Source organism: Xenopus tropicalis, chromosome 8, assembly GCF_000004195.4.
Source record: "Xenopus tropicalis strain Nigerian chromosome 8, UCB_Xtro_10.0, whole genome shotgun sequence".
In the NCBI taxonomy this organism is placed as follows: Eukaryota; Metazoa; Chordata; class Amphibia; order Anura; family Pipidae; genus Xenopus; species Xenopus tropicalis.
Window position 1 is genome coordinate 138,723,946 of NC_030684.2, and position 143,882 is coordinate 138,867,827.

The window sequence follows — 143,882 nt, forward strand, 5'->3', positions numbered from 1 at the left end:
ATTTGCGGCGAATTTCCGTGTTTCGCCATTGGCGGATTGTTTTGCGAAACAGATGAAAAAATTAGCGGCGGGAAAATTCGCCGCGCGTCCAAAAATTTTCGCCAGCGTCAAAAAAGAATAGTCGCGGGCGTCAAAAGAATAGCCGTGCAACGAAATAATAGCCACACAACAAAATAATAGCCGCGGGCGACGAAACAATAGCCACGCGACGAAATAATAGCCACGCAACAAAATAATAGCCACGGCCGACGAAACAATAGCCGCGCGACGAAATAATAGCCACGCAACAAAATAATAGCCACGGCCGACGAAACAATAGCCGCGCGACGAAATAATAGCCACGCAACAAAATAATAGCCACGGCCGACGAAACAATAGCCGCACGACATTTTCAGTGTTTCGCGAATTTTTAGCCATTTCGTGGATCTTTTGAAAGATTCGTGAATTTTTCAGCGAAACAGAACAGATTTGCTCATCACTACCCATGACCCTAAGTGCAATTTCACTGGAGATGTTTCCAGTGGGTGAGGCCTTGGCTGAACTATTTTATGTAAGGTCTTGGAATAAAACAAGATTAATAACCCTGTTCTAGAGCGAGAAACAATACTGATTGGCTCAGAACCAGATAGAACTAATTACTCTCTACATTATTACATTGATTGAGTTCAGCAATCCAACAGCAAACCTATCAATTCAAATACACTGATCCCCAGGTACAAATAGCGAAGGATCCCAGGAATAGGCACTTACCCGTACCCCAATCTGGAATTGAATCTGCTGCCTGGTTCCTGCCCTAGAAACCAGCAAATGGAAGTATAATTAATCCCAACAGAGAATGCCCCCCCCCCCATTAGTCTTAGGCTCTTATTGTGTGTTAGGGTCCCCAGAACTGGTCTCACAGTAAAGTGGTGGGAAAAGGTGCTGAAGAGCTTGATGTGGAATAAGCTCCCATAGAAGGACCAGGTAGAAAGAGGTGAGGATTAGAATATGTCCTACCTAGGACAAGCTCACTTTTGACTGGTGTTGAGCACTGGAGGCTTTCAGACCCTCTGTCTTTGCCTCACAGGGAAGATGGTCTGGTCGCTTTCAAGTTGCATCTTCAGGAATAGCAGTTAGCAGGCCCGATCCCCTCCAGTAGAAGTATTCTGGGAGTAAATACTAGCCATACTCCATTTCTCACTGTGGCACCTTCACTCTAAGGCCAGTATTGACTAGGGGGAGCTACCTCCAGCTTCCAGTCCTCTTGTTGCTCTTACTAGCTACTTCTGTCTAGATTACACTCCTGGAGTCTCCATGAGAGACCTACTTCTGTTGCTGTTTAAAAAACCTCATTCAACGGGTCCCTCAGTTCTCTAAAGGGGGCTGTCCCTTTAGGGCACACTCTTTACTGGAGTATGTTGTCCCTGGCTCCCCAGCAGACATCCACCCCGTGAAGTAGGTGAAGGCCAAGTAGCATAAGCAACCTTCTTCTACTTATTATATCAAACCAGAAGGACCTAATCCAAAACCGAGGGAAACACATATAGTGGTTTTTCCAAGCCATTTTCCGACCCCTATGGGTCCCCAATACTGTGAGTCTAGAGCTTAGAGGAGTTCTCTAGGAGCACAAGATACAGAGGGCCAGCAAGTTGGGAAGCCTTGACCTTCAAGGAAGAATGTTAGTAGGATTATTGCCCAAATCATCAGAAATCTGAGAGTTATGAAAGCTGACTGTCCCATTGTGTGTCTCTGAATACTCCTACAAGTTTGTCTTTTGCTGTACAATAAAAGTCCTTGTGCAGCTGTTTCATTGGCTGCTTGAAGTAAACAGTATAGTAAACAAACTGTCTTTACTGACCTTGACTTGTCTATTGGTTGGAGAAAAGACTGCTAGTTTAGTCTGACACTAAACCTTGATTCCCAAACTGTGGGGCTGCCCCCCCGAGTCACCTGGAGAAGTTGCAAGGTGGATCAGCCTGAAGGACATTTGGGGTTAGATTTGGGAAGAAGGCCTTGTTGCTCTTCTGAAAGTTAATGTTAGAGGTCAACCCTAAGGATGAGCTAATGGAGGCCCTGATCCAAGACTGGATCTCCAAGAACTCCGACAATCACTGACGCAGAGGCAGGCAAAACATTTTATTGTACATCCAGTATTAACACCTTCCTGAATTCCATTCCACAACATTGATGCACTTGGCCTCCTATACTCTTTTTCTTTTCTAGTTATACAGTAGCATTTCTTGACCAGGGCGTTCTAGACATCTACACAACACAAGCCAACCTCATATCTTACAAGGATGGGAAACACCAAATATTGTTATGTGCATAAAAATGTCCACTGGAAAAAAGTCAGCACTATTCAGAGAACATGGGATGTGCAGAAGAACCTTATCTCCAGGAGGTATCTACACACAGGGACAATCTGGAGATCAACACATACTTATTACTTAATATGTACAGTGCCACCATATTTATGTACTAGAGCAGAGATAAAGCTCTGCTTAATACAGTGATCCCCAACCAGTGGCTCAGGGGCAACATGTTGCTCCCCAACCCCTTGGGTGTTGCTCTCAGTGCCCCCAAACCAGGGAGTTATTTTTGAATTCCTGACTTGGGGGCAAGTTTTGGTTGAATAAAAACAAGATTTCCTACCAAATAAAGCCCCCTGTAAGCTGATAGGGTGCATAGAGGCCCCTAATAGCCAATCTTAGTCCTTATTTGGCTCCTCCATGAACTTTTATGATACTTGTGGTGCTCTCCAAGTCTTTTTACATTTGACTTTGCGAGTCACAAGACTAACCAGGTGTGTGTGACCATAACAGTTGCTGCTAAACTACAAATCTCTGCATCCTTCTGCAGGTGTTTGCGTGCCGTTGCTCATACCGATTCTACGGGATCCATTTAAACATGTTGACTTTGGCAGGGGTAGGAACTTCTAGTCCCACAGACAATTAAAGAGAAAAAGGAAGGAACTGAAAATTCTACAGTACAGACACAGCCATTGTGTTCGTGTTTGGAACTCAGTATAACAACTTTTTGAATCAAAACATTCCTGTGGTTGCCCTCTGCTGGTGAAACTGGGAAGCACAAGTGAATCAAAACATGCCTGTGGTTGCCCTCTGCTGGTGAAACTGGGAAGCACAAGTGAATCAAAACATGCCTGTGGTTGCCCTCTGCTGGTGAAACTGGGAAGCACAAGTGAATCAAAACATTCCTGTGGTTGCCCTCTGCTGCTGAAACTGGGAAGCACAAGTGAAACAAAACATGCCTGTGGTTGCCCTCTGCTGGTGAATCTGGGAAGCACAAGTGAATCAAAACATGCCTGTGGTTGCCCTCTGCTGGTGAAACTGGGAAGCACAAGTGAAACAAAACATTCCTGTGGTTGCCCTCTGCTGGTGAAACTGGGAAGCACAAGTGAAACAAAACATTCCTGTGGTTGCCCTCTGCTGGTAAAACTGGGAAGCACAAGTGAAACAAAACATTTCTGTGGTTGCCCTCTGCTGGTGAAACTGGGAAACACTCTTCCTTTACTACATGCTCATTAACACAGTTCTAGTACAAAGCTTGGATCATCTGCAGTTCTGATACTGGGCTGCTCTCATTCCCATGGTCAGGCAGGAACCTCCCCTTAGCCAGGGGCAGAAATCTGATTTCTTGTGCTTCAGGGGTGCTCTGTTTCCTTTAGTCAAGCAGCAGCATGTCCCTAGCTAAGTAGATCCAGATATCCCCAGTACCCTAGGTCGTGGAAGTGATGTCACACATACGGGTGCGTGTTATGTCACTTCCCCCATGCCTAATGCCGCTTCAGCCAGAAGTGATGTCCTGCGTTCCACGTGATCGTTGTTGAAACCCTCACCCCTACAGCTTTGCTGCCTGATTTGGCCAGGTAACATCTGGCTCCTCTGGCCGTGTCCCCTGCAGTGGCCCCGGCTGCGCACCCCTAATTGAAATAAATCAGGGGAGGACATCGGCAGCCAGGGGAAGCAGCAATAGGGTCGGGTCTGGGCTGCTGGGGCCCACTGGGTATTTTCCCGGTGTCCTGGCAGCCCAGTCCGACCCTGCTGGGGAGGCTTTCTAAAAGTATCAATTATATAGGCACCTGAGGGCTACCCCCTAAGAGTACCACCCTAGGCACAGGCCCTTGGGTGCCTATATATAAATATGGCCCTGCCCCTAGGTCAGGGGTGGGCAAACTTTTTGGCTCAGGGGCCACAATGACTTACAGACGGGCCGGCCAGCATTACGCCCAGGGCTGCCATCAGAAATTACAGGGCCTCTCAGCTCTCCCCCAGCATCCCACCCTGCATCCTGCAGCACCCCACCCCAGCATCCTCCAGCTCCCCCCAGCATCCTCCAGCTCCATTCCCCAACTCTCCCCTAGCGTCCTCCATCTCCCCCCCCTCCCCAGCGACCTGCGGCTCCCTCCATCCTCTGGCTGCTTCTGTCCCCCGGCTCCTCGCTGCATCCTTTTATATGGTTGCGCTCCAGGCGCAACCAATCAGGGCCTGTAATTCTTTTAAGGGGGCCGGATTACCTAGCCACAGTTTGCCCACCCCTGCCCTAGGTCATACCTCCCAACTGTCCCAATTTTTGCGGGACAGTCCTGATTTTAACAGCTCAGGCCACAGTCCCGGATTCTTACTGAAAAGTCCCTCATTTCTCTTTGATCTCCTGCACTGAACGCTAAAAAAGATTCAAGGTTTCTCAAACTTCACCAAATAAGTAGTTTTTGGCAGAGCTCAGAATACTCCCTGCACTGAGATACAAATAGAAACAGTACTGTCTATGCCCACCTTCAGGTCATTAATAAACAAGTTAAAAAGCAAAGGCCCAAGGACTGACCCCTGCGGTACTCCACTAACCACACTGGTCCAATTAGAAAATGTTCCATTTACAACCACTCTTTGTACTCTATCCTTCAGCCAGTTCTCTATCCAATTACAAATATTATGTTCTAGGCCAATATTCCTTAATTTGATCATTAACCTTCTGTGAGGTACTGTATCAAACGCTTTAGCAAAGTCCAAGTAGATCCCATCCACTGCCATTCCAGCATCGAGGTTCCTGCTCACCTCCTCATAAAAGGCGACTAAATTAGTCTGGCAAGATCTGTTACCCATAAACCCATGTGGCACAAACTAATAGTATTGTGAACTGCAATGTATTCAAGTACCCTATCCCTTATTACCCCTTCCAAAAGCTTTCCTACTACTACTACTAATGTGCTAATAATATGTAACTAGGGAGAGACTAACAAAATGACTGGCCGCATTACAGACCATAGACACTCCCAGAATGCAGTGCAACAAGTTGCTCTTCTCCATATAGGTGGTGCTGCCAGCGATTGACAGTCGTTCATATAAAAAGGGAGGGACAGGAGAAGCATATGCCCCGCCCCCCGGCATGCACATCACCAGAACCAGAATTAAACAAGAGCACATCCCCGCTGGTCCCAGTTCATCATAAATTAATGGTCATATTGGGTTGGTGGCCCTTAAGCCTCAGAAGGTTTCTCTCTGTTTGTTCTGAAAAGTCATTCATCCCCACCCTAGGGAGAAAGGAGACAAACCCTGTGATTAGTATGTACGTTTCCAAGGAGATTCCTGTTCCATATCATTATGAATTCTCATTGGCTACATCTAATAAACCTTCTAGATGCAGTTATATCAACCTTTTGTTGCCCTTTAAACCCATTTGGATGATGATAGTCCTGATATGCTCCTTTAGCAGCTGAGGAAGACTTGCTTTAATCCTATACATGCCAGTTTGGCTCACTGTATTTGTAGCCAATGATTGGCCCATTCCACCAGTGTTATGTATAGGCAGTTATGCCTTGACTGGACATTATTATCATTATGCTTTTTTTTCCAACCCAAACATGGCTGAAAATTAGATGAACAATTCTAGGGACAATGTCAGGTTGCTGGACTTTCCATTCTTGGCAGAAGAATCTATGTAGGGTGTTCATGGGTTGGTTGGAACCAAAACCAAACCAAACTGTATTTCATTATGAAGATGGTGGTTCATCACAATATATTGACAACTGTACTTACTTGATCTCCCTCAGGCTTGGGTGCTCCAGTATCAGTTTCTGTATATGGGGGTAACCAGCGTCGCCAAAGAAATTGCTGCTGATATTGAGGTGCGTGAGGTTGCGGTTGTTAGTCAGGGAGAGGAACGACTCGGTGTATTCTGGGGTCAGCTTGGCCTCTTGTAACCTGAAGAAGTCCAAGAAAAGGTTGATAGATTGTGTATATATATATAAAATAATAAAACAGTACTTGTACTTGATCCCAACTAAGATATAATTACCCCTTATTGGGGGCAGAACAGCCCTATTGGGTTTATTTCATGGTTAAATGATTCCCTTTTCTCTGTAATAATAAAACAGTACCTGTACTTGATCCCAACTAAGATATAATTACCCCTTATTGGGGGCAGAACAGCCCTATTGGGTTTATTTAATGGTTAAATGATTCCCTTTTCTCTGTAATAATAAACAGTACCTGTACTTGATCCCAACTAAGATATAATTACCCCTTATTGGGGCAGAACAGCCCTATTGGTTTATTTAATGGTTAAATGATTCCCTTTTCTCTGTAATAATAAAGCAGTACCTGTACTTGATCCCAACTAAGATATAATTACCCCTTATTGGGGGCAGAACAGCCCTATTGGGTTTATTTCATGGTTAAATGATTCCCTTTTCTCTGTAATAATAAAACAGTACCTGTACTTGATCCCAACTAAGATATAATTACCCCTTATTGGGGGCAGAACAGCCCTATTGGGTTTATTTAATGGTTAAATGATTCCCTTTTCTCTGTAATAATAAAACAGTACCTGTACTTGATCCCAACTAAGATATAATTACCCCTTATTGGGGCAGAACAGCCCTATTGGGTTTATTTAATGGTTAAATGATTCCCTTTTCTCTGTAATAATAAAGCAGTACCTGTACTTGATCCCAACTAAGATATAATTACCCCTTATTGGGGGCAGAACAGCCCTATTGGGTTTATTTAATGGTTAAATGATTCCCTTTTCTCTGTAATAATAAAACAGTACCTGTACTTGATCCCAACTAAGATATAATTACCCCTTATTGGGGCAGAACAGCCCTATTGGGTTTATTTAATGCTTATATAATTTTTAGTAGACTTATGGTATGAATATCCAAATTATGGAAAGACCCCTGATTTGGAAAACCCCAGGTCGGAAGTATTCTGGATAATAGGAGGTGCTATATACAGTATATATATTAGAATATTTTGATTCATTATTAACTGGATTGTTTCTGTCTTTCTATGTCTTTTATTACTGCGGTCGTACCTACAGGTGGATATTTTTTTCCCCTTCACTTTTATGTCCCCATGTCCCCCCATCCTTTTCCCCTGTCACTACCATCTCTGTACTATGAAGATGTTTTTTTTCTTTATGCCAAATGCTTCCTAAAGTTTACTCACGCCAAATGTTCTATCTGGCATGTTGGATCGGAAAAAACCTCCAGCAACTGATAGAAATCCTCCCCGGCCAGTTTGTTCTTGGACAGATCCAGGTCCCTCAGGGATGTGTTCTCTTTGATGGCCCAGGCCAACTGCCCACAGCATTCCTCCGTCAGGCCATTGTTTCTTAGGCTGTGAGGGAATGGCAAAGAGATAGAATAGTTATGTGTTGACTGGTGTTCAACAGGTGATGGGCAGAATAAGGCAGCCACAGGCTTCCAAAGCCTTATGAAAGGCTAATGCTGGTGTTAGTGGATATGGGTTGCTATGCCTAGTTGCTATGGGTGGCTGTGCCTAGTTGCTATGGGTGGCTATGCATAGTTGCTACGGGTGGCTATGTATAGTTGCTATGGGTGGCTGTGCATAGTGGCTATGCCTAGCTGCTATGGGTGGCTATGCATAGTTGCTACGGGTGGCTATGCCTAGTTGCTATGGGTGGCTATGCCTAGTTGCTATGGGTGGCTATGCATAGTTGCTACGGGTGGCTATGCATAGTTGCTACGGGTGGCTATGCCTAGTTGCTATGGGTGGCTATGTATAGTTGCTATGGGTGGCTGTGCCTAGTTGCTATGGGTGGCTATGCATAGTTGCTACGGGTGGCTATGTATAGTTGCTATGGGTGGCTATGTATAGTTGCTATGGGTGGCTGTGCATAGTTGCTATGGGTGGCTATGCCTAGTTGCTATGGGTGGCTATGTATAGTTGCTATGGGTGGCTATGCATAGTTGCTATGGGTGGCTATGTATAGTTGCTATGGGTGGCTATGCCTAGTTGCTATGGGTGGCTGTGCATAGTTGCTATGGGTGGCTGTGCATAGTTGCTATGGGTGGCTATGCATAGTTGCTATGGGTGGCTATTCATAGTTGCTATGGGTGGCTGTGCATAGTTGCTATGGGTGGCTATGCCTAGTTGCTATGGGTGGCTATGTATAGTTGCTATGGGTGGCTATGCATAGTTGCTATGGGTGGCTGTGCATAGTTGCTATGGGTGGCTATGTATAGTTGCTATGGGTGGCTATGCATAGTTGCTATGGGTGGCTATGCATAGTTGCTATGGGTGGCTGTGCATAGTTGCTATGGGTGGCTATGCCTAGTTGCTATGGGTGGCTATGTATAGTTGCTATTGGTGGCTATGCATAGTTGCTATGGGTGGCTATGCATAGTTGCTATGGGTGGCTATGTATAGTTGCTATGGGTGGCTATGCCTAGTTGCTATGGGTGGCTATGTATAGTTACTATGGGTGGCTATGCATAGTTGCTATGGGTGGCTATGCATAGTTGCTATGGGTGGCTATGCCTAGTTGCTATGGGTGGCTATGCATAGTTGCTATGAGTGGCTGTGCATAGTTGCTATGGGTTGCTATTGCAGTGTTTGTAAATGGACGTCTCTATTTAGAAACTATAGTAAATAATTCGAGGAACACAACAGAATTAATACAAATGACTACAGAAAAGAGATTTTGGGCCGACTTACCTCAACTTCTTGATTCTGCACTGTGGGTGGGTTAACATAGAATAAATGAATTCAACGTCTTCATCTCGTAGATTATTGGTAGCGAGACTGTAGGAAACACAATGAGGATATTTTATCACTTCACTCACACTTTACTGCTGCGCTGCAAGTTGGAGTGATATCCCCCCCCCTCACCCCCAGCAGCTGATCAGCAGAACAATGGGAAGGGAGCAAGATAGCAGCTCCCAGTAGGTATCAGAATAGCACTCAATAGTAAGAAATCCAAATCTGGCTTGGGACTCCTCCAGTTACATGGGAGTAGGAGAAACAATAGGTTAGCTGAAAGCAGTTCTAATGTGTAGCGCTGGCTGAAAGCTCAGACTCAGGCACACTTTACTGCCGCGCTGCAAGTTGGAGTGATATCCCCCCCTCCCCCACAGCAGCCGATCAGCAGAATGGGAAGGGAGCAAGATAGCAGCTCCCAGTAGGTATCAGAATAGCACTCAATAGTAAGAAATCCAAGTCCGGCTTGGGACTCCTCCAGTTACATGGGAGTAGGAGAAACAATAGGTTAGCTGAAAGCAGTTCTAATGTGTAGCGCTGGCTGAAAGCTCAGACTCAGGCACACTTTACTGCTGCGCTGCAAGTTGGAGTGATATCCCCCCCCCTCACCCCCAGCAGCCGATCAGCAGAACAATGGGAAGGGAGCAAGATAGCAGCTCCCAGTAGGTATCAGAATAGCACTCAATAGTAAGAAATCCAAGTCCGGCTTGGGACTCCTCCAGTTACATGGGAGTAGGAGAAACAATAGGTTTAGCTGAAAGCAGTTCTAATGTGTAGCGCTGGCTGAAAGCTCAGACTCAGGCACAAGGCACTGAGATGGCGCCTACACACCAATATTACAGCTACAAATACATTTGTTGGTTCAAGTATAAAAGGTTAAATGGCAGAGGGAATTATTTGCTGTGTAACAGTGTCATTTAGAAATAAAAAAGTACCCCATAAATATCATAACAGAATCCCATGAAGCATACCTGAGATCTATAACGGTATGTAGAGCTGGTGCAATCCTTCCCAGTCCTTCTGTCTGAATAAAACAGGCACCAAGGTTTAGAAGTTCTGTTTCCCTACAGGATTCCAGGATGAAAGCCAACACTGTGCAGTCCAGAGGCGCCAGGTGGAATTCAGAAAACTCAAATCTTCCGTTGGAGCCCAGGGACGAAGACACCAGGCCTTTGTTTTGGGACTCGGTGAGGCAGGCAAAGATGTTGAGAATCTTCCTCTTGTCGGCATCGGGCCTCTCCGGATTCCACACTTGGGTAACAGCACTCTGCAGAAACCTGATAACATCCTTGGAAGCCGGAGTGGATAAATCCCCTACGTGTGCCTTCAGCCTGGCTCTGGTGTTGATGTGGGAGAGTCCACATACAAAACGTAGAAAGATTTCCCCACGCCCATCTTCATATGATTTAGCCTTCAGCAGGGAGTCTTGTAGCCTATCAGGGGAGTAGTCAAGATAGTGAAGCAAGGCAGCCATGAACTCCTGTATGGTTAGATGCAAGAAGGAACGCGGCCCTTGATCACATTCTACCATAAAGCTAGACAGAAAGCGTGAGTGGGTGTCCACCCCAAAACTGCGCAACGCCTCATCATCAAACGCAAGATTATGATTCATGACTCCATCTTCTGCCAGCCGTGCAATGGATCTCAGCATTTCACCGTCCACATCGTGACTGTGATTGGCTAAGACATTGGCCACAAACATCACGAAGAGCTGCGTCACGGTTTGGGGACGATTTTGGTTTTGATCAGAACAAGTTGATAGCACCGTGCAAATGATCCAGCAGTAGGACGGGATGTAGCAGAAGGTGTATAGGATTCCGTTTTCTCTTACGTAATTAAAAACGCTCTCGGCTACTTCGGGGTTCCTAAAAAACTTTTGAAAATATTCTTCCCTTTGTTTGGGAAAAAATCCCATAATTTCAGATATCCTGTGAAAACACCGAGTTTCAGTCGTTGCTAGGTTGCTCGGGCGGCTGGTTATTAGGACGGAGCAGCCGGTAAGAAGCGTCTGATTGGCCAAGCTGGACACAATCACACTTACAGCTTGTTGGCTATACGGGTTGGCGCAACAGTTATTTGGTTGGAAATTCGTTTGGCTTTTGCTTTCATCTAAACCGTCGAAAATAAACAGCAGTTGGGTAGGATGTTTAAAGATTGTGTCAAGCTGACTGTGTAGATAGGGATATTCATCAACGATCATCTGTGCCAGGCTCAGCTCCTCCTTATTATTGAGATCCCGGAATTTGAAGAAGAAGACAAAGGCAAATCTCTGGTAGAGGTTCCCATTGGCCCAGTCATAGACAAACTTCTGCATTAATGTGGTTTTCCCCACCCCTGGCACTCCGCTCACCAGCACTGCCTGTGGCACACATCTCTTTCTGTGGCACCAGCGGAACAGCCGGTTAGGGCTAATCCTCTCCAGGTTACTCTGAGCTCTCTGTAAGTAATGTTCATGGATTCCCCCTGTTGCAATCACTTCATTCTCACTGCGGGCCCTTAGCTGATGGCTGGAGACCACAATGAGGTCTAAATAGCGACTAGATATGTTGAATTTCTGATGCTCCGAGTTTAATCCTGGGGCGACGTGCTCTTTCAGATATTCCGTTTTCTCCCATAGATTGCGCTTGTGCTGCGACTGGCAGTCTGGGTAATAAACAATAAAAACATCTACTGATGTTATTGTGTATTGAAAGCATAACTTTACCCCGAAATGTGGCCATACACCAGGGGTGGGCAAACATTTTGGCTCAGGGGCCACATTGACTTTTAGAATTTGACAGACCGGGCCAGCACCAGATGCGTAACAACGTGTTGTGCGTCACTGCACAATCCTCTATTTGTAGCAGCAACAACCCTGATACATTTGTGCAAAAAGGGTTATCTGTGCATGTGAATTTGCAGGGATATTTGAGTATATTTTCTATGGCTTTCTCTTATCGTTATTTATTCATAGCACCCTAAATAAATAAATTCACAGAGCTGCTGGTGTACTACTATATCTAAATCAAACAGCAAACACCCATAAAAAACCTTGTGTTTATATTGGATATAAATAACTCAGCGGAGAGAAATGAGTCCCGGAGCTACAATGTCTGTGGGTGGAAGGGAAAGGGGAGTAAAAACTCCTGTTTTTCAATGCAGCGCGGGCCAGATTAAAAAGACCAACGGGCCGGATGTGGCCCACGGCCGTAGTTTGCCCACCCCTGCCATACACTGTAAGATCTGCTTCTTTGGCGAGGTTGCCAATCGAGTGGATCTTCTCCTGATATACCCACTTACGGGTGGGCGATATTGGGCTAATTCGATCGGTGGAATTAAAAAGTCGGGCATAGGCGCCGTCGGTTCGGGGACCGCATGTAGCGTCCGATCCGAAAGAAACATTTCAGGCCAGATGTTGGTGGGGCAGGCCCGTTGTTGGTGCCCATACATGGATAGATAAGCTGCCGAATCCGCCTAAAGGACCGATGTTGGCAGCTGAAAGGTGGTATGGCCACCTTAAGATGTGTATTGTGAAACAGAGAATGGCTCTTGAAATATCTAGCATGTTGCAGAAAACAGTCTTAAGGTGCCCATACACTTTCAGATCCGCACCTACGGGTGGGTGATATCGGGAGAATCCAGGCCAAATGATCGAATTATAACGACAGGTATAGGCAAAGTCGGTTCGGGGACCACATCAATGAGCCGATGCGGCCCCCGATCCAACTAGATTTTTTAACCTGCCCAATCGAGATCTGCCCGATTTTGGGCCAGATATCGGTCGGGCAGGCCCGTCGGTAGTGCCCATACACGGGCCGATCAGTCTAAGGGACCCATATCGGCAGCTAGAATCGGCCCGTGTATGGGACCTTTACAATAAAAATTACATTTACAAATAACCAAAGCCATTAAATACATTAAAGGGGTGGTTCACCTTCAAGTTAACGTTTAGTACGTTATAAAATGGCCAGTGCTTAGCAACTTTTCAATTGCCCTTCATTATTTATTTTCTATAGTTTTTGGATTATTTGCCTTCTTCTTCTGATCTCTTTCCAGCTTCCAAATGGGGGGTCACTGACCCCGGCAGCCAAAATACTATTGCTCTGTGAGGCTTCAATGTTTTGTTATTGTCATTTTGTTTCTTTTCAGAGGATTGCCTGTCAATATTCTAGTCTTTCATTCGAAGCACTGCCTGGTTGCCAGGGTAATTTGGAACCTAGCAACCAGATAGCTGCTGAAATTCCAAACTGGAGCGCTGCTGAAAAAGAAAAACTAAATAATTCAAAAACTACAAATAATAAAAAATGAAGACCAACTGCAAATAGTCTCAGAATATTACAGAACAACCCCTATATAGGGGGTATGTCATATACATGACATAAATGAATCTTCTGTAGCTTTAAGAGCTATATTATTCCAGTACATTAATACTGTCAGATTCACCCAATGCTTCTGTCAAGACTTCTTCGTAGCCAAACTGCCACTTAAAGCCTGGGCTACTGGGGAACCAAATACAATTTTCCAGAACATTTTTGCTTTTACCTTTCAGGTCCTTGGGTAGATCGTGGCCATTTTTGTCCAATGAAATGAAATGTGCCAGATCGTGGTCTACGGTAAAAAACAAAAACAACAACAAATAAAGAAGAGTTTCCTTCTAAAGATATCTAAAGACAGATGTTGAGTTCCTAAGAGATAACGGCTTAGGTCTGGAGAAAGCCAAACAGAATAGAAGTATTGTGGTGTGTCTGGCACTCATTTGCTCTTAAAGGAACAGTAACACTACCGCTGTGTAGCCCCGGGGGTATTTATATAAACTATAGTAGGGTTTCTGTAGCAAACACCCCAGCTGTACCGGTGCAGGAACGGCTGCCCCCGGGGCTACACAGCGGGGTATTTATATAAACTATAGTAGGGTTTCTGTAGCAAACACCCCAGCTGTACCGGTGCAGGAACGGCTGCCCCCGGGGCTACACAGCGGGGTATTTATATAAACTATAGTAGGGTTTCTGTAGCAAACACCCCAGCTGTACCAGTGCAGGAATGGCTGCCCCCGGGGCTACACAGCGGGGTATTTATATAAACTATAGTAGGGTTTCTGTAGCAAACACCCCAGCTGTACCAGTGCAGGAATGGCTGCCCCCGGGGCTACACAGTGGGGTATTTATATAAACTATAGTAGGGTTTCTGTAGCAAACACCCCAGCTGTACCAGTGCAGGAATGGCTGCCCCGGGGCTACACAGCGGGGTATTTATATAAACTATAGTAGTGTTTCTGTAGCAAACACCCCAGCTGTACCGGTGCAGGAACGGCTGCCCCCGGGGCTACACAGCGGGGTATTTATATAAACTATAGTAGGGTTTCTGTAGCAAACACCCCAGCTGTACCGGTGCAGGAATGGCTGCCCCCGGGGCTACACAGCGGGGTATTTATATAAACTATAGTAGGATTTCTGTAGCAAACACCCCAGCTGTACCAGTGCAGGAATGGCTGCCCCCAGGGCTACACAGCGGGGTATTTATATAAACTATAGTAGGGTTTCTGTAGCAAACACCCCAGCTGTACCAGTGCAGGAATGGCTGCCCCCGGGGCTACACAGCGGGGTATTTATATAAACTATAGTAGGGTTTCTGTAGCAAACACCCCAGCTGTACCAGTGCAGGAACGGCTGCCCCCGGGGCTACACAGCGGGGTATTTATATAAACTATAGTAGGGTTTCTGTAGCAAACACCCCAGCTGTACCAGTGCAGGAATGGCTGCCCCGGGGCTACACAGCGGGGTATTTATATAAACTATAGTAGGGTTTCTGTAGCAAACACCCCATCTGTACCAGTGCAGGAATGGCTGCCCCCGGGGCTACACAGCGGGGGTATTTATATAAACTATAGTAGGGTTTCTGTAGCAAACACCCCAGCTGTACCAGTGCAGGAACGGCTGCCCCCGGGGCTACACAGCGGGGTATTTATATAAACTATAGTAGGGTTTCTGTAGCAAACACCCCAGCTGTACCGGTGCAGGAACGGCTGCCCCCGGGGCTACACAGCGGGGTATTTATATAAACTATAGTAGGGTTTCTGTAGCAAACACCCCAGCTGTACCAGTGCAGGAATGGCTGCCCCGGGGCTACACAGCGGGGTATTTATATAAACTATAGTAGGGTTTCTGTAGCAAACACCCCAGCTGTACCAGTGCAGGAACGGCTGCCCCCGGGGCTACACAGCGGGGTATTTATATAAACTATAGTAGGTTTCTGTAGCAAACACCCCAGCTGTACCGGTGCAGGAATGGCTGCCCCGGGGCTACACAGCGGGGTATTTATATAAACTATAGTAGGGTTTCTGTAGCAAACACCCCAGCTGTACCAGTGCAGGAATGGCTGCCCCCGGGGCTACACAGCGGGGTATTTATATAAACTATAGTAGGGTTTCTGTAGCAAACACCCCAGCTGTACCAGTGCAGGAATGGCTGCCCCCGGGGCTACACAGCGGGGTATTTATATAAACTATAGTAGGGTTTCTGTAGCAAACACCCCAGCTGTACCAATGCAGGAATGGCTGCCCCCGGGGCTACACAGCGGGGTATTTATATAAACTATAGTAGGGTTTCTGTAGCAAACACCCCAGCTGTACCAGTGCAGGAATGGCTGCCCCCGGGGCTACACAGCGGGGTATTTATATAAACTATAGTAGGGTTTCTGTAGCAAACACCCCAGCTGTACCAGTGCAGGAATGGCTGCCCCCGGGGCTACACAGCGGGGTATTTATATAAACTATAGTAGGGTTTCTGTAGCAAACACCCCAGCTGTACCAGTGCAGGAACGGCTGCCCCCGGGGCTACACAGCGGGGTATTTATATAAACTATAGTAGGGTTTCTGTAGCAAACACCCCAGCTGTACCAGTGCAGGAATGGCTGCCCCGGGGCTACACAGCGGGGTATTTATATAAACTATAGTAGGGTTTCTGTAGCAAACACCCCATCTGTACCAGTGCAGGAATGGCTGCCCCCGGGGCTACACAGCGGGGTATTTATATAAACTATAGTAGGGTTTCTGTAGCAAACACCCCAGCTGTACCAGTGCAGGAATGGCTGCCCCCGGGGCTACACAGCGGGGTATTTATATAAACTATAGTAGGGTTTCTGTAGCAAACACCCCAGCTGTACCGGTGCAGGAATGGCTGCCCCCGGGGCTACACAGCGGGGTATTTATATAAACTATAGTAGGATTTCTGTAGCAAACACCCCAGCTGTACCAGTGCAGGAATGGCTGCCCCCGGGGCTACACAGCAGGGTATTTATATAAACTATAGTAGGGTTTCTGTAGCAAACACCCCAGCTGTACCAGTGCAGGAATGGCTGCCCCCGGGGCTACACAGCGGGGTATTTATATAAACTATAGTAGGGTTTCTGTAGCAAACACCCCAGCTGTACCAGTGCAGGAATGGCTGCCCCCGGGGCTACACAGCGGGGTATTTATATAAACTATAGTAGGGTTTCTGTAGCAAACACCCCAGCTGTACCAGTGCAGGAATGGCTGCCCCCGGGGCTACACAGCAGGGTATTTATATAAACTATAGTAGGGTTTCTGTAGCAAACACCCCAGCTGTACCAGTGCAGGAACGGCTGCCCCCGGGGCTACACAGCGGGGTATTTATATAAACTATAGTAGGGTTTCTGTAGCAAACACCCCAGCTGTACCAGTGCAGGAATGGCTGCCCCGGGGCTACACAGCGGGGTATTTATATAAACTATAGTAGGGTTTCTGTAGCAAACACCCCATCTGTACCAGTGCAGGAATGGCTGCCCCCGGGGCTACACAGCGGGGTATTTATATAAACTATAGTAGGGTTTCTGTAGCAAACACCCCAGCTGTACCAGTGCAGGAACGGCTGCCCCCGGGGCTACACAGCGGGGTATTTATATAAACTATAGTAGGGTTTCTGTAGCAAACACCCCAGCTGTACCGGTGCAGGAATGGCTGCCCCCGGGGCTACACAGCGGGGTATTTATATAAACTATAGTAGGGTTTCTGTAGCAAACACCCCAGCTGTACCGGTGCAGGAATGGCTGCCCCGGGGCTACACAGCGGGGTATTTATATAAACTATAGTAGGGTTTCTGTAGCAAACACCCCAGCTGTACCAATGCAGGAATGGCTGCCCCCGGGGCTACACAGCGGGGTATTTATATAAACTGTAGTAGGGTTTCTGTAGCAAACACCCCAGCTGTACCAGTGCAGGAATGGCTGCCCCCGGGGCTACACAGCGGGGTATTTATATAAACTATAGTAGGGTTTCTGTAGCAAACACCCCAGCTGTACCAGTGCAGGAATGGCTGCCCCCGGGGCTACACAGCGGGGTATTTATATAAACTATAGTAGGGTTTCTGTAGCAAACACCCCAGCTGTACCAGTGCAGGAATGGCTGCCCCCGGGGCTACACAGCGGGGTATTTATATATATATATATATTTATGACAGGCATGACTACATCAAGAGCCATGTTTATCCAAGGGCAAAGAGGCAATACCTAGAACCTACTCATCACGCCTTTGGAGACCTCAACATTATTCTATATAGTACAGTATGCTGGAATGGAATATAAAATTTTTACCTTGTTGGGAGATTTCATCCAGCGCCCCCAGCAGGTTGGGGTGAGGGTGATCATTCTGTAGAACAAAGAGACTTTCCCATAATCCCAGCACGGCGTCTCTCCCAGATTCATAAATATCTTCTACCAGCATCTCAGCAAATGCAGAGGCGCCACATTGCTTCTTTATAGACTGATAGCGCTGGACACAAAGGCATAACAATGATATCATTTGAGTAAATAAAACTAGAAGAAAAACAATTATAAATAATTACTAAGCATTCATTTACGTTTAGGTGCATGTTTCTAGCAATGGCTGTTCCCCATTAAAGGGCCAATAAAGCCCCTAATTAATGTACAGTGTTAGGCCATAGTGGCTCATCCTAAGACAAGTAGTTCTATACAACCCCCCCACCTATAATTCAGTTTCTGCCAGTTCTACCCTCCTCTGCTGCTAATTAAGGCAAGGAGGGGGGCTGATGTGGTTAAAACAACTACCAATGCTTCCTAGATTTGGAGGTAGGGGGCAGCATTGGAGGGAAAGGGTGCAGCAAATTGTGGGCATGGTGACTCGTTGGAGAGGGAGTGAGTGGGGTTTATGAGCAGGGGGAAATGAGTAGTGATGAGCGAATTTGTCCCGTTTCGATTCGCTGAAAAATTTGTGAATCTTTCAAAAGATTCGCGAAACGGCGAAAATGTTGCATGTCAAAAAAAAATTGTTCCCCGCAACTATTCTTTTGTCGCCCGCGGCTATTCTTTCGTCACCTGCGGCTCTTCTTTCGTCACCTGCGGCTATTCTTTTGTCGCCCGTGGCTATTCTTTTGTCGCGTGGCTATTCTTTTGTGACCTGCGGCTATTCTTTTGTCGCCCGCGGCTATTCTTTCGTTGCGCGGCTATTATTTTGTCGTCTGCGACTATTCTTTCGTCACCTGCGGCTATTCTTTTGTTGCGCGGCTATTCTCTCGTCACATGCGGCTATTCTTTTGTTGCGCGGCTATTCTTTCGTCACCTGCGGCTATTCTTTTGTCACGCGGCTATTCTTTTGTGACCTGCGGCTATTCTTTTGTCACGCGGCTATTCTTTTGGGACCCGCGGCTATTCTTTTGTCGCCCGCGGCTATTCTTTCGTTGCATGGCTATTATTTTGTCACCCGCGGCTATTCTTTCGTCGTGCAGCTATTATTTTGTCACCCGCGGCTATTCTTTCGTCGCGCAGCTATTATTTTGTCGTTCGCGACTATTCTTTTGACGCAGGCAAAAGTAATGAGTATCACCTTCTTCTCCATCCTTCTGACTGGAGGAGCATTCTGCCTAATGAACAAAGCTACATTCCCCCACCAGTCAGGGGCCACTGCACTGCCACCCAGAGAATTTGCATTAAAAAATGTAATTAGTGCTTAGAAGCATATTAACTTCTCTAATAATCGTTAAGCAATAACTAATAGTCAGGTAAAATACGAAGACATGATAATAAAGGCATATGAGCATTCACAATACCTCCACGTTAATGCCTGTCCGGACCTTCAGCTCCCCAAGCAGACTCAGGGTGTCCAGCGACTCCACAATGTAGATCAGATCCTGCTGGAAATACTCATGGAATTGGTTCAACTGTCTGTCTTCATACTGTTCTAACCGCTCCCGGAACTGCTGCCGTTCCCCTAGGGTACAAGGAATGGCCCCACTTTTAGACGATGCACAAATCCACATTAGCATTGACAGATTGCAGTTGCACTGGAAAAGAGCTGCAGAGACGTGCAACTAAACTGGGAAAAGGCATGGAAGGCTTCAAGGGGTACTGAAGGGGTCAAAAAATGACAAATGGGAATCAGCATTCTCATTGGTCACTTCCCTTGCACTTCCAATGAATTTGTAGAATTCTTATTGGTGAATTTTCTTGCATCTATAATTCTGTTTTTCAGCAACTTCTAAAGCAAAACTAGGGGGCGCAGTGGGACAGCGTTATGGTTGGGTTTACACCCCCTTTAACATACAGAAGGCAGTCAAGCTATGCTATGGGAACACAAACAGGGTTTTTACGATGGAGAACTGCAAGGGTTACTGGACAAATCAGATTATCTGGAAAGCAGACCCAGACCCGCAGTGTAGGGTACCTGAGAGGGTGGAAGGGAAAGATCCAGAACAGTTTATTTAAAAATGGCTCAAAGATGTGCTGGGCCCAAAAGCCTTTTCCCCTTACTGGCCACAGAAAGAGCACATAGGGTGCCAACCAGGCCACTGCCCCCAGGGGCACCCCTGTACCCATTTCTAATGCTGCACATTAACTATAGGGATAGGGACTCCACACAGCATGACAAAAGGGGCAACTGAAGCACAACAACTCCCCACTATCAGTTTCCAGACTTCTCCATGTTGCAGAAACAGCACGGTGGCCGGGACCATTTCTTCATGTCCACTACGGAAGCATCCAACTGGCTCGGCCGGCAAGGCCTCCATCAAAGCTTCCCTCCCAGGGCCAGACACCCACCCTTGCCAGGCTGCAGGTAGAGGGGCAAATTGAAACTGCAAACCACTACGTCTTCTCTCCAGATCACTATGCTCTTCTAGTTTTGAACCTGTCAAGGAAAAACTGTTGGATAGGCCAGTTTGATTGTAGCTACATTTTATTCGTACGTACGAAGGCAGTATCCAGACATTCTTAAATGAGAATTGTCTATGAGCTGATACTACCTCGAATAACCCAAAGCATGTTTGTCTTATAGTCCTGAAACAGTCTTATCAGTAGTTAGCTTTGTTATCTCTAAGAACAGAACAGGCAAAGAGGCCCAGTTGACCAACACACCCAACATGCTTTTCACAAGTTTGCGGACTCATCAAAAATGTTTTTACAACAGCAAACAGAAACATTCTTATACAATGTATTTCACAACCCTTCTAATATTAAATGATATGAACAAGATGGAGAAAAGAAATAAGATGGTTTCTTTTTTCTCTAACATTCCTCCCTGTTGTTCAAAATCTTGAACATATATATTCTTCTTACCCAGAACTCTATTCCGCTCACCTATAAAAGGTTAAGTGGCAGTACTGAGTTGCCTATCAGGGTTCCCATCTAAATCAGCAAGTTCTTCATTACCCTATTCATACAGGAATGGGATCCTGCTATGGATAAGGTCGGCCAAACACAGAAGGTTGCTGATCAGAAGAGGCTGTTGTATATTTGATCCAAGAGCTAAATGGGTGAGCACCCTCCCTTCAGCTGCCCCTCCATGTAACCTCTGGATGAAATACTGTATTTGCAACAACACAACCTTGCTATAATATATAACACAAGGCCCATTGCAATCCCACACATTCAGTACCATAAAAACTTTTAAACATTTGATAACCAAATCCTTATGATTCCCATAAATGAGAAAGGGTTCTGTAGGGCTCAATTGGGTCATGTGAGTCCCCAATCCAGGTACAACTCTCCTTACCTGTGATTGTATAAACCCCACCCTCATCTACTAGTAGGTAATCTAGGACCATTCTATTCTATAATGCCATCTTCCTGACTTAGGCCAATTTCTCATTTATTATTTTGATGGAACTTATAGTTTCATTTATTATACCATCTATTATACTAGTATACTTAATTAATCTATTGACTAATTCTATTCCCCATCCTATTAAGGCAGGGAACCACATCCATGCCTTATCTGAGGTGGAAAATAATTCCTTTTTTTTATTTTTTATTACCCTGGAATGGATACCTTGATTGTCCATGTATGAGATGTTCAGGTATTGTCTGATAACAGGTACAACTCTTTCTATGGTACAATTTTCCTACGCTCCCATAGGGAGCCATGAGTAAGCTTACAAATATAATATAGTTCTTATCTAAGTATCCTAGAAATGATTGTACCCCGATACCCCAGGCAATATCTGAAACCATCTCATATTATCTGTCACCTTAGACTTAAACTCTTATCTTCATCTTCTCCTCGGTCAGGGCAGGAACACCTGGAGACATAAGAAGTATACATTTTTCCCAAGCCAACATAATCATTACAATTACCCTGCATTTTATCACATTTCTTTCCCATATAATCCATGTAGAAATTCAGAATAGCATTTTCACAATCTGTGTTTCCTACATGAATCTTATTTAAGTACATTAAGTGATTGTATGATTAGCAAACATGGATCCTACACATATGGTGGGTGTATCTAGTAACCCTGTTATTTCCAAATATGTTCCCCGATCACTAATTGCATTTTGATACTTATAATTTGTGTCTATTGCAACTTCATAGCTATAATCTGTAAGATTAATATCATTGATAGAGATAGGTATCCCTACTAAAGGTAATCCCTTGTGGGTGACTGGAACATGTGAACATCTCCAGCAGTCAGTAGTATGTAACTGCTTTGCAGCCTGCTGGTGTAAGAGCCATATAGAATTTGGCAACCCCCCTTTACTGGTGTAAAGCAATGATAAGGACCTTTACCCAGAATAACAAACACAGAGTCATTATTTTATAAAAGTCCTTTTCTTCCTGATGGTGTTCCTCTTCACCCAGAGTAGGCCCACGCTTAGTGTCAAAACCTCAAACTGGGACCGTTGGTTAACAGACTAGTGGGATTATTATTACCACTCTCGTCTGACTTACTTTAAAGATGCTTTTTATCCTCTTGATTCCGGAAGAACTGAATCAGTCTCCTTAGTTGTCTTTCTGTTGATGTGATCTCGTTGGGGGGGTTGAGTGTAGAGACAGGCTCAGACTCTGCCATTGGAGATAACACTCTGCTCAGGCTCTCAGTCACTGGAGATAGCGCTCTGCTCTGACTATCAGCAGGACTTTGTATGGGAAATACCTTCTTACAGTGTCAGATGTGTATTCAGTTTGGCTCACAAATCTCTTTATCACCGCCCAATCTCCTGATTGGAGAGAGTGAGTTCCAAATACAGTCTCTGAATCTGATAAAGAATAGAACACTTTTCCATACAAGTTAGTTAGCTGCTTATACAATTGCTTAACATAGTCAATAAGAGAAACATATTGTTCCTACAAATATTTGGCTAAACAACCCAGTATTTGGTGGTCTACCAAAAACAACACAAAGGAAATAACTGTTGGGGACCCTTAGGGGTGTCTCATAGATGACAATGCAAGGGTTAAAGCTTGTACCCAAGTTAACTTTACCTGTTATTAGCTCTGTGGCTTTTGTTACTGGCCAAGCCTCAAATCACCCCAAAACATATCTATGCATACAAATACATAAAAACATTTAAATAGGTGAATACAATCTATCTGTAACCTTTGAAACTGATAGAATGGTTTAACCAGGTGTTATAAATATGATTTTTTTCACAAATCCAAAAGCAAACCATAATTTGTTTACCATAAATATAATTCCCCCCTTTTGGAAACATGAGATGGGAGGTGCAAAGTGTTTTACTAACTAATTAGATAAACGGGAGGTGCACACAAACAACCATAATCATGTTTCCAAATATCACCTTGTATCTTATAACATTTACTGGTCCATTTAATATGGACTTGTGCTCCAGCCTTACTTTTGCAGCGTTTTAAAAATTACTAAAGACTGTGTGACTGGTGTATGTGGCTGTCAGTTGGTGTCCCTGTTAGAACCATACAAGCAGCCTTGTTTGTCAGCAGCTTTATCTGCCTTATCATTCCCTGCAGTAATGTTATCTTTCCCTTTGAATATGCCTACAGCCTTTTCTAACAATTACTTGAAGTGACAGTAACACCTTTAATTTTGTGAATCTATACTTACTTTGATAGCAATAATGACTGTTATCCACAAAATCACTGACAAACATACCAGTTTAGCAATATATATATATACCCATACATATACATACACTTTCCATGGGTGTCTATATTTCCCTTCACCAACTGAGTGTTAAAGTTTATCCCACTTAGCCCTCAATCTGGTTCTTAAAGCTACTACTACTGTCAGAACTACTCCCTTTATTTCTCTCATTTGGTCATAACCCTCTACTTCTCCCTCACTCCGTGTCTTCCTAATCTTAGTTACATTGATCCCTACTGTGTGTCCCAATTCTAATAGAATTTCAGCATCCATCTGTTCCAATAATTTTGACTGAAATTTGTATAGGGTATCCCATTTGAGTGTACACCATCACATGGGATAGCCATACCAATCTGTTTTGTTAATTTAGCCCATTTGTCTATTTTAGCCACTTACCCACTGGCCATCTTTCATCACTGCCTCCCGGTGACAGTGATGACTCAGGAGCTCCTATTCTCTCTGTTCCCGGAACAGAAAAAATCACAATTCGGGGTCTGGCCACCCCTCGGTTTTGGGTAAAATGTTCCCATATGGAACTGGGCTGGAGACGATCACGCTCCCCCCTTTTACACAAAACAAAAATCTATATATTCCCAATATATAGATTTTCACAAAAGTGGGTTTCCGTGGCTAAAATTCACATACAGGTTAACCCTTCATTTGTTCCCGCCAAAATTTCCAAAACAGATAGATGCAAACAAATCCCATAAGAAGTGTTAGAACTAATTTCATTTGTATAACCATAACCAATGACTACACTCTATATCTGATGGTAGGCAGTCCCCACTAGTATCATTCTACAGTAAATCCTTATTAATATAGTTACACAGTGAGAGATTAATTAAAGAACAATTATCCCATGAAGGGCAGAGAGAGAGTTCTTATCATTAAACAAAAAATACTTTCACTGACACATTAGTACATTCACAGTTACCTAAACATGAACACAACATGTAACGGGTTATGCACATCTGTTACACTAACTCACAAGGGTTAGACACAGACTAACACACTAACTCACAAGGGTTAGGCACAGACTAACACAGAGACAAACAAACAACTTACGGCTGGCCTATCCAAGGTTCGTAGAGCGGGTTACTCTTGTAGATACAGCCAAGCGAGGGAATGAAAGTGATAGCGAGAGCTTATCAGAGACAAATCTTTGGTCTCACCTTTATTGGCGCCTAAGGTCTCGGTATCCAATCATCTCCTCCTGTATGGCTGTCCTCCAATTTCTCCACTCCCGGGTTTACTTCGGCACCAAAGCTGTCAAGGAAAAACTGTTGGATAGGCCAGTTTGATTGTAGCTACATTTTATTCGTACGTACGAAGGCAGTATCCAGACATTCTTAAATGAGAATTGTCTATGAGCTGATACTACCTCGAATAACCCAAAGCATGTTTATCTTATAGTCCTGAAACAGTCTTATCAGTAGTTAGCTTTGTTATCTCTAAGAACAGAACAGGCAAAGAGGCCCAGTTGACCAACACACCCAACATGCTTTTCACAAGTTTGCGGACTCATCAAAAATGTTTTTACAACAGCAAACAGAAACATTCTTATACAATGTATTTCACAACCCTTCTAATATTAAATGATATGAACAAGATGGAGAAAAGAAATAAGATGGTTTCTTTTTTCTCTAACAAACCTCACAACCCCGCGCCTATGTCCTGGCCCCCAATCCATACTACTTGAAGAACCCACTCTCATCAGAAGGGGCTATCCTCACTTCTAACTGCCCACATCCAGGGGGTCACAATAAGGGCCTAAGAACTCTGGTCACAGTTACCTACTGAAGGCGTTAACAGTGCATCTATCTGGTACCCTACTGACACACCAACTCCCACTGCTACTTATTGGCTACCATAACACCTACTCTTAGGGTCATAGGGGTCATAGGTGTGTGGGTAAAGAGGGAAAGGGAACAGGGGGTTGTGTTACTGTTTTGTTATGTGTTAGGTTTGGCTGTGTTGGTAGCAATGCAGGATGCAGAATAAGCTGGCTGTACCCCATCTATACAAACACACATGCATTCCTATTAAACAAAATACGATTTATACTTACGATCAGTGACAACTGTTCCACGGAATTCCTCCATTTTCTTTTAAGTCTCCACAAAAGTAGTAGGAAACCTTTGAAAAACATCATGACAATGACAGTGTATTGGAAGGCAAGAGGATCCCCCCAGGAAGGAAAACATAAATACGAGGTAACATATGGCAGGATTCTGTATTGGGGATTTGGATAAACAGGGTCACACTGGGCGTTCAGACAGGTTATAACATTTCGGTTGGACGATATCCTTGGGGGACCTGCAGAGCTGTCAACACCCTCCCCCCCTGTTTGTTCAGGAGTTACCAGATTTTGGGGTTCTCCTGATTTTTCCTGTGGCAAATTCCAGACGAATAGAACTTTTTGGTTTCTGCTGCAATTTTGCACTGAATTTTCCGTCTTTCAAAAAAACATTTTTGCCGGCACATTGGCAGACACCGCAATTCCCCCTGGATAACACACTGCCTAGGCTGGCAACTCTGCTAAAAGTTGACTCAGAAGTGAACAAACCCTTTATAGAGGGAGATATACAGTATGGAAAAACTGGCTGAGTGGGTGGCAGCACACAGCTACTACTGTAATACAGTATATATAGGCTGTCCGGCCTAGTGTGCATTTCCCTTCAGTACTGAGAGGCCGGGATCAATATCCGAACGTTCGTCGGAAGAAATCTAAAAATCACTCTCTACATTATACTAAAACAGAGCTGTCAACCCCCCTCTCTCTTTGTTCAGTAGATACTAGATTTTGGGGTTCTAGTGATTTTTCCGAAATCTCCCAAAGTCCTGTGGCGGATAGAACTCCTTGGCTTCAGCGACAATTTTGCACTGAATTTTCCGTTTTTCGAAAACATTTTTGCCGGCACATTGGCACACACCGCAATTGCCCCTGGATAACACACTGCCTAGGCTGGCAACTCTGCTAAAAGTTGACTTAGAAGTGAACAACCCCTTTATAGAGGGAGATATACAATATGACAAAGCTGGCTGAGTGGCTGGCAGCACACAGCTGCTACTGTAATACAGTATATACAGGCTGTCCGGCCTAGTGTGCATTTCCCTTCAGTACTGAGAGGCCTGGATCGATATCCGAACGTTCGTCGGAAGAAGTCTAAAATCTGAACGTGTATGGCCGGCTTTAGAATATCACTCTCTACATTATACTAAAACAGAGCTGTCAACCCCCAATCTTTGTTCAGTAGTTTCCAGATTTTGGGGTTCTCCTGATTTTTCCGAAATCTCCCGAATTCCTGCAGTGAATAGAACCAGGGCTGGATTTCTCTTTTGCCACCCACCTCGCCACCCAGCCTCACACATGTGCACCGCACTCAACCCCGCCCCCCCCCCCCCTGCGCATGCGCGCCACTTAGTTCATTGGGCGTTCGGAGCAGTGGGGAGAGGATGCGCTATATCTTCCCATTACTCCGCATGGGGGCAAATTATTCTGGTGCGGCTGGGCTCCCCTAAATTTCTGCCGCCCTAGGCCTGGGCCTTTGTGGCCTCGCCACACATCCGGGGCTGGATAAAAATTCTTGGTTCAGTAGCAATTTTGCACTGAATTTTCCATTTTTCAAAAACATTGTTGCCGGCACACTGGCACACGCCGCAATTGCCCCTTGGAGCACACACTGCCTAGGCTGGCAACTCTGCTAAAAGTTGACTGAGAAGTGAACAATAGCGATGAGCGAATCTGTCCCGTTTTGCTTTGCCATAAAAACTCACAAATCTTTCAAAAGATTCGCGAAACGGTGAAACACTGACACGGGCGACAACTGACACGGGTGACAATTTTTGGACGCGCAGCAAATTTTTTCATTCGTTTCGCAAAAAAATCCGCCTATCGCGAAACACAGAAATCCATGCCTGGCAAAATAGTGAACAACCCCTTTATAGAGGGAGATATACAGTATAGCAAAGCTGGCAGCTACTACTGTAATACAGTATATACAGGCTGTCCGGCCTAGTGTGCATTTCCCTTCAGTACTGAGAGGCAGGGATCCTCCCATCCTGCTAATCAGCAGGAAACGCTGGCCCGTCCCACTAATAGAACTAACCAGAACTTGATAAGAACAGAAATACCTTTCTTTTAGGGTTCCATCCGGCCTGGTATCTCTCCCAGCAGCCTCAGCAAACCCCAAGCCTGATTATTTCTCTCCAGCTTTCCCCCGGTGTGTAACCTTCAGCCGACTGGTATCACTTTCACTTTCGTTTGAGGCGAGTTTAGAGTTTCACTGAAGCAAAAGTTTAACCCTTTTAATGGGTTTTTTTTTCGCTTAATGGTAAGTTGAAGGATGCTGGGAATTGTAGTCCAGCTAAACATAGCTCTCAACCCACCCACCCCCCTATTTTTTTGGGAGTTACCTGATTTTAGCTTGTGTAACCTCTATTTCAGCTCAGTAGCTGCCTTCCCGGACTAGTACCAGTAGAACATGGGTTACACTGTACTCTCTTACCCAGAATGGGCCTTCGCTAAGTGGAAGGTGAGGGTGTTGTGCAACTACACCTCTCTTGATGCTATGCAGAAAAATAAAAACAGAGGGCGCCAGAGGTTCTTGCAAATAACAAAATAATGAGTGTTTACTGAACCCCCACAGGGTTACTCACAATACAGCTTCTCAGGGGCCAGTGGTACAGGCAACACCCCATACAGACTGTAATACAGACTGACACTCCCCTAGAGTGGTACTGGTACGGGGGCCCAACCCTAACTGCCTTACACCCCTAGAGTGGTACTGGTACGGGGGCCCAACCCAAACTGCCTTACACCCCTAGAGCGGTACTGGTATGGGGGCCCAACCCTAACTGCCTTACACCCCTAGAGCGGTACTGGTACGGGGGCCCAACCCTAACTGCCTTACACCCCTAGAGCGGTACTGGAATGGGGGCCCAACCCTAACTGCCTTACACCCCTAGAGCGGTACTGGTACGGGGGCCCAACCCTAACTGCCTTACACCCCTAGAGTGGTACTGGTACGGGGGCCCAACCCTAACTGCCTTACACCCCTAGAGCGGTACTGGTACGGGGGCCCAACCCTAACTGCCTTACACCCCTAGAGTGGTACTGGTACGGGGGGCCAGGCCTAACTGCCTTACACCCCTAGAGTGGTACAGGTACGGGGGCCCAACCCTAACTGCCTTACACCCCTTGAGTGGTACTGGTACGGGGGCCCAGCCCTAACTGCCTTACACCCCTAGAGTGGTACAGGTACGGGGGCCCAGGCCTAACTGCCTTACACCCCTTGAGTGGTACTGGTACGGGGGCCCAGGCCTAACTGCCTTACATCCCTAGAATTGTACTGGTACAGGGGCTACACCTGCCCCTATCTAATGCCTCATTCACGGGGGCCCTGATCCCCGACTTTATATGGACCCATGCCCAGGCTCCCAGCAACACCCACCATGTTCCTCAGTTGGTCACCATACCTGCTAGCCAATGAACTTACTTAGATACATTCCCTTCTGCCCAGCAACTAAGGGAACTGAACCCGTAGGGATTTAAAGCCATATGGGCCATTTAACCCTATGGGCCCCTACACTTGTCTCCCCCGTCTCTAGATGCCATTTTCCCAATTTTTGCAAAATCTCCCATATTCCTAATCATTCAGAAGCAGTTGCGCATGTATGGGCAACAATTTTCAGCTTCATGGTGGCATTTGCGCATGTAGGTGGTGTCGCTTATTGCTCTAAATAAAACCTGACCAACTGCTAGTGAATAAAACCTGATCCCAAGCCTCCCCAATGTGCCTCAAATGGGGGAAATAATTCCTTTGTGACTCAATGAAGGCAGTTTGAACAACTGTGTATGTGGGGGGGCTGTTGGTGATTTTAGGGAGATTTGTCTTAAACCTACGCCACTGCGGGTGACAAATGGCGGGTGACTTGCCATTACATTTACCACAAGTAAAAACTTAATAGTGGCAAAATCTCCCCGTGTGCCATCGCCCAAAACTACCATCTCACTCAGTTCCTTCAGATTCCTCTGGTCCCACACGGGGGTGACGGGAGTGGTATAAACAAATGTGTTTTCACATATTAATGCCCAGCCATCCATCCAGTTTGCTTCTGTTCTGTCGCTCACATAGAGGTTCTAGTGGTTTCAAGTTGTACACCTCTCCTATTAGTTGGTTACAGCGTATCATTAAAGGGTAACTACACCCCCAGAATGAATACGTAACCAACAGACATATTATGATAAGTGGCCTATTAAAGAATCTCCCCAAACTGGAATATATATATCAGTAAATATTGCCCTTTTACATCCTTTCCCTTGAGCCGCCATTTTGTGATGGGCTGTGTGCTCCCTCAGAGATCAGCTGACAGGAAGTGATGCAGCTCTAAGTATAACAGGAAGTAGTGTGGGAGCAAAAGGCAGGACTCTGCCCATTCATTGGCTGATGGGGCCTAGCATGTATGTGTGCCTTGGCTTGTTTGTGTGCACTGTGACTCCTATGATCCCAGGGGGCGGCCCTTAGTACATAAAATGGCAGTTTCCTATTTAGGATTACCCAATGGCACATACTACTAACAAAGTATATTTATATGAAAATGGCTTATTTAGATGAAGCAGGGTTTTACATATGAGCTGTTTATGCAATATATTTGTATAGAGACCTACATTGTTTGGGGGGATAGTTTCCCTTTGATGCCCCCTCATGTCCCCGATCACTCACCACCCCAGGTCAGTAAGTTCATTACAGAGACCAGTTTATCTCACCGCCTTTATCCTGGCATTACCCTGAGGTACTCCTCACTATCTGGTGCCTAATTTTGCCTGTTTTTGGGACTTTTCCATTTGGGGCTCTATGGCCTAACTCTTTAGGTTGCTATCCTACCCTACACTAGCGCTGTAACCCTAACTGGCAGGGAGTCTGCTCACCCCTTTCTCGTAGAACTGCCCATGCTAAATATGCTGAGAAAACCAATACCAAAAAATCCTCAGCGCTCACAAATGATGAGTTATCCAGTCTTACGTGAACCAAATAGCAAAATTGGATGTATTAACGATTTCTTTATTGCAGCTCCGTCTTAAGGCAACCCCTTTGACTGGGTCCCGAAGAAAGCTCAACAAAACAGACAAATCCAGGAGCGCATAAATCAAAAAACAAAAGAAAGAGAAACAAAAATAGTGTAATAACGTTTGAATAGTGAGGTAATATAAACACCGTTTAGAATTCCCTGTGTTCAATATATTAATATTAACACCACAGTGCAGTACCACTTCTACAATACTGCCATCTGGTAAGCAGTTAGTGGTACTGCACTGTGGTGTTAATATTAATATATTGAACACAGGGAATTCTAAACGGTGTTTATATTACCTCACTATTCAAACGTTATTACACTATTTTTGTTTCTCTTTCTTTTGTTTTTTGATTTATGCGCTCCTGGATTTGTCTGTTTTGTTGAGCATGCTAAATATGCTGTCTCTCAGTGCCACTGTGAGCTTTTCCATGTACCAACCTTCCACTGACTGCCCTGTCCCTTCCCTGTTGACGCTGGGGCACAGGCTGCTACATGGGGGGCCCTGTAGTTTCCTTCTGTGGTGAAACATATTTTTCATTACACATTGACTTTTTTCTAATCTGAATGCCTCCATGTCTGCTGGGTGGATCTACTGCTAAATAAAGCATCACAGTGATTATCACATGGTTCCAACAAAGTACATTTATACATAGTTATCATATCTCCCCTTGGGATTTGTTTGTTTTTCACAGCAGTGTTAGCTGTTTGCGAGTGACTGAATAACACGTCCCCAATGGGACACAGCATCCTCATGTACAAAGCTGTCAACCAACCCCATGCCATGAAGGAGATAATGATCCACTCCAGGTCTTTTTGAGACCTTGTTTCTTGTTTTGCCATTTAGTGTAATTCAGGACAAAAAAATAAACAGGACTGGATCATTATCTCCCTCATGACATGTGGTTGGTTGACAGCTCTGCATATACTATACACATCTTTACATGCATTAAAAGAGATAGTCAACATTATTATAACCTCACTCTATATCTTCTCTTGTTTCTCCATACAGTCCTGACAACTCCCCTCCTGGTTGCACCCCCAGGCCTGGACTGGCAATCTGTGGGTTCTGGCAAATGCCAGAGGGGCTGCTGTAAGGTGCCACAGACAGTCACTATTTATTGGGCTGGGGGGGCTGTTTGTGCCTCTGGGTACTGGGAATGCCAGGGGGGCTGTAAGGTGCCACAGACAGTCACTATTTATTGGGCTGGGGGGGCTGTTTGTGCCTCTGGGTACTGGGAATGCCAGGGGGGCTGTAAGGTGCCACAGACAGTCACTATTTATTGGGCTGGGGGGGCATTTTGTGCCTCTGGGTACTGGGAATGCCAGGGGGGGCTGTAAGGTGCCACAGACAGTCACTATTTATTGGGCTGGGGGGGCTGTTTGTGCCTCTGGGTACTGGGAATGCCAGGGGGGCTGTAAGGTGCCACAGACAGTCACTATTTATTGGGCTGGGGGGGCTGTTTGTGCCTCTGGGTACTGGGAATGCCAGGGGGGCTGTAAGGTGCCACAGACAGTCACTATTTATTGGGCTGGGGGGGCTGTTTGTGCCTCTGGGTACTGGGAATGCCAGGGGGGCTGTAAGGTGCCACAGACAGTCACTATTTATTGGGCTGGGGGGGCATTTTGTGCCTCTGGGTACTGGGAATGCCAGGGGGGCTGTAAGGTGCCACAGACAGTCACTATTTATTGGGCTGGGGGGGCTGTTTGTGCCTCTGGGTACTGGGAATGCCAGGGGGGCTGTAAGGTGCCACAGACAGTCACTATTTATTGGGCTGGGGGGGCTGTTTGTGCCTCTGGGTACTGGGAATGCCAGGGGGGCTGTAAGGTGCCATAGACAGTCACTATTTATTGGGCTGGGGGGGCTGTTTGTGCCTCTGGGTACTGGGAATGCCAGGGGGGCTGTAAGGTGCCATAGACAGTCACTATTTATTGGGCTGGGGGGGCTGTTTGTGCCTCTGGGTACTGGGAATGCCAGGGGGGCTGTAAGGTGCCACAGACAGTCACTATTTATTGGGCTGGGGGGGGCTGTTTGTGCCTCTGGGTACTGGGAATGCCAGGGGGGCTGTAAGGTGCCACAGACAGTCACTATTTATTGGGCTGGGGGGGCTGTTTGTGCCTCTGGGTACTGGGAATGCCAGGGGGGCTGTAAGGTGCCACAGACAGTCACTATTTATTGGGCTGGGGGGGCTGTTTGTGCCTCTGGGTACTGGGAATGCCAGGGGGGCTGTAAGGTGCCACAGACAGTCACTATTTATTGGGCTGCTGGGGGGGCTGTTTGTGCCTCTGGGTACTGGGAATGCCAGGGGGGCTGTAAGGTGCCACAGACAGTCACTATTTATTGGGCTGGGGGGGCTGTTTGTGCCTCTGGGTACTGGGAATGCCAGGGGGGCTGTAAGGTGCCACAGACAGTCACTATTTATTGGGCTGGGGGGGGGCTGTTTGTGCCTCTGGGTACTGGGAATGCCAGGGGGGCTGTAAGGTGCCACAGACAGTCACTATTTATTGGGCTGGGGGGGCTGTTTGTGCCTCTGGGTACTGGGAATGCCAGGGGGGCTGTAAGGTGCCACAGACAGTCACTATTTATTGGGCTGGGGGGGCTGTTTGTGCCTCTGGGTACTGGGAATGCCAGGGGGGCTGTAAGGTGCCACAGACAGTCACTATTTATGGGGCTGGTGGGGGGCTGTTTGTGCCTCTGGGTACTGGGAATGCCAGAGGGGCTGCTGTAAGAAGCCATAGACAGTCACTATTTATGGGGCTGGTGGGGGGCTGTTTGGGCCTCTGTGTACTTGAAATGCCAGGGTGTATTTTTAATCTCAGTCCAGGCCTGCACACCCCCCACTACTACTGCTGTTTCCCACCTTAAACTTTCCCTTACTGGAATGCCATCCCTGAAATCCTCCAGAGAGAATCCTTCCTCAGTCTCTTCAATAATAAACTCACAGATTCACTCTTGGAGCGCTGGCATACCCTCTCACTCACAAGGGGCACTGTGCTCCCTGCGCTAATAAAATTTCTCTTAAATTTACCAGAGGAGGCTTTTTGCCACCCCTGGTAACTGGCGGCTCACTGCCACCAGAGGCAAATTTCTTACCTTGCCTTGTGGCATTAGTGGCCCTACAGATACTGCCTCTATAAACCCACACACACCAGTCTTTCTTCTGCTTTTATTTATAGTTACCTGATAGAAGCCCCAAATGATTATCCGTATGCCTACAGCTGCTGAACAGTAGAGCCGAGCCTTGCTGGAAGTGTCTGGAGGATAGATGTAGCAGAACTATAATTTTAGTCAACGTGACAGTATAAATAATAAAAACAAATTGCCATAGGTTTTTAACAATGAATTTAAGATTTATTACAATAAAGATACAGGATTGGATGAGCTTGCACTCAACCCAGCTGTGTTGGAGATGGGATAGGATGGACATATAGCCTCCTTTACAGCTGTGACACCTCAGGGATTCTGGATCCCCTCCATTGGAAGCTTTACGAGGATAAGTATAGCCTGAGGTAGGTGTTACCTCGGGAATACATTATTTCTCCTTGGTGGAGCACAAGGCTGCTCTTGCTCACTAAGCCTGACTATCTTACACTCTGGGGGTACTTTCTCTCACTAAGCCTTGCTAAGCCTCATTCATGGGCTCGACTTCACTAAGGTGATGGTTTCCTTAGAGTTTAAGATTGTCTCCTTGGGTACTGAGGTCTTCCTCCACCTCAGGCCCACTAGCCCATCCACTCCCTGCTTAGTCCAAACTGCGACTGTGCAAATGGCAATATCTCCCTGCTGCTTGCCGCCTTCCTGAGCAGTCGAGTGAAGTTAAAACTTTAGGCCTCCTACATACTATTCTTTACACTATTTATAGCCATCAAGAAAATGATAGTGAATAATATGGAATATAAATAGAGCTAGCTCTAGGAGGCCCAGTCCACTGGTCACATATGGTCCTACTTAGCAACCTAGTCTGGAAAACCTAATATTGAAATTCACATTTTTAGTCAAGTGTTGAGGTGAAATCTGGCAGTTGCCTTACAGGCAGCTGGGTGGGACAGAGGTAGATACTGAAATCAGTACACCAATAGGCAGTGTAGAACTCACAGCTGGTCAAATGCAGATTATACCAGATTATCACTGTAGTCAGGGTGTAACTAGGAGTGCCTGTAGCCAAGAGATAGCTGGACATGACCAAAATATAACAAAATGTAGGTAAGGTCAAGCACTGGCATTGCTAAGGATTCGTTTCTTTGTTTCAGCTTCACATTGTAGCCTTTTAATGCTTTTAACTGCCATTCACCCTCTTGTATAAGTCTCTTGCTGGGGTACCCTAAATAGCTAGGGCTTATAAGGTTCTCTGCTTGTCCTAGAATAAAGGATAAGTAATGGGATCTAACAGCGATAAGGGTAAAGCAAATGGACTTGTTAATTAGATACATATAGAATGTAGTGTTGAGGTGGCCATACACGGGCCAATTGTAGCTGCCAATATTGGTCTCTTGGACCAATTCGGCAGCTTATTGGCCCGTGCAGGGGAAACAACGACTGGTCTGCCCAACCGATATCTGGCCTGCCCGATATTGATCGGGGAGGTTAAAAAATTCAGTCAGATCGGGGACCGCATCAACTCGTTGATGAGGTCCCTGAACCGTCTGCACCTATTCCAGACGTTATAATTCGATCGGTTGGCCCCAGGGCCAAATGACCAAATTAGCCTAAATTCCCCCAATGTTGCCCACCCGTAGGTGGGGATATCAGGAGAAGATCTGATCTGGATACACTAACAAGGATCCAAGATAGAGTACTAAAGGTGGCCGTAAAGATCCACTCGCCTGGCGAGGTCGTCAGGTGGTCCTACACCACCTAATTGTGTACTAAATCGTATGATGCATTTAAATCACAAATTTCAAAACACCAGTGACCAATAATGTGTATCTGGGCAGCACTGAAATGGAGGGGTGGATGCCTGCAGCACCACTGATTGGCCACATACAATGGTTGGGTTATTTTGTTCTTAGATTCAAATGCAGGAGTTGAAAAACTGGGCAAAATACAGGCAATTATCTTTTGAAATTAAAAAAACTGGGGCTGTAAAAAATGTCCAAATATGAAATACAGTTAGATATACTATACAGTCATTCAGGCACTTTATCTGTGTATAAACCTCTATAATTAACGTGCTGTATGCATGCAGCTTTTGTGTGCCAAGGTAAGAAGCTCCGCTCACTGGTGGCCCAGTAGAAAAACTGACCAATAAGCACAATTTTATAAAATATGTATTATTCCTAAAGTTTAGGGGAGCTCTACAATGATTTTTCTGCAAGGTTGGGGGGGTCTAGTTGCACCACCGCTCCTGCTTGTTCCTGCCCATCATAAGTGAATGGCCACTTCCGGCCTGCGTCTCTGCAGCTGCAGCAGGTTCCTTTCTGTTTCTTCCGAAAAATCGTTCATCCCCACCCTGGAACAGCAAGAAGCCAAACATGAAAAATATCAGCATAACAGCAGATCACTAACATGCATTTTCCATGTGGTAATTACATTATATAAACTGTTTATACAGTTTTAGATGCAGGAAAAGGTGATGTACCGTGTTAGCCAGTCAAAAATGTTTACAGGGTAACCCTTTTGAAATTTTTATTTCAAAAGGGTTAACCTGTATACAGTAATGTAGAAATAGGCTAATCCCAGAAACCTCAGATGGACACTTGTGGCTCATTGGGAAGGTGAATCTGAGTGGAATTGCCCCTCTTCTACCCGATGGGGAATGGGCACAGACTGTACTACACACATGTAAATCCCGTAGGATAGGGGGCACATGAGGGGGCATGCCTACGCAGTGTCAGATATTAATATTTGGACAAAAAATGGACTTTATTGCCTAGAATCCCTTTCCCCTCCTCCCTCAGGGGAGTAACAATAAAGGAAGCAGGCCCTGTGACTGCCGGGGGGCCCTCATAGACACCCCCATCCTGGGAACACTTTCATATGAGTTGGCCAAACCCATGTTACAACTGATCTTGCCCCATTATGCACAGACCATGCTTTGGTTTATAAAAAAAAGGAGTTATTCCCACAGTTTAGTCCCTAAAATGACTTTTCTATGTGGCCCAGTAACTTCTAGTAATTTTGCTGTCTATAATGTTATTGTTTGCCTGGTTTATTCCATGACAGGTGCCTTTTAACTGGAAGGTTCAAACTGCACAAAATGGAGCACATTTTCTGTCACAAGAGAACTCAGATTCCATAAACTGGGCAGAGTGCAATGCATTGTGGGATACATTGTTTCCTTTTCCCTCAGGAGAGTCACTTGGCCTGGTTGCCATTAGTAACGGTGATGTCATTGCCTGCCCTGTCCCTCATACCCTGCTGCTGCTGCTGTTTCTACCTGATACAATTTGAAAATATAAGTTTGCTGAGAGGAAAAAATAAACTTTTATGTGAAGGAAGAAGCCTTTTAGGCCAGACAGTCTTACTGCTGGTTAAGCAACACCCGGTAGTCAGAAACCAGGTTAATCCGGAATACACTAGTGCTCCCACCTCCTGAGGTGATTTACTCCATGACAAGAGGGAATGAACATCTTTAAGGACATGTAAATCCCCCATAAAAAGCTTTATTAGTGACCGGCCTCTTTGAAATATGGAAATACCTGCCACTCTGGGTGTTAGAAGTTATCAGTAAGGCTGTAGCACCCCCTTAATCACTTGGGGTTCCTTCTCCTCCTCTAACTCACTTGCCCCCTCCCTTGGGAACTGACTTTGGTTGTTGGCTACTGAGCAGTAGTTTGTGGCACACCGAGCTACACACAGCGGGCATAGCGCCCCTCCACTTGAGAGTGTTAAACACAAAGCTTAGCTTTTGTGCCTTACTAAGTGCTGCCCTGGCTGGGGCAATATAAACACAGCTCTATATTAGTAATTAAGTTGGATATTCCTATTACCAGGCTGTTGGAGATTAGACTATTATGTCTCTATTCTATTCCACACGTTCTTCCCTTACTCGGCTCTGGGTTCTGTTCCTATCCATGGCTTTCAGCTACTATTGGGTTCTAGGTTCATATGGTTACTATTCATTATGTTATGAGAAAGAACAGCATATTCCTGCCCCAGCTTATGCTATGGTAAGATAAGAAAGGTGTACTGTATGTCTCTCTAGTGAGTTTGGTACATTATTCCTGTCATTTTTATTTTGTATCATTATCTTAAAGGGATTCTGTCATGATTCTTATGGGGTATATTTTATTTCTACATTACACTGTTTACATAGCAAATAATTCACTCTACCATTTAATATTTTATTCTTGAACCAAATGTATATTGTAGCTGTAATATTGGTGTGTAGGCGCCATCTCAGTGCATTGTGCCTGAGTCTGAGCTTTCAGCCAGCGCTACACATTAGAACTGCTTTCAGCTAACCTATTGTTTCTCCTACTCCCATATAACTGGAGGAGTCCCAGGCCGGACTTGGATTTCTTACTATTGAGTGCTATTCTGATACCTACTGGGAGCTGCTATCTTGCTCCCTTCCCATTGTTCTGCTGATCGGCTGCTGGGGGTGAGGGGGGGGGGATATTACTCCAACTTGCAGTACAGCAGTAAAGTGTGCCTGAGTCTGAGCTTTCAGCCAGCGCTACACATTAGAACTGCTTTCAGCTAACCTATTGTTTCTCCTACTCCCATGTAACTGGAGGAGTCCCAAGCCGGACTTGGATTTCTTACTATTGAGTGCTATTCTGATACCTACTGGGAGCTGCTATCTTGCTCCCTTCCCATTGTTCTGCTGATCGGCTGCTGGTGGTGAGAGGGGGGGATATCACTCCAACTTGCAGCGCAGCAGTAAAGTGTGCCTGAGTCTGAGCTTTCAGAAGGAGCCAGCGCTACACATTAGAACTGCTTTCAGCTAACCTATTGTTTCTCCTACTCCCATGTAACTGGAGGAGTCCCAAGCCGGACTTGGATTTCTTACTATTGAGTGCTATTCTGATACCTACTGGGAGCTCCTATCTTGCTCCCTTCCCATTGTTCTGCTGATCGGCTGCTGGGGTTGTGGGGGTAGGGGTTATCACTCCAACTTGCAGCTGACCGAAATTATTAGAGCACAGGTCACATAGCCCCATGCGAAATTTCCAAATTAAATATAAACAAATCTGTTTGCGTTCTTGAAAAACAGATTTCAATGCAGGATTCTGCTGGAGAAGCTCTATTAACTGATGGGTTTTGAAAAAAAAACTTGTTTTCCCATGACAGTATTGCTTTAACATTGGACCAACTGTACTTACTTGATCTCCCTCAGGCTGGGGTGCTCCAGTATCAGTTTCTGTATATGGGGGTAACCAGCGTTGCCAAAGAAATTGCTGCTGATATTGAGGGACACGAGGTTGGGGTTGTTAGTCAGGGAGAGGAACGACTCGGTGTATTCTGGGGTCAGCTTGGCCTCCTGGAGTCTGTGAGAGACAGAGATTTGAATGAAGGCTGCTCTAAAGTAAGACATAGGTCATCAACCCTTTACGTATGGACAAACCCCTCATCCACATTTCCTTGAGATTTCTATGGCCCAAATGCAAGGACTATGTATCTATGTGTGGGTACCAGGAAGGGCTATGCTACTGAAATAAAAGACTATACTTAGCCTATATAGGCTTTACATCTAAAAACCCTAGGCCTACATATATAATATGTTATCATGGGAAAATGCAGCCACTTTCCATTACCTATGGGTCTGTCTTCAATAAAAAAAAACACTACGGCCAGAAGTGGAGGGTTTTATAAGCAATAAGCAAAATAAATGAAATCCTAAATAAATCTGAACCCACAACTTTGCTTTATAATTTATTCTCTTTACAGACAACAAAGATAACTTATAAAGGGGTGTTTCCCAAGTTATCTTTCTGCATGTTATACAATGGCCAGTTCTAAGCAACCTTTCAATTGGTCTTCATTATTTATTTTTTATAGTTTTTGAATTATTTGCCTTCCTCTTCAGACTTCAGGTAGCCACTGAAACTCCAAACTGGAGAGCTGCAGAACAAAAAGTAAAATAACTAAAAAACTACAAGTAATAAAAATGGAAGACCAATTGCAATTTGTCTCAGAATATCGCTCTCTATACAAAAAGTTAAAAGCAGCCCAGAGCCCACTAAGCATGTGCAATGTCATTGATACGCCTAACAAAATCCAAGATGGTGGAGCCTATGCACAATGTTGAAGGCCTTGAACCTTTAGGTTGGTTCAGTAAGTTCAGTACATTACAGTATATATATAGAATATTTCATTTATTTTTAGGGTTTAGGTCTCCATTCTTGTCATATTCAGACAAGTATAACATTATTCTCTTGTCTTGTATTATACTCACGCCAAACGCTCTATCCTGCACGTTGGGGCAGACAGAACCTCCAACAACTGATAGAAATCATCCCCGGCCAGTTTGTTCTTGGACAGATCCAGGTCCCTCAGGGATGTGTTTTCACTGACTGCCAAAGCCATTGGGAGGCAGCTTGTCTCCGTCAGGCCGTTGTTCCTCAGGCTGTAGGGTGAGAGGGGAGAATGAGAGATGGCCACATCTACAGTAAATGCACATTGCATGGCATTACACAGCTTTACAGCATTAATCTCCCAAACACTCATTTTATAGATTCCACAGCTTTTTCTTGTAGCAGATCATATAATTTCTTCTCACATCTTCTGTTTTGCTATCAAAGATCTCTTGCAAAAACAGGGAGATGCTTCACGATTAAGGCCTCAGCCATGGCCATGCTGGATTCCACAAGCCAACACAATCCCTACCTAAATACCCTTCATCTTGCAAAGCAAATTAAAAATGTTTTATGCTTCGTATTTCATTTGACCAGAGTCGGTGGCTGCCATCTTTGGCCAAGTTAGATCAATTGTTTGGCTCCTGGACAGTGATCCCCAACCTAAAACATGATAGAGCCAATCTTGTCCTGGCATCCACTGCTCATGTTACTGGTTGTTGATCTCTGTCCAGGAGCTGGAAACTGGATCTAACGCATCCTAATATGGCGGCCGCCAACCCCCCCCCCCCCCACCGCACAGTTCTGCAGCTTCACTGCTAGGGTCCTTTCGGGCTTGACAAATACGCTGTTTATATGGGGAATCATCTAGAATCAAGACATTAATTCACATACAGTCCCACAGTCAAACCAAAACCTAGCTTTTACAGTCTGTATTAAAATCACAGGTTATAACATTTATAAAAATGAAGATGGTTCGGTGGTATACTTCCATTAGGGGGAACATTTGAACATTGGTAAACCAAGGAGGTAATTGGGTTCCTACATCAGCACTTCCTATGTCCAGTTTATGGCACCAGACTCAGGGTGAAGACACATGGAGCTACTTAGTAGCAGCTACTAAACACCAGAAAATACCCTGCCATAGACAATACTGAGAATTGCCTCTGCTAAAACACACATAGAGACAATTATCAGTAAATGATCAGCATTGTCTATTTTTATAACCTTCACAAGTAGCTGCTACTAGTAGCTCCGTGTGTCTTCACCCTTAAGGTGGCCATATACTATAAGATCCACTTGTTTGGTGAGGTCGCTAAATTAGAGGGTCTTTCCCCTGATATGGAGTAACGCGATTGTTTGGCCCTTGGGCCCCACAGCCTTCCCTTTTGGTATTCCTCCCAAATGTTATAATAAACATAAGGTGCCATTAGTATATTAAATCAGTATAGAGCCGGAAGTGGGTATTACAGTTTATGTAATATGTCTATAAAAGCTCTGATTAACTTTATGTCTCATAAGACATGTTCAATTGAACTGGGAGCTCTCATTCTGAGACCTACCTGAACTTTTGGATCCGGCACTGCAGGTGAGTTAATATGGAATAAAGGCACGGCACGTCCTCGTCCCTCAGATTATTGTTGGTGAGTCTGTTGAGAATAATGGACATTTATATTCTTTGGAAAAAAAAATGCAATCCAGTACTTTTTTAAATATTCAAAATGAACCAATGCCACACATGATCCAATTATCTCTAAGTTACCCTGCCATTTGAAGAGCCCTTAATTAATTATTTGCCATACAGATTTGATAAGAGTGTTTCCTTTAAAACCTACTGAAAATGATTGACACTAAGGGGCAGATTTATCAAAATGAATGAGTGTATGTAGTTTGGATTGATGGGAGCTACAACATATATTATATATATAGTGAATAAAGTACCCTCTGTCGTAAAATATGAGGATATTAAAAGTCACTTAGGAGTTCCGTGGCCTGTATAAAAGCACTCAACCTTTGGCCTTGTACCTTTATATGGCCATGGAACTCTTCTGTGCCTTATAATATCCCTATATGTTACAATAGGGGGTACTTTATTCACTATATAATATACAAGAGCCACAAATAACCTTTATATGGCCATGGAACCCCTCTGTGCCTTATAATATCCCTATATGTTACAATAGGGGGTACTTTATTCACTATATAATATACAAGAGCCACAAATAACCTTTATATGGCCATGGAACTCCTCTGTGCCTTATAATATCCCTATGTTACAATAGGGGGTACTTTATTCACTATATAATATACAGGAGCCACAAATAACCTTTATATGACCATGGAACCCCTCTGTGACTTGTAATATCCCTATATGTTACAATAGGGGGTACTTTATGCACTATATAATATACAAGAGCCTCAAATAACCTTTATATCGCCATGGAACCCCTCTGTGACTTATAATATCCATATGTTACAATAGGGGGTACTTTATTCACTATATAATATACAGGAGCCACAAATACCCTTTATATGGCCATGGAACCCCTCTGTGACTTATAATATCCCTATATGTTACAATAGGGGGTACTTTATTCACTATATAATATACAAGAGCCTCAAATAACCTTTATATCGCCATGGAACCCCTCTGTGCCTTATATCCATATGTTACAATAGGGGGTACTTTATTCACTATATAATATACAGGAGCCACAAATAACCTTTATATGGCCATGGAACCTCTCTGTGACTTATAATATCCCTATATGTTAAAATAGGGGGTACTTTATTCACTATATAATATACAAGAGGAACAAATAACCTTTATATGGCCATGGAACTCCTCGGTGACTTATAAAATCCCTTTATTTTACAATAGGGGCTCCCATTACCCCCAACTACATTCAGGTGGTCCCAGTTGTGGCCAATAAAAAGGTCAACCATCTTGGTTTTAACCTTAGGAAACAAAAAGAAGTTGCAGGTTAAAAATTAGTCTCTGTGAAAAATGTATAATGAAGCAGTAGAAATCCTAATGAATCAGATGAAAGTGAGTGTAGGACTGGCCAGACTGGGGATGACTGTGACATAGTTGCCCAGTTTGTGTATATTGCAATGAATGGACAAACAACCCTAGTTTTGTATAAAATGCGGTGATGTCCTAAATATATTGATAAGCACAGAGGATCTTTGAGGGAATCGAGGATAGATCGACCAAGTACGTCCAGAATGAATCAGCATATTCATATAGTCTCGCCTGCCTGCCCCCTCTGGTAAAGTCAGATATGGCGGAGTAAGGTGCAGGTATTTATATCATGATGACTTACCGGGCCGGGTTGGTCCGTGTTGGGAGAGGACATCACTAATCCCTACACTATCTAGAGACACAATGTAATGTGCAAGTACAGTAAAGGTGGCCATACAAGCACTGGTCGCACGAAAGATCATTCCCACCCTCCACTGATGTTCAGGGCTGAATCATCAGATACAGTATGGAAGTAGAAACAATAGAAATTCTACCTCCACCTGCTGAGTCATCCCTAAACGTAGACTTTGCTTGGGCGCCTCTAAATTTTTTAACCTGGCCAATCGATGATATCCTTTTGTGATATTGGACGCCTTTTTGAGCAGCCTATGCACCGAATATCGTACGAAACCTCGTTTAAGTGCGTGTATGGCCAGCTTGTCTGTTTGTACATAAACTAGAAATAATATGTTCTTTTTTTCTGGCCCTGTATCTATTTTAATATAGACAGAAAAATGGTATCTTAATGGTTCTATATAGAAATGCAGCCTTATATTCTACCTGAGATCCCTAACAGTGTGTAGAGCAGCTGATATTCTCTCCAGTCCTTCAGTCTGAATAAAACAGGTACCAAGGTCTAGAAGTTCTGTTTCCCTACAGGATTCCAGGATGAAAGCCAACACTGTGCAATCCAGAGGCGCCAGGTAAAATTCAGAAAACTGAAATTGCTTGTTTGATCCAATGGATGAGGACACAAGAGCTTTGTTCCGGGACTCAGCGAGGCAGGCAAATACATTGAGAACTTTCCTGTTGTCAGGATTCTGTAGAGTGGTGATAGACTTCTGGAGAAAGCAGATAACATGTTTGGCGGCTGGAGCGGATAAATCCCCTACATACGGCTTCAACAGGGATCTGGTGGAACTGTCAGAGAGTCCTGATATGAAACGAAGGAATATTTCCCCACGGCCGTCTTCTTTTGATTTTGCCTCCTCAAGAGCCTTCTGCAGCCCCTCAGGGGAATAGTCAAGGTAGTGACCCAAGGCAGCCATGAACTCCTGTATGGTTAGATGCAAGAAGGAATAGGACACGTGGGGAGGCTGCCCACTCTCCATCACAAAGCTTGTAGCTAAATGTGAGGAAGCATCCACACTATATACAGCTAAATCTTTTTTAGTAAATGAAAGAATGCGACTATTTACCCCATACTCTGCCATCCGGCCAATGGATATCAGGAAATTCTTATCAATAGACACTGCCTGGCAGTGATTGGCAAGGATGTTACTTAAAAAACTGGCATAAAGCTGTGTGACCGTTTTGGGAAGAAATTCCACAGTCTGCGCTGAGTTTGCCCTTTGGGCCCTGAAGCACATGGATAAGACGGTACAGATGATCCAGCAGTAGGATGGGATGTAGCAGAATGTGTACAGCATCCCGTTCTCCCTCACATAATGGAAAGCCTTCTCCGCCATTGTATAATCTTTAAAAAAATGCAAAAAATACTTTTCTCTCTCTTTGGGGAAAAAGCCCATAATTTCAGATATTCTGTTAAAAATAGAAGTTTCCACTGTTGCTAGTCTGGTTGGGCGACTGGTTATTAGGACAGAGCAGCCGGGAAGGAGAGACTGTCTCACCAAACTGGACACAATCACACTAACTGTCTGTATGGAACAGGGGTTGGTGCACAGTTGTTCCTGCTCTAAATCAATTTGATCTTTGCTTTCATCCAAGCCATCAAAAATAAACAGCAGTTGTGCAGGATTTTGAAAGATTCCCTCGAGCTGACTGTGTAGATAGGGATATTCATTAATAATCATCTGTGCCAGGCTCAGCTCCTCCTTATTGAGATCCCGGAATTTGAAGAAGAAGACAAAGGCAAATCTCTGGTAGAGGTTCCCATTGGCCCAGTCATAGACAAACTTCTGCATTAATGTGGTTTTCCCCACCCCTGGCACTCCGCTCACCAGCACTGCCTGTGGCACACATCTCTTTCTGTGGCACCAGCGGAACAGCCGGTTAGGGCTAATCCTCTCCAGGTTACTCTGAGCTCTCTGTAAGTAATGTTCATGGATTCCCCCTGTTGCAATAAGCTCGTGCTGAGGACGAGACCGGAAGTGCTGGCTGGAGACAACTATGAGGTCTAAATAGCGCTCAGTGATACTGAAACTCTGACTCTCAGTGGTTAATCCTGGGGCTCTGTGTTCCACCAGGTTCTCAGTTTTCTTTAGAAGATTCTGTTTGTGCTGTAACCGGCAGGCTGGGGAAATACAAAGTTCAAATTAAATGTTTAGAAGAGAAACAACTAAAGGGATTTTGATTCCCATTCGCCATTTATTATACACTATCTCTTTCCTCACTCATTTCAAACCAATTCTCATTATTCCCCTAGTTATCTGTTTGCCCTCAACTTATCCTACTCCAACCTACTTTGTTTTATTCCACACTATTTACTCTAACATTCTAGCACTGGATTTTTTGAAGATTGGGCAAAACATTTACATCTAAATAATTTATATGTGGAGTAAGTAATTTAGCCTGTAGTGGTTTGAATTCACTTGGAGATCTACTCCACAAACAAGGTATGTGAGGGCTTTGTATGAAACCGATAACATGTTTTGGCCTATGGAGATGGGGGTGGTTCAAGGTCCTTATGGAAGCAAAAGATCAATCAGACTAGAACAGCATTTGTCCAACCAGACTTGACTTCTTCAAACTAAAAGACCACTGTGCATCGTTCAGCAAGTTATATTCCCTCATATCAGTTCCATAATGAGGAGGAACTTTCCCTGGCGTGGTATGATGCTGTCCTTCTTCAGCCCATACTTAAGTGTATGCTTTTATTCCTCACCCAAACCCTCCTATATATCATATTTCTGGTTTAAATACGAAGGGCATATTTGTCTTAAGTAAAACCAAGCGTTGGTTTAAGGGGGGAGCTAGATGACTAGATGTGTTCATCTAGTCATCTAGCTCCCCGCTTTTACCAGCACTTGGTTTTACTCAAGGTCCAGAGGTCCCCAACCACCAGGCTGAACCGGGTGACCTCTGGTCCCAATAACCTGTGATCCCAGCTCCCCAAAGTGTTACACAACCATGACAGCTTTCTACTGATCAAAGTACCAAAGTACTTAAAGCTCCATGCTAAGTGGCAAGGGATGTCACTTAGGTAGGAGTCCCCACCCCCAGTCCTTGGTGCAAAAAAGTTTGGGGACCACTGATCTAGAGACTGCAGGCATTTTAGGAGTCATAAAAGGTGGTCATAGACAGACAAACGTGCCCCAATGCTCAAGTATTATGCATTTTGGTAAACTAGTGGCCCAAACAAGAGGATCAAAGTGGAAGTGAGGAGGAAATGTGCCTACTCTCCCTTCTGCATTTGCCCATGCCTTATCCAGAAGCCAAGAAGAGGTATTGGCAGAGGTACATTTCCAAATGGGTTAACCAGTTGCAGCAAGTTCACAGGGCTGCCTTTTTCAGAAAGTGTTTTCAGAATGAACCTGAGATGGGTGCTGGAAGAAAGGGGTGGTGGTCAGTCTCTATAGGCTATAAACCCCTCTGCAGGGGAATGATAGAGAGGGGTAAACACTGGCGGTCGGGAGCATAATATGGTGGCAGTTGATAGAGACTGCAATGGTAGGGTTTTCATTCTGTATTTTGATTGAGGGGGAATAACCACATGAACAGAAGTCACTGGGAAACATGGCAAGAGAAGGAATACTTTTTTTTATCTCCACAAAGCGTTATTTTATTTAGCATTTTTTTGCCCACACATGAAAATCAGGAAATATTGACATACACTAAGGGATTAGAGTTGATGGGCTGCTAAATGTAATGGGGCCTAACTATAAATTCTAACTATATAATGTAATGTGATTAAAGTGAGAAATAAAACATTCTTACTACAGTCTCTAAATCTTGGCCTTTGGCCCTTCTGATATTGTGAAATTAGGAAATTCCCTGTTCCCTTCCCTGTGGTAATTTGCACTCCAATACATTTCTTTCTGGGAAGTATAATGTCTCATCAGCTTGCTTACCTTTCAGATCAGCAGGTAGATCAGGTCCATTTCTATCTAAAGTAATCGTCTGCTCCAGAACAGCACCTGAAAAATTAGATTCCAATGGGATAAAATCAAACAAATCATATTCTTTATTAATATCAAGTATATCCAAAATACTGTAAATACCATACAGGCATTACCTCTATCCTCCTCCTGCAGTAGAAAGTAACATGCAATTAAACATGGGAACATGCATCTGTAGCTAGAAAAACCTACCTATCCCTTGAGGCCCAACCCTAGGCAGGTTTTATAAACCATACCGATTGGTCCTGTTAAAATTTGGAATGTGCTTGGATGGTCTTAAAGGAACAGTTCAGTGTAAAAATGAAACTGGGTAAAATAGATAGATTGCGCAAAATATAAAATATTTGTGTTATAGTTAGCTGGGCAAAAATGTAATCTATAAAGGCTGGAGTGGGCAGATGTCTAACATAATAGCCAGAACACTACTTCCTCCATTACAGCACTCTAAGCCATTAGCAGTCAGTAGCCAATCAGTGACTTGAGGGGGAACCACATGGGACAGTTAGTTTGTGAGCATGCAGGTCAGATTCAAATGCACTGACAGTTTGGTTACTGACACTGATTGGTTACTGACTGCTAACAGCTTAGAGAGCTGGAAGCAGTGTTATGGCTATTATGTTAGATATCTGCTCACTCCAGCCTTTATAGATTACATCTCAGGGGGCGGCCCTTAGTACTTAAAATGGCAGTTTTCTATGTAGGATTACCCAATGGCACATACTGCTAAAAAAGTATATTTTTATGAAAATGGTTTATTTAGATGAAGCAGGGTTTTACATATGAGCTGTTTATGCAATATATTTTTATAGAGACCTACATTTGGGGTATAGTTTCTTTAAAGGATCCATTTTGGTCCTTTCAGCAATATCACTGTCCCTAACAAAGATGCATGACAAAAAACCTGCCAGTACTCAAGTAGTGGGGAGCTAAGAGGCTTTAATAAGCAAAATATTGTTGTACAACAATGAGTACCTGTTTCAATAAGTTCATCCAGCGCCCCCAGCAGGTTGGGGTGAGGGTGTTCATTCTGTAGCACATAGAGACTTTCCCAGAATCCCAGCACGGCGTCTCTCCCAGATGTATGAATGTCTTCTAACAGCATCTCAGCAAACGCAGAGGCGCCACATTGCTTCTTTATAGACTGATAGTACTGGAACACACATTAAACTATTGATGTAGATTCACAAGAATATATATGATTCCTAAGAATTTCCCTACATCCATGACTGCACCAGAACGAATTAAATACAGTTTGCTCAAATGCACATCCAGTGGAAATTCTGTCCAACAGTCTAATAGATAGTGAGCAGAAAGCTTCAGAAACACCCAGAGAGACTTGGGATGAAGAGGCCCCAAAGACATGGAATTAAAGAGCCATTTTGCTAGAGACCAGATAGAAGATAGAGCCCACAGAGACAGCCAAGCTATAGGGCTACCTTATGGGCAGTGTTTGGGCTCAGACTGGAGATTGACAAAAGAGAGATCAGCTAAAGGATTGCCCCAAGCAAGAAGGCCCCTAGGGCAAAGGTAAAAAGGGGGTGGCAGCCAAATGGTGACTTCATTTCTACTGAGCTGTAGATCTGTAATAGTGATTATGCAGTGGCCAATCCTCTACAGCCGGGATCCACATGTATTTCTACTTGTCAGCCACATTCAGATGGAAACAAAATGTGGGGGAGCCACACAAGCATGAAAAATGTTCCTTGGGGATGTCAGATAAGGGCTGTGATTGGCTATTTGGTAGCCCATTCCAAATTTAACAATGGGCATAAAGGTAACAGTGCCAGCATGGATTTCTAACTGCATATAGGAAAGTGTAGGAATCATCACTTACCTCCGGAGAGATGAGATTTCGGAAGTTCAGCTCCCTAAGGATACTCTGGGTGTCCAGAGACTCGATGATATAGAGCAGATCCTCCCGGAAATACTTATAGAATGTTTCCAACTGGTGGTCTTCATACCGAGCCAACTGCTGCCGGAACTGCACGAGGTCATCTACAAAACAGGGACACTGATATTAGCTCATGTTAAGCAGAAGAGGGTTTTCCTCTGAAAACTGAATATCTGTATATATATATTCCATGGTGCTCTTCATGTCTTTTGTCAGACCCTACTGCCCGGCCTCAGCATGGAGCACGAGCAGTGTTCATCCTAAAGATGGAGCCCGCTGTACTTCAGGGTATAGGAAGCAACACAGTCATGATACACCTTAAAAAAGGTCATATATTTACTTTGTACCCTAGCGGGGGTGGGGCAAGGGTTTTCTATACACAGTCACAAATGTGTACAAAAACTTTTTCTTTAAAGGGGAACTCCACCCGAACACAACTGAAAAATAAACATAATTTCAAGCAACTTTGCAATATACATCAATTAAAAAATATGCAGCCTTTTCATGGTGTTTAATGTAATAATATGGTTTGGAACAGTTCCCTAAGCCCCGCCCCCTGTTCCCCTGCTGATCTACTTTGAGACTCAAATTAAATGTAACAGTAGTCGCCTGCCTTCAGCCTGCCTCCTGCCAATCCCACAATTCCCTGCACACGTAATGTCAATAAGAAAGGAACATCCCAGTGCAATGCATTGTGGGTTATGTAGTCCCTATGTGCTGTCTGTAAGCTATGGAGAAGTTGTTACAATTTGTAACATCAATGTTTTAGTCCCTCCTCCCCTGCCGGGATTTCAAATGATGCAGAAAGAGAGGAGCTGTTTTTCAGCTGAATTTCAGCATATAAAAAATGGTATTTATTCATAATTTTTGAAGGAACAGATTACAGTGAGAGATATAATAGGGGTTTCTGTGCTGTGTGGGGCTCTTTAACAAATTTTGGTTTGGAAGCTGGAGTTCCACTTTAAGAATTTACCCCCAAAAGGTTTCCTTGTATGAAACAGCCACTCTACTTACCATTACTGATGACTTTTCCACGGAATTCATCCATTTTCCCTTCTCATGTGATAGTGCTACGGATCAGCCTAAAAACAACAGATAAGTATCACTATTCATACAGTTCAGCTGTGATTTATCAGCCTATACAGGTACGGGAAATCTATTTGCTATATTAACGTAATATCAACAATACTTACAAATTAACTTTTCAATTATCATTGCTTTCTGCTGTGCCCCTCCCCTACAAAAAAACAAAGAATTTTCCATGTTCATAAACTGGGTTTTACTTTGGTTTTTGCTGATTTGCACCCCTCCAAGTCAGTACAGGCATCACAGGGGTGGGGATGGGTGTTCGTTCCAGTTACATATGATATACAGACACACAGGCATATACTGGGCCCGGCCAGACCCAAGGAACACATACAATCTCCATGCTAATACGGGTGTGGGACCTGTAATCCAGAATGCTTGGGACCTGCAGTTTTCCAGATAAGGGGTCTTTCCGTAATTTGGATCTCCATACCATAAGTCTACTATAAAAATCATTTAAACGTTAAATAAAGCCAATAGGATTGTTTGGCCAGCAATACTGTTTTATTATTACAGAGAAAAAGGAAATCATATTTAAAAATTAGGATCATTTGATTATAATGGTGTCTATGGGCTTCCTGTAATTCAGAACTTTCTGGATAACAGGTTTCCGGATTATGAATCCCATACCTGTAGGAGAATGCCCCAGCATCCAGGAATCAAGCAATGGAAGCACTATACCTGCATAGATAACAATGGAGGCCACAAGTGGGGCACCCAAGAATATAAAGGGATTGCGGGGTGCCCTGACTGACTGTTATTGTTCCTAAGGATTGGGAGGGGGCTCAAAAAAGATTTTGTTTAAGGGGCCCAGTAATATATAATGAAACACTGCCTGTGTAAATGTATCTTTAGAACAAACAGCAAGGTTCGGTTAAAATTCACCAAAATAACAATAACACCCCTCCCAAATACCCCAGAATAAAGTGCTAACTCTACATAAGTACTTCAGCCTTTCAGGGGTTACTGTGAGTTACTGTCTCCATCTTGCCCTACTATTTCTTACTTGTCCTTTTGTCTCTATCTTTCCCTATTAGACCTAAAGGTGCCACTCTGTGGGTTCCTGCAGAGTGGGGCCCCTACATTCTATGGCGCCCAAGGCTGTCACCCAAATTGCCACTTTCCCTAAACACTGCTCTGTGCTGGGTCCTGCAGCTGTCACGTAACTGCCGCCCAGTGCTGGCAAGTAAAATGGCTCCCTGAGGCAGAAGCTTTCACTTTCACTTTCAGCTTTTTTTTAACACATTTTAGGGCTAGAAAATGTCCTTATTCACAAAACGCACAAAATATGAGGAAATCACCAACTCGCAGTTGGATTTTTTTGCACCCAATACAGTTGCGGTGATGCATACATATCCATTAGATTGCAATATGGCTGTATATTAGAGTGTGGGGACGGTTAACTCCGACACCCTGGGCTGTTAAATAGAAGTTACCCACAGAGGGATATGTCATCAATAAACTGAGCCGGCTGTGAACCCCTCACTGAGCTGTTGAGATTGTGAGGCCACGGTGGCCCCTGGAGCATCAGCCCCGGTGAACCCTGTACCCCCTAGTCTGACCCTGTTCATAATTAGTTTTAATAAATATTATACTGTCTTATTACCTACATTTAGGGGCCCAAAAAGGATATTGTTGTGGGGCCCAGTAGTTGCCCCACTCAGCCCTCAGCTGCATAGCAAATAGTACAAAGTCCCAGTGCAGGGGCCAAGCCCAAGTGCAACTATGTATTATAGCATACAGCCGGGCCCGGGCAGCTACACACAGCAGGGTAATATACTGGGTACATTATCAGCTACATGTTATACACACACATACACAGGAAAACCCGAAAATCTTACCTTTTCTACAGAAACAAAGAGATTCCCCCTGTCTGTCTGTCTGTCTGTCTGTCTCTCTCCCCCGCTGAAATGCACAAACCAGGAAGCAGCAGATCCAGCCGCTCATGTTTCAGCCCATATTCAGCCAGGAAATTCAGCAGTTTCACAGTCTTAAAGGGAAACTGTTCCTTAATCTGAAAACAAACCCGATTAACAAAGTATTGTCACTCCCAAGGGCACCGACAGTTCTCTCCCAGATAAGTTATTTATTATTAGGAACAACAGCAACACAGGGGGCTCAGTATTATTATTATAATTCAATATTCAGCATCAACAGCAGCTCTGAAGCTCTGTACCTTGTGCCTGCGCCCGAAAGCATTGAATGAGTTTGGCATACGCAGTGTATTTCTGTCTGGAAAAGCTTCTATACACAGTTTTAGGCAGAAATATGTTACAGATGTGTGCGCACCACAATGTGGTGCAAATTTGGGGGGGTGCCAGGCAGGTACAGGTATGGGATCACTTATCCGGAAACCCATTATCCAGAATTACAGAAAGGCCATCTGCTATAGATTCCACTATAAGCAAATAATTCAAATTTTTAAAAATGATTTCCTTTTTCTCTGTAATAATAAAACAGTACCTGTACTTGATCCCAACTAAGATATAATTACCCCTTATTGGGGCAGAACAGCCCTATTGGGTTTATTTCATGGTTAAATGATTCCCTTTTCTCTATAATAATAAAACAGTACCTGTACTTGATCCCAACTAAGATATAATTACCCCTTATTGGGAGCAGAACAGTCCTATTGGGTTTATTTAATGGTTAAATGATTCCCTTTTCTCTGTAATAATAAAACAGTACCTGTAATTGATCCCAACTAAGATATAATTACCCCTTATTGGGGGCAGAACAGCCCTATTGGGTTTATTTAATGGTTAAATGATTCCCTTTTCTCTGTAATAAAACAGTACCTGTACTTGATCCCAACTAAGATATAATTACCCCTTATTGGGGCAGAACAGCCCTATTGGGTTTATTTCATGGTTAAATGATTCCCTTTTCTCTGTAATAATAAAACAGTACCTGTACTTGATCCCAACTAAGATATAATTACCCCTTATTGGGGCAGAACAGCCCTATTGGGTTTATTTCATGGTTAAATGATTCCCTTTTCTCTGTAATAATAAAACAGTACCTGTACTTGATCCCAACTAAGATATAATTAATCCTTATTGGGGGCAGAACAGCCCTATTGGGTTTATTTAATGGTTAAATGATTCCCTTTTCTCTGTAATAATAAAACAGTGCCTGTACTTGATCCCAACTAAGATATAATTAATCCTTATTGGGGGCAGAACAGCCCTATTGGGTTTATTTAATGATGAAATGATTCCCTTTTCTCTGTAATAATAAAACAGTGCCTGTACTTGATCCCAACTAAGATATAATTAATCCTTATTGGGGGCAGAACAGCCCTATTGGGTTTATTTAATGGTTAAATGATTCCCTTTTCTCTGTAATAATAAAACAGTACCTGTACTTGATCCCAACTAAGATTTAATTACCCCTTATTGGGGGCAGAACAGCCCTATTGGGTTTATTTAATATTTAAATGATTTTAAGCAGACGTAAATTATGGAGATCCAAATTATGGAAAGATCCCTCATCCGGAAAACCCCAGGTCCCGGGCATTCTGGATAACAGGTCCCATACCTGTACCTCTCCTGCCCACCCCTAGTCCGCGCTCCCTTGTCATTGCCCCGCCGTTTGTTATTGTGCAGCAGGCGTAATGGCCACGAGGGGTGGGGCTATGACCATGTCAATCTCAGTCAGTCCTGCCCGGTTTTCCTAATTTAACCAGGACGGCCCTTCCTAAAATCCCGGCTGTCCGGGTCAAAGCCTCACAGGAGGCAACCCTAGCCCTCACTGAGGGGGATACTGTAGGTTTGGCGGATGCAGAGAATACACTGCTTAAAGATTCTTCTACTTGTGCCTGACAGGAAATAAAGCCGGGCCTGACTGCAACAGGAAGTGTGGGAGTTACTGGCCCATCCCTCCAGAGCCCTATGCAGTTACATGATGGTAGAGAAACAGGGCCCCCTATGTCTCCTTCATAGCAAATTAATCCACTGACTGCTTGCCCTTCAGTGAGCAGCCAGTAACAAACAATGCCAATGCTCAGAGGAGCACTTTTACCATTTTGCTATAAGCCTATTGGAGGGTTTATGTCCCCTTTGAAACCACAGTGCTCCTCTCTTACTGTTTAAAAATGACACCCAGGCTGGGCTACCAGAGTACCATAGGATCTCCTAGTGGGCCTAGAAGCCCACCCTTATTTCCCACCCTTATTTCCACATATACCATCTGGCTCTGTCTAAATGTAATTGGCATAAGAGCCGGACCATAGTGCCAGATTCTCTGGTGGGCCGTAGGAAATCTAGTTCACTGCTGCTTGGTTCCATAATGGGAAAGTTACAGTTCTGCAATGCTGGCTGCTATGAGTTGGCTATCTGTGACCTATAGTGCAATACGGGCATTGAATGTAGCATTTTTGTTTTTTTATGGTGGGTTAATGTAAAATGCTGGCTATCATACCCCTCCGTTTAAATATATATATTTGCTATATAGACATAGTAGAGGGTTGTGATGCGTGCCCTCTCCAACCTCACCCCAACCCAGTCCACTTCAGGCCCCTTATTTTGCTCATTGTACAAGTAGAGAGACACCGTGGAACTATGCATGATAAGTATTCCACTGTTCCAAGGGACATATTTATCAACAGTGACAACTGGAACAGGCCCACCAAGTCTGCTCAGGGGCGGTACAGAGACATACAGAAAACACTGTGACCTTAGATTGTAAGCTCACTGGGGCAGGGACTGATGGGAATGTGATAGGGACCTTAGATTGTAAGCTCACTGGGGCAGGGACTGATGGGAATGTGATAGGGACCTTAGATTGTAAGCTCACTGGGGCAGGGACTGATGGGAATGGGATAGGGACCTTAGATTGTAAGCTCCACTGGGGCAGGGGCTGATGGGAATGTGATAGGGACCTTAGATTGTAAGCTCACTGGGGCAGGCACTGATGGGAATGTGATAGGGACCTTAGATTGTAAGCTCCACTGGGGCAGGGGCTGATGGGAATGTGATAGGGACCTTAGATTGTAAGCTCACTGGGGCAGGGACTGATGGGAATGGGATAGGGCCCTTAGATTGTAAGCTTACTGGGGCAGGGGCTGATGGGAATGTGATAGGGACCTTAGATTGTAAGCTCACTGGGGCAGGGGCTGATGGGAATGTGATAGGGACCTTAGATTGTAAGCTCACTGGGGCAAGGACTGATGGGAATGTGATAGGGACCTTAGATTGTAAGCTCACTGGGGCACTGAAGAGAATGTGATAGGGACCTTAGATTGTAAGCTCCACTGGGGCAGGGGCTGATGGGAATGTGATAGGGACCTTAGATTGTAAGCTCCACTGGGGCAGGGGCTGATGGGAATGTGATAGGGACCTTAGATTGTAAGCTCACTGGGGCAGGGACTGATGGGAATGGGATAGGGACCTTAGATTGTAAGCTCACTGGGGCAGGGGCTGATGGGAATGTGATAGGGACCTTAGATTGTAAGCTCACTGGGGCAGGGACTTATGGGAATGTGATAGGGACCTTAGATTGTAAGCTCACTGGGGCAAGGACTGATGGGAATGTGATAGGGACCTTAGATTGTAAGCTCACTGGGGCACTGAAGGGAATGTGATAGGGACCTTAGATTGTAAGCTCCACTGGGGCAGGGGCTGATGGGAATGTGATAGGGACCTTAGATTGTAAGCTCCACTGGGGCAGGGGCTGATGGGAATGTGATAGGGACCTTAGATTTTAAGCTCACTGGGGCAAGGACTGATGGGAATGGGATAGGGACCTTAGATTGTAAGCTCACTGGGGTAGGGACTGATGGGAATGTGATAGGGACCTTAGATTGTAAGCTCACTGGGGCAGGGACTGATGGGAATGGGATAGGGACCTTAGATTGTAAGCTCACTGGGGCAGGGACTGATGGGAATGTGATAGGGACCTTAGATTGTAAGCTCACTGGGGCAAGGACTGATGGGAATGTGATAGGGACCTTAGATTGTAAGCTCACTGGGGCACTGAAGGGAATGTGATAGGGACCTTAGATTGTAAGCTCCACTGGGGCAGGGGCTGATGGGAATGTGATAGGGACCTTAGATTGTAAGCTCCACTGGGGCAGGGGCTGATGGGAATGTGATAGGGACCTTAGATTGTAAGCTCACTGGGGCAAGGACTGATGGGAATGGGATAGGGACCTTAGATTGTAAGCTCACTGGGGTAGGGACTGATGGGAATGTGATAGGGACCTTAGATTGTAAGCTCACTGGGGCAGGGACTGATGGGAATGGGATAGGGACCTTAGATTGTAAGCTCACTGGGGCAGGGACTGATGGGAATGTGATAGGGACCTTAGATTGTAAGCTCACTGGGGCAGGGACTGATGGGAATGGGATAGGGACCTTAGATTGTAAGCTCCACTGGGGCAGGGGCTGATGGGAATGTGATAGGGACCTTAGATTGTAAGCTCCACTGGGGCAGGGGCTGATGGGAATGTGATAGGGACCTTAGATTGTAAGCTCCACTGGGGCAGGGGCTGATGGGAATGTGATAGGGACCTTAGATTGTAAGCTCACTGGGGCAAGGACTGATGGGAATGGGATAGGGACCTTAGATTGTAAGCTCACTGGGGTAGGGACTGATGGGAATGTGATAGGGACCTTAGATTGTAAGCTCACTGGGGCAGGGACTGATGGGAATGGGATAGGGACCTTAGATTGTAAGCTCACTGGGGCAGGGACTGATGGGAATGGGATAGGGACCTTAGATTGTAAGCTCACTGGGGCAGGGACTGATGGGAATGGGATAGGGACCTTAGATTGTAAGCTCACTGGGGCAGGGACTGATGGGAATGGGATAGGGACCTTAGATTGTAAGCTCACTGGGGCATTGAAGGGAACGTGTATAATCTCTGTACATAGTTGCACTAACACGGCACCACTGTATAAATAAATGATAAATAACAACACTGTTATACACAATTCTCCCTTTATATATTAATTCTCTGCCTTTATTAATACATAGGTACATAGTTACATCTTACAAAGCTTATGTTTGCAGTTCTCATGAATACTAAAAATCAGGAGTTGTAGCGTATCATATGGAACATAACCAGAGTTGCCTGTAGCTACCGATAGGTCCAAACTAAGCAACCTAGGCCGGAGAGATTGCAAAGCACAGCTTTATGGCTATTGCTGTCACTGTATAAAGACCTGGGAGTGGTAGTCGTAGATGCGACATTTGGTCAGTTGAACACCCCCACCTTATTGGCAATTGGAGAAGACTAGATCTGAAAGAGGGTGAAGGGAAATTAAACATTTATTTTGAGGTAGTTCCCTTTTTGACCACTAGGAGCTTTCTTTCACAGCATTCAAGTAAGGATTTCATTGCACTATGTACATTGTACTCTGTACATATGACTATAAAGCTTAACTGAACTTTAGAGAGTGTAGTTTAAACACTAGGGGGAGCTAGTGAATGTAAACACCTCTGGGAACTTCTAGAAGGTCTGGATCAGGGAAAATATAAAAAGAGGCAGTTCACTGAGTTGGATGTACATTATAGGAAGGACTTTTTGAAATAGAAGACAACATCCAGCAGTCTAGGTGAGAGACAGGCCCAGTTAATATAGAGATAGCTATGTAATAGTGAGCCGTAGCAGAGTGAGCCGGGTTGGGTAGTTGTTACCCCACGGAGGAACCAATGGGAGTAGAACCCCTCCAGCTGAGCGAGCAGAGTGTGTAGGTCCTGGAGTGCTACAAGCAGGAGACGGCATTGGAGTTCCATCTTGGAATGCTGAGTAAAGGTCAACCCATAGACTCCACTTGAGTAGGGCCTGGCCATCCACCTGCCCAAACCAATGCCACAATTTGGCTGCTGCAAGTCAACTTTTCCTGTTGCCTGTTGTACATGCAGGCTGGTTCCTTCAGATGTTCTGGGTTTGAAACTTGGTAAGGGTGATAGGTGGAGACTTCAGATCACACCCATCCATGTAAACGCCACTGACTCCCAGTGATTATAAAGGATACCCAATATCTGGCTGTAGGGATGGTGTCCAAGCATGATCACAGGGGAGCTCCAGCATATCTAGACTATTGCACTATTGACTTAAAGCAAGCCTTCTGGCATTTGCCACTATCTACAGATTGCCAGTCCAGGCCTGCTTGCTTTCATACTTTATGTTTGCACTGGCAAGGATGGGTGGGGGGGCAGTAAGGGTGAACCAGAACCAGAACTTGCCCATACCTTGCTTCTGAAGTAGGCTGATGGCCCGAAGAACAGGTTTATGGCCAGCCCCGCCATTCCCAACGCATACCTATGCACAGTAGGCCATTGATCCATTGTCATATAAATGTTCTTCCTGCTGGATCCCTGTGGCCTTTGTGCACCATGATAAGCGCTGCACTTCCCACTTATGTTTCCATTTTGTTCCTGCCCATCATAATATAATGGCCACATCCGGCCTGCGTGTCTGCAGCTGCTGCAGGTTCCCTTCTGTCGCTTCTGAAAAATCGTTCAGCCCAACCCTGGAAGGAGAAAGAGTTAAATTCCAATGGCTGCCAGGTTGCCGGGTCACCAACAGCCAGCAGCCAGAAATAAGATTAATTCTGAGGGTGGATTTTAGTTTACTTCTTCTATGACTTTAGTTTCTATTCAGACCCTTAGCTTCTGACTTGCCATTCAACCACTTCCTAGTTGCTACGTTAATCGGGACCCCAGCAACCAGATTGTAGGAGATCAGAAGATTCTTCCTGCATTTCTTTTAGGCCAACCAGTTCCTGTGTCTTAGCTTCCTTTGCCTGTGACATCATCCAGCCTGGTTACAGGCATGGGAGTAAATCGATTGGCTGAGAGGTGGGAGAAATGCTGGAAGCTTGCTGATACCTCCAGAGTACATCTGAGAAGGATAGAGGACCAAGATTGCCAAGATTGTGAACAAGAAGTGCTTTCAATGAATGATTCAGTTAATCACTAGAATGAGGCCTGGGCCCAAGTAATGCGTTTCGACTCCCACAAAGAAAATGGGTGTCGAAGCGCGTTGGGTTCTTTATGTAAATAACACATTTTTCAAATACAATTTTGGAGTGCCCTGCTTTTCTCCTATTTTGTATATAACTTGGGGATCTTCCAGGAGACCCCTGTAGTGAGCACCCACCCTGTTGACTATTAGATCAATGGTGTGCATCGCCAAATACTTAATCTTAATTGGAGGTGAAATAAAGTCACTTTGGTACCCTATTTCTGTCATTTGTTGGTCTGCAGAATAATGTTGCCCATTACTGGCTGAAGATCTGACCAGCTGTACTTACCTGATCTCCTTCAGGCTGGGGTGTATCAGTATAAATTCCTTTATATGGGGGTAACCAGCGTCACCAAAGAAATTGCTGCTGATGTTGAGGTGCGTGAGGTTGGGGTTGTTAGTCAGACAAAGCAGTGATGCAGCATATTGTGGGGTCAGCTTGGCCTCCTGGAGCCTGTGAGAGATAGAGTTTTACATGAAAGATACTTAATGACAGACAGATGCCGTTTACTTTTTGTATGTGGTCAAAAGCCACATCTCCATTCCCATTTTCTGGAGAGCTGTGTGGCACATATACACATAATAATGTATCAATGCGTGGAGCAAATGTTGGGTATTACAGCTATAAAGGCAAATAGAAGGCTGCTAAAGGTGGCCAAACACTGTAAGATCTGCTCCTTCGGCGAGGTTGCCAAGGAAGCAGATCATCTCCCAATATGCCCACCTACGGGACTAACAATCGGTGGGCATCAAGGCGCCGTTTTGGTTTTACTATGTTCCCCTCCCCCCCACCCCCTAACAATCCCCCCCCACTCCCCCTACTACCACCCCCCCCACCCACTACCTCCCTCCTCACACCCCTCCCTCCTCCCCCCCCCTCTCCCCTCAACCCTCTCCCCTCTCCCCCCCTCTTCCTGCCTCCCCTCCCCTCCCCCCCCTTCACCCTCCCCCTCCTTCACCCTCCCCTCCCTCCCCTTCCAACCCCCCCCAACCCTTTTCTAATCCTCATACAAAAAAAAAAACTGTTGAAAATAATCTGCTTTAGGAGTAACCGACTGTCAGTAAGCTATAACATTTACGAATTATCTGTCTGATTGTCAAATGCCTCTGTGAATTCAACAATAAAAATATAAGTTACAAAAAAAACCCAAAAAACGGTGGGCATAGGCACCGTTGGTCTGGGGACCGCATCAACGAGTCAACGCTGTCCCTGATCCGACGTAAAAATCAAATCTGCCACATCAAGATCTGGGTGATTTCAGGCCAGGTGTTGGTTGGGGAGGCCAGTCGTTGGTGCCCATACACGGACAGATAAGCTGCAGAATCGGTCTAAAGAACTGATATCGGCATCTGAAATTGCCCCATGTATGCAAAACACAATGTCAAAAATGCCTCAGTCCACGTCTGGACTGGCAATCTGTGGATTTTGGGGAACACCAGTCACTATTTATTGGGCTGGGGGGGCAGAGCCGGAACTACCGGTCCTTTATTGTTTAGTTAAAATCATCAAGTAGCTACTGTGTTGGCATGATAGTAGCCACTTATGATTTTAACTAAACAATAAAGGACTGTTTTTATTAGAGAAGGAGTGTGGCATTTTTTTCTTTTTCTTGGTGTTACTTGTCTTCCTAGTCTTCCACCCTTGCATTTTAACCTTTTAGACCAATTTAACAGTTGTTAGAATGGACCTAATATCCAAATACAGAACCCGTTTAGATTTTAAGGGTGGATTTTGTTAGTTGGTAGTTGGGACCTGGACGATGGAGTGGTTTTAAAAAAATGGGCTGGCCAGACACGCCATTCCTCTAGTCCAGCTTACATACTAGCAGGCTCTGAGTGCCCCTCAACTGCCCCATGAAAATCCAGACATAGAACATCATTCCTTTGCCTTGTATGATACTCACGCCAAACGCTCTATCCTGCACATTGGGGCAGAAAGAACCTCCAGCAACTTATAGAAATCCTCCCCGGCCAGTTTGTTCTTGGACAGATCCAGGTCCCTCAAGGATGTGTTTTCACTGACTGCCAAAGCCAATGGGAGGCAGCTTAACTCCGTCAGACCGTTGTTCCTCAGGCTGTAGGGTTGAGTGAGAAAGAATGAGAGGCTGTGAGACCCCCAATGTCCATATATTCCTGCTCTCGCTCTGCAGTCCCACCCACTTTGATTTTGGTTCTCTCGTCACTCTTTTGATGCAGAACGGTCTCACCTTGCACTAACAATGATTAAATGAATAATAAACAGTATGTAATATAAACATGCTATCGCTTAAAGCCGAACAGAAGGGTTCCCATTGGGAGTTGGTGAACTTTTTAGAGGAAATCTCTATATAGTTTTTACATAATTAGCACCCAGTTTGGAGTGACAAGCATCTCAGAACGTAATATAGGAGCAGATTTGGGTGGAAAGTCGTTTTTTAAGAGGTTCGGTTTGGCACGAGGTGGATTCATCTGCTAGGAAATAGCTAAGCCTCTCGCTTTACCAATATCTGCTCTATTTTATATCAAGAATCGTCTAAAACACTCCATGACCAGCACAGCCTACTACTAACAAGCCTCCCAGCCTTCTCCCCTCCAGTCTATCCTAAGCTCCACTGCTAGAATCTTCCTACTCTTCCCAAGGAGAGAACCTGCTTCTTCTCTATTAAAGACTTTACAATGGCTCCTTGCTTACCTTAAGGCAAATTACTAAAGCATTCTGCTCACCTCACTACAACACTCTGTGGCTCTCATAGATACCATGTTTTTATGCCATATACACATCCACCGCCATCTACCTTGTTGCTCCTTAGCTCCTCTATTCTGGAATCCCTCTATAAGGCTGAAAATTCCTTTTGCATTGGCAATGACATGATTTGCCACGTTATCTGGTTTGGACATGTTGATTCTCATCATTGCCAGTGCAGATATTTAGGGCGCTTTTTGTCACCACACATGATCCTGGCCATTCTGGGTGGCCCACTGGGAGAGGGCAAAGTAAAAATCACTGGGGGGTACCTAACATTTGGCATCCCCCAGTGATTTTTACCATTCCTTTGACCATTAATGGCTGATCTAGTTTGAAAGTAGACCTGTACAGGGCCCCTTGCTACTCCTTGCCTGCACATCATGAATAGCAATAAAAGAATGGGTGGGCATATGTACTTTGCGGCAGCATTTGGCAGCTCCCCCTTGCTCATTCAGTCTTTTCTCCTCAACAAATCAGTTTACAAAATATTATAAAACTGCAACCCCGGAGAAAGGAAATGTGGATCCAAAAAGGAATCAATGTACCTGAGCCTTTGGATCCGGCACTGCGGGTGAGTTAATATGGAATAAATGCACTGCACGTCCTCATCCCTCAGATTGTTGTTTGCGAGTCTGTTGGGAATAATGGACATTTATGTTTATCAGAAAGCATACTCAATCCAGTGCAGTGTGTTTTATAGAAGTGACACAATGTTTTACTTTTTTAAGAAAACCTTATGTCCAACAGATTTGTTTCTATAAGCACATTTCCTCTAGATATAAAACAATGTGTATCTTAACAAACAGCATAGTATTTGTTTGAAAATACCTAAAATATAAGACTGTTCAAAGCTGCCTTGGTATTCTGGCACTTTTGTCTTTATACAGTCACACAACTAGTGGCTTTGTAATATCCTTATCATTTACAGTAGGGGGTACATTATCCCTTATAATACATGAGTGATACTCAGAGTTCCCTGTATAACTCAGCCTGCAGCCTTGTGCCTTTATATGGGCACAGAACCCCTCAGTGACTGCCAATATCCTTATCATTTACAGTAGGGGGTACATTATCCCTTATAATACATGAGTGATACTCAGAGTTCCCTGTATAACTCAGCCTGCAGCCTTGTGCTAGAAATGCAGCCTTAGATCCTACCTGACATCAGTAACAGTGTGTAGAGCAGCTGATATTCTCTCCAGTCCTTCAGTCTGAATAAAACAGGCACCAAGGTCTAGAAGTTCTGTTTCCCTACAGGATTCCAGGATAAAAGCCAACACTGTGCAGTCCAGAGGCGCCAGGTAGAAATCACGAAAATCAAGTTGTCTGTTTAATCCAATGGATGAGGACACAAGCACTTTGTTCCGAGACTCAGTGAGGCAGGCAAATACATTGAGAACTTTCCTGTTGTCAGGATTCTGACTGTTGAGATTGGGAATGGACTTCTGAAGAAAGCTGATAACATGTTTGGCGGCTGGAGCGGATAAATCCCCTACATACGGCTTCAACAGCGATCTGGTGGAACTGTCAGAGAGTCCTGATATGAAACGAAGGAATATTTCCCCACGGCCGTCTTCTGTTGATTTTGCCTCCTCAAGAGCCTTCTGCAGCCCCTCAGGGGAATAGTCAAGGTAGTAACCCAAGGCAGCCATGAACTCCTGTATGGTTAGATGCAAGAAGGAATAGGACACGTGGGGAGGCTGCCCACTCTCCATCACAAAGCTTGTAGCTAAATGTGAGGAAGCATCCACACTAAATCCGTCTAAATCTTCTTTAGTAAATGAAAGAATGCGACTATTTACCCCATACTCTGCCATCCGGCCAATGGATATCAGGAAATTCTTATCAATAGTCCCTGCCTGGCAGTGATTGGCAAGGATGTTACTAATAAAACTGGCATAAAGCTGTGTGACCGTTTTGGGAAGGAATTCCACAGTCTGCGCTGAGTTTGCCCTTTGGGCCCTGAAGCACATGGATAAGACGGTACAGATGATCCAGCAGTAGGATGGGATGTAGCAGAATGTGTACAGCATCCCGTTCTCCCTCACATAATGGAAAGCCTTCTCCCCCATTGTATAATCTCTAAAAAAATGCAGAAAATACTTTTCTCTTTCTTTGGGGAAAAAGCCCATAATTTCAGATATTCTGTTAAAAACAGAAGTTTCCACTGTTGCTAGTCTGGTTGGGCGACTGGTTATTAGGACAGAACAGCCGGGAAGGAGAGACTGTCTCACCAAACTGGACACAATCGCACTAACTGTTTGCATGGAACGGGGGTTGGTGCACAGTTGATTTTGCTTTAAATCAATTTGGTCTTTGCTTTCATCCAGGCCATCAAAAATAAAGAGTAGATGCTTAGGATTTTGTAATATTCTCTCAAGCTGACTGTGTAGATAGGGATATTCATCAACAATCATCTGTGCCAGGCTCAGCTCCTCCTTATTACTGAGATCCCGGAATTTGAAGGAGAAGACAAAGGCAAATCTCTGGTAGAGGTTCCCATTGGCCCAGTCATAGACAAACTTCTGCATTAATGTGGTTTTCCCCACCCCTGGCACTCCGCTCACCAGCACTGCCTGTGGCACACATCTCTTTCTGTGGCACCAGCGGAACAGCCGGTTAGGGCTAATCCTCTCCAGGTTACTCTGAGCTCTCTGTAAGTAATGTTCATGGATTCCCCCTGTTACAATCAGCTCGTGCTGAGGACGAGACCGGAAGTGCTGGCTGGAGACAACTATGAGGTCTAAATAGCGCTCAGTGATACTGAAACTCTGACTCTCGGTGGTTAATCCTGGGGCTCTGTGTTCCACCAGGTACTGAGTTTTCTGCAGAAGATCCTCTCTGTGCTGTAACCGGCAGGCTGGGGAAATACAAAGTTCAAATGAAATGTTTAGAAGTAAAATAATCATGATCCCACCACCCTCTCCCAACTGGTTATCTGGTATAAGAGAAATCTAATCAGTGACTGGAAAAAAAGACTTTTATTTACCTACAACACCAATTCAAAAGATGGTACAAAAGTTTATAAATCATCCATACCTGTTAAAAATGTATTAAAAATTATCTGAGATGTCAATCATATATTGCTTGCCCCACCTCTATGCCTCAAGCATGAAGGCGGGGCAGGCAATATATGATTGACATCTCAGATTGTTAAATACATTTATAACAGGTATGGATGATTCATTTAGATTCTGTCCTTTCTCCTGCTTACCTTTGAGATCCGGATGCAGATCAGGGCCACATTTGTCCAACATGACATTCCGCTCCAGACAATGACCTGAAACAATTTTATGAAAAGAAGAGAACCAAATCCTTTATTAATTAAATGGATAACCCCCAAATGGCTGAGGTGAGTCTAGGGGTTAGACACATTGGGACTTTTAAAGAGAAAAAAAATTGCCCCATTTCTCTAAAAAGCTTTTCTCCAGTTTTGAACAGGGTTCAGCACATTCCACATTCCCTTGGGGTGGTGGAAGAATAAAGGTGCGCCATTAGTAAACTATATTTCCATTCGTTATAGTGCTGTCTTGCCCATTTACTGCTCCTTGTTTGGTCCTTTCAGCTGCCTGTAAAACCTAGCAGATACCCCGGGGCTAAAGTATTGGAGATCTAACATTAATGAAGCAGTATTCTGGTATAGATCATACAATACCTGTTTGGCTGAGTTCATCCAGCACCCCCAGCAGGTTGGGGTGAGGGTGATCATTCTGTAGAGCAAAGAGACTTTCCCATAATCCCAGCACGGCGTCTCTCCCAGATGCTTGAATATCTTCTACCAGCATCTCAGCAAACACAGAGGCGCCACATTGCTTCTTTATAGCTTGATAGTGCTGGATCCCAGATAAACAACAAAAGTTAAAACATTTTCTTAGGGCCCATACAGATATAAAGCATATGGCATATATCTCAGTAGCGGTTAGTTACTGCTTAGAGAAACATGGAAGATAAGCTAACATCATACCTCTAGGAATAAACCACTGTAGGAATCATCACCCACCTCCACAGAGACACAATGCCGGAAGTTCAGCTCCCTCAGGACACTCTGGGTGTCTAGAGATGAAATAATATAATGCAGATCATCCCGGAAATACTTATAGAATATACCCAACTGGTGGTCTTCATACCGAGCCAACTGCTGCCGGAACTGCTGAAGCTCATCTAGAAAACAAGGACAAATATTTAAGGAGAAGAGGATCCCCCCTTTGAAAACAGAACATATAAGTCAATAGAATAGGCAAAGCAGGTGCGTGGGCACAATATTAAAAGTATATATAAACCGATAGGCCTGTACTATACATGGCTACCATGGGCCTGTATCTCTAGGGACAAAGCAGATACAAAGTCTCCACCTGTTATGTAGTTGTCCATTTATATTTATATAGAATATAAATGTCACACTATACTGTATATATAGAATATAAATGGCACACTATCCTGTATATATAGAGTATAAATGGCACACTATACTGTATATATAGAATATAAATGGCACACTATACTGTATATATAGAATATAAATGGCACACTATCCTGTATATATAGAATATAAATGGCACACTATCCTGTATATATAGAGTATAAATGGCACACTATACTGTATATATAGAATATAAATGACACACTATACTGTATATATAGAGTATAAATGGCATACTATACTGTATATATAGAGTATAAATGGCACACTATACTGTATATATAGAATATAAATGGCACACTATCCTGTATATATAGAGTATAAATGGCACACTATACTGTATATATAGAATATAAATGACACACTATACTGTATATATAGAGTATAAATGGCACACTATCCTGTATATATAGAATATAAATGGCACACTATACTGTATATATAGAATATAAATGGCACACTATCCTGTATATATAGAGTATAAATGGCACACTATACTGTATATATAGAATATAAATGGCACACTATACTGTATATATAGAGTATAAATGGCACACTATCCTGTATATATAGAGTATAAATGGCACACTATCCTGTATATATAGAATATAAATGGCACACTATACTGTATATATAGAGTATAAATGGCACACTATCCTGTATATATAGAGTATAAATGGCACACTATCCTGTATATATAGAATATAAATGGCACACTATACTGTATATATAGAATATAAATGACACACTATACTGTATATATAGAGTATAAATGGCACACTATACTGTATATATAGAATATAAATGGCACACTATCCTGTATATATAGAGTATAAATGGCACACTATCCTGTATATATAGAATATAAATGGCACACTATACTGTATATATAGAATATAAATGGCACACTATCCTGTATATATAGAGTATAAATGGCACACTATACTGTATATATAGAATATAAATGGCACACTATACTGTATATATAGAGTATAAATGGCACACTATACTGTATATATAGAATATAAATGGCACACTATCCTGTATATATAGAGTATAAATGGCACACTATACTGTATATATAGAATATAAATGGCACACTATACTGTATATATAGAGTATAAATGGCACACTATCCTGTATATATAGAATATAAATTGCACACTATCCTGTATATATAGAGTATAAATGGCACACTATCCTGTATATATAGAATATAAATGGCACACTATACTGTATATATAGAATATAAATGGCACACTATACTGTATATATAGAGTATAAATGGCACACTATCCTGTATATATAGAGTATAAATGGCACAATATACTCTATACTGTGGAGGAAATAATTATTTGACCCCTCACTGATTTTGTAAGTTTGTCCAATGACAAAGAAATGAAAAGTCTCAGAACAGTATCATTTCAATGGTAGGTTTAACAGTGGCAGATAAGCACATCAAAAGGAAAATCGAAAAAATAACTTTAAATAAAAGATAGCAACTGATTTGCATTTCATTGAGTGAAATAAGTTTTTGAACCCCTACCAACCATTAAGAGTTCTGGCTCCCACAGAGTGGTTAGACACTTCTACTCAATTAGTCAACCTCATTAAGGACACCTGTCTTAACTAGTCACCTGTATAAAAGACACCTGTCCACAGAATCAATCAATCAAGCAGACTCCAAACTCTCCAACATGGGAAAGACCAAAGAGCTGTCCAAGGATGTCAGAGACAAAATTGTAGACCTGCACAAGGCTGGAATGGGCTACAAAACCATTAGCAAGAAGCTGGGAGAGAAGGTGACAACTGTTGGTGCGATTGTTGGAAAATGGAAGGAGCACAAAATGACCATCAATCGACCTCGCTCTGGGGCTCCACGCAAGATCTCACCTCGTGGGGTGTCAATGATTCTGAGAAAGGTGAAAAAGCATCCTAGAACTACACGGGAGGAGTTAGTTAATGACCTCAAATTAGCAGGGACCACAGTCACCAAGAAAACCATTGGAAACACATTACAACGCAATGGATTAAAATCCTGCAGGGCTCGCAAGGTCCCCCTGCTCAAGAAGGCACATGTGCAGGCCCGTCTGAAGTTTGCCAATGAACACCTGAATGATTCTGTGAGTGACTGGGAGAAGGTGCTGTGGTCTGATGAGACCAAAATAGAGCTCTTTGGCATTAACTCAACTCGCTGTGTTTGGAAGAAGAAAAATGCTGCCTATGACCCCCAAAACACCGTCCCCACCGTCAAGCATGGGGGTGGAAACATTTTGCTTTGGGGGTGTTTTTCTGCTAAGGGCACAGGACAACTTATTCGCATTAACGGGAAAATGGACGGAGCCATGTATCGTGAAATCCTGAACGGCAACCTCCTTCCCTCTGCCAGGAAACTGAAAATGGGTCGTGGATGGGTGTTCCAGCACGACAATGACCCAAAACATACAGCAAAGGCAACAAAGGAGTGGCTCAAGAAGAAGCACATTAAGGTCATGGAGTGGCCTAGTCAGTCTCCGGACCTTAATCCAATAGAAAACCTATGGAGGGAGCTCAAGCTCAGAGTTGCACAGAGACAGAAACCTTAGGGATTTAGAGATGATCTGCAAAGAGGAGTGGGACCAACATTCCTCCTAAAATGGGCGCAAACTTGCTCATCAATTACAAGAAACGTTTGACCTCTGTGCTTGCAAACAAGGGGTTTTCCACTAAGTATTAAGTCTTTTTTTGTTAGAGGGTTCAAAAACTTATTTCACTCAATGAAATGCAAATCAGTTGCTATCTTATATTTAAAGTTATTTTTTCGATTTTCCTTTTGATGTGCTATCTGCCACTGTTAAACCTACCATTGAAATGATACTGTTCTGAGACTTTTCATTTCTTTGTCATTGGACAAACTTACAAAATCAGTGAGGGGTCAAATAATTATTTCCTCCACTGTATACTATATAACCTTCACTATATACTGTATATATAGAATATAAATGGCACACTATGCTGTATATATAGAATATAAATGGCACACTATACTGTATATACAGAATATAAATGTCACACTATACTGTATATATAGAATATAAATGGCACACTATACTGTATATATAGAATATAAATGGCACACTATACTGTATATATAGACTATAAATGGCACACTATACTGTATATATAGAGTATAAATGGCATACTATCCTGTATATATAGAATATAAATGTCACACTATACTGTATATATAGAATATAAATGGCACACTATACTGTATATATAGAGTATAAATGGCACACTATACTGTATATATAGAATATAAATGGCACACTATACTGTATATATAGAGTATAAATGGCACACTATACTGTATATATAGAATATAAATGGCACACTATACTGTATATATAGACTATAAATGGCACACTATACTGTATATATAGAGTATAAATGGCACACTATACTGTATATATAGAATATAAATGGCACACTATACTGTATATATAGAGTATAAAAGGCACACTATACTGTATATATAGAATATAAATGGCACACTATACTGTATATATAGAGTATAAATGGCACACTATACTGTATATATAGAATATAAATAGCACACTAATACTGTATATATAGAATATAAATAGCACACTATACTGTATATACAGAATATAAATGGCACAATATACTGTATATAGAGAATACAATTGTCACAATACACTGTGACAACTATAAAGACCTATATCATTACTACTATAGAGATGCTGGAAGATGCTAGTGCAGTCAGTTTTGTATATAAAATTTCTAGCCACGTTCATCTTTAGGTTTAGTTCTCCTTTAAGGGTGGTCCCCTGAAGGTTGTGCAAAGCTGCAGCTTTACTGACCGTTAGTAACAACTCTGCCACGAAAGTCGGCCATTTTCTCTTCTCATGAGATAAAGTCCCAGATCAGCCTAGAAACAACATACAAGTATAAGTACAAACATGCATACAGGTCAGCTAAACCTTCACCAGTTTATACATGTGGGGGGGCGACAATATTTGCTTTATTAACATAATAAACTGAAACTTTAGAATGAAAACTTAACCAATAGATATCATGTATGTGTGCCCTTGGTTTGTGTGAGAGCACAGTTCCCCATGCAAGCCAGTGGGACAGCTTATACATATATATATATATATATATATATATATAAACACCGTGTTTTACATTGGGGCTGTTTTATACTCAGTGATATACATGTAGCTTCCCTTTAACACAAAAGCATATTAATTAAAAGTAACAGTTTAACACAGACTGGGCAGACTGGAGACGTTGATATTCCAAGATCATTTACAATTCTTCTTTGTCAATGAAAGACCGGCAAATGGCCGTAGCTATTCGGCATCTTAATGTTTTTTGTGTTCTTTTGTTTAATTAACTTTTTTTTCTTGCTAGTCTCTAGATTGGAATTGAAATTGTTGTCTGGTTGCTAGGTTTATGCTTTCCCTAGCAACAATGCAGTGGCTTGAATGACAGACTAGGAGATATAAAAGACGGGGGCTGATGACTAAGTAATATAAATATATAATAACATGGTTAGGCCTACAATCAACATTTGTAGGCCTGTGAGTATAAAGGCTGATCAGCAGCAGAGAATATGAGAATATGGCAAATTTTATATTTTATATTAAAAATTTACGGGCAATTACCGGTGCCGGCTCTAGCTGGTGATTTACTGGCTAGGCCGGTTAGTTACCAGTCAGTTGGCAACTCTATCTACTAAATCTCCCTGCAGCGTGTCCCTATATCCACCCCCCATTTCTATTGCTGCTCTCATCATAAACCCCTATGAGCCCTGATATTTACTCCAAATGCATTAAAGTCAATGGGAGTTTTCTTTATTGTCTCTGCGACATTTTTGTCTCAGTGACATTTTTTTGCTGCAAATTTTTGCCACAGTTTCACGAAAAAAAATGCAGTTTCGCTGTGAATCCCTGCCTGGCTAATAAATGAAAAATGAGCTCATCGCTACTGATAAGGGAAATGGCTCCCCCGACAAACTTTCACTTTTATTTTGTCTGACATTCTGCATTTTATTTCTTTCAGCTTTTTTGTCTATTTTATTTTAGTTTTTTTTTTTTCATTGTTTAGGGCAGATAATGACCCCCAATATACACAGAATGTGAGGGGGTCTCAGACTCTGACCAAATACAGTTGTGGGGATATGACCAAAACAAAGTTTAGGGGGTGTAGAATGATTTTGCTACAGGGCAGCTACTAGTTAACCCATTGTTAGTTGTGGCACCTCCCTGCCCCACAATCCCCAGCTGCACAGCAGATAATGCTCTGGAGTAAATAGTACAAAGTCCCAGTGCAGTGATTATGTATTATGGCACACAGCTATATATATATATATATACAGCTATATAATCAGGTACAATGTTATATACTGAGACGACTAAACTGCAGCTAAAATCTTACCTCATGTGGGAATAACAAGAGTCACTGCCGGTCTCTCCCCCCCCCCCCATGCTGAGCAACAAGTGAGATGAACCAGGAAGTAACAGATTTATTTACCTGTGACAAACGGCTCATGTTTCCGCCCATTAAAGAAATGTAACAATAATTTGAAACCAACAGCAGCTCATACTGAAGTGTGTCTGTGACATATTGCTTTTTAACCCCTTTGTGTCTTACTCTGGACTCTTGTGTTTCCTCAATGATCCTTTCCCTAATGTGGGTGAATTGAGAGGGCGCTACATAGTGTGGGATTACTGAGACCCCCTGCTTCCTGACAAGCTCCTCAGTGAGGCCTCCCACCCATGGCTCTGTGTTACTGAGACCCCCTGCTCCCTGACAAGCTCCTCAGCGAGGCCTCCCACCCATGGCTCTGTGTTACTGAGACCCCCTGCATCCTGACAAGCTCCTCAGTGAGGCCTCCCACCCATGGCTCTGTGTTACTGAGACCCCCTGCTTCCTGACAAGCTCCTCAGTGAGGCCTCCCACCCATGGATCTGTGTTACTGAGACCCCCTGCTTCCTGACAAGCTCCTCAGCGAGGCCTCCCACCCATGGCTCTGTGTTACTGAGACCCCCTGCTTCCTGACAAGCTCCTCAGCGAGGCCTCCCACCCATGGCTCTGTGTTACTGAGACCCCCTGCTTCCTGACAAGCTCCTCAGTGAGGCCTCCCACCCATGGCTCTGTGTTACTGAGACCCCCTGCTTCCTGACAAGCTCCTCAGTGAGGCCTCCCACCCATGGCTCTGTGTTACTGAGACCCTCTGCTTCCTGACAAACTCCTCAGTGAGGCCTCCCACCCATGGCTCTGTGTTACTGAGACCCCCTGCTTCCTGACAAGCTCCTCAGCGAGGCCTCCCACCCATGGCTCTGTGTTACTGAGACTCCCTGCTTCCTGACAAACTCCTCAGCGAGGCCTCCCACCCATGGCTCTGGATTACTGAGACCCCCTGCTCCCTGACAAGGATTACTGAATACAACCCTAAAACAACCCCTGGGAACCTGAGTCAAGATGGTGGCACTTTTTAATGAAGAGGAGGTCAAGCTCTGGGTCAAAAAGTATGCAATTTTATTTGGTGTTGCTGGGTGTGAAATTTCCTAAAGGGCTTTTCCTTCTCTCATGTGAAACAAAATAAACATTACTTTTAATAGTCACTATTATGTCAGTAGGGAGGCCCTGATGCATTTCTCTTCACTAGATTGAACACAATGAGGAGTAAGTCATTGGGCACAAAACAAATTAACAGGGTGGTGCACCTTTTGGTTTATTTTGTATAGTTTTTGAATTATTTGCCTTTCTCTTCTGACTTTCCAGCTTTGAAATGGGGGTAAGCAGCCAAAAAAACCCATATTACTCTATGAGGCTACAATTTCATTTTTATTGTTACTTTTTATTACTTATTTTTCTATTTAGGCCCTCCTCTATTCATAATCAAGTCTCTCTTTCAAACTGCTGCCTAGTTGCTAGGGTATATTGGATCCTAGCAACCAGATAGCTTTCCAAATTTGCTGAACAGAAACCCAAGACCAATTGCAAATTGTCTCAGAATGGCTCCCTACACATCATGCTAAAAGCCAATTTAACAGTCGTGCGTCAGTGACAGTTACTATACTCTATAGGCCTTCTGACTGCTTTATACTATCAGTGGCCTGTGTATCAAGTAAGGGTAAAGAGACACCAGGAGATCAGTGCTTATAGTATATACTATATATATTGATAAATGTTATAACATTCTTTAAAAAGAAAAGCCAACATTTTATTGTTACTCTCTGTATCCTAAAATAATCATGTGACATCTAGTTATAAAACAGTGGCCCTGTTTGTCTAAAGCACCAGAAATGAACATTGTGACATCATCACTCTGGCAGTTTATGAGCATTGTGACATCATCAGCCTGGAAGCTTTAGCCCTGTACTGGTCACACTGAGTTAGTTAGAGCTTGACGTGAACACTACTAGTGCTCACATCATGCACTCTAATAGATCAAAAAGAACTGTGAGTACAATATATATATATAAATATATAACATTTAATTGCAAATAGTTAACTTTTGAATGATCTAAATTATCTATAACTGATGTGTAATTTTAGAACATATGTAAGTTTTTTTTTATAGGTTTTGCAGTGGGCCCAGTAACAGAACTGTATATATATATATATCTGTAAATGTTAAACTAGTCCATTAGGTGCTGAGTTTTTCAAATTTGAGTTAGATTTTTTGTGGGGAAAAAACGCATAAAAAAGATTTAAGTTTTTGCACTCATGTTGGCTTTTTTTTTAAAGGCAAAACACAAAAAATAGACATTAACCCATTAAAGAATAAAAAAATGCAACAATTTATTATTTTATTTAGGGATGCGCCGAATCCAGGGTTCGGTTTGGGGTTCAGCCAAGACTCTGTCTTTTTCAGCTGAAAATCATGTGACTTTTTGTCGCATAAACAAGGAACTTTAGAAAGTTCGGTCGAATCTGAAAATAGTGGATTTGTTGCATCCCTGATTTTATTTAATTGGTTTTGGCCAAAGTAATATATAGCTGTAAAACTGCAAGGCCCAGTTTGCCTAAAGCCCCAGATATGAGCATTGTGACATCATCACTCTGGTATCTTATGAGCATTGTGACATCATCAGCCGGGAAGCTTTGTCTCACACTGAGCTCATTGGGTGTTAGGAGCTTGATGTGAACACTATAGGTGGACACATCATGCATCTTAGTACATCAAAAAGAACTGTGAGTCTAAAATAATAGCTATTTATTTGGGGCTGTAGGTGTTGATACTAAACTGTATTATTATATATAATGGCAAATAGACTTATTTTAAATTATGCAGGTGAAACATTTGCTCTGATTCCAGTGTTTGATAGAATATATATATGTACATTAGCTAAATGTGTGCCGGGGTTATTTTTGCTTAGTTACTGGGTTTGCCCAAAGCGCCACAGATCAGTATAACTATAAGGCTCAGTTGGGCTGAAGCAGCAGATAGGATCAATGTGTCACATTCTCATATTTATTCTTCTCTTTCTTTTTCTTTTCCAGAGAAAGATCTGTGAAGGCCGTGGGAGACTCTCCTGCCCAGCAGTGATGGGTCCCGCGCGTCTTCACCCATTTATTATTTTACTTGGATTATTTCATCTATTTCTCAGCTCCACATCAGGTAAATATAATTCTCTTGCCCTTGCCCCCTGAATCACTAACTGCCCCTGTATGTGTGCAGCCAATCCCTTATATATATATATATCAGTGTCAGGTTAGTGAGTGGATGTGGGATGTCGGGGGGCTGCTAATGAATGGGATTGGGTAGCCCCCCTATTGCAGGGTGAGGGCTGCTAGAGACTGCGCTGTAGGTTCCATGATCCTAATGGGATTTTTCCCCTCTTTTAGCGGTGAAGGTTGAAAACTTCACCTTATTTGAAGAGAAGCTGAAGCTGGAGGCGCATACAGCCAATATGATTCCCTGTGTGTTTCACACACGGCGCCGCCTCAACCCACTCAGAGTCCAACTGGAATGGGGTAAAATGGATAAGGAAGGTTACGTGCCCCTCATACACCTGGAGGGAAACCACGTGAGAAAGGCAGCGGCTGATTTTGGGGATAAATACCAGCTGTTTATACCCCAAGTGTCACAAGGGAACTGCTCCCTTGTGATAAATCCCACGGATATTGCAGACAGCGGCACTTATCAGGTCCGGCTGAGGATTCTAGGAAAGCTGTACGAGCCGGTTCCATCCATAGAGATTCAGGTTGTCGATCAGCGCAAAGGTAAGTTAAAGGGCAAGTAAAACAATCACTCCCGATTTCAAATGTAATCCCAATTCAGCCTCTGTCTCATTAGATATGAAAGAAAAAGTGTCAGTACTGTAACCCCAATAGGCAGCGCATTAACTGACTAAATATAATGCCCCCCAGTGCTACCCACCTGCGCTCACTTACTCTCAGTAACTCTCTCATTTCATTGGGATTCACTGTATCATTTTGCTTTGCAGTTGAGTCCCGGGCATGGGGCAAGAAAAAGACGACTGTACCGCCAACCACTATTGCAACAGTACCACCAGGATTTGTTGACGACGTCCAAAAAAGACTTGTGAAAATTGATAAGATGGCGATTATAGCGATTATACTTAATGGGGTGTTCGTTGGTATAGCCATACTGCTAGGAGTCCTTGTATTGTAAGTAACAGTTCTTATTGCTTGTTTTCTGGTGGGGAAGGAGGGTGGGAATGTATCCGGCTTTAGAATATAGATCAGGGGCAACAAACATGTAGGGACACTAAATATTTGAGCAAGAGCCAATGTAGCCATGTGTGAGTCTGCTCAGCCATAAATAGCCAGTAATATATCCTTATATATGGGGGTTAGTGATGCCATCAGTTGGCCTTCCTTGGAATCAGTGTCTGGCCTGGTGCCCTTATATGGGCATGGGCCCCCTGGGAGTATTCCAACATCATTATATTTTACACATAGGGGTTATAGTGTCTCATACAAACATATATTAATACATATACGGGATTTGTAACAAAGATGTATATAATAAAAATGCTATAAAACTCGTGCAGCCAATTTATAATATTTCTCCTGTTTATTGCAGTATTACATACAGGAAAAAGAGTTCCTCTGGCGATGAGGAGAACCCACCAAAAAAACGGTAAGTAAGCATTTATACCAGTTTTTATTCCCACTATACTTCTGAGCCCAGGGGGCGGCATACATTCCCATCTAACAGGGACACATATCAGTAAGGAGCTTTAACCATCTCCAACCTATTTTGTATGTGCAGGAAACAGAAAGGAAAGAAGGAACCATCTGACGAGAGTGAGGAAAGCTCATCCAGTGAGTCAGAAGAGAGCTCTAGTGAGAGTTAATAGGAGAGACTGGGCATCATTACATGATGTGGGAGGGAGGAGGGCCAGTCAATGGAAGAATTTAGACACTTCACTGGAGAAGAAGAAGAAATTCTACTTTGTATAACTTTCACAAAATATTAACAATAAACCAATAATAATAATAATAATAATACAAATTCATTTTTCTATTCATTTCCTTGGCTATTTGTAGAGAGTTTCCATTTTATTTGTGCATTATGAGAAGTAATTAATATGAGGTGTAAGTATCAATAATATAATATCTCTATTAACAGAGCGCAGTTACTGCAGCACTACTATATGCTGCTAAACACATTGCTTAGTTGCACACACTTTCCCCTATATGTAACAAAATAGGGTAATAATGAGGGTAAAAACTAAGGGTAACTCTTTCTCTAAATTTGCCCAAGTGCAGTAACCGATAGCAACCAATGAGATGTTTGCTTTTAAACAGGTGACCAATAAATGCTGCCTGCTGGTTGCTATGGGTTACTGCTCCTGGGCAAACTTAGTGCCTTTTATTACATAAACCCCCTTGTGTCTCAACCCCTTTCTTCTTTTACATTGTAAGTTCTTTTGGGCAGGGCCCTTTTTATGTATTGATTACTGTTCACAGTGACAAGGGTTAATGTCCTATACTTGAAGGGCATATTTATTAACATAGGGATTGGTGATGTTGACCATAGCAACCAGTTCTTTGCTTTTCTATTCTAACTTCCATTCAAATCTAAATGCTGATTGGTTCCTATAGGCAACATCCAGTGTCCAGTGTTAATAAATACCAGTCTGAGGGTAATAACTAAGGGTAACTCTCTATCTCTGAGCGGTTATATCTCTGGGCACGGCCGTGTGAATTTAGGTAATAATCCCTACAAGGTTAGTTAGAAGCTTACAATGATGTTAAGGTTGGATAAGAGTGAGCTGAATGGCTAATATGATGTAACAAGGTAAAATTATCTGAATTCAAATATCATGAATTAAATATAAGATTAAAAAAAAAAACAGATAAAATAAAATGCACATAAAGATTGAATTTGTATTTATAAAGTAATTTATTCATCACTGGGTTTGATGGAGTAGCACATTATTATTGGGGAAATGTGACACAGACCCACTTGTTCCCATTCACTTATCCCAAATAACAGTCACTTCTGGTTTGTTGTTCTGTAACCTCAACAGGTTTCTTTTTGTTTGCTCTGAAAAGGCGTTCATTTCCAACCTAAGAGATAGATCAAAACTCTGTACTGGAAAGTAAATATCTGGATAGATAGATAGATAGATAGATAGATAGATAGATACAGAGATAGATACAGAGATAGATAGATAGATACAGAGATAGATGATAGATAGATAGATAGATAGATAGATAGATAGATGATAGATAGATAGATAGATAGATAGATCATAGATAGATAGATAGATACAGAGATAGATAGATGATAGATAGATAGATAGAGATAGATATATGATAGATAGATAGATGATAGATAGATAGATCATATATAGATAGATAGATAGATAGATAGATAGATAAAAAGATGGATAGATTGATAGATGACAAATGGATGGATAGATAGATAAATAGGCAGATAGATAGATGAGAGGTGGATAGATAAATAGATAGATGAGAGATGGATGGAAAGATAGATATAAAGATGAGAGATAGATATTATAGATAGACAGACAGACAGACAGATGAGAGATGGATAGATAGATAGATAGATAGATAGATAGATAGATAGATAGGAGTTAGATACTGTAGATAGACAGACAGACAGACAGAGACAGATAGATAAAAGATGGATACATAAATAGATAGCTAAGATATGGATATGATAGATAGAGATAGATAGATAGATAGATAGATGAAAGATAGATAGATGAGAGATAGATACTGTAGATAGATAGATAGATGAGAGATAGATAGATAGATAGATAGATAGATAGATAGATGAGAGATAGAAACTGTAGATAGATAGATAGATAGATAGATGAGAGATAGATACTGTAGATAGATAGATAGATGAGAGATAGATACTGTAGATAGATAGATAGATGAGAGATAGATACTGTAGATAGATAGATAGATAGATAGATAGATAGATAGATGAGAGATAGATACTGTAGACAGATAGATAGATAGATAGATAGATAGATAGATGAGAGATAGATACTGTAGATAGATAGATAGATAGATAGATAGATAGATAGATAGATAGATGAGAGATAGATACTGTAGATAGATCTTACCAGTGCACTGACAGTCATGGCGCCAGGTATGGCACATGGAGCAGATATTGGGGCAAATACACACACCATTGAGTTTGTGTGCCTAAATCCACTCCGCTTTGGCTTCTCTCTGCCATGGTAGGAAATGCAGGTGTGGAAAAGCGTTAGAGGATCCATGTGTCTATCCCAGGCTTTCATTGGCTACTGGCATCTATATTTATGTGCATACTGACCCCTCTGGGCTGCCTGGTCCCTGACTTGTGTGTATCTCAGAATTCCCTCCCCTGCTGGGTTGTGCCTGATGTTCATGGCCTATAAGATCTGCCCATCCCATAACTACCTACAGATATCAGACTATGAATGTCCCACCTTACTTCATACTCAGGGAACTTTGTGCCTGTCCTGGTCATTCTGTGGTTCATCTGAATTCTCATTCTCCAACTGCACAAGATCTAGCTATTAATGTTGCTTACCTTCTACCTTCTACAATATGGTTGCCACCTTTGCTGGGGGCTAAACCTGAACAAAAGGGTGGAGCTGATGGCATCAGGGGCATGGTAGTGATGCTGGGAGTGGCCATAATGATGTGAGGGATATAGCACTATTGAGTGCTATTCTGATTTCTACTGGGAGCTGCTATCTTGCTCCCTTCCCATTGTTCTGCTGATCGGCTGCTGGGGGTGAGGGGGGATATCACTCCAACTTGCAGCGCAGCAGTAAAGTGTGCCTGAGTCTGAGCTTTCAGCCAGCGCTACACATTAGAACTGCTTTCAGCTAACCTATTGTTTCTCCTACTCCCATGTAACTGGAGGAGTCCCAAGCCGGACTTGGATTTCTTACTATTGAGTGCTATTCTGATACCTACTGGGAGCTGCTATCTTGCTCCCTTCCCATTGTTCTGCTGATCGGCTGCTGGGGGTGAGGGGGGGATATCACTCCAACTTGCAGCGCAGCAGTAAAGTGTGCCTGAGTCTGAGCTTTCAGCCAGCGCTACACATTAGAACTGCTTTCAGCTAACCTATTGTTTCTCCTACTCCCATGTAACTGGAGGAGTCCCAAGCCGGACTTGGATTTCTTACTATTGAGTGCTATTCTGATACCTACTGGGAGCTGCTATCTTGCTCCCTTCCCATTGTTCTGCTGATCGGCTGCTGGGGGTGAGGGGGGGGATATCACTCCAACTTGCAGCACAGCAGTAAAGTGTGAGTGAAGTTTATCAGAGCACAGGTCATGTGGCTGTGGCACCCTGGGAAATGAAGAATATGGCTAGCCCCATGGGAAAAACAGATTACAATACAGGATTCTGCTGGAGAAACTCTATTAACTGACGGGTATTTCCTTAACTTATTTGTGTTGTAAACTATAATACCCAAATTTTCCTAACAGGTTGCCAATGGTACTTACCTGATCTCCCTCAGGCTGGGGTGCTCCAGTATAAGTTTCTGTATATGGGGGTAACCAGCGTTGCCAAAGAAATTGGTGCTGATATTGAGGGACATGAGGTTGGGGTTGTTAGTCAGGGAGAGGAACGACTCGGTGTATTCTGGGGTCAGCTTGGCCTCCTGGAGTCTGTAGAGAATGGATGGATATATATCACCTACTCTATATCCTGTTTATATACAGTGAGATCTATGTGGGCCACATTTGAAGAAACCAGTTGAGCTTCATCCATAAACTCATACTTTCAAAGAGAAATGAAAGAAATGATGTTACATTACAATTACCCTCAAGGGTTTATTATCCAAAATCCCCTGGAGCTTATTTCTAATGTCCTGTATACACGAACTGCACAGTATTCAGCCAAAGAGAGCAACTGCAACATGGTAGTTTGAGGTGCAGACAGCCTACACCCATTAAATCCAACTGTTTGTACACCACCAACTGGCTCCATACATTTATACAATAGAAAAGGTAACATTACTCTATTTGACTCCCATAAAGCTGGATAATAGTGCCAGAGATCCCGGCCTTAGGGTAACCAAGTCATTTGTTCTCTTAGCCATTTTCTTGGCTACTGGATTAGGAAGGGAATTTGAGAAAAAGGTTCTGACCATGTGTTTCAAATAACTGGATACGGCCTGAGCAATTTGGGGTAAACAGGGCAAACATTTTTTAATTGTAAAAACGGCAATGTAGGGGGTATAAGGAGGCCATACACGGGCAGATTGAAGCTGCTGATTCAAGTCCCTTAGACTGTTTCGGCAGCTTATCTGCCTATGTATGGGGAACCTTGACAGCCTCTCTGACTGATATTTGGACAAAAAATGGCCAGATCTTGATTGGGCAGGTTTGATTTTCCCGTTTGATGCAGTCCTCGTTCCGGCAGTTCTTTACAGAGCGCTGGTAAGGCCCCATCTAGAATATGCTGTTCAGTTTTGGTCTCCAGTGCTCAAACGGGACATTATTGAGTTAGAGAGGGTCCAGAGAAGGGCAACTAAGCTGGTAAAGGGTATGGGAAGTCTCAGTTATGGGGAAAGACTTCAGATGGGGTTTTTTGCCTTCCTCTGGATCAACTGGCAGTTAGGCAGATTATATATAGGCATTATGGTTGAACATGATGGATGTGCATCTTTTTTCAACCAAACTTACTATGTTACTATGTACACCCATTATTGTAATTCAGTTGTTTGGCCCTAAACTAGCCCCATATTGGCCACCTAAGGCGGGCGTATCAAGAGAAAGATCTACTCACTTGGCAACCATGCCAAACAAGCAGATAAACGCAACACGGTATAATTTCAAATTAAACCCGATCATTGCCGTATTTGTTAAACGTTGCGATAATGCGGTAATCGTTAGTAAGAAGGTTGACAAAATTCACAAATTTTTCCAGCCAAAAGCATTGAAAAACCTGAAAAATTTTGAATTTAGGAAATTTACGTTTGTTTCCATGAATCCTCTTTATTTTTCCCCAAACAGGAAGTGCTCCAGCGGCCATTTTAGGAGCATTGGTGCTCATTCTTGGGAAACAATAATGTGTTTAACTTTCACTCGAAACTAGGTGAAATAGAAAGCAATGATGGGATTAACTTCCCCTTGAAAGTGTGTGAAATATGAAACAATGGATAAAACTCTGAATGTTTTATCCGGATGACAGAATCAAGTTTATATCTAAAGGATAAACAAAGCTGTAACATTATATCCCAATTACTGGCCCATTATATTGTGCTTTACTCACGCCAAACGCTCTATCCTACAGGCTGGGTCAGACAGAACCATCAGCAACTGATAGAAATCCTCCCCGGCCAGTTTGTTATTCGACAGATCCAGGTCCCTCAGGGATGTGTTTTCATGAATTGCCCAGGCCAGCAGAGCACAGCTTCCCTCCCTCAGGCCGTTGTTCCTCAGGCTGTAGGGAGAGGCATAAATAAAATTAATATTTTGCAGTAGATAAGCTTCATAATATTTGTGATATGACTGTCATATAAATTGTAGAATGTTGATTTCCCCCTATTATCTCTTATCTCCACCAGATAGAACCAGTGAAACAAGGTGCCATGTTGGGCTTGAGAAAGAGAAATCTAGAACAACTCATCTCCTACTGTAGGATTATAACTCCATGAAATGGGCATAAACTTATTATTCCTAAACAATTCAGTCCACACAGAATGTGGAAATAGGAAAATAAGAGACTCAGTGTGGAAAGGAGGAGACGTACCTGAGCCTTTGGATTCGGCAATCTGGGCGGGTTAATATGGAATAAATGTGCGCCATGTCCTCATCCCTCAGATTGTTTTTTGTGAGTCTGTTGGGAGTCGTGGACAATTCTGTTTGTCAGAAAGAGTATTAAATCCAGCACTATATAATTTATCCTTAATTAACCAATGCTATACATGATTCTTGGTGACTTGTAATATCCTTATCATTTACAGTAGGGGGTACATTATCCCTTATAATACATGAGTGATACTCAGATTTCCCTGTATAACTCAGCCTGCAGCCTTGTGCCTTTATATGGGCACAGAACCCCTCAGTGACTGCCAATATCCTTATCATTTACAGTAGGGGGTACATTAACCTATATAATACATGAGTGATACTCAGATTTCCCTGTATAACTCAGCCTGCAGCCTTGTGCCTTTATATGGGCACAGAACCCCTCAGTGACTGCTAATATCCTTATCATTTACAGTAGGGGGTACATTATCCCTTATAATACATGAGTGATACTTAGATCCTAGATCCTACCTGACATCAGTAACAGTGTGTAGAACCGCTGTGAGTCTCTCCAGTCCTTCTGTCTGAATAAAACAGATACCAAGGTTTAGAAGTTCTGTTTCCCTACAGGATTCCAGGATGAAAGCCAACACTGTGCAGTCCAGAGGCGCCAGGTAAAATTCAGAAAACTGAAATTGTCTGTTTGATCCGATGGATGAGGACACAAGTTCCTTGTACTGGGATTCTGCAAGACGGGCAAATACATTGAGAACTTCCCTACAGTCATCATATTGTGTCTGTGGGGTAGGAATAAGATTCTGGAGAAAGCTGATAACATGTTTGGCGGCTGGAGCGGATAAATCCCCTACATACGGCTTCAACAGGGATCTGGTGGAACTGTCAGATAGTCCTGATATGAAACGAAGGAATATTTCCCCACGGCCGTCTTCTGTTAATTTTGCCTCCTCAAGAGCCTTCTGCAGCCCCTCAGGGTAATAGTCAAGGTAGTGACCCAAGGCAGCCATGAACTCCTGTATGGTTAGATGCAAGAAGGAATAGGACACGTGGGGAGGCTGCCCACTCTCCATCACAAAGCTTGTAGCTAAATGTGACGAAGTATCCACACTATATACGGCTAAAAGTTCTCTAGTAAATGAAAGAATGCGACTATTTACCCCATACTCTGCCATCCGGCCAATGGATATCAGGAAATTCTTATCAATAGACCCTGCCTGGCAGTGATTGGCAAGGATGTTACTAATAAAACTGGCATAAAGCTGTGTGACCGTTTTGGGAAGAAATTCCACAGTCTGCGCTGAGTTTGCCCTTTGGGCCCTGAAGCACATGGATAAGACGGTACAGATGATCCAGCAGTAGGATGGGATGTAGCAGAATGTGTACAGCATCCCGTTCTCCCTCACATAATGGAAAGCCTTCTCCCCCATTGTATAATCTCTAAAAAAATGCAGAAAATACTTTTCTCTTTTGTTGGGAAAAAAAGCCCATAATTTCAGATATTCTGTTAAAGATGGAATAGTCAACTGTTGCTAGTCTGGTTGGGCGACTGGTTATTAGGACAGAACAGCCGGGAAGGAGAGACTGTCTCACCAAACTGGACACAATCGCACTAACTGTCTGTATGGAACAGGGGTTGGTGCACAGTTGATTTTGATTTAAATCAATTTGATATTTGCTTTCATCCAGGCCATCAAAAATAAAGAGTAGATGCTTAGGATTGTGTAATATTCTGTCAAGCTGACTGTGTAGATAGGGATATTCATTAATAATCATCTGTGCCAGGCTCAGCTCCTCCTTATTATTGAGATCCCGGAATTTGAAGGAGAAGACAAAGGCAAATCTCTGGTAGAGGTTCCCATTGGCGGCCCAGTCATAGACAAACTTCTGCATTAATGTGGTTTTCCCCACCCCTGGCACTCCGCTCACCAGCACTGCCTGTGGCACACATCTCTTTCTGTGGCACCAGCGGAACAGCCGCTTAGGGCTAATCCTCTCCAGGTTACTCTGAGCCGTTTCCCCTCTTTCTATGACTTCGTGTTGGGTGGGTGTCCTGAAGTGCTGGCTGGAGACAATGACAACATCTAAATAGCACTCAGAGGTACTGAAACTCTCACAGGTCCATCCTGGGGCTCTCCGTTCCACCAGGTTCTCCGTTTTCTCCATTAGACTCTGTCTGTGCTGTGACTGGCAGGCTGGGGAAATATAAAGTTGAAAAGAAACATTAGGAAGAAGAAACGCTTATTATAACACTTATAATAAAGCGGCAGAAATGATATACAATTTTATACATTAAGGACTAAGTGGCAATAAAAGGGATTATTTGCCACCCCGGGGTACAAGTACAAATGCATTTACCCACACAGGAAGTTTCATCCTTGCCAGAAGGTCATTTAGGGTCGAACTGCCCCACCGGGATACTGGGAAAATTCCCAATGGGCCTCGAACCAGTTAGGCCCCCTGCCTGCTCGGGTACCTGCTTGGGTATCTTGTAGGCCCTGGATACCCTAGTCTAGTCATCCCCCAACCAGTGGCTCCCAGGCAACACATTGCTCACCAACCCCTTGGATGTTGCTATTTTTGAATTCTTGGCTTGGAGACAAGTTTTGGCTGTATACAAACCGGGTGTAGTGCCAAACAGAGCCTTCTATAGGCTGCCAATCCACACAGGCGCTACCAAATAACCAATCACAGCCCTTATTTGAAACTTTTTTCATGCTTGTGTTGCTCCCCGACTCTTTTTACATTTGATAGTGGGTCACGGGTTAAAAATATTTTGGACCGATGCCCTACTCTGACACTGGGGTCATTAACCAACTGACAGTTTAAGCAGCTATATGGCAGATTAGATTCCTTTCCTACCAATAGTTTAGTTGTCTTTATTTTATTGTCTTTATTTCTTCCTCTCATTAAAACTTACCTTTGAGATCATCGTGTAGTTGATGTCCCTCCTTGTCCAAAGTAATGTTCCTCTCCAGCTGATCCCCTGAGAAATTAGTTTGTGATTAATAAAACAGACCCTGAACTCAAGTCAAACAATGGATCATGAAATACAACTGTAGCCTAGGTCTGCCACCCTGGTCCATCACCCGATTAACTATAATGGAAAGACTGGGGGGGCGTTAGGCTAAATAATAATGGGGGTATCTGTAAAAATGCAACTACTGACTTATAAGACAGGGCAATGTGCAATAACGCATTTCATGCCCAATAAGAGGTGCATCTATTTGCCCCATTCTATACATGCCCGTACGTTTAGATCAGGTAGAACCGGTGCAATTTTGGGGCATCCCTAAAGAGATCTATTATACCGTATGCTTGGGAAATGGCTTGGGAAATGAGTTACCCCTTCTCTAGTCTATTTGCTTCAGGATCGGAGAACAAATCTTGAACGTAGAACCAACTGGAAGGCTCTAATATAGCCAAAGGTTTTGATAAACCAGTAAAGGCAAAAGTAACAACCTTTATACCAGTCGGCAATGGAGTTAGGGGTTAAGTTGGTGGTTAAACTGGGCATACACTTTACTCAATCTGGCTACCAATGTGCTGGGCCAAATCAAGATGATGGGAGCCATAGGGAGACCATTAATAGAGGACCACATCAACACCATGATGCCTTGTCAAAAGGCATTTTCTTTTTTGCCATTTTTACCCTTCTTTTTTATTAGTTTATATTTGGTACTTTTGTTACAATCGCACAGTGGGATGGTGGATGACATGTGTGGCCTTTGACTCTGTAGGACCTAGTACAGTAGTGCCAATGCCCCTATACGATGTTCTTGACTGCACAAACCCTGTTGGTTATTGAGTGGAGCCAACAGCTTCCCCCTGTTGGTGTAAAACATACAATACCTGTGTGGGTGAGTTCATCCAGCGCCCCCAGCAGGTTGGGGTGAGGTTGTTCACTCTGTAGGACAAAGACTCTTCCAAAATCCCAGCATAGCTTCTCTACCCTGGCCCATAATATCTTTTACCAGCCTTTCAGCATACACAGATTCACCAAGGTGCTTTTTCATGGATGGATAGTCCTGGAACACAGATAAACAAAAATGATGTTATTCTAAGGAATGAATATGCCTTCATGTGATGGAGAAAGAACACTTCTTTGTAAGTGAATGTTGTAACCAGATTCAGCCCTACATTCCCCAATAAATCTACTGTCTCCGGGTGTCTTGCCTATGTCTTCCACTGGGTGGCGCCAGCAGAACCCAGTAGCTGCTGAACAGGGATTCCAAGAGACTTCTAGAAAACCTCAAACTTGGGGTGGAGATTCTACAAGAGCAGCCCGAGAGCCTCAACCTCATACCCCAGGCTGGTGCATCAACCTGGTTGGTTCCTAGACTAATACCCTTCGTAGCGAGTCACTGGGCTTGGTGGATGGTCCTCTTTAGGGAAAGTCTCATTTATCCCATCTCCATTGTTTTTATAAAAATGATTTGATGGAGCAAATGGTTTCTGCTCTTCAAGAACTTTATGATAGACACCTGTTATATGATATATGTTCTCCAGGTGGGCCCCGGCGGCCCAGACCCGACCCTTGCTGGCGCTCCCCCAGCCGACCGTTCCTCCCCTGACGTATAAAACGTACGAGTGCTCAAGGGAGGACATTGGGTGGGGGACCCTGCAAGGGGGTCAAAAACTATGGTGGAAAAAATTATTCGCTAAACTGATTCCACAAATTGCAAATTGATATTGGCAACGAGAAAACTGGCGCTTTATTTGCGCATAACAAACGCACACATGCTAATCGCAATCTGTGGTGCAAAATTCACATTTTACCCCAATTTGCAAAAAAAAAAACAAAAACGGGCATAACGGTGCAAAATGTAAGCGTTTAGGGGAAAACATGCACCAACAATCATGTATTTACAAATTACCCCCAGTAAAAATGTTTGGCTATTATAGATCACCTGGAATTTAAAGGGGAAGTACACCTGCGATTTATTTATTTATTTTTAACATTGAGTGTCAGTTTGAGAAATTGAAATTTACTACAAATAATAAGTTTTGAGTTCCGAAGATATAAAAACATATAAAATCAAAGTAAATGTAAATATTAACTCCACAAAGTGAAATATTGCTAATAAGCCCCCGCTGATTAATAAATCATTCACATTACAAGCAAATGCCATTCAGAAACCCTGATAAAGGTATAAAACCCTCAGTTTCCCCCAAAGGAGAAGCAACCAAGCCCTGTAGCTACTAAACTCAACACGGGGGGGGTAAATCCTTACTAAATGCACATGGGGGCACAGTGCCTTCTGGGAGTAGTTATCTTCCAATCACAAACCACTCAGCTTTACTGACCGTTAGTAATGGTTTTCTCACGAATTTCCACCATTTCTTATTCTCACGGAATGTTTCAGATCCGCCTAAAAATGAGAAATAAATATTAACCCCACGCCCATATAGACCTTCAGCCCCGCCCCCCATATTAGAATTGGGTGCCCTATCCAACAATGGAGTACAGTCGCTTAGTGTATGGAACAAAGCTTCCTTCTGAAAGGGTTAATTTTGCCCTAAAATATGCCCCATATGCCCCAAGGGTCTGGGTTATGTAATAAAAGACACTAAGTTTGCCCAGGAGCAGTAACCCATAGCAACCTATCAGCAGGTCATCTGTTTAAAAGCAAACATCTTATTGGTTGCTATGGGTTACTGCTTCTGGGCAAACTTAGTGTTGTTTATTACATGTGGGGGTATGAAATCAATGAATAAAGAGCATGTCACATGATCTGTTGATAGCCAATAGCGTATTCCCTGAATCTTACCTTGCGTATGGGACCCAGTGAGACTCCCGGCAGGCTCTCTCCCCTGTGGGTGGGGGGGGGGGGGGGGGGGGGGGGGGGGGGGAGGGGGGAGGGTAAGGCACAAACTGGGGTTACACACACGCCCAGATCAGGACAAACAGGAATTGTTTCACAATATCTGAATGTGTAAAGTAAATATATTCCTTGATTTAATAACAATTAATATGCAATGTAGGTGAGTGTAAGGGTTAATCTCTTTAACTCTGTCTGTGCTTCTCTGCACTGTATCTAAGCAGTCACGAACCATTCAACAGTGAGTTAATTCCTGGCTCCTTATACCCAAGGGGAGCTGTCACTTGGGCAGAAAAGGGTTAATTGTCCCTTATCTGACTCATCTCCAGCCAATATGGCCTCTCTTACCCCCTACTGTGGCCTCCCCCCCACGGCCCCTTAATTACTCCCCCCCTACTGTGGCCTCCCCCCCACGGCCCCTTAACTACTCCCCCCCTACTGTGGCCTCCCCCCCACGGCCCCTTAACTACTCCCCCCCTACTGTGGCCTCCCCCCACGGGCCCTTAACTACTCCCCCCTACTGTGGCCTCCCCCCCACGGGCCCTTAACTACTCCCCCCCTACTGTGGCCTCCCCCCCACGGGCCCTTAACTACTCCCCCCTACTGTGGCCTCCCCCCCACGGGCCCTTAACTACTCCCCCCTACTGTGGCCTCCCCCCACGGGCCCTTAACTACTCCCCCCCTACTGTGGCCTCCCCCCACGGGCCCTTAACTACTCCCCCCCTACTGTGGCCTCCCCCCCTCGGGCCCTTAACTACTCCCCCCCTACTGTGGCCTCCCCCCACGGGCCCTTAACTACTCCCCCCCTACTGTGGCCTCCCCCCCACGGGCCCTTAACTACTCCCCCCCCTACTGTGGCCTCCCCCCCACGGGCCCTTAACTACTCCCCCCCTACTGTGGCCTCCCCCCCACGGCCCCTTAACTACTCCCCCCCTACTATGGCCTCCCCCCACAGGCTCTTAACTACTCCCCCCCTACTGTGGCCTCCCCCCCACAGGCTCTTAACTACTCCCCCCCTACTGTGGCCTCCCCCCACGGGCCCTTAACTACTCCCCCCTACTGTGGCCTCCCCCCCACAGGCTCTTAACTACTCCCCCCCTACTGTGGCCTCCCCCCCACAGGCCCTTAACTACTCACCCCCTACTGTGGCCTCCCCCCCACGGGCCCTTAACTACTCACCCCCTACTGTGGCCTCCCCCCCACGGGCCCTTAACTACTCCCCCCTACTGTGGCCTCCCCCCACAGGCCCTTAACTACTCCCCCCTACGGGCCCTTAACTACTCCCCCCTACTGTGGCCTCCCAACCCACGGGCCCTTAACTACTCCCCCCCCTACTGTGGCCTCCCCCCTACGGGCCCTTAACTACTCCCCCCCTAGTGTGGCCTCCCCCCACGGGCCCTTAACTACTCCCCCCCTACTGTGGCCTCCCCCCACGGGCCCTTAACTACTCCCCCCTACTGTGGCCTCCCCCCCACGGGCCCTTAACTACTCCCCCCCTACTGTGGCCTCCCCCCACGGGCCTTTAACTACTCCCCCCCTACTGTGGCCTCCCCCCCACGGGCCCTTAACTACTCCCCCCCTACTGTGGCCTCCCCCCACGGGCCCTTAACTACTCCCCCCCTACTGTGGCCTCCCCCCACGGGCCCTTAACTACTCCCCCCTACTGTGGCCTCCCCCCCACGGGCCTTTAACTATTCCCCTCCTACTGTGGCCTCCCCCCCACGGGCCCTTAACTACTCCCCCCCTACTGTGGCCTCCCCCCCACGGGCCCTTAACTACTCCCCCCTACTGTGGCCTCCCCCCACGGCCCCTTAACTACTCCCCCCCCTACTGTGGCCTCCCCCCCACGGGCCCTTAACTACTCCCCCCCTACTGTGGCCTCCCCCCCACGGCCCCTTAACTACTCCCCCCCTACTGTGGCCTCCCCCCCACGGGCCCTTAACTACTCCCCCCCTACTGTGGCCTCCCCCCCACGGGCCCTTAACTACTCCCCCCCTACTGTGGCCTCCCCCCCACGGGCCCTTAACTACTCCCCCCCTACTGTGGCCTCCCCCCCACGGGCCCTTAACTACTCCCCCCCTACTGTGGCCTCCCCCCCACGGGCCCTTAACTACTCCCCCCCTACTGTGGCCTCCCCCCCACGGCCCCTTAACTACTCCCCCCTACTGTGGCCTCCCCCCATGGGCCCTTAACTCCATCGCTCTACAGCAACTTATGGAGGATGTTGTTGAACTACACCTCCCACTGCTACTGTGTAGTGCAAATGATGGAATGGACGCCAGGAGCTCTTGCAGTTTATTGTCCCAGACAAATGATGGTAACGCAGGGTTAATCAATACTCACTCTCAGATGAGGTATAACAGGATACAACTGATGATAAAGCAGATTAAGCAGTAGAAGTATGGTATCCCCCGGTTTATCCATCTCACCGACAGGCCGGGCAGGGTTAATTGCTTGTCCCCTCAGGGCCGGTGTGCAGCCACACAGATCCACTGCTACAGGCCAAGAAGGAAGCTCCACCCCTTCCCTATCACTATATTAGCTAGGGTGTGGCCTAGCCTTCAGCCAATAATACAGTATATATAGATACCAACTAGATACATTCATCCTGCCTAGTGACAGGGAGTAAAGGAAAGGTGGGGGTTTAACCCTATGGGGGCACATTAACCCTATGGGTCCCGACATATAATAGAACTAATGGCAAATATATATACAGTATGGGGCATAGTTATTATAAGCCAACATCACCAATGCTCAAGTTAGAAAACAAAAGCAAAGGTCTGATTGGTTGCTATGGGCCGGTGTTGTTGGCTTACACACAATAATAAATAACTTATTGTACAGCGCTGCAGAATATGTTGGCGCTTTATCAATAAATGTTTATTATTATTATTATTATTAATGCTCCTATATGTATAAATAAAAGTGAACCTGCGCTTGGTAGGACTCTTCCTACTAAGGTTGCCCAGGAGCAGTAACCCATAGCAACCAATAACAAGTTTGCTTTTAAACAGGTGACCAGTGAATTCTGGACAATCATAGTGACTTTTATTCAACCGACTTATCCCAGCTGGATGAAATCTGATTGGACGGCATAGATTAAGGAGATTCCCTGTCCCTCGGCATTGGCTTATGACAGATATCCAATGTGGCAACCAACACTTACTGTGGGGTTGAACCAGGCCTAGTAACCCATAGCAACCAATCAGATTTATGCTTTTATGCTCCCGTTTCGTGGCCGAGGGTTACTAGACCCACAGCACTCGTTATCAAATTACCCATATACATAGGCTAATTGTTTGCTAATTGCCATAGGAATTCCCCTAATAACAAGTGACTCCTCCCACTCTAATACCGTTACCCAGACACACACATGGGCCACGCATGTACAGTATGTGAGTAAGAGGGATTGCTTCTTCTCAGGTAACACATAGAACACAATAATTAAAGGGGAACTTTATTGGGCCCCAAATAAATGAATGTAAAACTGTTTTTTTTAGTCCAGTTTTGATGATATTAGCAGTTTTACACTGCTGGTATGCTGAATTTGCAACAGGATCGCAACCTGCTGTTCAGGGTTGGACTGAGGGGTGTGGGGCCCACCAGGACTGCTGCCCCAGGGGCCCCACATCCCCCCAATGGGCCCTGCTGCCCACCCAACCCACTCCCGCGAGCACTTTATTCATACCTTTGGTGCATTGAGTGAAGGAGTTCAGCGGCCCAGGGGAGAGCTGGCCGGGATTGGGTCTGGGCCCACCAGGGTTGGGGGCCCACCGGGTTGTTTCTGCCGGCCCAGTCCGACCCTGCTGCTGTTCCACTCAGCTCCTGTAAGCACATTAAATTTAACAAACTGACAATGAGAAATAGAAGTGAGCAGAGCGGCAGCCGGGAGTGCTTCCTGCTAAATTGAACAGAAAGATACCATAAAACTATGGCAGCAAAGGGATTCCCCTGTACTAAGCACAATTCAGCAGGAACAGCCCCCTAAGTTTGCTCATAGCCTGTACAGAGAGATACCATAAAACTATGGCACATAGGGATTCCCCTGTACTAAGCACAATTCAGCAGGAACAGCCCCCTAAGTTTGCTCATAGCCTGTACAGAGAGATACCATAAAACTATGGCACATAGGGATTCCCCTGTACTAAGCACAATTCAGCAGGAACAGCCTCCTAAGTTTGCTCATAGCCTGTACAGAGAGATACCATAAAACTATGGCAGCATAGGGATTCCCCTGTACTAAGCACAATTCAGCAGGAACAGCCCCCTAAGTTTGCTCATAGCCTGTACAGAGAGATACCATAAAACTATGGCACATAGGGATTCCCCTGTACTAAGCACAATTCAGCAGGAACAGCCCCCTAAGTTTGCTCATAGCCTGTACAGAGAGATACCATAAAACTATGGCACATAGGGATTCCCCTGTACTAAGCACAATTCAGCAGGAACAGCCTCCTAAGTTTGCTCATAGCCTGTACAGAGAGATACCATAAAACTATGGCACATAGGTGTAGGGGATCAGAGAACCCTGTCCCCTGTTTCTCAGTCTGTGATCTCATCCAGCCTAGCTACAGCCTGGGGAGGGATCCGGTTGGCTGGCTGCCCCAGTGCACGTCTGGGAGAGGTGTGCCTAAGCTTTGGAGCCAAAAATCTAGGGGCGGGCCCAGCAGTTTATAAACGGAGCCCCTGCTGTTGTTTGCCAGTTCAGAGGAAGACCCAGAGTGAGCAGTTAGCACAGTGTGTGTTCAGACTGGAAAGGATAAAAGTCTGCTGGACTGCCAGGGAATATAAAGTCCTCTGTGGTACTCTGTGTGTGTGTGTCCCCTGGAGGAACAGGTATTGCAATTGCCTGCTACGTGGGAGCAGCCACCCTTTTCAACAGGGAAGGTACTCTGGGGCAGGTAGCGCTACCTGGGGGGACTAAAGAGCTCTTGGGGAAGGGACTGAACTGATTTAAGGGTTGGGGGTCTATCCGGATCTAAAGTGAGCTGGGCAAGTACAGAGACTGTGCCAGTGTGGATAGCCCTCTCAAGTTTCCTCAGGAAAGGATTATCAGTCACCCAAAAGCTGTTCTACTGTTTATGTCCAAAAGTTATATAAAGTTTAATATTGCTGCAAACCATGTGTGATTATTCCTAGTGGAAATTCCCTAGAGGTGTGTTCCTCAGTGTCCACTAGGTGGAGGCACTGCGCTGTTCCCAGTTCCCAGTATCAATATTCTTTGAAAACACACATCTCCTGTGAAAATACAGCCCATATTAAGTGAATGTGCCAAGAAAGGGTTACATAGGGATTCCCCTGTACTAAGCACAATTCAGCAGGAACAGCCCCCTAAGTTTGCTCATAGCCTGTACAGAGAGATACCATAAAACTATGGCACATAGGGATTCCCCTGTACTAAGCACAATTCAGCAGGAACCGCCCCCTAAGTTTGCTCATAGCCTGTACAGAGAGATACCATAAAACTATGGCACATAGGGATTCCCCTGTACTAAGCACAATTCAGCAGGAACCGCCCACTAGTGCTCACCTGACCGTGTGTGCTGCTGGGTGCTGATCGCAGGTTGTGTGGTGCTCGTTGAGCTCAATCATGAGCAATTGTAGCCCTGGAGGGTGTGGTGCGCCCAAGGATGCTGATCCAGGAAAGCCCCAGGCCTCATCTGAGTCACCTAGGCCTCGGGGTGCTTCTGCAGAAGGAGGAGTTTCTGAGGGGCCCCAAGCGGAGTCCCCAGTGCAAGTTGCGGGGTTTAACCCTGATATGCTGCCGCATGAACCGGGATTCCAGGAAAATCTGGCCAAGGGAATTCAGAAGTTTAAGGAGAAAAGGGCTGAGCTTGCGGCTCTGAAATCTCTAATAAAGACCAAGAGGTATGAGTGCGCTAAGGCCTACAGCCTGGCCCGGCCCCGCAAGAAGGTAGAGATTGCTGCCCTGTGCGACAAACAGCGCACTCTGGAGCGGGAGCTGGACTTCCTTGGCAAGGGAATCGGTGCGGTAAAGGAATCGTTTGATAATGCCGAGCGGTTCCGGGAGATGGAGCAGAGGCGCCAGGAAGAGAAATACAGGGTATCGCTGAGAAGCAGAGCCATTACTGAGGTGTCCAGCGATGAGGAGCCTGAAAGCTCTGGGACCCTCCAGCCAAACCGGCCAGTTCCAAAGAGCCCTGGGACCCTCACTGGCACTCCTACTGGTACCCCCAATGGTACCCCCTCAGGTACACCGGGCCTCCTAAGGGAGATCAGGCAGGTGGAGTCTCCTTGCTCCCTGAGGCCGCAAAAAATGGTCTTTTCTTTGGAAGAAATTGATGATATTGACCCCAAGGAAAAGGTGAAAGCAAAGGAAAAGAAACAGCAGCTGGAAGTAAGTAGCTTTGTCTACACAGAATCTGATTTCCCTGTCCTGCCCTCACCCCAAAATCAGCCTATGTCTATGGGTGTCTCCCAGGCTGCCCCTCAGTCAGCTGAGGATGTTGGGGTGCAGTCAGCCCCTGCTGCGTTGGCCAGTTGGGCACAAAAAGCAAATGCCAATGTGGCTGCAGCAGGGAACAGTGAGAATCTGCCATCTGGGAGGAATGCAGGGCAGCCGGCGCAGAAAATGGCTGAAAGGGAGTCAGTTTGCCACACTGCTGCAAACATCGGTGCAGAACAACAAGCGGGCCCTGAGGGTGACATCTCACAGCAGCCAGAGGCCACTACATCCACTACTGTGTCTCTCCCAGAGCAGGAAAAAGCCAGTTGTGATGGGAACAACTCGGAGCGGAACCATAAAGGCAAAGCTGCAGTCGCTGAGCAGCAGGAGGAACAGCGAAAGGGAAACAAGAAGAAGGAGACCAAGCCTGCCCCTAAATCTGGCAGGAAGAAGGCGGCTGCAAAAGACTCTGCAGCGGACTCTTGTAGTTCAGCAATTCCAACTGCTGCCATTTCCAATGGTGCAAGTGTGTGTGGGCGTGACTGCAGTGAGGGGATCGGTGAGCGACTGCCTGAGGCTGGTGAGTGCACTGGGAATGTGAATTCTGTGGGTGTAAATGTGTCTGGGGGGAAAGTGTTGGGGGGCTCGGGTCCAACTGTGCAAGGGTCAAATGCTGTTGTGCAAGAGGTGAATGTGGGTGCAGATACAAGTGTTGTGGGTGCAGATACAAGTGTTGTGGGTGCAGGAACGAGTGCTGTGGGTGCAGGTACAAGAACTGTGGGTGCAGGTACAAGAGCTGTGGGTGCAGGTACAAGTGCTGTGGGTGCAGGAACGAGTGCTGTGGGTGCAGGTACAAGAGCTGTGGGTGCAGGTACAAGAACTGTGGGTGCAGATACAAGTGCTGTGGGTGCAGGTACGAGTGCTGTGGGTGCAGGTACGAGTGCTGTGGGTGCAGGTACGAGTGCTGTGGGTGCAGGTACGAGTGCTGTGGGTGCAGGTACGAGTGCTGTGGGTGCAGGTACGAGTGCTGTGGGTGCAGGTACGAGTGCTGTGGGTGCAGGTACAAGAGCTGTGGGTGCAGGTACGAGTGCTGTGGGTGCAGATACAAGTGCTGTGGGTGCAGATACAAGTGCTGTGGGTGCAGGTACGAGACCTGTGGGTGCAGGTACAAGTGCTGTGGGTGCAGGTACAAGAGCTGTGGGTGCAGGTACGAGTGCTGTGGGTGCAGGGGTGAATGACCCAACTGGTGCAGTTAATGCCACAGCGGCGGGTGTGAGTGCAGCGAATGAGGTGGCGGGAGTGAGTGGCCAAAGCTTTGCTAATATTGTCCGTGGCAAGGCTAAAGGGCCTGGCAGTGTGAATGTGGCGAAGGTGGCAGTGAGTGGGGCGCGTGTGAGTGACAAACCTGCAGTGGGGAATTACCCCCGACGTGGGAGGATCTACCCCGCAGACTCGGGGAGGCGCAGGAATGTGGTGCGGTTGCAGTGGGAGGGGGAGGGTCCCTTGCCTGAAGGAAATATTGTCGTTGATAAGATCTGTGATATGGGCTTCACTGCAAATGATATTTATTGTTTTGTGCATAACAAAGTGTTCAAAGATTATACCATCAGCTTCATGAGGCCCCAGGAGTTGGACGAGTTCTGGGAAAAGTTTAGGGATGCTGCAGGGATGTGGGAGGGGTTTCGGGCAGTGCCCGTGTCTAGGCCTGGGGTCTGCAAGGTCACCATTCTCATAGAGAACGAGTCCATCCCCCCCGCAGACCTAAAGATCTGGCTGAGGAGGTATGGGGATGTGATAGGGGAGCTGGAGAGGGACTTTGGGTACAGGGGGATATGGACGGGGGGCTGGCAGGCTAAGGTGCGCCTACGCACAGTAGGCAATGTCACCCAGCACATCCCCAGCTCCGCATACATTGGGCGGGATTTAGTCTGCTGCTTTTATCCCGGGCAGCCCAGGGAATGTTGGAAGTGCGGCTCCACCAGGCATTTCAGTATTAGTTGCGATGTACTGAAATGCGCCATGTGCCTTGGGGTAGGTCATGTGGCAAAGCACTGTCCCAAAAGTATCCGGTGCAACTTGTGCGGAGAGCTCGGCCATGCGTACGGTTCCTGTCCTATGTCGTGGCAAAGCATTGATGAGGAATACCGCAAGGAAATGGGGGTGCTGGAGTCCGAGGCCACACAGGGTCAGGTGGTTGGGGAAGCTCAGCCTGTGCCTGATCCTGACCCGTTCATCCCCCATAATTCATCTCAGCCTCCCCAGGGCCCCCAGCCTCCCCAGGGCCCCCAGCCTTCCCGGGCCCTGCAGTCTTCCCAGGCCCCACAGTCTTCCCGGGCCCCACAGTCTTCCCAGGCCCCGCAGTCTTCCCGGGCCCCACAGTCTTCCCGGGCCCTGCAGTCTTCCCAGGCCCCGCAGTCCTTCACATCCGTTAGGGCAACACGGGGAAGGGGCAGAGGGAGAGGGCAACCTAGTGGACGGTCACTAATGTCCCAAAGGGTAGTTCAGGAGACCCCCCCTTCTGAGCGGCCTAGTGTGGCTAACAACACATTGGGGGATTTGGTTAAAGTAGGCGAACCCCAGAAAGCCACCTTGGCCAAACAAAAGGCTACCAACTCGAGTGGGGGGAATCACAGGAAGAAAGAGGAAAGGGCAGAGGGTGCCCATGCAAAGGAGGGGGCTGATCCCTTTCCTTTATCTGTAAACAGATTTGCTCCTTTATCTTGGGGGGAGAGGGCAGAGTTGGAGGAGGAGGAGGAGCTAAACAGGGAGCTGGCACGGTCTGATAACGCCAACTCTTCCTCTTCGGAATTTGAGGACATAAGTCCGGCTGAAGCTGAAAAGCTTCCATCTGGTCTCTCTGCAAAGAGGGAATGCTCTGACGATGATAGGAAGGTAAAAAGGAGGGTGGAAACCTCCTCATCTTAATCACCCTGTAAATGGCTGTTCCCCCTCCGATACGCGTCGTGACCATTAATGTCGCGAGCGTTAAGTCTGTAGGCGCAAGAGACACGGCCTTCTTTTTTCTCTCCCGAGTTGAGGCAGACATTTTATTTTTGCAAGAGACCAGATTATGCAATCTTCAGGTGCTCCATAGGGCCAAGAAGGAATGGGTGCACGGTCCTTCCTACTGGTCTCTTGCGGCCGAGATGTACAGCGGAGTGGCGGTCCTTTTTAAGACCAGTAAGGTAACAGTCAAACGGGTGATTGAGGTAGAGATGGGCAGATGTATGGTCTTAGACGTCCTGCTGAATGGGCAGAATCTTCGCCTTATTAATGTGTACGGTCCTCAGACCCTAAAGGCGAGGAGGGACCTGTTTAGCAGGATTAAGCCCTTTCTTTTACAGCCCGGCCGATAATTTTTGGCGGTGACTTTAACACCGTGACTAGGCCTATGGATAGGGGAGGTGCCGCAGGTCGGCTGGGCTATGATAGCATTTACCTGAATAGCATAGTTAGTCAGGCCGGCCTAGAGGATGTGCACATTCGCCACTTCCCTGACCGCACGGGTTTCACTTTTTATAGAGGAACATGTAGAAGTAGGATAGACAGGTTTTTTGTTAAACAGGACTTCATAGTGTCTCCTCCTGAGGTGACAGCCGTGGAGTTCTCCGATCACTGTATGGTGAGTGTGTCCTTGAATGTTTCAGAGTCCCCTCAGAGGGGAAGGGGTCTTTGGCGCCTGAATTCGGCCCTCCTGGGGGAGGAGTGTGTAAATCAGTCCTTCAGGGAGTTCTTTCAGGCTCAGGAATCCTTATTAGATCTGTGCAACACTAAGGCGGAGTGGTGGGAGATGGTCAAAAAGAGGGCAGCAGGACTCTTTCGAGGCCTAGCAAACAAGATACAAATTGATAAAGATCGTGCCTACCAATCTCTCAGGAGAAAGTTAGACAGACTGGTGTCTGATGGGGCCCAAGGTGGGGAAGTTGCCAGGGTCCGTGCCCTCATGAAGGAGTATCAGTATGACAGGTACTCTTCCCTGGTTTTGGAGAGGGACTACGGGAAGCACCACTCGCCCGACCCTTACCAAAACTGCCGGGAAGTGTTTTCCCGCAAGTCCATACACGGCTTGCAAAACGAGGCTGGGGTGCTAGAGACTTCGGTCCCTGGTATTCTCAGAGTTGTTAAGAACTACTATGCTGAACTCCTGAAGGGGCAGGGGCTCTCCCGGGCCAGTATGTCTTCCTTTCTGGAAGAGACCCCTATTCTGCAAGATGAGAATATTTCTTTTGATGAATTGGAGTGTGAGATTGGAGTTGAGGAGGTCAGGAAGGCAATTGATGGCTTAGGCCTCAAAAAGTCTCCAGGGCCTGACGGTTTAACAGCCGAATTTTATAAACAGTTTGTTGATGTCCTGGCCCCTCGTCTCACAGAGGTATTCAATAGCACCCTGGAAGAGGGCCTACTCCCTCCCTCTATGAGACACTCAGCTCTTATTCTCCTCTCCAAGGGTTTGGACCAGTCTAAGGTTGAGAACTGGCGCCCCATCGCTCTTCTCAATACAGACCGAAAGATTCTGGCAAAGGTCATGTTCAACCGCCTTTTTCCTTTTGCAGAAAGGCTTCTTTCCCCCTCTCAGCACTGCACAGTGAAGGGCCGCAGCACCTTTTCCGCTGTCCTTGGCATCCGGGAGGTCCTAGAGCGGTGCAGGATCTGCGAGTGGGGTAAGTATCTGCTGACTTTGGATCAGTCAAAGGCTTTTGATAGGGTAAACCACGAGTATCTCTGGTTGCTCCTTGACAGGTACGGTCTTCCGGGTAAATTTGTTAATTGGCTAAAGATTTTGTATAAAGGGGCCGAGAGTTTCCCACTTGTGAATCGTTGGTCCGGGGAGAGCTTTGGGGTTTCTTCTGGGGTCCAACAGGGCTGTCCTTTGAGCCCTTTGCTTTTATGTATTTGCCATTGATCCCCTCATAAGGCGGATAGAGTGCGATGCATTAGCAGGGGTTCCTCTGTCTCCCGGGAGGGCCCTGAAGGTCTCCGCTTATGCAGACGATGTCACAGTAGTCGTGTCTAGTGGGGAGGAGGCAGAGACTGTGGCACGGGTGCTAAGGGACTACTCAAGGGCCTCTGGGTCCTTGATTAATCAGAATAAGTGTGAAACTTTCTGGATGGGGAAGGGAGATCCTGCCTTCGATCTTCCGGATGTCTTCCCAGTGGCCCAGCCCAAAATTAAAATTCTTGGTATCGAATTTGGCCAGGGCGATTATGCCAAGCAAATTTGGGAGGGCAAGTTGGAAACCACATCTGTTCTGGTGAACCGGTGGAAAGGGTTGAAATTTACCCTCAGAGAAAGGGTGGATCTTATCAAAACCTACCTGATTCCAATCTTTTTGTATCTCAGCCATGTGTGCCTTTTGCCAGAAGCTTTCTACGTTAAGATCAAAGGTCTCTTCTTCCAACTGTTATGGGGGAATAAGACAAACCTCATCAAAAGGAATATTACCTACCTACAAAGGAAGGAGGGGGGTCTCGGTATGGTGAACCCCGTTGTGTTCTTCGTGAACACCTTTATTAAATACAACTATAACAACCTCCTCTTGGAGAAGCCTCCTTTGTGGGTGGAGATCTTCAGAGTTTGGGCCCTTCCTTTTCTTGAGTGTTGGATGAGAGGCGGCTTGGTAAAGAGCGTGCGTGCTCCTCATGCCCCTCTCCCGCCTTATGTTGCCGTGAGTCTGAAGGTGATGAGGCGGTGGTGTGTGTCTGTTGGGGAGATCAGGGCTTCTCCAAGAAGGGACATCGATAGGAGATTCTTGGGTTCCTACTTTCATGCATCACTGGCCCTGAAAGACTGTCCAGACGAGGTGTTGAGATCAGGGCTCTCTTTAGTCAATTCCCCAAGGGTTCCCCCGAAGCTCAGGGATGTCGTCTGGCGCTCCTTCCACGGGAAGCTCTATGTTAATGGGAATCTGAAGTACAGACGCACTGATGACCGTGACTGCCCACGAGAGGAATGCTCTGGGGAAGTGGAAACGATGGACCACTTCTTGCTTCAGTGCCCCTTTAACATAGATGTTTACAAACAAGTCTCTGCTGCCTTGGGCATTCCTTGCCTCTCTGGTTGTAATTACCAGGAGTGGGCCTATGGGGCATTCAAGCGACACAGGGGGTATGATTTGGGCACTCTTTTCTTAGTCAGCTCTGTTGTCCGCTTTTACACCTGGAACGCACGGTGCAAGGTTTCTCTCAGGCGGGAAGTCCTCCCCTGTCCAGTGGTGGTGGATATGGTACTGGGTGAGCTCGGGAAGATACGCTCTTTGGAGAGACAAAGGATGGATGAAGCAAGCTGGAAGGGTCTGTGGAGGGGCATTCAGTTTGACCCACCGTGAGTCTTTTGCTAATTCTGATGTCTCTATGGTGATGGGCTAATACTTTTCACCCCCCTTAGATTTTTGCCTTCTATGTATTTTTCTGATGGGGCTTCATACGGTTTTAGGTGAGTAGCCCAATCTTTTGCCTTCCTGGAGTCAGAGCCATGTTTTGTGTATATAGTTGTTTATAGTAGAGTGGCCCCCAGCCAGGCTGAGCCGCTCATTGGGGTAAAAATCGTAAGCTGAAAATGGAGCAGGTTTGTGAATATCTCAGGTGCAACTTTGTACATCAAAATTTGTGCAGTTGCCCACAGAGGAAGCAGAATTATATGAATAAGTTGGTTTTGTTTATCCTTTGTATGTAAATATTTTTTTGCTTTGCTTATTTGTTTGTTATTTATTTAGATTTATTGTATTAGGATGCAAGAATTCAATAAACAAAAATTTCCCCTGTACTAAGCACAATTCAGCAGGAACAGCCCCCTAAGTTTGCTCATAGCCTGTACAGAGAGATACCATAAAACTATGGCAGCATAGGGATTCCCCTGTACTAAGCACAATTCAGCAGGAACAGCCCCCTAAGTTTGCTCATAGCCTGTACAGAGAGATACTATAAAACTATGGCACATAGGGATTCCCCTGTACTAAGCACAATTCAGCAGGAACAGCCCCCTAAGTTTGCTCATAGCCTGTACAGAGAGATACCATAAAACTATGGCACATAGGGATTCCCCTGTACTAAGCACAATTCAGCAGGAACAGCCCCCTAAGTTTGCTCATAGCCTGTACAGAGAGATACCATAAAACTATGGCACATAGGGATTCCCCTGTACTAAGCACAATTCAGCAGGAACAGCCCCCTAAGTTTGCTCATAGCCTGTTGTTATACTATTAGAAGCAATAGTGGGGTTAAAATGTACAGTATTTACTGCATAATCTGAGACTAGAGAAGCTAGTGGTTCCGGTGCCGCTGGGGTGCAGTTCAGCAGTGCCAGTACAACACGGGGCTCGGCTCCTGACGGAACATTTACTGTCACTTCCCAAAAACCACATGATTTACAGGGAATGACCAGAGAAGAGTGAATTTCCCTTAAAATCCCCCACTCGGTTCTGCACTGAATATCACGGGATTCTGCCCCCCCCCCCCCCCCCCGTCTCACTGAGTTCTCTCACCCCCCCCTCTCACTGACTGTCTAACCCAGCACTCTCTCACAGTCACACTCACTCCCTCTGTAATGTTTCCCCTATGTGTAACGAGCTTGACTGTTAAAGGGTAAGTTAAATTTTGATTCAGGCAATGATCTCAGAATGGATTGTTACAGCACTGGGTCTGGGTATGACAAACACACGAGGGGTTAATTATCTCTGTGTCCCCGAAGTCCAGTGAGCTTACAATCTAAGGTCCCTATCCCATTCCCATCAGTCCCTGCCCCAGTGAGCTTACAATCTAAGGTCCCTATCCCATTCCCATCAGCCCCTGCCCCAGTGAGCTTACAATCTAAGGTCCCTATCCCATTCCCATCAGCCCCTGCCCCAGTGGAGCTTACAATCTAAGGTCCCTATCCCATTCCCATCAGCCCCTGCCCCAGTGGAGCTTACAATCTAAGGTCCCTATCACATTCCCATCAGTCCCTGCCCCAGTGGAGCTTACAATCTAAGGTCCCTATCCCATTCCCATCAGTCCCTGCCCCAGTGAGCTTACAATCTAAGGTCCCTATCCCATTCCCATCAGTCCCTGCCCCAGTGAGCTTACAATCTAAGGTCCCTATCACATTCCCATCAGTCCCTGCCCCAGTGGAGCTTACAATCTAAGGTCCCTATCACATTCCCATCAGTCCCTGCCCCAGTGAGCTTACAATCTAAGGTCCCTATCACATTCCCATCAGCCCCTGCCCCAGTGAGCTTACAATCTAAGGTCCCTATCCCATTCCCATCAGTCCCTGCCCCAGTGAGCTTACAATCTAAGGTCCCTATCCCATTCCCATCAGTCCCTGCCCCAGTGAGCTTACAATCTAAGGTCCCTATCCCATTCCCATCAGTCCCTGCCCCAGTGAGCTTACAATCTAAGGTCCCCAGTGGAGCTTACAATCTAAGGTCCCTATCCCATTCCCATCAGTCCCCCCCCCCCCGTCTCACTGAGTTCTCTCACCCCCCCCTCTCACTGACTGTCTAACCCAGCACTCTCTCACAGTCACACTCACTCCCTCTGTAATGTTTCCCCTATGTGTAACGAGCTTGACTGTTAAAGGGTAAGTTAAATTTTGATTCAGGCAATGATCTCAGAATGGATTGTTACAGCACTGGGTCTGGGTATGACAAACACACGAGGGGTTAATTATCTCTGTGTCCCCGAAGTCCAGTGAGCTTACAATCTAAGGTCCCTATCCCATTCCCATCAGTCCCTGCCCCAGTGAGCTTACAATCTAAGGTCCCTATCCCATTCCCATCAGCCCCTGCCCCAGTGAGCTTACAATCTAAGGTCCCTATCCCATTCCCATCAGCCCCTGCCCCAGTGGAGCTTACAATCTAAGGTCCCTATCCCATTCCCATCAGCCCCTGCCCCAGTGGAGCTTACAATCTAAGGTCCCTATCACATTCCCATCAGTCCCTGCCCCAGTGGAGCTTACAATCTAAGGTCCCTATCCCATTCCCATCAGTCCCTGCCCCAGTGAGCTTACAATCTAAGGTCCCTATCCCATTCCCATCAGTCCCTGCCCCAGTGAGCTTACAATCTAAGGTCCCTATCACATTCCCATCAGTCCCTGCCCCAGTGGAGCTTACAATCTAAGGTCCCTATCACATTCCCATCAGTCCCTGCCCCAGTGAGCTTACAATCTAAGGTCCCTATCACATTCCCATCAGCCCCTGCCCCAGTGAGCTTACAATCTAAGGTCCCTATCCCATTCCCATCAGTCCCTGCCCCAGTGAGCTTACAATCTAAGGTCCCTATCCCATTCCCATCAGTCCCTGCCCCAGTGAGCTTACAATCTAAGGTCCCTATCCCATTCCCATCAGTCCCTGCCCCAGTGAGCTTACAATCTAAGGTCCCCAGTGGAGCTTACAATCTAAGGTCCCTATCCCATTCCCATCAGTCCCCCCCCCCCCGTCTCACTGAGTTCTCTCACCCCCCCCTCTCACTGACTGTCTAACCCAGCACTCTCTCACAGTCACACTCACTCCCTCTGTAATGTTTCCCCTATGTGTAACGAGCTTGACTGTTAAAGGGTAAGTTAAATTTTGATTCAGGCAATGATCTCAGAATGGATTGTTACAGCACTGGGTCTGGGTATGACAAACACACGAGGGGTTAATTATCTCTGTGTCCCCGAAGTCCAGTGAGCTTACAATCTAAGGTCCCTATCCCATTCCCATCAGTCCCTGCCCCAGTGAGCTTACAATCTAAGGTCCCTATCCCATTCCCATCAGCCCCTGCCCCAGTGAGCTTACAATCTAAGGTCCCTATCCCATTCCCATCAGCCCCTGCCCCAGTGGAGCTTACAATCTAAGGTCCCTATCCCATTCCCATCAGCCCCTGCCCCAGTGGAGCTTACAATCTAAGGTCCCTATCACATTCCCATCAGTCCCTGCCCCAGTGGAGCTTACAATCTAAGGTCCCTATCCCATTCCCATCAGTCCCTGCCCCAGTGAGCTTACAATCTAAGGTCCCTATCCCATTCCCATCAGTCCCTGCCCCAGTGAGCTTACAATCTAAGGTCCCTATCACATTCCCATCAGTCCCTGCCCCAGTGGAGCTTACAATCTAAGGTCCCTATCACATTCCCATCAGTCCCTGCCCCAGTGAGCTTACAATCTAAGGTCCCTATCACATTCCCATCAGCCCCTGCCCCAGTGAGCTTACAATCTAAGGTCCCTATCCCATTCCCATCAGTCCCTGCCCCAGTGAGCTTACAATCTAAGGTCCCTATCCCATTCCCATCAGTCCCTGCCCCAGTGAGCTTACAATCTAAGGTCCCTATCCCATTCCCATCAGTCCCTGCCCCAGTGAGCTTACAATCTAAGGTCCCTATCACATTCCCATCAGTCCCTGCCCCAGTGGAGCTTACAATCTAAGGTCCCTATCACATTCCCATCAGTCCCTGCCCCAGTGAGCTTACAATCTAAGGTCCCTATCCCATTCCCATCAGTCCCTGCCCCAGTGAGCTTACAATCTAAGGTCCCTATCCCATTCCCATCAGTCCCTGCCCCAGTGAGATTACAATCTAAGGTCCCTATCACATTCCCATCAGTCCCTGCCCCAGTGAGCTTACAATCTAAGGTCCCTATCACATTCCCATCAGTCCCTGCCCCAGTGAGCTTACAATCTAAGGTCCCTATCACATTCCCATCAGTGCCTGCCCCAGTGAGCTTACAATCTAAGGTCCCTATCACATTCCCATCAGTCCCTGCCCCAGTGGAGCTTACAATCTAAGGTCCCTATCACATTCCCATCAGTCCCTGCCCCAGTGAGCTTACAATCTAAGGTCCCTATCCCATTCCCATCAGTCCCTGCCCCAGTGAGCTTACAATCTAAGGTCCCTATCCCATTCCCATCAGTCCCTGCCCCAGTGAGATTACAATCTAAGGTCCCTATCACATTCCCATCAGTCCCTGCCCCAGTGAGCTTACAATCTAAGGTCCCTATCCCATTCCCATCAGTCCCTGCCCCAGTGAGCTTACAATCTAAGGTCCCTATCACATTCCCATCAGTCCCTGCCCCAGTGAGCTTACAATCTAAGGTCCCTATCCCATTCCCATCAGTCCCTGCCCCAGTGAGCTTACAATCTAAGGTCCCTATCCCATTCCCATCAGTCCCTGCCCCAGTGAGATTACAATCTAAGGTCCCTATCACATTCCCATCAGTCCCTGCCCCAGTGAGCTTACAATCTAAGGTCCCTATCCCATTCCCATCAGCCCCTGCCCCAGTGAGCTTACAATCTAAGGTCCCTATCCCATTCCCATCAGCCCCTGCCCCAGTGAGCTTACAATCTAAGGTCCCTATCCCATTCCCATCAGTCCCTGTCCCAGTGAGCTTACAATCTAAGGTCCCTATCCCATTCCCATCAGCCCCTGCCCCAGTGAGCTTACAATCTAAGGTCCCTATCACATTCCCATCAGTCCCTGCCCCAGTGAGCTTACAATCTAAGGTCCCTATCACATTCCCATCAGTCCCTGCCCCAGTAAGCTTACAATCTAAGGTCCCTATCACATTCCCATCAGTCCCTGCCCCAGTAAGCTTACAATCTAAGGTCCCTATCCCATTCCCATCAGCCCCTGCCCCAGTGAGCTTACAATCTAAGGTCCCTATCCCATTCCCATCAGTCCCTGCCCCAGTGAGCTTACAATCTAAGGCCCCTATCACATTCCCATCAGCCCCTGCCCCAGTGAGCTTACAATCTAAGGTCCCTATCCCATTCCCATCAGTCCCTGTCCCAGTGAGCTTACAGTCTAAGGTCCCTATCCCATTCCCATCAGCCCCTGCCCCAGTGAGCTTACAATCTAAGGTCCCTATCACATTCCCATCAGTCCCTGCCCCAGTGAGCTTACAATCTAAGGTCCCTATCACATTCCCATCAGATCCCTATTTAATGTATTAACATCCCATATGGAAGGAGACACATTAGACAGACACAGGCTTTAGTGTAACAGCAGGAAGTAATTCAGGCAGCAGCAGCCGTATGATCTCAGCATTATTGTTATATTACTATGGGGGGGGGTATATAGACTTGGCGCCCTGCCCTACAGGATGGTGGGTTGGAATCCTCTTTTATAAGAGTTCAGTTACCCTTTCTGAAAGCAAAAGAAAAGTCCTGGAATTTTTCAGCAACGGCTACAAGTGGAGTTCCCCTTCGTATGTCACACCTCTTCATTGGTCATAAGCTCAGGGCGGGAGGGTAGGGGGTATTTCCATTCACTTCTCTCTGTGCTCTGCTGGGCTGAGGAACTGCCCCGGGGGGCAAGAAGCCAAAACCTACAGCTGCTATCTACCGGCACTTACACCTAGTAGTATGGCTTGTGTATGGTGTGTACTCACTGTGCTGCTACAGGCAGGTAGGTGTCTGTCTCATCATTATGCTTATATACTGCTGCCCGGGGTACCCCTGGAACTATAGTGGGGTGTTACCCCAATGTTTCTATATATCTGTAACCTTGTTATGGGCTAAGGGGGCCCAGCCTGAAGGCCAGTTACGGCGGGATTTGGGGTGAGTGCTTATTTGTGCCCTGGGTACCCCTGGAACTATAGCAGGGTGACTGTTACCCCAATGTTTCTATATATCTGTAACCTTGTTATGGGCTAAGGGGGCCCAGCCTGAAGGCCAGTTAGGGGGGGATTTAGGGTGAGTGCTTATTTGTGCCCTGGGTACCCCTGGAACTATAGCGGGGTGACTGTTACCCCAATGTTTCTATATATCTGTAACCTTGTTATGGGCTAAGGGGGCCCAGCCTGAAGGCCAGTTAGGGGGGGATTTGGGGTGAGTGCTTATTTGTGCCCTGGGTACCCCTGGAACTATAGCGGGGTGACTGTTACCCCAATGTTTCTATATATCTGTAACCTTGTTATGGGCTAAGGGGGCCCAGCCTGAAGGCCAGTTAGGGGGGGATTTGGGGTGAGTGCTTATTTGTGCCCTGGGTACCCCTGGAACTATAGTGGGGTGTTACCCCAATGTTTCTATATATCTGTAACCTTGTTATGGGCTAAGGGGGCCCAGCCTGAAGGCCAGTTAGGGGGGGATTTGGGGTGAGTGCTTATTTGTGCCCTGGGTACCCCTGGAACTATAGTGGGGTGTTACCCCAATGTTTCTATATATCTGTAACCTTGTTATGGGCTAAGGGGGCCCAGCCTGAAGGCCAGTTAGGGGGGGATTTGGGGGGGTGCTTATTTGTGCCCTGGGTACCCCTGGAACTATAGCGGGGTGACTGTTACCCCAATGTTTCTATATATCTGTAACCTTGTTATGGGCTAAGGGGGCCCAGCCTGAAGGCCAGTTAGGGGGGGATTTGGGGTGAGTGCTTATTTGTGCCCTGGGTACCCCTGGAACTATAGCGGGGTGACTGTTACCCCAATGTTTCTATATATCTGTAACCTTGTTATGGGCTAAGGGGGCCCAGCCTGAAGGCCAGTTAGGGGGGGGATTTGGGGTGAGTGCTTATTTGTGCCCTGGGTACCCCTGGAACTATAGCGGGGTGACTGTTACCCCAATGTTTCTATATATCTGTAACCTTGTTATGGGCTAAGGGGGCCCAGCCTGAAGGCCAGTTAGGGGGGGATTTGGGGTGAGTGCTTATTTGTGCCCTGGGTACCCCTGGAACCTAACATATAACATATGTGCATCTCTTTCTCTTACAGGAATCCTTGAGGCAGAAAATAGAATTTCTCATGTCCAAGGCATCATGGGAAGTAAGATACAGTTATCCCCCCATATACCTCATGGATTTACCACCAGGGATGTCTTCTGGAGACACCTGTCCCAGACAGAAGAGATAGTGGCTTCCTATACCCAAGGGACCACAGAGACAAGATACCAGTCCAGGTTCTTTGAAAGAGCCCGACTCTTGAACAACTTTACACTGGAGATCTCTGCCCTGGAGATGGGGGACAGTGGGCAGTTTGCCAGCCTTCTGGTCGATACTACAGGACACATGAGACAGAACCAAGTTCATCTTACAGTTTATGGTAAGAGAATCACAAATGGAAAAGGGAAATTATAGTGCTGTGTATATGGGACTAGGGATGTTGCCTAGTGACAATATAGACTTTTCTGCAAAGGTTCATGTGAAAGTCTTTTGTCAGTCCCCAGCTAGTTGGACAAATTTTTTCTAGGTCGTACTTTTCACCACTAGCCCCCACCCACGGCATAGATCCCCTTGCCCCCTCCTCACCTGTATCTGCCCCCTTATCCCATAAGCAGTTGGGTAGCCACATCTGGACCAGTCCCAACCGATGCCCAGGCTTCCTGGGAGTTGATACCAACCAGTAGAATGCTCACTGTAAAGGTGCCCATACATCGGATCTTCTCCCGATCTTCTCCCGATCTTCTCCCGATCTTCTCCCGATATCCCCACCTACAGCTAATCCTGGGGCCATGATCGCATTATAACGAAGGGTATAGACAAAGTCAGGAATGCATCAATGAGCCAATGCGGTCCCCGATCCGACTAGATTTTTTAATCTGCCCGATTTCAGGCCAGATATCGGTCGGGCAGGCCTGTTGGTAGTGCCCATACACGGGCCGATTAGCTGCCGAATCAGTCTAAGGGACCCATATCGGCAGCTAGAATCGGCCCGTGCATGGGCACCTTAAGCCAAGACCTCCATACTACCATTGTTCCTTTGTTGATCCCATTGCCAAATGATGGGCAACCTCTAACCAACATCTCTCCTCTAGAGGCAGTAGCTCAGCCGACAGTCCAGGTTTTTGCATCCAATGCTGAAGAAGAGGGGAAGAACTGCACTGTGTTTTTGAGCTGCGTCACCACCAATGGAAGCAACATCACATACACGTGGAGTGCAGACTCAATGGAGAGTGATCATGTGATTTCAAACGAGTTGGTGTATGATGGAGGCCACATTCTCAAGGTCATTTTGACTCCGGCAGACCAGGATATATCGTATACCTGCACGGTCACCAATCCAGTCAGCCGGCGGAACACATCAGTTGTACCGTGGAACAGCTGTAAATTCCACTCAGGTAATTGCCATGTAAAATGATATATTTCTACTTACATCATAGAGAGTTTTTGGACTGGGGATCTGGGGTATTCTGGAGTATTCTCTCTCTTCTCTAGTGACCTTTTGCTTGGACTTCCATACTGTGTCTTTGCATCAGCTCCAAATGAACATATTTAAGCTTCATCATTTCTCACCGCCGGATCTTTCCTTCTTTCTTTTTGTCTTTTTTCCTTCATTTTCTCTCCTTCTTTTCTCCATTACCTTCTCTCAAGTCTCTTGGTTTGTTTGTTTGTTCTCCTTGCTTCTCTTGTCTTCTTGACTTTCCCCTTTTCCCTATGATTTTGCTTTCTTTTTCTCTTGTCCTTTCCCCCTTTCTTCTATCCCTTTGTGTATCTCCATGTACTGTAGTTCCTTGTTTGCTGTGATTGGACAGAAGTCACAGACAGTCTGGCTTAGAAACAGTTCTATCATGGCCAGTTTTCCTTAGAGAAAGGGAAGCCAACTTTGAGGCTCAGTAGACCAAGGTTCAACCAGACTTATTGCTTGGCCACTCACCCCTGGACCCACCAGGAAGCTTCCAAGTGATCTGGTTGGATAATCAAACCTGATCATGAAATTTTTAATTTTATTATACAAACTAATATACAGAAGTCTACACCACATCAAGTTGATATTTTAAAGACATGAGTCTGCCTGAGACAGAGACAGGCTGTGGAAAGGGTTCAGTAGGGCTGGCATGGTAACCAGATATTCCGACCCACACTTTCTGTTCCTGCTATACCTGTTACCGTAAATACAGTGCAAGGCAGTTGATCAGTAGAACAGTTTTGGACCTGGTGTCCAAGGCATCATGGGAAGAAAAATACAGTTATCTCCTAATATACCTCATGGATTTACCACCAGGGATGTCTTCTGGAGACACTTGTCTCAGACCGAAGAGATAGTGGTCTTGTGAGGTGTTTCTCAGCCTTCAGGGTTCCACACATTCTTTTATAGTGAATGTTACCATTTTTGTTAGGTTCTTCAAATTAAAAGTACATTATTGCCAAAGATACCGGTCTATTGTTCAAGCTATCTTAGAGATGGGAAAACTAGAGGGCACTTTACATCAAGGGCAACCAACCTGTCTACTTTTTCTAACCAAGGTTTGAAGATGCTTGGAGTTGACTTATAGAAGTCTAAGCATGACCGTCCTACTTTGGGAATGTCTGAGTGTTAAGCAGTTCTCGGCAAGCTAATGGTGGGTTTTTCTCTGTTGCAGGAGCAGATGCCGGGGTGTTTAGCTGCAAAATGATCCCCTATTTAGCTGCAACCCTCATACTGCTGTTCATCGCTGTTACTTTCTGGGTTCTCCTCTGCACCAGAACTAAAGGTCAGTATTTCTAGTAGTCAACTGTTCTTTAGTCAACTGTAGCAGTCTCAAACTGATGGATGACCACATAATGGGCTGCTCTGTCTAAAAGTAAAACTATGATATTATGATTTCAGGTAAGAGCAGAAGGAAGGAAAAGCAAAATGTTGAGGGGGTGTCATTACAACACGCGTCGGATGGGACTAATCAGGATCCAGTAGAGGACGGGCCACAAAATGTATAAATGTCAAGCAGAGACAATAGAAGGCAATGTAGAAGAAAGGTTGGATGGAGCGGGACCCTCACTGTGGATAAAGAGTAAAAAGGCAGCACTTGGAGGAGATGCCAAATGGAGGTCCATCACAGCCCTGCCCAATGATAACACTGGGGATTACAGTTTATCAGAGGAACTTGGTATCATAACAAGGTTTGGGCCCAACTCAACACTACACTGAGGCATTAAATTACAACATGGTGCGTCAGGATTCATAGTGCACAGCTAGACAGGGAATCGTACTAGAAATATTAATCAAAGACTTGGTCCCATTGCCATTTTGGAGTCAGGAAGGAATTTTTTCCCCTCTGAGGCAAATTAGAGAGGCTTCAGATGGGGTTTTTGCCTTCCTCTGGATCAACTAGCAGTTAGGCAGGTTATATATAGGCATTAGGGTTGAACGTGATGGACATATGTCTTTTTTCAACCTAACTTACTCTGTTACTATGTTACTTCTTGTTGAAAAAGAAACACAACACCCATTCTCCATCATTGGAAGCCTCCAGAGATCCCTGAGCCTAAACATGTACCTCATATTTTTGTGGAGAAGGTTCAAGTATGGAACTTTTATCTGGAAGTCAGGAATTCACTTTGTTGAACATGGTCATTTGTCTAAGGATTCTCTTCTGGAACTATTAATGGATCAGATACCCTGCAACTACCACTTTATCACTTTATTTTGCACTAGATACTGTCCTAGAATTTTTTTTACATTTTTCACACAAATACTTTCCTAATAGTTGATAAACCAATTTTTAAAAAAAAAAAAAGTGTATCAGAAACCTTGAATATATTTTAATGTATATATTGTATATTGGATTCTCTATTTTGATAATAAAAAATATTGTTTACTAGACCAAGTTGTGAGCTGATGCTGAGAATGGTTGCCCTATGTGTAAATGGAGAGTCTTTACCTTCCCACCTTGTGCTCCTTGTGTCTTCACATGACCACGGGTTTGACTGTGGGTGCTGGGCAGCCCTGTCCTTACCATTTGCCATATTTGTAAAGTCCAAAACAAAAGGACCATACCATGTGGCTGCATCATAACTGCCCATTTCTATATAGGCATTGGTTGGCCAACCCTTATTAGGCTGCTGCCCTAGGCATGGACCCTTGGAGACATATATATTTCTGGAGTAAGAACTTGAGGGCCAGGCTACTATAGGCATTGGTTGGCCAACCCTTATTAGGCTGCTGCCCTAGGCACGGACCCTTGGATACTTATATATTTCTGGAGTAAGAACTTGAGGGCCAGGCTACTATAGGCATTGGTTGGCCAACCCTTATTAGGCTGCTGCCCTGGGCACGGACCCTTGGATACTTATATATTTCTGGAGTAAGAACTTGAGGGTCAGGCTACTATAGGCATTGGCTGGCCAACCCTTATTAGGCTGCTGCCCTAGGCATGGACCCTTGGATACTTATATATTTCTGGAGTAAGAACTTGAGGGTCAGGCTACTATAGGCATTGGTTGGCCAACCCTTATTAGGCTGCTGCTCTAGGCACGGACCCTTGGATACTTATATATTTCTGGAGTAAGAACTTGAGGGCCAGGCTACTATAGGCATTGGTTGGCCAACCCTTATTAGGCTGCTGCCCTGGGCACAGACCCTTGGATACTTATATATTTCTGGAGTAAGAACTTGAGGGCCAGGCTACTATAGGCATTGGTTGGCCAACATTTATTAGGCTGCTGCTCTAGGCACGGACCCTTGGATACTTATATATTTCTGGAGTAAGAACTTGAGGGCCAGGCTACTATAGGCATTGGTTGGCCAACCCTTATTAGGCTGCTGCTCTAGGCACGGACCCTTGGATACTTATATATTGCTGGAGTAAGAACTTGAGGGCCAGGCTACTATAGGCATTGGCTGGCCAACCCTTATTAGGCTGCTGCCCTGGGCACAGACCCTTGGATACTTATATATTTCTGGAGTAAGAAATTGAGGGCCAGGCTACTATAGGCATTGGTTGGCCAACCCATATTAGGCTGCTGCCCTGGGCACGGACCCTTGGATACTTATGTATTTCTGGAGGAAGAACTTGAGGGCCAGGCTACTATAGGCATTGGTTGGCCAACCCTTATTAGGCTGCTGCCCTGGGCACAGACCCTTGGATACTTATGTATTTCTGGAGTAAGAACTTGAGGGCCAGGCTTTTATAGGCATTGGTTAGCCAACCCTTATTAGGCTGCTGCCCTGGGCACGGACCCTTGGATACTTATATATTTCTGGAGTAAGAACTTGAGGACCAGGCTACTATAGGCATTGGTTTGCCAACCCTTATTAGGCTGCTGCCCTGGGCACAGACCCTTGGATACTTATATATTTCTGGAGTAAGAACTTGAGGGCCAGGCTACTATAGGCATTGGTTGGCCAACATTTATTAGGCTGCTGCTCTAGGCACGGACCCTTGGATACTTATATATTGCTGGAGTAAGAACTTGAGGGCCAGGCTACTATAGGCATTGGTTGGCCAACCCTTATTAGGCTGCTGCCCTGGGCACAGACCCTTGGATACTTATATATTTCTGGAGTAAGAAATTGAGGGCCAGGCTACTATAGGCATTGGTTGGCCAACCCATATTAGGCTGCTGCCCTGGGCACGGACCCTTGGATACTTATGTATTTCTGGAGGAAGAACTTGAGGGCCAGGCTTTTATAGGCATTGGTTGGCCAACCCTTATTAGGCTGCTGCCCTGGGCACAGACCCTTGGATACTTATGTATTTCTGGAGTAAGAACTTGAGGGCCAGGCTACTATAGGCATTGGTTGGCCAACCCTTATTAGGCTGCTGCCCTGGCCATGGACCCTTGGATACTTATATATTTCTGGAGTAAGAACTTGAGGGCCAGGCTACTATAGGCATTGGTTGGCCAACCCTTATTAGGCTGCTGCCCTAGGCACGGACCCTTGGATACTTATATATTGCTGGAGTAAGAACTTGAGGGCCAGGCTACTATAGGCATTGGTTGGCCAACCCTTATTAGGCTGCTGCCCTAGGCACGGACCCTTGGATACTTATATATTGCTGGAGTAAGAACTTGAGGGCCAGGCTACTATAGGCATTGGTTGGCCAACCCTTATTAGGCTGCTGCCCTGGGCACAGACCCTTGGATACTTATATATTTCTGGAGTAAGAAATTGAGGGCCAGGCTACTATAGGCATTGGTTGGCCAACCCATATTAGGCTGCTGCCCTGGGCACGGACCCTTGGATACTTATATATTTCTGGAGTAAGAACTTGAGGGCCAGGCTGCTGTCTCCCCATTTTGCAGTCAGATGGGTTTGTAGACCAGCAGGTAGAGGTTCAAGTGCCGGGTCCATCATCCTGAGCAGATCAGAAAGAGACCACGGGTGCTGGTTTACCCTTTTCTTTTCATGGCATTCTCAATGCCGAGCTACCCACAACCTTAGATGCGGCTAAACCATTTTAGACAGAGATGCCCAGACCCTCTTTCTGATCCACCCTGTAATCTATAGCAAGTCAGCTGCCCCCAGCACACACACAATTACATTGTACAACTCACACCGCAAGGCAAATCGGTTCCTCTTTCTCACAAGTAACAATACACTATACTAAATGTGGCAAGGAACTAAGGAACTAGAGTCTTCCTAGCAAACCACAGACTGTCCGTGTATGGGGGTGTTATTACATCAGTTGGAAGTCATGAGATAGCCTCTATCTGATATGAGTTATAAGGCGGCTGGGATGTACGTGGGGATCAGAGCGTTGGTCTTTTACAAGATATAGCCAATGGGAAGGCTCATCATAGTTCCAATAGGTCTCTTTTCACAATTATTCCCTGTTGTGGGACTTGCGTCTTGGATATCCCAGAACTATAACCATGTTTTCCTACACATGTAATCGTGTTATGAGCTGGAAGGAGGGTCTAATTTCCACCAAAAAGTGCATTCCATACCCACAATCCATTTGGACTTTCTTATAGCAAAGTCCTCTGCTTCTCTTCTTATACAAGTGCCTCACCGTGACTGCTTATTGGTATATTCATAGGCCAATCAAAGTGCTCATTCCAGTTCTTGGAGGTCTTAGTTTCTCATTGGCTTGCATATATCAGTCAGAATACTGACGGCATCACTAGTTTAGGAAAACGACATGCTAACCCTTAGTTTTAGATTGATTTCCCCGTTCCCCTACCCTAACTGAATGTTTACCTTCCCTGAAAGCTCCTGGCCTTGATGGACTCTGGTCTTTTTTCAACCCTATGTAACTATGGTTCTCCAGTACTGGTGCTTAATGTGTTGTACAACAGGGTTAATGCCCACCACTATCTTCCAAGCTTCCAAGGTTTAAATCCATCTACATTCCATTTGCAGAGACACTGGAGTTTGGCAATTCTATCTCTGTTTTTGTGGTCTTTCCTGATAACTGTCCTCACATGTCCCAAAGCTTCTGTAGGCAACCTTCTTATTGTCCTGTAGTCTTATGTCTTGGGCCACCCACGTACCATCACATATATACACTTTGTAGTCTTACAATTATTACATTCCCTTCTCAAAACAAGAGGGTTCAGTTCCTTGTCCAAGAATTCCCACCAACCCATAAGACATAAGGAGGTGGAGGATCCCATGGAAGCCATGGTTGTTCCTTTTCTACTGAAGGTGGGATTTTTTTTGTCCATAACAAGCCAAATATAAACAAACAAATTCATTTCCATTGGCTTCATTAAAAAGGGGAGCAGACCCCACGACTGAGGGGGAGCCAATAGAATAAGAGGGGCCTCAACCCATAACACCATTGTGTGTTTTGTCCTTCAAAATAATGATACTAATGGCAGGGTTCCAAAATGTGCTAGAGTTTTTCCTCGCTATCGGACAAATACGATGCACTCCCTTCATGTTTTTGGGGTTATTACCCAGAGAATAAGGACTAAGACACACATTCAGAGAGCAGTTTTGAGTATCTTTAATATTGAGAGACAATGGAAGAAAACGATCAAGAAGCATAAACTGTATTAATAATGGCTTTCCTGTAGGAACAAACACATCTTGTATAATGGCTGATTGTAATTTGTATTGTTAGTAAGAGAAAGATAGAGATTTAATGTACAGTTAAACTATATAATCCCCCGGATCATTGTAGAACTCAACAGAAACATTTTATTTCTTCTTTTGCCCCAGTTTCTGTGAAGGCTTCATTGTGGTACCAAGCAACTCATATTTGAACTATTTACACAACGTTGGGTTATCTTTAATGAGAATCACAGATTTCCCATAATCCTTTGTTTCTTCTCAGTGTGCTGTAATACTTCAGTAAGTCAGTACCTTTGGGTCCCACCTATATACAATGAGAATGTCTTACGTCTTCATCGATAGCTGCTCTGTATAAGGTCCCTATAATATTAGCGCCTTAGCAGACTGACACTTGCGCCGACGTGTTCTCCCAGGGTTCCGTTGGCTTCACAACACAGTAAATTACTGAGCAGTCGTCCTAAAAACAAATAAAAAGTGTTGTTTTGTTTCTCACATTTGGAACATGATGTTCTCAAAGAGGTAGATATGGGGGAACCAGCCAAGATGGTGAGGAAAGGAAAGAGTGAGAAGAGAGGACAGGGGGCGCCTCTCAAGAAGGGGACATTCAGAGGGTACATGGGAATTAACATGGCCATGGAACCCCTCTGTGCCTTATAATATCCCTATATGTTACAATAGGGGGTACTTTATTCACTATATAATATACAGGGGCCACAAATACCCTTTATATGGCCATGGAACCCCTCTGTGCCTTATAATATCCCTATATGTTACAATAGGGGGTACTTTATTCACTATATAATATACAGGAGCCACAAATACCCTTTATATGGCCATGGAACCCCTCTGTGCCTTATAATATCCCTATATGTTACAATAGGGGGCACTTTATTCACTATATATTATACAGGAGCCACAAATAACCTTTATATGGCCATGGAACCCCTCTGTGACTTATAATATCCCTATATGTTACAATAGGGGGTACTTTATTCACTATATAATATACAAGAGCCACAAATACCCTTTATATGGCCATGGAACCCCTCTGTGCCTTATAATATCCCTATATGTTACAATAGGGGATACTTTATTCACTATATAATATACAAGAGCCACAAATAACCTTTATATGGCCATGGAACTCCTCTGTGCCTTATAATATCCCTATATGTTACAATAGGGGGTACTTTATTCACTATATAATATACAGGAGCCACAAATAACCTTTATATGGCCATGGAACCCCTCTGTGACTTATAATATCCCTATATGTTACAATAGGGGGTACTTTATTCACTATATAATATACAGGAGCCACAAATAACCTTTATATGGCCATGGAACCCCTCTGTGCCTTATAATATCCCTATATGTTACAATAGGGGGTACTTTATTCACTATATAATATACAAGAGCCACAGATAACCTTTATATTGCCATGGAGGGTTTATATCCCCTTTAAATCTCCTTCCTCCGCTATAGGACACATTGGTATAATGAATGGCAGACACAGTTTTGCTGTAAACTTCCTATTTTGTTGTTGTTATGATAAAGGCTGCAGATTCTACGGAACTTACGCAACTGACCACAAACACATTTGGCAGATTTTTATAAACCTTTGTGAAGGAAACAAACACACTCATAACTGGTACATTCTATTTTAACCCTACAAAGATCCCCCATTTGTGGTGGGCGAAATGGGGCTAATTCAGTTGTTTGGCCCCCATTACAATGGTGGGGATAGGCGCCATTGGACCGAGGACCACATTAACGAGTCCATATGGTCCCCGATCTGATGGAAAATCAAACCTGACCAATTTTAGGCCAGATATTGGTTGGGTAGGCCCATCAGGGGTGCCCATAAATAGGCCAATAAGCTGCCAAATTGGTCTGAAGGACCAGAACCGGCAGCTGAAATCAGCCTGTGTATGGCCACCTTTAGTCATGTCCAAGCAACTTGCTCATGGTTGGCTGTTCTGACCAGCTGTATATGGGCAGCTTTAGTTAATGTTCATTAACAACAAGGGTACTCACAGGTCTATAGGTTGCAGATGAAAAGACTGGAAGAAAGAAAAATAAAACCAATATGTTAATAATTTCTCTGTATAGTCCACAGTGCCATTATTTAATAATGCAACTGCCCAAGCCTCCTGTTCATCCTTGCCCCAGTTTTCTTAAGGTGTGAACAATGCAGGGGGCCAGTTACTCTCAGTACTGATACCATGTAAACCCCTGTATTGTAAACTGTGCAACCTTTTAGTCCCTGCATTTTTCCCCACCTACACTGTTCACACCTCAGGCTCAGACTGTAAACCCCACATTGTTCCCTTGTTCACACCTCAGGCTGTAGGAGCAGTGCCAGCATTGTGTCACTGGATGTACTGCCTGCCCTATGCTGTCTATGTGTGCCATACTCTGCCTGCCCTATGCTGCCTGTGTGTGCCATACTCTGCCTGCCCTATGCTGCCTGTGTGTGCCATACTCTTCCTGCCCTATGCTGCCTGTGTGTGCCATACTCTGCCTGCCCTATGCTGCCTGTGTGTGCCATACTCTGCCTGCCCTATGCTGCCTGTGTGTGCCATACTCTTCCTGCCCTATGCTGCCTGTGTGTGCCATACTCTGCCTGCCCTATGCTGCCTGTATGTGCCACGCTCTGCCTGCCCTACCCTGCCTGTGTGTGCCATACTCTACCTGTCCTATGCTTCCTGTGTGTGCCATACTCTGCCTGCCCTATGCTTCCTGTGTGTGCCATACTCTGCCTGCCCTATGCTGCCTGTGTGTGCCATACTTTGCCTGCCCTATGCTGCCTGTGTGCCATACTCTGCCTGCCCTATGCTGCCTGTATGTGCCACGCTCTGCCTGCCCTACCCTGCCTGTGTGTGCCATACTCTACCTGTCCTATGCTTCCTGTGTGTGCCATACTCTGCCTGCCCTATGCTGCCTGTGTGTGCCATACTCTGCCTGCCCTATGCTGCCTGTATGTGCCACGCTCTGCCTGCCCTACCCTGCCTGTGTGTGCCATACTCTACCTGTCCTATGCTTCCTGTGTGTGCCATACTCTGCCTGCCCTATGCTTCCTGTGTGTGCCATACTCTGCCTGTCCTATGCTTCCTGTGTGTGCCATACTCTGCCTGCCCTATGCTGCCTGTGTGTGCCATACTCTGCCTGCCCTATGCTGCCTGTGTGTGCCATACTCTGCCTGCCCTATGCTTCCTGTGTGTGCCATACTCTGCCTGCCCTATGCTGCCTGTGGGAGGTGAACCTGGCAGGGGTTTGTTATGGGAGTTTGATAGCACTTGGAATAGTCATTATATGGTCCCTAAGGTGTGTAATTATATGCTGGGGGTTGCTGTGCTATCCACAGGGAAGGAGGAGCCATATGGATTTAAGGGTGTGTCTTAATATGACATAATATATTTCTTTCTCATATGAATGAAGGGGGATATCCCTACAGTGAGCACTAACCATTTGGGTTTTGCTGTGCTACCACCATTAATGTGGGTATGGTCTTAAAAGCTCTTGTGATAACATGGGTGTGGTTTAAAGTGGGTGCCGTTTAAAAAGGGGGAGTGGCCAAAACTGGCTTCCATTATCGGCCTCCACCATGTGGGCCAGAAAAATTTCAGCCCTCGGTACCACAGAAGTTGGACAGCACTGCTTTATCTGAAGGTTTTATAAGTGTGAAGAAATCAAACGGTGAAAAACCACAAAATGGAGTCCAACTATCACATTTATAGAGCTATTAGTTCTTGTTTGGAAAGCAGCGGTGACTGACCTCGGTGTAGCTGGCCGCTATTAATATGGCTGTAACAGACATCTTCTTCTTCTGTAGCCGCGGCTCTGAGAGGCACTGAAACAAGAAAACCCTATTGAGTCCTATGGAGATATGATCATCACATGACTGGATCTGAAACCCACTCAATAGCTAACTGGCTGGTATTGGGCAAGATATTGGTCAGCTGGTTGGTCATGGGCTTTACTTGGGATTACTCAACCTTGTAAACCCATTGTAACTTTGTATTCTGCACAGCTTTTCTCTTATCCCCTATAGTCCTATTTTATTTTCAATGGCTGACCCGGGGCTACACAGCAGGGTACTTATATAAACTGTGTAATGGGGTGAGGTGGTATGGAGAAAAGCATCAGCCCCAGCCAGAAGGGGTAGAAAGAGTAGGAATATCTTACAATTGCCATACTCTGGGAACTCCTCGGAAGCCCTGAGATTCTCTGCCTCCGGCCCGCCCATCTCTTCGTTAGGCAACCTGGGGATAAGGGGATACAGTTTATATCAAGCAAGTACAGATGCAGCCAGCAAGTTTAAACATGTTGTCTCACCATGTCCAGACACCATTTTTTGAGTGTTCAATTCTGCCTCTAGATGGGGCTAGAGTGCAAAGACTTGCCAGCAAAATACAATAGATAATACCATAGACCATGCGCCACCTGGTGGCAAATTTTTGATATTTTTTCCCCCTCCCTTTGTTACCTGGAGACATAACATGACAACATGATAAAGGAACTTGGCTGCATCTGTACAACTTACCATCTATTGACTTACATAGACTATAACCCATGTAATTACCTGCCCCATCTCGGGGGGGGGGGGGGGTCAGATCGCATAGTACAAGCAAGGGTAAGACAGGACTAGGGCAATATTCTCAGGTCATTTCCGCTCCGTACTCACCTGACCAGGGCAGTTGAACTGTCACTACCTGAATAGGAGCAAACAATGACACAGTGTTGTTATTGGTGGAATTATTTGCCCACGTTCCCAGTTTGCTGCCATATTGCTTCCTCACTAGCCGCCTAATTGCTGTATTTTATATAAAGTAGCAACCCAGGTGCAGCAGCTCTATAGCATTAATGATGCAGACCCAGGGTCGGACTGGGCCGCCTGGACACCGGGAAAAATCCCGGTGGGCCCTGGCTCTAGTGGGTCCCGGTGGCCCCGACCCGACTCTTGCGGCGCTCCCCCTGCCCGACCGCTATTCCCTTGATGGGTTAAATTTATGCGCTCTGGGGAGGAGGTCCTGCGAAGGGGGTTAGGGGGGCCCCTGCGGGGGGGAGGCAGGTTAGGGGAGCCCCTGCGGGGGGGGGGGGTTAGGGGGACGCGGCCGGCGGGAGCCCAGGTGGGCCCTTCACCCCCCAGTTCGACCCTGTGCAGACCTACTAAGTTGCCTCTAGCAACTAGGTCTTGTTAGGCCATCTTTTGTGTGTCAGTGGCACTACACGTGCTCAGTGGGCTCTGGACAGCTGGTGAGCAGCTAACCTTAGGGGTTGTGGGAAATATAAATATATATATACAGAGAGCGTACATTACCTTGTTTGTGATGACGGAGGCAGTTACAGAGGAGGGGCAGTGCCAGGCTGTGCCTGTATTTGTAGGTGAGGGCAGCGCCAATGAGAAGGATGGAGAGCAGAGATAATCCAATGATAATCCAATATATACGTGCAGCCCCTGCCCGGGAGATAACAGGAAGCTTTAAACAGTTCTGCCCAGTCACAATTTACTCTTATTACTCAGCTTAGCGAAAAAAGAACCGGATTAAAGGGGAACTCCACCAAAAACTGTGTTTGTATAATAACAGAAAATATAGCAACTTTCCCATAGACATTTATATCAAAATCGGCAATGATTTATTGGAAATGTAACTGATATTGAAAGCCGTATCCCCTCTGGCTGTTTATATTCTCTGCACTGGTGGCTCTGACTTCCGTTACAATCAGCTACATTGCTTCAGGAGTCAGAACCAGAGAACAGGAAGGCAGAACAAACACAGTTTCAATAGCAATTAATGAAACGTTCAATCTTCATCAGAAATTAAATCTGCCCAAAGCTGGATTTGTACTAAACCCCAAATGATAACTGCATTCTGCGTTTGCTCAGAGGGGCATTTAAGACTCAGGGGGGCTTATTTAGCAACACCGGGCAGTTACTGCCCGGTGTTGCTAAATAAGCCCCTCTGAGTCTTAAATGCCCCTCTGAGCAAACACACAACCAATCAGCGATTGGCATTTTTCAGCCACTTACAGGTAGAACAGGGAATGCAACCATTGGTTGCCATTGGTAACTGCCCACGGTATAATTTGCCCTGTGTTGATAAATAATTTTTTTTCAGCCGGCGAATTGTTTATCAAAACTTCCCCCGAAAAATCACGGCGGAAAAATTTGCAGCGCGTCGGAAAAAGTTGAAAAATGAACGCAAAAAAAAGTGTGCGACAAAAAAAAGACACACGTGCCAAAAACGGACATATAAATGATCCCTAGTGGGGGTCATTTAGAAACACCGGGCAAATTTGCACCTGGGCAGTAACCCATAGCAACCAATCAGCGATTGCCATTTTTCAGCCAGTTGCAGGTTGAACAGTGAATGCGACCATTTGATTGGTTGCCATTGGTAACTGCCCACGGGATAATTTGACCTGTGTTGCTAAATGAATTTTTTCGCCAGGCATGGATTCGCAGCGCATTTCCAATTTTCGCCATTGTTTTGCGAAACTTCCCCAAAGATTGGGTGCGAAAAATTCGTTTTGCGTTGGAAAAAGTCGCCATCGTGTTAAAATGGGCGTAAAAAAAATGTGTGCGACAAAAAAAAGACGTGACAAACGCGTTTCGCTGGATTTTTGCCCATTTCGAAAATTTTCCTGTTGTTTCGTGAATTTTTCGGCAAAGCGAAGCGAGACAGATTCGCTCATCACTATAAATGATCGCTGGCCAAATTTCCACCTGGGCAGCAACCCGCGGCAACCAATGAGACACTTGCTTTCATTGTTCTACCTGCAGCTGGTTGGAAAAATCTAATCACGGACTGGTTGCTATGGGTTACTGCCCAGGTGCAGATTTGCCCGGTGTTTATAAATAAGCCCCAGTATATTTGTCAGGGCCAACCCAAGCACTCCAGGGAATTTACAGTAGAAAAAGGGACTAAATCGACATAAAGGTGCAGAGTCACTTCCCGCCGACTCTCTTACCAGCTGCTTCTGATACTGGCAGATGTCTGAGTAAAGTCATTTTTAAATATCTATACTCCCCCGGGTATAAAGTAAATGTATCAGCAGGAAATAGCAAGTGCACTGGGTTCGTCCTGTTACATAAATACCAGTTTGTATGCTCAACAATATACAGCAGTGTTATTCTGAATCCCTGGCTCTTAAAGGGGACCCCTTCCCCCCCCCCATAAAAAGCTGTATAATAAAAGTCCTTTACAAATTAAACATAAAACCCAAATTCTTTTTTTAATAAAATCATCCATACCTGTTATAAATGTGTTTAAAAATCTGAGCTGTCAATCATATATTGCCTGCCCCACCTCTATGCCGAAGGCATAGAGGCGGGGCAGGCAATATATGATTGGCAGCTCAGATTTTTAATTACAATTACTTTCACTTTCCATTCAGCACTTCCTAGATATCACCTAGATGGCAAATGCATACGATTTTGGGCGGGGCATGCAATATATGATTGACAGCTCAGATTTCTAATTACAATTACTTTCACTTTCCATTCAGCACTCCCTAGATATCACCTAGATGGCAAATGCATAAGATTTTGGGCGGGGCATGCAATATATGATTGACAGCTCAGATTTTTAATTACAATTACTTTTACTTTCCATTCAGCACTCCCTAGATATCACCTAGATGGCAAATGCATAAGATTTTGGGCGGGGCATGCAATATATGATTGACAGCTCAGATTTTTAATTACAATTACTTTTACTTTCCATTCAGCACTTCCTAGATATCACCTAGATGGCAAATGCATAAGATTTTGGGCGGGGCATGCAATATATGATTGACAGCTCAGATTTTTAATTACAATTACTTTCACTTTCCATTCAGCACTTCCTAGATATCACCTAGATGGCAAATGCATAAGATTTTGGGCGGGGCATGCAATATATGATTGACAGCTCAGATTTCTAATTACAATTACTTTCACTTTCCATTGAGCACTTCCTAGATATCACCTAGATGGCAAATGCATAAGATTTTGGGCGGGGCATGCAATATATGATTGACAGCTCAGATTTCTAATTACAATTACTTTCACTTTCCATTCAGCACTTCCTAGATATCACCTAGATGGCAAATGCATACGATTTTGGGCGGGGCATGCAATATATGATTAACAGCTCAGATTTTTAATTACAATTACTTTTACTTTCCATTCAGCACTTCCTAGATATCGCCTAGATGGCAAATGCATAAGATTTTGGGGGGATACAAAGCTTTGCCTTAATAACACTGTTTACAAAATGGCGCAGGCCTGCTGGCTGCGATTGTAAATTCCAGGAATGAAGGGAAGAAAAATTAAATAGTTTATACAGTGTAAGTAAAGTTTATTTTGCTCAACTAACATGATAGAAAAGGATTTGAACTTATTTTTTAGGGCGACGGGTCCCCTTTAATATTAAAAATGCTTTAGTTAAACTAGAAATAATATTAAAATAAGACTAAAAATATAGCCTTGCCATTGCAGTGATAGACTGATAATCCATAGCTATCTTTAAAGGTCTCTTCACCCTCACCCAAGCCAAAAGTCTAGTATTAGCAGTCTAAAACCGCTAGTATGTCTGAGCACAAAAAATTCATATAAATTACAAAAGTGCTAAAAGAAAGTTTATATTGATTTTTTGGGTTTAGTTTTCCCTTTATTCCAAATTACAACACACTCTGTGGCCACAGTCCTCAGTAGTTACCATATAACTGCATTTGCACCCCAGTGCTCCTCTTCCTCACACTTCCGGTGGGAGTCTGTACCTCACAGATATAATTCCCAGAATCCTCCAGCTGAACTGAGGGGACTCCGTATTGGTTGGATAAACTGAATCCCTGCACATTGTGCCCATTTCTGTAGAAAGCAAACTGCAGCTCTGTCGTCGCTCTGCGTGGGTTGAGCTTTGTGTCACATGTTATGGTCATGTGATCCCCTTCTGTCACCTGATCTGGCCTCACTTTGATTTGTGGGGAACTGAACAGCTCTGAAAGATAATGAATACAGTTGAGACCCTGATGCCTGTTAAGGCCTCGGCAAGAGATTTCTCTACAAAGCTTGTTTGGAGATATTCAAAAACTTATCATTGGGCGGCCAATCATCAGTCTTGGGTGATTTTTGAACTATACAAATATAGTAATACATGTACAAACTTACATAAAGGTGTGCAAAACATCTTTTAGTGAATACACATAACCTTTACTGGTAAAGAGTAGGTCCAGAGAAGGATGCCTATCTCAATATGGTGGGAATAGTGGTGGCCTCATGTGGAGACATTTGAGGATTCTCTTGATAGTATGAAGCAGTGGTTGCAAGACTTTTATTTCAAGCCCTACTTGGAGGTCCAGTCTTTAATCGGGGACCCTATTAGCTCAAAAATATCCAGGACAGCAAATACATTTTCACTATACACGTCAGATGTATGGCCTTCAGACTGGGGTTTCAGGCGTATCTTGGAGACAAACTCCCTAAATCTCACCCCGACTGTCCTTCAGGCTGAGCCCTCCCTACGGGAGGAGGAGGGTGTTATTCTTCCCCTTAATAGAGCACTGGTAAGGCCCCATCTAGAATATGCTGTTCAGTTTTGGTCTCCAGTGCTCAAACGGGACATTATTGAGTTAGAGAGGGTCCAGAGAAGGGCAACTAAGCTGGTAAAGGGTATGGGAAGTCTCAGTTATGGGGAAAGACTGACCAAGTTGGGTCTGTTTACTCTTGAGAGGTGAAAGGTAGCCCACTGTTCCCTGGCTTAATGAGGAAAAGTTCAAGATGAACTTGCACAGGTTGAAGTCAACTGGCAAAGAACTGTGAACTTCTAAAGTGGTGGCCAAACGTCACCTGATCAAGTTTAGTTTATTCTTCTTGTTATCCCAGGTACAACTGGGTTTGGGTAGGAAGAAGTGTCTTTAGGAAGTCTGATTCTTCTACACTAGTTGGCACTATTCTACTACATATATTCAGGCTGAGGCTACTGTAGACCACTAGAGCCATTACCTTGCATGGAAATGTCCACTTGGTCGGAGTAATTATGTAAAGAGGAATGATACATTATTCTCCTGGAACATTTGTATAACCCACTCATTTCCGCATTTACTTTGCCCATTAGGAATTCCGAGGCCGTGCCCAAGCTCTTGATCTCCTTGTGATCCTTGTAGAACTTTGTTTCTGACGCGGGGTATTTGTCATAGCTGTGACATCTCAGAGACAGAGTATCTCCTTCAAAAACCATGGGTGGTGCCTGCAGGATCACATGGGCTGCAAAAAAATGGGAAATGATGTCAACCCCATTACAGAGAGTCTAAAATGATATCGGGGGGGGGGGGTGATCTTGTTGCTCTATGACTATTTATTGTTATTGTGGGCAAACCCTAGACTTCTAGAAGAAGAAGTATCATTGCATATGAGGTCAGAACCTAGTTGTGTGACCTCATTACAGAGAGTCTAAAATGATATGGGGGGGGGATCATGTTGCTCTATGACTATTTATTGTTATTGTGGGCAACCCCTAGACTTCTAGAAGAAGAAGTATCATTGCATATGAGGTCAGAACCTAGTTGTGTGACCTCATTACAGAGAGTCTAAAATGATATGGGGGGGGATCATGTTGCTCTATGACTATTTATTGTTATTGTGGGCAACCCCTAGACTTCTAGAAGAAGAAGTATCATTGGAAATGAGGTCAGAACCTAGTTGTGTGACCCCATTACAGAGAGTCTAAAATGATATGGGGGGGTCATGTTGCTCTATGACTATTTATTGTTATTGTGGGCAACCCCTAGACTTCTAGAAGAAGAAGTATCATTGGAAATGAGGTCAGAACCTAGTTGTGTGACCCCATTACAGAGAGTCTAAAATGATATGGGGGGGTCATGTTGCTCTATGACTATTTATTGTTATTGTGGGAAACCCCTAGACTTCTAGAAGAAGAAGTATCATTGGAAATGAGGTCAGAACCTAGTTGTGTGACCCCATTACAGAGAGTCTAAAATGATATGGGGGGGTCATGTTGCTCTATGACTATTTATTGTTATTGTGGGCAACCCCTAGACTTCTAGAAGAAGTATGACTGGCTGCCAAATTTTCAATCTTTTCTTTTTAGACTATTTTATTGGTTCCATTTCAGTTTCTCGTCTTTATTTTGATTTGCATGCAGATTACTGAGGTCTCATGGGAAAGGGAAGGAAGTTTATTCTAGGTAATCAAAGGACCAAGCCAGCTGCAGTTCTACACACGTTTTCTCTCACCCAAGCACCAGTAAACAAACTAGGTTCACCTTCCTGATACCCAAAAAGGGTGGAAAGTCTGCTTAAATGTTACAGCTAACTGGTCTGAAGTCCGTTTGGTAGCTTTGTTACAAGCCTTCCCACAAAGGGAAGTTGGAGAAGAAGGCCCTGGGTCTAGTTTGCCCATTGTTAGAAAATAAGTTCCTGTGGTCAAGAGAGAAAGAGAAAGCAATCCTCTGAGCAAGATCAAGAAATAACTCAGCACTACTCTCAAGCCTCTGGTCTAAATGCACAGAAAGGAGATGACGTCAAACCAGCCTTGGGTTAAAACCAACTATATGGGACCAAACCAAGAGCTTTGATAAGGTCTAATCTGTAGACAGACTGGGCCATCTTTTAGGCAACAACCTAAAAAAAGGTTAGACTAAATAAAACAAACTAAATGGGACCAAACCAAGAGGTTTGATAAAGTCTAATCTGTAGACACAATGGGTTTTTTATTGAGCAGCAATTTAAAAAAGGTTAGACTAAATAAAACCAACTAAATGGGACCCAACCAAGTAGTTTGATAAGGTCTAGTCTTTAGACAGACTGAGTCATCTATTGAGCAGCAACAAAAAAATGGTTAGACTAAATAAAACCAACTAAATGGGACCAAACCAAGAGGTTTGATAAGGTCTAATCTGTAGACAGACTGGGTTATCTATTGAGTACCAACCTAAAAAAAGGTTAGACTAAATAAAACCAACTAAATGGGACCAAACCAAGAGGTTTGATAAGGTCTAATCTGTAGACACACTGGGTTATCTATTGAGCAACAACCTAAAAAAAGGTTAGACTCAATAAAACCAACTAAATGGGACCAAACCAAGAGGTTTGATAAGGTCTAATCTGTAGACACACTGGGTTATCTACTGAGAAGCAACCTAACAAATGGCTAGACTAAAGAAAGTCCAAGACTAAAAAACCTAAACTATTCAAACTCCTGATCTACCAGTAGCTTTGGCAATGAAAGCAATGGAAGGGACTGAGATAGGCTGAGAGATCCAACTACAGTGATACAGAATATACAGAGACCGTAACTCACCACCACTGACTTCCAGTCGAACAGCTTCACTGATATCTCCGGTTCCGGCCCGGCACTGATAATCCCCAATGTGCTCCTGCTCGGCATACTTTACTGTATAGCTTTGCTCGTTAATGTTTAGGCTGCGATGGTTTCGGTACCAAGTAAACCTCTGGTCCCTTTGGGCAGGAGAACCCACATCGCAGGTGAGAGTGATGGACTCGTAGGTGAGGATGGTGGCCCAGTTAGGGGAGAAGGAAACCACAGGTTTGCCTGAAGCTCCTACAGAAAGAGACATTGCAGAATGAAGGGGGTGGAAGTACCAGACCTCTATTATTGTGGTCATTATGGGGCCAAGTTTGCAGAAAGAGATAAATAACCTGGGGGTAAGCAGGATAGGCAGCTGCCCAAGGCCTATTGGACCATTTACGTTATAGATCCTGTATCACTACCTCCTCCCTAACGTACCCCCCGAGGGCCCCTCTAGGGAAGGTGAAGCTAAAATGGATAAACTGAATCCTTCATTCCTATTGTACCATAAACTGCCCGTGACATTGTGAAACGACCCATTCAGCGAGTTTACTTACCCTTACTTTCTATTGCCGCTACTGCAAAACACAAAGACAAACAAACATTACCGAATGCATTGTATCCATGATGTTATCATTCTATCCGTCCGTTATATCTAGGGTGAGGGCAAAGTTGTACAATGTAAGAATTTATACTTATTAAGGATCTTTTAACACCAAATCAACATTCAAAGATTGATATTTTGGGGTCTATGAAGGCCAGGAGGTGCGGCACGGTCAGGGCTGGGGGGGGGGCGGGGCGGGTTTGAGGAGGGACTGGTCATGCCAGGCCCTCTGGGGACCAAGTTACGCCCCTAAGTTGCCAGGCCACCTACATAACGGCCACACCTACATTACTGCATGGCTACAGATTATATATAGACTAAAAAACAGTTGTGTAGAACTTTAACCAAAAAAGCTAGAAACCCATGATAATAGAACACAAATCATGTACTTACTGGTCACTGGTACCTACTGGTTACTGGTACTTACTGGTTGCTGGTACCTACTGGTTGCTAGTACTTACTGGTTACTGGTACCTACCTATTACTGGTACTTACTGGTTACTGGTACTTATTGGTTGCTCGTACCTACTGGTTACTGGTACCTATTGGTTACTACTGGTTCTTAATGGTTACTGGTACCTACCAGTTGCTAGTTCCTACTGGTTGCTGGTACCTACCGGTTGCTGGTACCAATGCTGGAAACCAATGATAATAGAACACAAATCATGTACCTGTTGGTCAATGGTACCTACTGGTTACTGGTACCTACTGGTTGCTGGTACTTACTCGTTACTGGTACTTAATGGTACCTACTGGTTGCTGGTACCAATGCTGGAAACCAATGATAATAAAACACAAATCATGTACCTGTTGGTCAATGGTACCTACTGGTTACTGGTACCTACTGGTTGCTGGTACTTACTCGTTACTGGTACTTAATGGTACCTACTGGTTGCTGGTACCAATGCTGGAAACCAATGATAATAGAACACAAATCCTGTACCTGTTGGTCACTGGTACCTACTGGTTACTGGTACCTACTGGTTACTGGTACCTACTGGTTGCTAGTACCTACTGGTTGCTAGTACTTACTGGTTGCTGGTACCTACTGGTTGCTGGTACCTACTGGTCGCTGGTACCTACTGGTCGCTAGTACCTACTGGTTGTTGGTACCTACTGGTTGCTGGTACTTACTGGTTGCTGGTACCTACTGGTCGCTGGTACCTACTGGTTGCTGGTACCTACTGGTTGCTAGTACCTACTGGTTGCTAGTACCTACTGGTTGCTGGTACCTACTGGTTGCTGGTACCTACTGGTCACTGGTACCTACTGGTTGCTGGTACCTACTGGTCACTGGTACCTACTGGTTGCTGGTATCTACTGGTTGCTGGTACCTACTGGTCACTGGTACCTACTGGTTGCTGGTACCTACTGGTCACTGGTACCTACTGGTTGCTGGTATCTACTGGTTGCTGGTACCTACTGGTCACTGGTACCTACTGGTTGCTAGTACCTACTGGTTGCTGGTACCTACTGGTTGCTAGTACCTACTGGTTGCTAGTACTTACTGGTTGCTGGTACCTACTGGTTGCTGGTACCTACTGGTCGCTGGTACCTACTGGTCGCTAGTACCTACTGGTTGTTGGTACCTACTGGTTGCTGGTACTTACTGGTTGCTGGTACCTACTGGTCGCTGGTACCTACTGGTTGCTGGTACCTACTGGTTGCTAGTACCTACTGGTTGCTAGTACCTACTGGTTGCTGGTACCTACTGGTTGCTGGTACCTACTGGTCACTGGTACCTACTGGTTGCTGGTACCTACTGGTCACTGGTACCTACTGGTTGCTAGTACCTACTGGTTGCTAGTACTTACTGGTTGCTGGTACCTACTGGTTGCTGGTACCTACTGGTCGCTGGTACCTACTGGTCGCTAGTACCTACTGGTTGTTGGTACCTACTGGTTGCTGGTACTTACTGGTTGCTGGTACCTACTGGTCGCTGGTACCTACTGGTTGCTGGTACCTACTGGTTGCTAGTACCTACTGGTTGCTAGTACCTACTGGTTGCTGTTACCTACTGGTTGCTGGTACCTACTGGTCACTGGTACCTACTGGTTGCTGGTACCTACTGGTCACTGGTACCTACTGGTTGCTGGTATCTACTGGTTGCTGGTACCTACTGGTCACTGGTACCTACTGGTTGCTAGTACCTACTGGTTGCTGGTACTTACTTGTTACTGGTACTTCCTGGTACCTACCGGTTGCTGGTACCAATACTGGAAACCAATGATAATAGAACACAAATCATGTACCTACTTGTTAGTGGTACTTACTGGTTACTGGTTCTTACTTGTCACTGGTACTTACTTGTCACTGGTACTTACTGGCACTTACTGGTAGCTGGTACTTACTGGCACTTACTGGTAGCTGGCACTTACTGGCACTTACTGGTAGCTTGTACTTACTGGTTAAGATCACTGCCATCAATGGAGACATTGCAACTGAAAGCCGATGGTGCAGAATGGAACCTTCTTGCCCCAGAGGACGAGGCTGCCAAGCAGGTGCCCCACTAAGCTCTGGTGTTGCAGTTGGTCACATTGCCCTGCTGTATAAAGCACAGTGACAGAAACATAAAAGAGCTAAATACAAATAAGCAAATCACCCGGAAAAACCCAACGGGAAGGGCGTAGCAGTAACGCTCTCACTTTCCTGCATGTAGTACTCTCTCTCCTGCGTAGGGTCCTACAGCTCTGTACTATTGGGCTCGGCGTATCCGCGGCTGTACGTGACCCCCACAGAACCACTTCAGCTGAGGCAAAACATCTGTCTATGCTGATTGTTCATCTTCAGCTCTCCGTATGAGTCGCTAGGCACCCACCCACCCGTAGCCAGATGTACAGAGAGGGTGCTACAGAGAACTCTACAGAAGGAGGGTAACTCAAAGCCGAGGGCACGAGTTCTTTAGGCAAAGATCTATATCCATGTGTAATATACCCCCAAGGTCTTAGGGACCCCAGCCAAAATAAAATATAGGGATATTATAAGTCACAGAGGGGTTCCATGGCCATATAAAGGGTATTTGTGGCTCTTGTATATTATATAGTGAATAAAGTACCCCCTATTGTAACATATAGGGATATTATAAGGCACAGAGGGGTTCCATGGCCATATAAAGGTTATTTGTGGCTCTTGTATATTATATAGTGAATAAAGTACCCCCTATTGTAACATATAGGGATATTATAAGTCACAGAGGGGTTCCATGGCCATATAAAGGTTATTTGTGGCTCCTGTATATTATATAGTGAATAAAGTGCCCCCTATTGTAACATATAGGGACATTATAAGGCACTGAGGGGTTCCATGGCCATATAAAGGTTATTTGTGGCTCCTGTATATTATATAGTGAATAAAGTACCCCCTATTGTAACATATAGGGATATTATAAGTCACAGAGGGGTTCCATGGCCATATAAAGGTTATTTGTGGCTCCTGTATATTATATAGTGAATAAAGTACCCCCTATTGTAACATATAGGGATATTATAAGTCACAGAGGGGTTCCATGGCCATATAAAGGGTATTTGTGGCTCCTGTATATTATATAGTGAATAAAGTACCCCCTATTGTAACATATAGGGATATTATAAGTCACAGAGGGGTTCCATGGCCATATAAAGGGTATTTGTGGCTCCTGTATATTATATAGTGAATAAAGTACCCCCTATTGTAACATATAGGGACATTATAAGGCACTGAGGGGTTCCATGGCCATATAAAGGTTATTTGTGGCTCCTGTATATTATATAGTGAATAAAGTACCCCCTATTGTAACATATAGGGATATTATAAGTCACAGAGGGGTTCCATGGCCATATAAAGGTTATTTGTGGCTCCTGTATATTATATAGTGAATAAAGTACCCCCTATTGTAACATATAGGGATATTATAAGTCACAGAGGGGTTCCATGGCCATATAAAGGGTATTTGTGGCTCCTGTATATTATATAGTGAATAAAGTACCCCCTATTGTAACATATAGGGATATTATAAGTCAATACTAATATAATAACATAATACACCGCTGTCTCTATCCCTCTCCTCCTTCCCCACAAACACTGATTCACCATCTCTCACTTTCGGCCCTGACGCTCTCCCTGTCACACGTGAGTGAGTTCAGCAACTATTTCTCAGCTTGTGGTGATACATTTACAGTAACCCAGGGGCTGAGAGCTATATATATATATATATATACAGTATATATACACCATATGTTTGGTTCTTTCATTGGGTGGAGAAATATTTTGTTTTCGCTTTCAAATTGGATAGTTCCCCTTGAAATGAACATTTTCATCTGCAGCTTTAGCTTATGGGAATGAAACGCTTCTCCCGTTGCTAGGGCCACACTTACCCTAACAACCAGGCAGTGGATTGAGCGACAGACTCGGAATAGGAATAAGTCGGAACAGAAAGACACAGAGAGAGGGGATCAGTCATCACTTGGGGGGAGGGGGCAATTTGTTAGGCAGCCCCCCGGGAGTAAAATAGCAGACCTATTGCCCCAGGTATGTTCAGTTATCTACTTATAGATACAAATGTATCTTTTTGTTAATAGTTTAAACTATGTTGTAGCTACATGTGCCTTTAAGAGCAAGGGCTGCTGGGAAAGGCAGACTCCAAACCCTAATAACAGATATGGCTATATTGTATATACTGTACTTACTGCCCCAGCCTAACGTTTCAGCATCTCAATAGCAGCAGTGATCCAGGGCTTTATAGTTGGAAAGTGTCAGTGGCACTGCACGCGCTCAGTGGGCTCTGGGCAGCTGTTGAGAAGCTGAGCTTAGGGGTTGTCGCTAATTATCAAGCATAAAATGAGGCTTGTCTGTCATATAAACTGATGCTACAGGGTTGATTATTACATGCTGATGCTAATTGCACTGGTGGCAGAGCTGCCATGTAGTAATTATCTTTATTAATTACTAATCAGCCATTTATATTCTATATATACAGTGTATTGTGCGTCGGTCCCTAAGCTCAGGTAAGTGCCAGCGGCACAGAGCAGAAAAGAAGATGGGGGGCTACTGGGGCAGCTTTGGGGGGCACAGATCTTCTCTACTAAAGGGGTGTGGGGGGCGGGGCTTGGGCTGGTACAAAAACCTTAAATATATATATAAATGTTTGTTTTTGCCAGCTGCATGTACAAGTGACTATAGCAAAGCAACATCTAAACCCCTTCTAACACCAACCAGTATTACCAGCTCCACAATGTGGCCAAGTACATAGGGATTCATACGCCAAAGGAAGTATTGCCATCTAGTGGCCGACTCCAAAATGGCCCCGATGCAAGTCACATGACACAGTCACAATGTATCAAATATAGGCAGTAACAGGAAAGTGTTTGTATGCGCATACGGGAGGTAGCCATCTAATCATAGGCCTTTTCTATAAGGATATTGGTGGATATTGGTGGTTATTCTCCTCACCCCCAGGAACTGCCCCCTAGGGGTGCCCCCCAATAGTGCTGGGAGTGTGAAAACTCCCAGGTTATTATTATAGGTCAGTAGCATTACGGCCCTATGTATTGATGGCCCTTCCATAGAGATAAGCTACACTTGCTTTCCTGTTACTGTAAATTGAATTATGATGGGAAGGAAAGGGGTTTGTTCACCTTGAAATGAACTTCTAGTAACATAGTAGGTCAGGTTGACAAAAGACATACGTCAACCAAGTATTATGCACTGCAACAATTTATAGTTTATTTATTTATAATATATTTATTTTTTATTTTCCGAGGTTTTTAAATTATTAATCTTTTTAAGCAGCTCTCCAGTTAGGAATTCAGCAGCTATCTGGTTGCTAGGGTCTAAATTAGCAAAGCAACCAGGCTGTGGTTCAGACTGGGACACTGGGGAAAAAACCTGACGCATGAACAGGGGAGGACGTCGGGGGGCCCTGCAGGGGGTTAGGGGGGCAGGGTAGGGGGGGAGTAGGTGGCGGGGGCACCATGGGGGTGCAGGGCCCCTAGGGTGGCAGCCTTTGCTGGCCCTGGACCCCCCAGTCCAACCCTGCTGGAATATGAATAGTAGGGGGGCTGAACAGAACCGTCAGTGACCCCCGTTTGAAAGCTGCTCTCTGGGTCTATATTTGTAAGTCTTAGCAACTAGCGTGGGGGTTACTGCCTGTAGAGAAGCCTATAGTGACTGACATATCTGTTTATAGCTGCCCTCGCTGCTAATGTCATAAACATGTGGACTAGGTCTAGTAACCCATAGCAACCAATCAGTAGATGCCTCTGGGAACACCATTATAACCGCTCTGGGTGCATCATCTTCCCAGGGATGGAAAGCTGAGCAGTGCGCCCCCTAGTGTACCCCTGCGGGGAGATCTATACTATGCGTTAAAAGGTGTAGGTGGGCAAAGCAGTTACACTGGGGCAGTTCTATAACTGTAAGTGCAAAGTTACTCTGATAAGATGTGACTGCTTCACACTAACGGCTGTCTCTTTCCCCCCGTCAGCACTCTCATTCCTTGGAACTGACAAGCTGAGTCAGCGCTTTCCCTGTGGGTTCCACTAGCGACCGACGCAGCCAATAAGCAGCCCCCATGTACAACATATGGAATCACTTTCTTTTCTCACTGTAGGACAAAAAACTCCATTTTGGTAAATTCTGTGGCTTTACAAAAGGAAAAACACACACAGTGACCGCTTCCCCTTTACTCAGTCTCTCACCCCCCCCCCAGTAATAAATCCTTCATACAAACTCCCGGGGATTTGTTGCCTCACTAAAACTAGAAGAGCAGATTTCCACTATGTTGGGAACAGAAGCAGCTCCCCCCACAGTGCTTAGTAAGGATTCAAACTCAAGCGATCGGGGCACTTACCTCCCGGAGCTCAGCGGCGGCCCAATGTCTGAAATATAAGTCCAATTGCAGAAATAAAATATATAACCCTCCCCTCTATCTGATCCTTCCTTCCTAATATCCTGACTCACCAGCAAAATCCCCTCTTTCACTTTCATATAAAGGCACAAGGCTGCAGGCTGAGTTATACAGGGAACTCTGAGTATCACTCATGTATTATAAGGGATAATGTACCCCCTACTGTAAATGATAAGGATATTAGCAGTCACTGAGGGGTTCTGTGCCCATATAAAGGCACAAGGCTGCAGGCTGAGTTATACAGGGAACTCTGAGTATCACTCATGTATTATAAGGGATAATGTACCCCCTACTGTAAATGATAAGGATATTAGCAGTCACTGAGGGGTTCTGTGCCCATATAAAGGCACAAGGCTGCAGGCTGAGTTATACAGGGAACTCTGAGTATCACTCATGTATTATAAGGGATAATGTACCCCCTACTGTAAATGATAAGGATATTAGCAGTCACTGAGGGGTTCTGTGCCCCCCATATAAAGGCACAAGGCTGCAGGCTGAGTTATACAGGGAACTCTGAGTATCACTCATGTATTATAAGGGATACTGTACCCCCTACTGTAAATGATAAGGATATTAGCAGTCACTGAGGGGTTCTGTGCCCCCCATATAAAGGCACAAGGCTGCAGGCTGAGTTATACAGGGAACTCTGAGTATCACTCATGTATTATAAGGGATAATGTACCCCCTACTGTAAATGATAAGGATATTAGCAGTCACTGAGGGGTTCTGTGCCCATATAAAGGCACAAGGCTGCAGGCTGAGTTATACAGGGAACTCTGCGTATCACTCATGTATTATAATGGGTAATGTACCCCCTACTGTAAATGATAAGGATATTAGCAGTCACTGAGGGGTTCTGTGCCCATATAAAGGCACAAGGCTGCAGGCTGAGTTATACAGGGAACTCTGAGTATCACTCATGTATTATAAGGGATAATGTACCCCCTACTGTAAATGATAAGGATATTAGCAGTCACTGAGGGGTTCTGTGCCCATATAAAGGCACAAGGCTGCAGGCTGAGTTATACAGGGAACTCTGAGTATCACTCATGTATTATAAGGGATAATGTACCCCCTACTGTAAATGATAAGGATATTAGCAGTCACTGAGGGGTTCTGTGCCCATATAAAGGCACAAGGCTGCAGGCTGAGTTATACAGGGAACTCTGATTATCACTCATGTATTATAAGGGATAATGTACCCCCTACTGTAAATGATAAGGATATTAGCAGTCACTGAGGGGTTCTGTGCCCATATAAAGGCACAAGGCTGCAGGCTGAGTTATACAGGGAACTCTGAGTATCACTCATGTATTATAAGGGATAATGTACCCCCTACTGTAAATGATAAGGATATTAGCAGTCACTGAGGGGTTCTGTGCCCCCCATATAAAGGCACAAGGCTGCAGGCTGAGTTATACAGGGAACTCTGAGTATCACTCATGTATTATAAGGGATACTGTACCCCCTACTGTAAATGATAAGGATATTAGCAGTCACTGAGGGGTTCTGTGCCCCCCATATAAAGGCACAAGGCTGCAGGCTGAGTTATACAGGGAACTCTGAGTATCACTCATGTATTATAAGGGATAATGTACCCCCTACTGTAAATGATAAGGATATTAGCAGTCACTGAGGGGTTCTGTGCCCCCCATATAAAGGCACAAGGCTGCAGGCTGAGTTATACAGGGAACTCTGAGTATCACTCATGTATTATAAGGGATAATGTACCCCCTACTGTAAATGATAAGGATATTAGCAGTCACTGAGGGGTTCTGTGCCCATATAAAGGCACAAGGCTGCAGGCTGAGTTATACAGGGAACTCTGAGTATCACTCATGTATTATAAGGGATAATGTACCTGGTGATGTTGCTTACACATATAATAAATATGCCCCTTGTTTATACAGAGCTCATATCTATGATGGTCATATCCACCTGCCGATTCAGAGGAAAAATCTTCCTAAAAGCCCTTATTCCAACCTGGGTACAGACCTGGGCAGCAGCATTCTTATATCAAGGTACTAAACACTCTGGCTGCTCAATCCATTTACAGTATAACACATCGCCATCTACTGGTGATTCCCATCATCACACGTACAAAATACACATTTCCACAGTTACAATAAAGGTTCAATTAGGGGCTCATTTAGTAACCATCAGTTTTGTACTGTAAACTCATTCAAAAAAATGTTTTAAAAGAGAAAAAATACTGCGATAGTTCCGAAATTTATTATGTATTTTACATTTGCCGAATCCATGTAGAATCCAATGGCCGAGGTCCCTTCCCTTTCCTAGAATTTCTTTCTCCTGTCTCGAAATGTTGCTGTCTTTTACCCGAAAAGTTGACTTTTTCCAATTGTTGCTGCGACATCTTGGAAAATTCCGCATTTTTGCGGCGACCATTGAGTTTCTTGCGACTTTTCTCGAAATGAGTAAACGTTAGACATTCGGGAGAATGAGTTTAATCAAATTTGGAAATATAAAAAAAAATGAGAATTCGGGATTCGGGCCGAATCCAGGCTTTTTTTGAGGGATTCCGTTTTGGCCGAATCCACGGGGATTCAGTGCGTCCCCAATAAAAATGCAATTAAAACTCCCCATAATTAATGACAATAAGTTATTGTTATTAACATTTATTTATAAAGCGCCAACATACCCCGCAGCGCTGTACAATAAGTGGGTTACATACATTGGGCATACAGAGTAACATATAAAGCAATCAGTAACCGATACAGGAGGGGAAGGGAGCCCTGCCCAAAAGAGCTTACACTCTACATTATTATTATTAACATTTATTTATAAAGCGCCAACATATCCCGCAGCGCTGTACAATAAGTGGGTTCCATACATTGGGCATACAGAGTAACATATAAAGCAACCAGTAACCGATACAGGAGGGGAAGGGAGCCCTGCCCAAAAGAGCTTACACTCTACATTATTATTATTATTATTATTAACATTTATTTATAAAGCACCAACATATCCCGCAGCGCTGTACAATAAGTGGGTTCCATACATTGGGCATACAGAGTAACATATAAAGCAATCAGTAACCGATACAGGAGGGGAAGGGAGCCCTGCCCAAAAGAGCTTACACTCTACATTATTATTATTATTATTATTATTATTAACATTTATTTATAAAGCGCCAACATACCCCGCAGCGCTGTACAATAAGTGGGTTCCATACATTGGACATACAGAGTAACATATAAAGCAATCAATAACCGATACAGGAGGGGAAGGGAGCCCTGCCCAAAAGAGCTTACACTCTACATTATTATTATTATTATTATTATTATTATTAACATTTATTTATAAAGCGCCAACATATCCCGCAGCGCTGTACAATAAGTGGGTTCCATACATTGGACATACAGAGTAACATATAAAGCAATCAATAACCGATACAGGAGGGGAAGGGAGCCCTCCCCAAAAGAGCTTACAATCTACAAATCAGTTAATACTAATGAACTCATACTCACTATTAAGACTACGGGGTCTCCAGTCTATGGCTCCGCCCAGACTCTTTCTATAACCATTTTATTCTACCGCCCCCTTAACATTATTTTGGCATCTCATCTATAATTTGGCCCCTGACAGGGACTCTTCAAATTCAGACTATTGTCTAAAGGCGGAACATCGCATTATAATTCCAAATGATGAGGTGCCATAAAAACACAGAGGGGCCGATAGAATGAAATTATTATGGGAGAAAGGGGCTGGGTGGATCCATAGACTGAATTATTTCAGAACCTCTTGAGTTTGGCGTTTCAGCAGCTATCTGGTTGCTAAGGTCCAAATTACCTTAGCAACCAGGGTGGTTGGAATGAGAGGCTGATATATGAATAGGGGAGGGGCTAAATAGAAAGATAAGGAATAAAAAGTAACAGTAACAATAAAACTGGAGCCTCACAGAGTGACCCCCATTAGAAGGCCACAAACGAGTCAGAAGAAGAGGAAGGCAAATAATTAAAAAACTAAAAGAAATAAATAATGAAGACCAATTGAAAAGTTGCTTAGAAATTCAGCCCGTTTTCCAGAAAAAGAAAAGTCGTTTTGAGAAAAGCCACAAAAACTCAACTTTTTCCAATTCTCACCGTGAAAATGCAGAATTTTTTGAGTAATTGTGTATATTGTAAGACTGTACAGCGCTGCGTACCCTTGTGGCGCTTTATAAATAAAGTTATACATACATACATTTTGTATGTGTGATGTTGGGAATCACCAGTAGATGGCGCTGAGTTGCTCTATAAATGGATTGAGCAGGCAGAGTGTTTAGTAACTTGATATAAGAACGCAGGGGGTGGGAAACGCTGCTGCCCGGTCTGTACCCAGGTTGGAATAAGGGCTTTTAGAAAATGAGTAGTGATGAGCGAATCTGTTCTGTTTTGCTTCGCCGAAAAACGGCGAAAAATTCGCGAAACGGGCGAAAATGTCGTGCGACAAAAAAAAATTGTCGCCCGCGGCTATTATTTTGTGGTGCGGCTATTATTTTGTCGCCCGCGGCTATTATTTTGTTGCGCGGCTATTGTTTCATCACCCGCGGCTATTATTTTGTCGCGTGGCTATTGTTTTGTCGCCCGCGGCTATTATTTTGTCGCCCGCGGCTATTATTTTGTTGCGCGGCTATTGTTTCATCGCCCGTGGCTATTATTTTGTCGCGTGGCTATTGTTTAGTCGCCCGCGGCTATTATTTTGTCGCGCGGCTATTGTTTCATCGCCCGTGGCTATTATTTTGTCGCGCGGCTATTGTTTAGTCGCCCGCGGCTATTATTTTGTCCCGCAGCTATTGTTTCATCGCCCGCGGCTATTATTTTGTTGCGCTGCTATTATTTCATCGCCCGCGGCTATTATTTTGTCGCGTGGCTATTGTTTAGTCGCCCGCGGCTATTATTTTGTCTCGCGGCTATTGTTTTGTCGCCCGCGGCTATTATTTTGTCGCGCGGCTATTGTTTCATCGCCCGCGGCTATTATTTTGTCGCGTGGCTATTGTTTCATCGCACGCGGCTATTATTTTCCGCCTGCCGAAACTTTTCGCCCATCACTAAAAATGAGAAAATGAGAAAATGCTAAGCCTACTGGTACTGATAGGGGTCATTTACAAAGGATCCGGCACAGAGGTACTAGAGCACCAAATCCCTGAGTACCCACTCACTGAGCACTAGTGTCTGGGCCCTTTCTGCACTCTACAAACAATTAGCCGAATGAGGAAAAAGTCACGGTCTCGTCAAAAAATCGAAGTTACGCAAAAAAGTCACGTGTCAAAGAAGTCACATGGTAGCTAGATTTCGTGAATCTTTAGCCTTTTCGCAATTTTTTCCCGCATTTCATGAGTTTGTCGGTGAAGTGAAACAGATTCGCTCATAACTATGTGTAACCCCTTTTTGCCTGTAAATACAGACAAAGACCAGCTAGATAGGCTGTACGAGCATGGGGTACACTGGGCTCTAACACACAGGTTGAGCTTTCACTACGTTGCAAGATCAGGGAGAAAGTGTGGAGAGTAGTCTGGGTAGTAACAAAGTCCTTAGGGTTTCTACTATAATGGTCTGGATCCCCTAAAGCAGACGTGGATCAGAGAGAAGACTATACCTGATACCCCTGTCAGTACTGTGACCCCTTCACTAAGGCAGCAGAGCCTACAAAGGAGACTACTCCCCACTGTCTCTCCTGGTTGGAGCCAGAAAGCTGCGTTTTCTAATTAAAGCTGACTGTCTCGCTTTCCTAGAAAGTGATATAACATATATCTATCCTGCACTTACTAATCCACATATTCACGTAGTCCCTGCTCTCCGACTTCTCCAAAGGTAATAGTCCTTCTGGGGTAAAATGGCTTACTGGGGCCCTGTTGATCCCAGGCTCAGCAGTACATCCACCTGGTACAACAGATGCAGTAAAAGAGGAAGCTCCGCCCCTTTGCTTAACACAATATAAGTGTGAAAGGGATTGGTCTACCTATGGACCTATAGGTCCCTAGAGTTCCACAGAACTTGCTCAGCACTGGACCTTCCAGGGGAACAGGAGAGACAATCTAAGTAGCAAGATAAAGTGGGGCGGTGACGGCCAACAATCTATTTCTCTAAGCCAGTGGTTCTCAACCTTCCTAATGCCGCGACCCTTTAATACAGTTCTTCATGTTGTGGTGACCCCCAACCATAAAATTATTCCTAAAAACATCGGAAATATGTGTTTTCCCATAGTCTTAGGCGACCCCTGTGAAAGGGTCATTCGACCTCCGAAGGGTTGAGAACCGCTGCTTGTTCAAAAGAAACCTTAGATTCTCCAGAAAATTCCATCCCCTTCCCAGGCTGGTCCTTCCAAGTACGTTTTGGCCATGCCTTGTTATGCTCCACCTTGCCCACTTTCCCATTGGCCGTGCCCCAATCATGGCCCCTGCTCCCAACTCTAAGGTCATTTCAGGAGGTTTAGGCCAAGGTTAATTTTAATTAGGGAGCAAATGGGATGTGGGAGTCTTGGTTGTTCCTGTGGGAAACCTGGAGAGGTTGGGCCAAAAGCAAGTGACGTGTCCGAAGATATTTCAGTGAAACTAGAATTATCTAGATCAGTGCTGTCCAACTGGCGGCCCGCGACCCCCCTCTGTGTGGCCCCCCACCTGTCTGGCTGCTTTGATGGCTTACTCTTGTGTAAGATTTAAATGGTATCAGTACTGAGATTAACTGCCCCCCTGCATGGTTCTCACCTCAGATTCAGGCTGTAATCCCTCTGCATTGTTTAAACATGTAATCCCCTGTACTGTTCCACCTTTTAGTTTCTGCATTGTTCACCCCCTGCAGTGTTCACACCTCAGGCTCAGGCTGTAATCACCCACATTGTTCCTCTGTTCACACCTCAGGAGCAGTAGAAACCCACAAACAATCCCTGCACACTACAAAAAGAACATATACTGAGGTGGCACTGCAATCAAAAAGTTTTTTAATATATAGTTATTGTGCAGACTGTAGGAGCAGTGCCAGCATTGTGTCACTGTAGGCTGCCTGTGTGTGCCATACACACACAGGCAGGGTAGGGCAGGCAGAATATGACACACACAGGCAGCATAGGACAGGCAGAGTATGGCACACACAGGCAGGGTAGGGAAGGCAGAGTATGGCACACACAGGCAGGGTAGGGAAGGCAGAGTATGGCACACACAGGCAGGGTAGGGCAGGCAGAGTATGGCACACACAGGCAGGGTAGGGCAGGCAGAGTATGAAACACACAGGCAGGGTAGGGAAGGCAGAGTATGACACACACAGGCAGCGTAGGACAGGCAGAGTATGGCACACACAGGCAGGGTAGGGAAGGCAGAGTATGGCACACACAGGCAGGGTAGGGAAGGCAGAGTATGGCACACACAGGCAGGGTAGGGCAGGCAGAGTATGGCACACACAGGCAGGGTAGGGCAGGCAGAGTATGGCACACACAGGCAGGGTAGGGCAGGCAGAGTATGGCACACACAGGCAGGGTAGGGCAGGCAGAGTATGGCACACACAGGCAGGGTAGGGAAGGCAGAGTATGGCACACACAGGCAGGGTAGGGAAGGCAGAGTATGGCAGGTTTTTACTGTACTACAATCATTAATATGGTTATGGTCATGTGATAACACGGGTGTGGTTTCAAGTGGGTGCGGTTTCAAAAAGGGGAGTGGTCAAAACTGGCTTCCATTATCGGCACTCCACCACGTAGGTCGGAAAAATTTCCGGTCCTCGGTACCACAGAAGTTGGACAGCACTGCTCTAGATGTTCAGAAGTTTCCTGTATAGTGATGAGCGAATCTGTTCCGTTTCGCTTCCCCCGAAAAATTCGCGAATTTTTCAAATGATCTGTGAAACGGCGAAAATGTTGTGCGGCAAAAAAATTGTCGCCCGCGGCTATTATTTTGTTGCGCGGCTATTATTTTGTTGCCCGCGGCTATTATTTTGTTGCCCAC

The 143,882-nt window shown here is 45.0% G+C and overlaps 7 protein-coding genes across 10 annotated transcripts; 2 read left to right on the plus strand and 5 right to left on the minus strand.

The window, feature by feature from the left end:
- Positions 1-5,125: 5,125 nt before the first annotated feature.
- Positions 5,126-27,582, minus strand: LOC101730955 (NACHT, LRR and PYD domains-containing protein 12). Its single transcript, XM_004917571.4, has 10 exons — positions 27,479-27,582; positions 25,413-25,480; positions 19,058-19,218; positions 17,586-17,763; positions 13,521-13,586; positions 9,971-11,642; positions 8,958-9,044; positions 7,446-7,616; positions 6,033-6,197; positions 5,126-5,527 (listed from the first exon to the last, which is right to left on the minus strand). The coding sequence occupies exons 2-10, from the start codon at positions 25,444-25,446 to the stop codon at positions 5,440-5,442; spliced, it is 2,622 nt and encodes an 873-aa protein (XP_004917628.2). The 5' UTR covers positions 25,447-25,480; positions 27,479-27,582; the 3' UTR covers positions 5,126-5,439.
- A 7,402-nt stretch (positions 27,583-34,984) lies between these two features.
- LOC100493406 (NACHT, LRR and PYD domains-containing protein 12) lies at positions 34,985-51,935 on the minus strand. Of its 2 annotated transcripts, XM_004917573.4 has the most exons (11): positions 51,800-51,935; positions 50,066-50,109; positions 49,887-49,954; positions 48,816-48,976; positions 47,954-48,131; positions 46,934-46,999; positions 43,464-45,156; positions 41,221-41,307; positions 39,760-39,930; positions 38,687-38,851; positions 34,985-35,868 (listed from the first exon to the last, which is right to left on the minus strand). In XM_004917573.4, the coding sequence occupies exons 3-11, from the start codon at positions 49,918-49,920 to the stop codon at positions 35,781-35,783; spliced, it is 2,643 nt and encodes an 880-aa protein (XP_004917630.1). In that variant the 5' UTR covers positions 49,921-49,954; positions 50,066-50,109; positions 51,800-51,935; the 3' UTR covers positions 34,985-35,780. The 2 variants fall into 2 exon arrangements, with proteins under 2 accessions (XP_004917630.1, XP_012825346.1); XM_012969892.3 differs by lacking the exon at positions 50,066-50,109.
- A 4,961-nt stretch (positions 51,936-56,896) lies between these two features.
- LOC108644478 (NACHT, LRR and PYD domains-containing protein 14) lies at positions 56,897-71,586 on the minus strand. Its single transcript, XM_018096516.2, has 10 exons — positions 71,520-71,586; positions 69,941-70,008; positions 65,658-65,818; positions 65,313-65,490; positions 64,872-64,937; positions 62,816-64,517; positions 62,203-62,289; positions 60,837-61,007; positions 59,222-59,386; positions 56,897-58,438 (listed from the first exon to the last, which is right to left on the minus strand). Exons 2-10 carry the CDS (start codon positions 69,972-69,974, stop codon positions 58,351-58,353), a joined length of 2,652 nt encoding a protein of 883 aa, XP_017952005.1. The 5' UTR covers positions 69,975-70,008; positions 71,520-71,586; the 3' UTR covers positions 56,897-58,350.
- Positions 71,587-71,658: 72 nt separating this feature from the next.
- Positions 71,659-76,542, plus strand: LOC101731164. Of its 2 annotated transcripts, XM_031890719.1 has the most exons (6): positions 71,659-72,613; positions 74,595-74,712; positions 74,940-75,317; positions 75,542-75,725; positions 76,144-76,200; positions 76,333-76,542. In XM_031890719.1, exons 2-6 carry the CDS (start codon positions 74,640-74,642, stop codon positions 76,415-76,417), a joined length of 777 nt encoding a protein of 258 aa, XP_031746579.1. In that variant the 5' UTR covers positions 71,659-72,613; positions 74,595-74,639; the 3' UTR covers positions 76,418-76,542. The 2 variants fall into 2 exon arrangements, with proteins under 2 accessions (XP_031746579.1, XP_031746578.1); XM_031890718.1 differs by lacking the exon at positions 71,659-72,613 and having other exon boundaries at positions 74,220-74,712.
- Positions 76,543-77,450: 908 nt separating this feature from the next.
- On the minus strand, positions 77,451-88,152 carry LOC108648372 (NACHT, LRR and PYD domains-containing protein 3). The gene is made up of 10 exons (XM_018096861.2): positions 88,090-88,152; positions 87,626-87,690; positions 86,171-86,346; positions 85,239-85,304; positions 82,835-84,513; positions 82,305-82,391; positions 81,825-81,995; positions 80,051-80,215; positions 78,668-78,776; positions 77,451-77,636 (listed from the first exon to the last, which is right to left on the minus strand). The coding sequence occupies exons 5-10, from the start codon at positions 83,746-83,748 to the stop codon at positions 77,547-77,549; spliced, it is 1,536 nt and encodes a 511-aa protein (XP_017952350.2). The 5' UTR covers positions 83,749-84,513; positions 85,239-85,304; positions 86,171-86,346; positions 87,626-87,690; positions 88,090-88,152; the 3' UTR covers positions 77,451-77,546.
- An 18,582-nt stretch (positions 88,153-106,734) lies between these two features.
- slamf8 (SLAM family member 8) lies at positions 106,735-112,003 on the plus strand. The gene is made up of 5 exons (XM_012969868.3): positions 106,735-106,902; positions 108,200-108,526; positions 109,239-109,541; positions 110,784-110,894; positions 111,011-112,003. Exons 1-5 carry the CDS (start codon positions 106,860-106,862, stop codon positions 111,115-111,117), a joined length of 891 nt encoding a protein of 296 aa, XP_012825322.1. The 5' UTR covers positions 106,735-106,859; the 3' UTR covers positions 111,118-112,003.
- A 4,048-nt stretch (positions 112,004-116,051) lies between these two features.
- On the minus strand, positions 116,052-135,993 carry fcgr1 (Fc receptor, IgG, high affinity I). Of its 2 annotated transcripts, none has more exons than XM_031890423.1 (12): positions 135,890-135,993; positions 131,469-131,605; positions 129,017-129,037; positions 128,451-128,711; positions 126,135-126,395; positions 124,849-125,130; positions 121,467-121,604; positions 120,831-120,858; positions 120,332-120,408; positions 119,922-119,996; positions 118,181-118,206; positions 116,052-116,600 (listed from the first exon to the last, which is right to left on the minus strand). In XM_031890423.1, the coding sequence occupies exons 2-12, from the start codon at positions 131,497-131,499 to the stop codon at positions 116,520-116,522; spliced, it is 1,281 nt and encodes a 426-aa protein (XP_031746283.1). In that variant the 5' UTR covers positions 131,500-131,605; positions 135,890-135,993; the 3' UTR covers positions 116,052-116,519.
- Positions 135,994-143,882: the final 7,889 nt, after the last annotated feature.

Coding starts and splice junctions, on each gene's coding strand:
- LOC101730955 (XM_004917571.4), bottom strand. CDS start 25,446: ATGGAGGAATTCCGTGGAACAGTTGTCACTGATC. Junction 9,045..9,970: donor CATACCGTTATAGATCTCAG/GTATGCTTCATG, acceptor TGTTTCCTACAG/TCTCGCTACCAATAATCTAC. Junction 7,617..8,957: donor TGCAGAATCAAGAAGTTGAG/GTAAGTCGGCCC, acceptor ATTCCCTCACAG/CCTAAGAAACAATGGCCTGA.
- LOC108648372 (XM_018096861.2), bottom strand. CDS start 83,748: ATGGGGGAGAAGGCTTTCCATTATGTGAGGGAGAACGGGATGCTGTAC. Junction 80,216..81,824: donor TGTAGGATAGAGCGTTTGGC/GTGAGTAAAGCA, acceptor CATTCTCTACAG/ACTCCAGGAGGCCAAGCTGA. Junction 78,777..80,050: donor CCCAGCCTGAGGGAGATCAG/GTAAGTACCATT, acceptor CTACCATGGCAG/AGAGAAGCCAAAGCGGAGTG.
- LOC100493406 (XM_012969892.3), bottom strand. CDS start 49,920: ATGGATGAATTCCGTGGAAAAGTCATCAGTAATG. Junction 47,000..47,953: donor GGATGAACTTATTGAAACAG/GTACTCATTGTT, acceptor CTAATTTTTCAG/GTGCTGTTCTGGAGCAGACG. Junction 39,931..41,220: donor TGCCGGATCCAAAAGTTCAG/GTAGGTCTCAGA, acceptor CTCACCCTACAG/CCTGAGGAACAACGGCCTGA.
- slamf8 (XM_012969868.3), top strand. CDS start 106,860: ATGGCTTGTGTATGGTGTGTACTCACTGTGCTGCTACAGGCAG. Junction 106,903..108,199: donor CACTGTGCTGCTACAGGCAG/GTAGGTGTCTGT, acceptor TTTCTCTTACAG/GAATCCTTGAGGCAGAAAAT. Junction 110,895..111,010: donor CCTCTGCACCAGAACTAAAG/GTCAGTATTTCT, acceptor TTATGATTTCAG/GTAAGAGCAGAAGGAAGGAA.
- LOC108644478 (XM_018096516.2), bottom strand. CDS start 69,974: ATGGCCGACTTTCGTGGCAGAGTTGTTACTAACG. Junction 65,491..65,657: donor GGCATTGTGTCTCTGTGGAG/GTGGGTGATGAT, acceptor TCTGGGATCCAG/CACTATCAAGCTATAAAGAA. Junction 58,439..59,221: donor CCCAGCCTGAAGGAGATCAG/GTAAGTACAGCT, acceptor TTCTCCTTCCAG/GGTTGGGCTGAACGATTTTT.
- fcgr1 (XM_031890423.1), bottom strand. CDS start 131,499: ATGTCTCCATTGATGGCAGTGATCTTAACCA. Junction 121,605..124,848: donor GGTGCAAATGCAGTTATATG/GTAACTACTGAG, acceptor TCTCCCGGGCAG/GGGCTGCACGTATATATTGG. Junction 116,601..118,180: donor CATCTGCAACCTATAGACCT/GTGAGTACCCTT, acceptor ATTTGTTTTTAG/GACGACTGCTCAGTAATTTA.
- LOC101731164 (XM_031890718.1), top strand. CDS start 74,547: ATGTGTCACATTCTCATATTTATTCTTCTCTTTCTTTTTCTTTTCCAG. Junction 75,726..76,143: donor CTGCTAGGAGTCCTTGTATT/GTAAGTAACAGT, acceptor TGTTTATTGCAG/TATTACATACAGGAAAAAGA. Junction 76,201..76,332: donor GAGAACCCACCAAAAAAACG/GTAAGTAAGCAT, acceptor TTGTATGTGCAG/GAAACAGAAAGGAAAGAAGG.